The following is a 142,555-nucleotide window of genomic DNA, read 5'->3' on the forward strand; positions in this document are numbered from 1 at the left end:
GCCTCTGGCTCAGTTTACCGCCTTCCCTTTATTCCCCCCCCCCCCCCGCTTGTCTTTTCCTTCCTTTTCCACTCCCATTTGATCTTCTCTCTTGATCCTTCTTCCTTCTCCCCCATTCTCTCGTTTGTTCCCTCCCTCCATCTCGCCCTCTTTTCTCCCCTCCCCCATCACTCATGCCCCCTCCCCTCCCCTGTACTGCCTCCCACCTCCAAACTGCCCCCCCCCCACCCCGAAAACAGCTGTAGCCCCAGCCACCCATGTCGGTCCGTTCTCAGCCTGGCTCTCCGGTGACTGCTGGGGCTTGTAGTCCTCGCCTCGCCAGAAGAGCACGGGGACAAGGGCCAACGTGGACTACACGTCCCACAATGCCCCGCGGAGGGGGCGGGGGAGCTTGCCGGCGCGCTGCCCTCGGGTGGGCGGTAGTCCCAGCGCGTCGCCCTGCCGCGGGAGGCTGCGCGAAAGAACTACGAGTCCCAGCGTGCCCCGCGCTCCGCAGGGCTGCGGGGGGTTGGGCGGACTGCGGACTCTGGGGTGGCTGAGTGCATCGGCAGCCCCCCCCCCCCCCCCCCGCTTCGGCCCCGCCGCGTCCCCCGGCTGCGGGGAGCGGAGCCATGGGCGGGGAGGACGAGATCGTGCGCATCGCCAAGCGGCTGGACAAGATGGTGTCCAAGAAAAGCGCGGTGAGTCCGGTGGGCGGGGAGACCCAGGGGTGCCCCCTCCGCTCCCGCTCCCGCCCCCGGGCCCGGGGTCCCCCCGGAGCGCCCCGCCCCCAGCGCCATCTGTGCCCCCTCCTCAGCTCCCGGGGTGTCTCCCCCCGAGCGCCCCTCTTCCCTCCTCAGCTCCCTGCGCCCCGCCCCCCCGGAGCGCCCCACCCCCCAGCGCCATCTGTGCCCCCTCCTCAGCTCCCGGGGTGTCTCCCCCCGAGCGCCCCTTTTCCCTCCTCAGCTCCCGGGGTGTCTCCCCCCGAGCGCCCCTTTTCCCTCCTCAGCTCCCGGGGTGTGTCCCCCCGAGCGCCCCTTTTCCCTCCTCAGCTCCCTGCGCCCGCCCCCCGGGTCCCCCCGGAGCGCCCCGCCCCCAGCGCCATCTGTGCCCCCTCCTCAGCTCCCGGGGTGTCTCCCCCCGAGCGCCCCTCTTCCCTCCTCAGCTCCCTGCGCCCCGCCCCCCCGGAGCGCCCCACCCCCCAGCGCCATCTGTGCCCCCTCCTCAGCTCCCGGGGTGTGTCCCCCCGAGCGCCCCTTTTCCCTCCTCAGCTCCCGGGGTGTGTCCCCCCGAGCGCCCCTTTTCCCTCCTCAGCTCCCGGGGTGTGTCCCCCCGAGCGCCCCTTTTCCCTCCTCAGCTCCTGGGGTGTGTCCCCCCGAGCGCCCGCCCCCCGGGTCCCCCCGGAGTGCCCCGCCCCCCAGCGCCATCTGTGCGCCCTCCTCAGCTCCCGGGGTGTCCCCCCCCGAGTGCCCCTCTTCCCTCCTCAGCTCCCTGCCACCGGTTTGCCCCCTCCCTGAAGAGAGCCCCACTAGCACTCCAGTCGTCCCCCCTGGGGTGCCCCCTCCCAGTCTGTGCCCTCCACCATCTCCAATTGTGTGTCTCCCCTCAGTATGTGTACTCAGGGGTGCCCCCCCAATGTCCCTGGTTATCCCCTTCTCTCCTGAGTGTGCCTCCATCCCTTTTATGACCTGGTGAGTGCGACCCCCTTTCTTTCCCCCATGCCCCTCTCCCTACAGCCCTACCCTGGGGTGTCCCTCTGTCCCTTTCTGAGCCCTGGGGTCCTCTCTTCCTGCTGCCTTCATGGAGCGTTTGCCACACCCCCTCCTTTGTTCTCAGTTATGTCCCCACCACTGCGTCCCCCAGTATCTCCCCAGAACACCTAGTATTCCCCAACACAGCCCCCCATAGCCTGCTGCTGCCCCCAGTGCATTATCCCATACAGCCCCCTATCTTCTGCTGTCCCTCACTATGTGTGTGCCCATAGCACCCCTTCATCTACTGTCAAGTAGATCTAGCTCTAATGTCCTCATGTTCCCTGTCAGTAGGGCCTTACCAAATTCATGGTCATGAAAAACGCATCCTGGACCATGAAATCTAGTCTCCCCTCCCCCCCCAAATCTGGTCTTTTGTGCGCTTTTACCCTATACTATACAGGTTTCAAGGGAGAGATCAGGGTTTCTCAAATTGGGAGTCGTGACCCAAAAGGGAGTTGCAGGGGGGTTGCAAGGTTATTTTAGGAGGGGATCGCGGTATTGCCACCTTTACTTCTGCACTGCCTTCGGAGCTGGGTGGCCGGAGAGTGGCGATGCTGACTGAGGCCCAGCTCTGCAGACAGAAGCGCAGAAGTAAGGGTGGCAATACCATACCATGCCACCCTTACCTTCAAATCTGGGCCCCTAGCCAGCAGCCGCCACTCTCCAGCTGCCCAACTCTGAAGACAGCCTGCCTCCTGCAGCAGTGCAAAAGTGCTGCATTACAGTATTAATGCATTACTATGCATTACAGTACCCCCTACAGTAACCTTGCAACCCCCCCCCCCCCACAACTCCTTTTTGGGTCAGGACCCCTACAATTACACCTTGAAATTGCAGATTTAAATAGCTGAAATCATGAAATTTACGGTTTTTATGACTGTGACATTGACTAAAATGGACTATGAATTTGGTAGGGCCCTACCTATCAACCATTTTGCAGCAAAGCTTTGTAATTCTGGGTTAGCCATCTACAACGTTGTGGTAGGCGAGCCACCTGTTGCTTTCTGCTCCAGCCCTGTTAGCCCCCCTCATTGGTGCTTTCCTTTCGGAAATGCATGGTGGGCCTTCATCTATGCCTTTCTGCTCCTATAGTCCCCTCACCAGTGCCCTGCTGAAAAGCACATGCGTACAGGGAACCCTCCTTCGCCTTTTGGTGGCCTTATCATTTACCATCAGACCTCTGCAGAAAAGCATGATGAGTCTGGGGGAGCCTCTCTTGCTGTCCCCAAATCCTCCCCTCAGCTCCTTCCCATTGCAACTTCGCTGACTCCTGCAGCCCCCTCCCATCAGTATTCCTGCAGGCACCATCACTTCCTCTCAGCCCCATGCAGTACAGGGAAGGGTAGACCTTGCAGCTCCCTCAGCCCTCTGAGGTCTCCATTATTTCCTGTCACTTGGTCATCACTGCCTTGCCTCAGAAGGGGAGCACCATCACCTTCCCTTGCTTCCCCATCCTATTCCCATGCAGTAGTGAGATAAGGAGGAAGCTCCCATCATCTCTCTGTAGCCAGAGGTGTGAAGAGCTACCTTCTTCATCTCAAATGGCCGGAGAAGAGGGGAAGCACTCCCTTCGTCTCCTAGTATTACAGGAAGCTTTCTGCTGTCTCCAACCTACTTGTGGATTCCATTTGCCTCCCAACCTAGAAAGCTTTGGTGGGAGAACTCATAATCAGTCTTCACAGCTGAAGTGAGGGATTCCTTCATTTCCTTTCTCCCCCCAGCTCCTCCTGCATCTCCTTCCTGGGGACTGATCCTTTCTTGCTTCCTTCTCACCTAGCAGTTCTCCCCAACTTCTGTGATTGCCCTAGTTCTCCCACTTCAGTCCCCAACTTCCTTCCTCAGAGGTGGATCCATGTCTCCTCTTAACCTTCCCTTTATACAATAGCTATTTCTCCCATCTTCTTCCCCTGGACTGCCCCCCAATACACTTTTTCTGCCATGCAGGCCTGCTCCCCAGTACTCTTCCTCCCTAATACTCTTCTGTCCCTTCACTGTGAAGATAAAATGACAATCTCTGCTTTCCCCTAAAATCACATCACTGAAGAGGTCCTCAGCCTCAAAGTGGTGGGGTGTTCTTCAGAACAGGAAGCATGAAAGAATCATTATTGTTGAATTGGCTTCCAAGTGTCAGTGATGAGCAAGCAGAAGCAGTGATTTGACCTAGTTGGCATTGGAGTGTAAGGTAATGGACTGTCCAGTTGGTAGTCTAACAGGTGGGTCACTATATCCTGTGATTTTTGGCTACTAAACCATGTGCAATTTACAACACATGAACCAGCATCCAAACCTTTGGTTACTGCAGTCATAGTCCTTCGCCACTGGAGCCTCATTTTGAGTACTTGTGCCCCACTCTGGTCCCACCTTGTCATTGAGGAAGTTAACTTTAACACACATTGGTCCCAATCCTGCTTTCACTGAAGTAAGTGGCAAAACTTCCTTTGAGGGGAACAGAAATTGGGCCATTATGTGCACCGTAAAGGCTGGATTTATTTGACTCTTGATCTCGTAATGTCAGAAAGAAATTTGGCAAGTCATTCATTCTGGGTAAGTTGCTGTAAGGCTCCTGAGGGAGTGAATTGCCTGTGTGTGTGCATATTGAAACCTTCAACTTCACTTTGATTTAGCTCTCTCAGCCTCTGTCCTGCAGGATGATGCTGGCAGCTTGATCTATTTCTGAGCTGAATCGGAAACAGCCTTTCTGCATGGAGGGGGAGGGATCTGAAGCTGAAATGGCTTGTCAGTTCAGGCTGCTTCACACCATTGCAATTATAGTCTCTGTAGGTTTTGTGTTCCAAATGGGCCTGGAGTGGTTAGTATTTTAAATGAGCTGTTAAATGTGAACACTAGAAGGCCTTGTTGGTTAGGAGAGGAGGGGAAAAAACTGCAGTCTGAATGGAGGCTGACAGTTTCCAGGCTGTAGTTTTCACGGAGAGGACTGCGGAAGTGAGGCTTTGCTAACATCTGTCCGTAGAGTTTGCAATTGTACCTCATATTTTAAAATGTACACATGGTGTAGTTAGAGCCATGCAGCAGCTGAGTTTTCTGGTTACAATGAAGCTGATGAATGAACATTTTACATACCATATTCCAGGTGACCTGCTTCCTAACTTCCTTGCTTCTTACCAATTTTGATTCAGTGGTCAAAGCTTTCCTAAACGGCAGTGGGTGGATATCCTGAGTACTTTTGCAAAGCAAGTTTTCCTTCTAGCCACAAATCCTACCAGGGACACATTGCCAGCAGCTCTCTACCTACCATAGGCAAAATAACCACTACCCCCAGGGCTGACTGTGAAGTGCTCTAAGAGCCTCTGATGCAATACCTAGGCAAAGGTGTCCACATCATCAAGCAGGTCACCTAAAATGGTGATTTGCTAACAGAATTATTCCTAAAGGAAAAATGTCGTGGGAGGGTAGTTTTTTAGGTGGCAGTTTTTGTCTGAGGTTCATTGCTTAGGAGTTCTAATTAAACGATCTGGATAAGGATAATAGTAAACTGTGTAAGTAGTAGGCATAATAGAATTGTGCTGTGTGCCAGGACAGACCTGTTACATGACCAGGGCCAGTTCTAGGCACCAGCAAAACAAGCAAGTGCTTGGGGTGGCACATTTCTAGGGGAGGCATTCCGGCGCCGGCCATGCCCCCCCTAGAAATGTGCCCCTGCCGCCATAGCTCACCTCCGCCTGCTCCCCTGAGCGTGTCACCGCCGCTCCGCTTCTCCACCCTCCCTCCCAGGCTTGTCGCATGCGAAACAGCTGTTTCGAGCGGCAAGCCTGGGGGGGGAGAAGAAGCCGAGCGGCGGTGCACTCGGGGGAGGCGGAGGTGAGCTGGGGCAGGGAGCGGTTCCTCTTAACTCCCCCCGGTTACTTCCTGTGCTCCTCCCAACCCTCGCTTACCTCTGCTCTGCCAGCTCCCCTGAACGCGCTGCCTCTCCCTCGCCTGAGAGGGAGGGGGGAGAAGTGGAGCGGCGGCCTATTCAGGGGAGCAGGCGGAGCGGAGGTGAGCTAGGGCATGGGGTTGCGGGGGTGGGGGGGAGCCGCAGAAAGCAATAGGGGGGAAAGGGATTGGGAAGGGGCGGAGTTGGTCTGGAGCCGGAGGAGGGGGGAATGGAAAAAATGTGGGGGCGGCCAAAAATTTTTTTGCTTGGGGCGGTAAAAATCCTAGAGCCAGCCCAGTACATAACGATGCTTCTCTGTCTTGCTTGGTTCCCATACCTTAGCTAAGGCCTCATTATATACTGTTATTTCAGGAGTATAATAGGGATTGTTTCTAGTGTCATCTAAAATATCAGTCCCAAGATTGGTTGGTTGGCTCCCTCATGTTCTAGGAACAATTTATTGCTTTATTGGCTTTTGTAGGCTGACTTTAAGTAGCTGTTCTTCCTTAGATGATATGGTAGAAGTGGCCCATAATAACTTTTTTTTTTTTTTAAGTAACTATTAGATTTCCTCCCCTCCCCACTTCTTTCACAGGATGGTGCGATGGATTTGCTGAAGGAACTGAAAAGTATGCCTATAACTCTGGACCTGTTGCAGGTAAATCATGCAACTAAGGCAAGGAAAACTAAAATCTAGATGTAGGTGGAATAAATGCTGATTTTTCTGGAATGAGATTAAGCCAGTCTCCCCTGCCATTTGTCCCCTCTTCCCAAAAACATCAAAGAATGCTATGCAATGTTATTTTTATAAAGCCTCACCAACAGAGGTGCCTGGGGTACTATTCATTACTATAATCAGAAGAAATTCAAAATTCCATTTGTAAACATGAAGTGAAAAGCCCACGCTTTACAAAACCAATGGAGGGATCAGATTAAAGAAGAGGAAAATAGATTAGGGAAGGAGCAAATGTGAGGCCAGCAGCAACCATATTTTTTGAAAAGCTTTTGTAAAGCTACTAACAAACGAGAGCATCAAGGTATGTTTTAAGTGGGGAGACGGGGACTGAAGCAGAGCTTGAGTGGAAGCACAACCTAGGGCCCACCAAACTGATGAAGTTGATGGAGTCCATAAAAGTTGGGGGGCATGTTCCATCGGGATGAGATTCTAGGGAAAACTCTCTGGGTGGGGGGCAACTCCAGTCTGGTTTTTAGAACTAGGTTAAATAGTTAATAAAAGTTAAGGGCTTTAATAATATGCTGAAACTTAAAAACATTCCTTACGGGCTTCGGTTACAATTAAGGTGCTGAACGTCCTTTTAAAAGAAAATCCTTTTCAAATAGTGGTTGTGGTTTAAAGGCTTGAAGCATTGTGCGTTACAGCTGTGCATCTGTTTATAATTTTGGCCCTGTTTTTAGATTTCTAAGACTCTGAGGGATTTTCTTTCAAATCCTGTTCAGTTTTGAGTAATATATATATTGCTTCTAGGTGGTTAGGAAGGGGAAAAGGTGTCATGGGAGATGGATTCCACCAAGAGAGAGCCATATGCTATGTAAGCCAGATATTCAGGACTCACCGAAGAAGCCAACTTGTTGGTAGCTGCTCTTCTGTAGAAGCATCAAGCAGCTGTCCCTGTATCCAGGGATTTGTACACCTTGGTCAATGTTGCTGTGTCTTGTGGTGGAGACCTGTTTTTCTCTAATTTTAGTGCCAATGGCTAAGTAGTCAGTTTTTGAGTGATTCACTTCTTGAATGTTGGTTTGCAGTCCACCCGGATTGGGATGTCGGTGAATGCGCTGAGGAAGCAGAGCACTGATGATGAAGTGATATCGCTTTCCAAATCACTTATCAAGTCCTGGAAAAAGCTTCTCGGTAAGAAAATAAGCAGGGTTTGTTGAATTCAGTTTACCAAATAGCCAAGTCTAGCTGCTTTGTTATCCTGTAGTTTGCGTTACTCCTTCAAGCTTCTGTTTGCATCAATAGAAATAGGAAATTCTAGCAGGCTACAGAACTTAGAACCTTAAAATTAGACTCCTCATCTGGAGGGTTTCAGTGAATTCCATTTAATAACATTGAGTTCCTATTTTAAAAGAAAATGGTCCCTGCAGAAGAAGTGGAATTAAGGGCCAGGACTGCATGTAGTTAATGGGTACTTGCCCAGGCTTGCGAGGTTTGAAATAACAATAGTTAGCGTGACAATGATAGTAATACTCTGATCTTATTTATAAAAAGAAAAGGAGTACTTGTGGCACCTTAGAGACTAACAAATTTATTAGAGCATAAGCTTTCGTGAGCTACAGCTCACTTCATCGGATGCATGGAAATGCATCCGATGAAGTGAGCTGTAGCTCACGAAAGCTTATGCTCTAATAAATTTGTTAGTCTCTAAGGTGCCACAAGTACTCCTTTTCTTTTTGCGAATACAGACTAACACGGCTGCTACTCTGAAACCTTATTAATAAAGTTCTCCATTTGCTGACTTAGGTGCTGCAATTTAAAGTAAATGTAATAATAAAATATCAATAAACTAGCACAACTGATAAAAAGCCAACTAGTATAACATCGTAAGAAACCTGCTAGAAAACATTTCCGGTTGTGATGGGTTGGAGCAAGAGGTCTTATTTAAAATCTTATTGCTTGACTGTAGTTCCTGGAATGGGATATTGTAATGCTTAATGAGCAAATGTTCATAAAGCTCTTTGAAGATGGTATTTTGCCTTTTGCTTGTTCAAAAGCATTAACCCATTCAACCCCCTTTCAGAATAACTAATTAGCATGGTCCTCATTTTTTCTAAAAGTCAGGTCAACTTGTCTAAGAGTACTTAGTGAGTCGTTAGCACGCAGGGGTTAGAGCTCAGGAATTTGTCTCACACTTCTTTGTTCATTCCTCTAGACCACCCTGGAAATAAAAGTGCTTTATAAACAACCTTTCCTGTGGAATTTCCAAGAATAAATGGAAATACTCCACCTGAGTACTAATAAAGACGCTTTATCAGGCTTCTGGAGCTACTGAATTTTTTTTTTTTTTCTGACTACAGAACATGAAATCCTAAGCCCTTTTAATTTCAAATCAGAAGAGAGGATATGTCTTGAGTGGGTTATTTGTGTCATTGGTAACTAATGTAATTGTCTTTAGCATAAAGCATGCTTCTGAGCCATATGGCAGTACCTGTGTGTGGTGAAGCTCAGGGTAGAATGTCCTTTCATCAAAACTAACAAGTCTGTTTGAGTCAGTAGAAACAAATATCTTCTATATTTAAAACCATCAGGGACTGTTCAAAGTGTATGTGAAATGAACTGTTACTTCCAGTCTGTATCTCAAAGAAACCTCCTACAAATAACTTGGCAAAGAAGCCAAAGACAAAATGGGTGTTGGAGACTGGACTATCTTTTCCTCCCACTTGCTGCCGGAGCTGGTCCTTCTACATCAGGGTGGATACGTAATGGTGGGACCATAAAGGGAAGCCTTCATTGCCTGTATCTGTTCTGCATTTAACCAGAACTTCTGTCTCCAGGACTGTGAAGCCAACACCTTCCAACAGCACTGAACTACCTGGAAAAGAAATACAATTTATTCTTTTAAGAAGTGTATCCCTGGCCTTCCAAACACCTACCTTGAGAGGGGGCTGGCCCTCAGTCACTTTTGAAAATTGGATTGGTTTTAAATCCCATTTTCAAAAGTGATTTTTGAAAATTTTATTCAGTCTATATTCAGCAGAAGGGGCCTCACTAGAAAAGAAACTTTGGCTGGGATAGGTCTTCCCTCATGAAGAAGCTAATCTCCTCAGGGAACGAAGGATGAGTTCTTTCACCCTGGCTATCTAGGGAAAGGTTTGTGGTACATTTGCCAGTTGCCTGACTCCTTGCCGCTCAAAGGCAAGTAGAAGGATTACTACAGGTGCATTGCAGAGTAGTTTAGGCTGTATAGACCTATTCCTCCATGCTGCTCTTCTGGAGCTAGTAACTTGCCTCCGACCAAATATCCAGGCTCTTAACCGTCCTTTGTGCTCTGCTTGGTGTAGTCAGGACTGTGGTGTGAAGATCAACTCTGAACCCTCTGTAGTGTCTAAAGTGTTTGTTTTTTCCCTCTTCTCACTGGGTGCAGATGCTTCAGAGGACAAAAGTGAGGAGAAAAGGAGGAATTCTTCCTTGTCGGCATCCTCCTCAAAGGAGAGCGGTGACTCGAGAGACCAAAGGTAACGCTTCCCTTTAGCCCAAGATGATGCTGTTGTACATGTTGTTCCATCACTTGGGGTTTTCTGTGTTAACATTTGATCTTTAACGTGTCTGTTGGGCTGTGCAATTGGTCTGCTCAAATGCCTCATTCTGGTCAGACCTGCCAGGAGTTCAGCCTATCCAGCGAAGGTGACAGGCTGCCTGTAGATCCGTGTGGTGTTCTATAATAAAGAGAAACTACAACTGTAATGGAAGAATAAACATCTACAAAAGACAGTGGCTTTAGTGAGTTTTTTTTGCTTTCTGTTATACATGATTTGTTTTACCTTCATGTTTCCATTTCCTTCTGTTTCATGCTGGTTTCTTTCTCTGTTAATAAAACATTCCTTTGGGTTTGATTTTGTTTGTGTTGCATTTTTATATTTTTTTCCCCTTGCTTGTTGTAAACCCTTGGAGTCCTTTAGAAGGGCTGTGACTATGCTCAGCCTTAGCAGTCTAAGCTGATGCATGGGAGCCAAGTATTCACAGATGCTCCTAGCAGGAGCTTCACCCCCCTCCTCCCCCCCCCGCACAATGATCTCCCCTCCACAAGCAGTGCAAGAAGTCCACCCGCCCCGCCGCCATGCCCATGCATCTAGCTGGTCTGCTGCTGGCTCACCCCTCTTCATGGCGTGGGTGTTCCCCAGCCTGTTCCCCATCTGGCAAGTATAGTTAGAACAGTCAGCAAGGGGAAGTGGGACCCAGATGGAGGACAGGAAGGTTGTGCGGTGGGACCAGCTTCACCAAAGTCCCAGCTGTGCCTCCCAGAAGCAAGAGACTGATCTTTCCTTTTAGCCAGAGCACTTCCAAAAATCCCGCACAGGCTTCAGGAACCTGGCCATTTCATAAGGTATAAAACACCTGTGGATTAGTCAGTTTCTTAAGGATTAATATTAAGAATGTAAGAATGGCCACATTGGGTCAGACCAAGGGTCCGTCTAGCCCAGGATCCTGTCTTCTGACAGTGGCTTGTGCCAGATTCTTCAGAAGGAATGAATAGAACAGGGCAATTTCGAGTAATCCACCCCCTGTCATCCAGTCCTAACTTCTGGCAGTAAGACGTTTAGGGACACCCGGAGCATGGGGTTCCATCCCTGACCATCTTGGCTCATAGCCATATTCTGGTTTCTGTTTATTGGTAACTCTCTTGGGTCTGTATTTGTCTCTCTGGTTTGCAAGTTTTCCCATGCTTATTAAAGTGCGTACCAGCCAGTCAGTCCCTAGCCTCTTTACCGTGTCTCCTTTTGGTTTCAGAACTGTCACGTGACTGCTGTTGCAGCTTAGTTATTTTCAAACCCGTGCAACTTTGTGCAAGGCTGGTACAGTGAAAGTTACTGACATGATGGCTGAGCTACAGCAGTTTAACTTGCTACATATATATCATCCTCCACCTGTGTATAAACTTGAATTAAATGTTCCAAAAGATCATGATCTGGCATGTGCATTGCAATGTTTTTAATAACAATGGATCCCTCTGATTTTGAGGCCATAAACCCAGCTGCAAAGCAGTGTAAAATTGGAGCAGGGACCGTTTCTGGTTCTGGGTTTGTCCATTGCCTAGCACAATGAGGTTCTGGTTCATGACTGGCGTTCCTAGGTACTAATTCTACAAATAACATTAATCTGGAGTCTCCCAGCTGAAATTTTCCCTTTGCATTGTGCAAAGGCAAGGATTTCTCTGGGACAGAGGTGGCAGAGGTTCACGTATTTTTAGTGAAAGGAGTGCTTTTGTAAGCTGGGAGAGAAGTAGTGTGAGCACAGGATTGGGACCCAGGACCGCCCGCCATCTAAATCCTGCTTCTGACACTGGATTCTTCTCTGCCCTTGGGCAAGCGTTTTCAATTCTTACCCCCATTTCTCAATCTGTAAATGGAGAATGATACTTGCCAGCCATATAGGAATCTGCTGAATCTTAGTTTGTTTGTGTTGGCAAAGGGGAAAGTGTGTTTGTGTTAGGCTGATGGTATACTAGAGTCAGGAAATAACACCTCAGAGAAACCTCTGGCTTAGCCTCTGATAGACTTTCCTCAGGAAATGCTTGTGAGCCTAAAGAAAGCAGCTTTTCCTGGTACATTGCCCAGAGTTCCTCAACTGTCCCCAAAGCATCTGAGAGAGTGAGTAGGGTGAGAATTGTGTGAGTAAAACAAACCCAGTCTGTTAGGACACTCATAGTTTGGAGGAAGTGGCCTGGAGTTGTTGCAGCCCAAATAACACACCAATTGTGGTCATGGAGGCAGAAATATGGTGCTACCCGCTTTTTCAGCAACTAAGGACCAATGGATTTCCCGTCAGTCCTACTGAACTCTTTGTCCTCCACCAGTAAGGTTTTAGGAGGCACTGTGCAGCTACTACTTTTTTTTTTCATTTAAAAGTGTGGTGCAAACATTAAACCTCCAACACCCCTGTCAGCTAGAAGTACCCTATTCCTTTTACAGAGGGGGAAACTGAGGCAGAAGTTTAAGGGGTTAGAGATATTTAGCTCCTATCTCCCAGCCCGTAGCCAGTCCTGTACAACATGCTGTCTCATTACAGAGAGAAGAGCATATGTTCCTCTGAAGGTAATGAAAGAGACTCCCAATGTGCCCTGACAAACTCTGAGAGCTTATTGGCTAAGAATTGCCCCTGGCGTCTGTGTGAAGGGCAGACTGAGACTAAATTAGTCAGACAGTATGGCTGATCTATGGGCGATGAGTGCACTACTATGCTGGGTTGATGAGGCTGCTATCAAAGCAGTAGAGAAGCCAGCCAATGTTGAAATGTACGTACTTCAGCCATATAGTGTGACAGATTTTGGCTGAGCCTTTACCCTTGTGTCAGTGAAGAAATTTGGGATACCTCTTGGCCCATAACTTTTCTCGATTTCTGCGGTGCAGATGGGAAATTTCTTTGGCAATGACCAGGGAACTAACATCAGTAGAGCTGTATCCAATGTGGAGGTGGAGCTTGTTCTGGTAGGCGAGATATTTAGGTGATACACTAGTATATGGTATCCTTATAAAATTTATATCCTGCAGTTCTGTATTGTTATGATTCAAAGCATTCTGGATGGTGTAGTATTGTGGACTGTTACTACAGTATTTTTTAATAGGTTGCATATAGAATGTCTTCATCTCTGGCAGCACTGTGGTTTCTTTTTTGCCAGGACTCTCATCAGGCCACTTATTGGGAGCATCTAGATTTGTTGCCTGTCAGTATACTACTTTTATGGCAATTTCTTTCCACTGCAGTCCAAATCCTGTTACCTGTCTGGCCATCACACTTGTCACCATTTTGTTCTTAAAAAGAAAAGGAGTACTTGTGGCACCTTAGAGACTAACAAATTTATTTGAGCATAAGCTTTTGTGAGCTACAGCTCACTTCATCGGATGTATTCAGTGGAAAATACAGTGGGGAGATTTATATACACACACAGAGAACATGAAACAAGGGGTTTTATCATACACACTGTAAGGAGAGTGATCACTTAAGATGAGCTATTACCAGTGGGGGGGGGGAGGAGAGAAAACCTTATCACCACAAAAGGTTTTCTTCCCCCCCCCACCCCCTTCCTGCTGGTAATAGCTCATCTTAAGTGATCACTCTCCTTACAGTGTGTATGGTAATACCCATTGTTTCATGTTCTCTGTGTGTGTGTATATAAATCTTTCCACTGAATGCATCCGATGAAGTGAGCTGTAGCTCACAAAAGCTTATGCTCAAATAAATTTGTTAGTCTCTAAGGTGCCACAAGTCCTCTTCTTTTTGCGAATACAGACCAACACGGCTGCTACTCTGAAACCTGTCATTTTGTTCTTGTGTCACTTCTTTTGTAATACAGAAGACTTTTTATTCTCCTCTTGGGTAAAGTGTACAGCCTTATTCCTATGTTTGACAGGCGCAGTATGAACCCCCAGGATTTCCTGAAGCAAAGCCGCTCTGTGTGGTGTGTGAGGGTTCTTATTTGCCAACTATTGTAAGGACAGACAAACCCCCTCTTATACAGACTTTGTGAGTGTGGCCTGTACTGCTGTGAAATCTGTTCTGTTTGATCCACAGGAGCAATCAGCTGAGGTTGTTCTCAGGCTTGCTATGGTTTTAAACTGCAGGAGTGAGGAGAAGCTTGTTCTGCTTTCCTGCTGGTGCACTGGACTACAGTCTACTCTCAGTGCTTCAGTTACCTCTAATTCTATTGCACAAGCAGGCAGCTGCTCTACAGGGTTTTGGGGTTACTTTTGAGCCATAACCTTCCTGGGGCAGGCCTAGGTGACTTCTGTTCCTGAGGTAGAACTGCACTTAGACACACAACACCTAGTGAGGTTTGTGGGGCAGAATATCAAATTCTCTCTGAGGTTGGCAACATCTTTTTATACACATGTCCACAAGTGAGTCTTCCAAAGCTTTGGTGGATGGTTGCTTCTTGGGCTGTTGAATTCTACTAAAGCCACAAGCTCATGTAACAGCTGCTAGGTACGGCAGGCTTTGCACATTTCCCTGGATGAGTTTTTTGTGGTCTATTTAAAGCATCAATTGTTATAGACCCTATTTGCATGTGTGCAATCACTTGTGCACTCAACAATTGGCAGGAATGGTATATGCAAATCGCACTGAAAATCAACAGGTACTCCACACCTTTCAAATACCAGGCCACTTTTCCTTAGGTCCCTAAATATTGATTTAAGAATCTAATTTTCGGCATCCACACTTGATATTTTAGCTCTTAAAGCATATAGAGCTTATTTTACTCCTTTTTAAAGATGTTTAATTAGCATAGATGTGACAGTTAATGGAAGCGGGGTCCTCGAATGGAGATTTTGCTTTGGGATACTTTTGTGGCTCAATGTTTTTGTTAGGCTGAGACCAAGGACTTGTAAATTTCACCCAAAAAAAAGCACCAGTCTCATGGCGACAGTTTTAGAAGAGTCTTAGACCCCCATGTGATCCACGGAAATATACATTCAGCCATGTATGGGCAGTCTACAGAGAGGCATAGATTCATATATACTGCAGTAAACGATGGAACTTGCTCCCTTCAAAACAGCAGCTGTTTCCTGGCAAATCACCATTTGCAGCATCTCTTGCAAGTGACACTGTATATACTCTGCTTAGTGCCACTAGTTTTTTTTAGTCTACGTTTTCAGAAAAATGCACACACAAATTCACTTGTGCTGATAAACTATTTGACATCTCAGCGAATATTTGGGCCATTGTAAATCTGGCCCCAAGACTTATATTTTTGCAAAAATAGGCCCTGCAGGCCCCCTTTGCACATTCAATTACTACAAAGATGTTTAGACACCTGAAGATGTAGATGAGCCCCTAGTGGATTTTGCAAATATGCCTAAACCAGTTACTTGCCCAGATCCCATTGAAAGAGCTTAATGAGAGTTAGGTGCCTAAAAGCCTTTGAGGACCTGGACCTAAAGGCTTTTGTTCAACCACTCCACAGCCGCCAAGGTTCAAGCTTCCTCTGCATCACTGTGCCCTAACCCTTATAACATTGCCCTGCAGGGAACACCGGTAGGCCTGAGCAGGTAGTTCAGCTTCCCTTCCCATTTCATCCTTGGCTACGTTACTGTCTGTGCCTGCAGGGTGCCATTTGGGGTAGGGTACATCCAGAACTAGAGTCAAACCACTTCCTCCTTTCATGACAGATTAAGATTTTTGGGCACTGATATGCTAGACTGGGTTGGAACTAGCCCTACGGAACTATTCCAGGGTCAATGCCTTGGGCTGTCCAAGTCTCATTGTCCTACAGCAGCAGCTTCACGATTAGAAGATAAATGCACAAGGTTCTAGGACAGCTTCATCGCCTTGCAAGTAAACCAACAGACTGAGGACAGTAGAGTGGTGTCTGTTTCCATGGCTATAAATGTCCACTCTGAAGGAGTCATTCTCTTCCTCTTCCATAGAATGGACAGAAAACGGGTCGGGTTCTCTGCGGCCCCCCACTGGTGGGGATCTGGTTATAGACCCCTGATTCTGTGCCCCTGCCCCCCAGTAGGTTAAACAGCTGGATGTGGTCCCTAGAGATCAGATATCAGCGGAGGCTAGCTGGAGTGCATGGGTTTTGGCCACTCCCCTGCTCTGCTGCTGACATGTCCTCTGCCATGGGGACTGTGGAAAGGGAGGTCTGCTGGGGCTCCCCAGTGCTGGGGGAAACCTCAGCAGCAGGCCTATGGTTTCTGCTACCTTTGTGTTGCCTGAATGTGCAAGGAGAAGTGAACAGGACAGAGAACCTGTTTGTATACGCGGGGGACCAAATACCCTGCGAGGCTGAGCATGCGATACAGAGGCTTTCTCCTCCAGGTCACTAGCTGAAGTTCAGCCTAGGTCAAGAGGAGCTGAAAATATTCCCTTCTTGTTCAGTGGCCTAGAGGGAGTGAGTAGGTGTTTTCAGGCTGTTTCCTAGTGGTGGTTTGTCCACATTACACTCGCTCTTGTTAGCAGCTCAGTTGGTGAGGGCTAAGCCTGAGAGGGCACGGACGCTCACCTGCCCTTTCAGCCCTAGTAGTGGGCCTTCCCACCGCAGGGTTAAGCTACGTGGCTAGAGAAGCTTGCACTGTCACTGTCTGGGCTGTACCTGTTCTGTGAATACACAGAGGACTCCAGTCTCCAGGGCTGTGCAACCAGCCGTAAGTGCATCTGTAAATAAAACCTGTGAACACTACGGGGCCTGACTTTAGAAAACCTGTGTGTGATTGTGCATGCAAATGACTGGCTCTGCCTGCCCATGAGAATGACCCTGATTCACCATTACAGGTGCAGTTACTCAATTAGCATGTTAATTCATAGCTGTTGTCCATGCTCCCAACACTTCTGGAAATTTGGGCCTTGAATGACTCCAAGTTAGAAGCCTCGATGTGTCTCTCCTAACCAGTGTGCTCTAAGGAAAGGGTCAGAGTGGGGGGTGGTCTGGTTGCAAGACCCATTGTGATTGTCATTTAATACTACAGTACAGACAAAGCCCACGTCTCTCACCCCCTACTTCTCATTAACTGCTGACCTTTTCTACAGGTTTTACAGCTATATTTCAATTCAAATCCATGGGACTCGTTTGAACTGTTTTGGTGGCAGGAGTTGCTGCGTTGAAGAGATGAGGCTTTACATAGAAACCAAAGAGGTTACAATCTGTGCTGAGAGAAACTGTGCCATGGAACAGAGAGGGGTTCTCTGCCTTTATCCTACCTTTATATAGTACTCTCGGTCAGGGCCAGGCTTTCTGGGGTGTCATAAACAGGGAACATCTTCAGCTGGATTCTAATAATCTTCACTGAAAACCCCCTCACCAGTCGGGAATTTGCTAAGCAGCGCGCCATTACCAATGCTCAGAAATCAAGTCACGCTAATTGTGGGTGGAATTCACCTCTTCCCATTTAAAGCCGAGGTAGCAGGGAACTGAGGGGGCGGGGGATGGAGACATGGAACTCAGACCCCTCTACCTCTAAGCAGGAAGTAAGACTGCAACGTGGAAAGACTGCTCCCCCATATGGGGTTTTTTGGTGACTGGGTCCGCATAGTTATGGATCCCGTTACTTCTTTCCTGGTCTACTTCCTAGTAGTCCTTCATGCTGTCCTCCCTTTGCCATGTCCAGGGGGCATAGAGGCCCTGCTGCACCCCTTCCACCAAGAGGCCCCATAGACAGCCCCACCACAGTGCAGACATGGAGTGAAGGGCCTTGATCTGATCTTCCCTCTGGCCTGCATTTCGCTCTAGAAGATTAAATTTCAGCCACTTGGCTCAGCCAAGAGCCTTGTTTTCTATAGTGTTTTTGGTCATGAGACCGTAGACCCGGTGAAAGGTGTGGGCCTGCCAGCCCTGGAGACTAGAGATCTCCATCTCTGGAGAATCTGAAGTGCAGTCAGTAGCTGAGCAAACTTCTCCTTGTTACCCTGCCCATGTGCCTCAATCTTGAGCTAGAGGAACTGCCTCTGGGGACATGAGTCTCCATGGCCCATTTGCTTCTGGGGCTCTCTGATGAACCTACCTCCCAGGGTGCTAGTTAGAGGAGCTGTTTCTGATGTGGTCACTTAGGAACTGGACTGCGATCACCCGACTCATTCAACAAATACCAGATTCACAGGGGGAGCAGAAGGGGTGATGTTTACATTTATTGCATTTTGAATGGGTGAATAAGGGCATAATTTGGGGGAAGTGATGCATAGAACGATAAAGTACTGGGGCATGATGGACCAGCTCACTAGAATGGCTAGACATTCCTGACCCTAGCATTTCACATACGGTGGGAGTTCATGGTGTGGAATGGACCATCCTTGATCTTGTTGCATTTTAAGAATGTGCAGAGGAGCACACAGTGTTTATTTGAACAAACTCCTTTATTTGACTGGATATTCTAATTGCTCGCTAAAGTGCCTTGCAATGCATTGTGTCATGCGTGTAGTGCTTCAGATAAAAAAAGTCTCTTTTTTTCTTTTCTTTGTTACACCAAGGAAATGAAATACACAAACATTCCAGGAATAAAATCGACCCTACTCCCACAATCCTAGCCCAGGCCCCCTCGCTCCACCTCAGTTCTAACAGAATTCACTCCTGAGCACAATTAATTTTAAACTCCCCACAAAGCGGGCATCTCTGAAATAAGTCGGGCAATCACTGAGGATCCCATCGTCGCTAACTGGCATTGACGTGACTGGGAGTTTTGCCTGAATAAGGCTCTTCCTCGGGTCTCGGCATGTCATTTTAGGAGGTTCCACGGTCCAGGGAGCTCTTACTTGGAGTTGAGAATTCCCATATGGCTGTGTGCCAAAATACCAGTGCCAAACTCCCCAGGCCCCATGTTGGCAGGTAACAGAAAGTTGAAACCCAAGCATGGAGTATTGGCAGTGTCCAATAGTTGTGTAATAGCCCTTCTCATTGGGCCTGTTAGGAGATTTTAAATGGGAAACTCTAGGTTCTGTGGCAGGATTCTTGGGTCAAGCTGTGTTAGGGGAAGCTTTAAGCCACCTCCTTGTTCTGCTGATGGAGGGGTAACCTGGGATAGTTCTGCACCAGCCTGGAAATGCCCCGTACAGAGCACCATCTCTGTAAGGCAGTCTTTTTGCAAAGTGGATTCACTGAATGCTCCAGTGCTGATTGTTCAATGTAGGGACAAGGCAGGCATGGTAATCTCTTTTATTGGATCAACTTCTGTTGGTGAGAGAGACAAGATTTTGAGTTCCACGGAGCTCTTCTACGGGTCTTGGCATGTCATTCCAGGAGGTTCCATGTTCCAGGGAGCTCTTACTTGGAGTTGTGAATTCTCGTATGGCTGTGTGCCAAAATACCAGCGCCAAACACCCCAGGCTTCATGTTGGCAGGTAACAGAAAGTAAAAACCAAGCATGGGATATTGGCAGTGTCCAATACCTGTGTAATAGCCCTTCTTGTTGACCTGCAAGGGTATGACCATTTTCTTTTTGTTCAGTGGAGTAAATCAGTTTGCATAGACAATATCATAGAATCACAGAACTGGAAGGGACCTCGAGAGGTCATCTAGTCCAGTCCCCTGCACTCATGACAGGACTAAGTATTATCTAAACCATCCCTGATAGGTGTTTGTCCAACCTGCTCTTAAAAATCGCCAATGATGGAGATTCCACAGCCACCCTAGGCACTTTATTCCAGTGCTTAACCACCCTAACAGTTAGGAAGTTTCTCTTGATGTCCAATCTAAACTTCCCTTGCTGCAATTTAAGCCTATTGCTTCTTATCTTATCCTCAGAGCTTAAGAAAAACAATTTTTCTCCCTCTTCCTTGTAACAACCTTTTATGTACTTGAAAACTGCTATCATGTCTCCTCTCAGTCTTCTCTTCTCTAGACTAAACAAATCCAATTTTTTCAATCTTCCCTCTTAGGTCATGTTTTCTAGACCTTGAATCATTTTTGTTGCTCTTCTCTGAACTGTCTCCAATTTGTCCACATCTTTCCTGAAATGTGGCACCCAGAACTGGACACAATACTCCAGTTGAGGCCTAATCAGCACAGAGTAGAGCGGAAGAATTACTTCTCGTGTCTTGCTTACAACACTCCTGCTAATACATCCCAGAATGATGTAGACTTTTTTTTGCAACAGTGTTACACTGTTGACTCATATTTAGCTTGTGGTCCACTATGACCCCGAGATCCCTTTCTGCAGTATTCCTTCCTAGGCAGTTGTTTCCCATTTTGTATGTGTGCAACTGATTATTCCTTCCTAAGTGAAGTCCTTTGCATATATCCTTATTGAATTTCATCCTATTTGCTTCAGATCATTTTTCCAGTTTGTCCAGATCATTTTGAATTTTAATCCTATCCTCCAAAGCACTTGCAACTCCTCCCAGCTTGGTATCGTCCGCAAACTTTACAAGTGTACTCTCTATGCCATTATCTAAATCATTTATGAAGATTTTGAACAGAACCAGACCCACAACCGATCCCTGTGGGACCCCAGTCGTTATGCCCTGCTAGCATGACTGAGAACCACTGATAATTTCTCTCTGGGAACAGTTTTCCAACCAGTTTTGAACCCACCTTATAGTCACTCCATCTAGGTTGAATTTCCCTAGTTTGTTTATGAGAAGGTCATGCGAGACAGTATCAAAAGCCTTACTAAAGTCAAGATATACCACGTCTACCACTTCCTCCCTATCCACAAGGCTTGTTACCCTGTCAAAGAAAGCTATCAGGTTGGTTTGACACAATTTGTTTTTGGAAATCCATGCTGACTGTTTATCACCTTATTATTTTCTAGATGTTTGCAACTTGATTGCTTAATTACTTGCTCCCTTATTTTTCCGGGTACAGAAGTTAAGCTGACAGGTCTGTAATTCCCTGGGTTGTCCTTATTTCCCTTTTTATAGGTGGGCACTAGATTTGCCCTTTTTCAGTCTTCTGGAATCTCTCCATCTATAGTATTAGGCTTCATTGATAGGTTATAAGGACTTGTCAGCATCCACATGTGTGCAGAGCCATCCCAGCTCCTAGGAGCTCTGTGTTCCTATCCAGGGATAGCCCTATTGGTTGGCATATTGTCATCTGTGTGAATTTGGGGGGTGGCTATTGGCCAAGGTCTTTGCTCTGCTTTTTCCTGATTGGTTTTACATCGTCGTAATGAACAGGATACTTGACCACATTGTCGCTGAGCCCTGCGCTGCTCTCAGTGACATGAACTGAATCATTCTGACAAGTGAAGTTTCTCTTTTAGCTCCAACAAAAGGCAGGACCCGCCGAAGACCCCGACCACGCCCAAAATCACCACCTTTCCGCCGGTGCCCGTCACCTGTGACGCTGTCCGCAACAAATGCAGAGAAATGCTGACTTCTGCTCTGCAGACCGACAGTAAGTAACCAGGAGCCTCGCCTAGGGCAATGGGCTCCACTGGGCTGGCTACAAACTCCTGCAGGGGCCCCTTTGCCATGCATTCTTAGTGAGCGTCAGAACTGTCTGTGAGTAGAGGTCAGTGCTGCAGTAGGGAGGAGTTCCAGGCCCACAAACAAGAGGACCGTAGCCCTTAATCCCTTGGATAAAGCTTATTTCACCCAGGAGATCTGAGGATCGACCTCTCCATGCCATAAAAAGGATGAGAGTGGGGGTAGCCAACTTCTACCTGACACTCCAGCTGGGCATCTAGTTGGGGTGACCTCAAGCCAGGGGAGTCCCATAGACATTGGGTTCACTCCCTATCGCCCGGTCTTGTCTGATAGCTTTAAAACTCAGCTGACATCCCCATTTCCCTGCTGGGAAAAGTGGAGCTGGAATGCAGTGGGCTGGGTATGTTAGTAACCATACTGCTGCTTGTAGTATTCTGCAGCTAGGGCTGGACTCTTAGGGAACGCAGCTATTAGAACGGATCCCCTTGAAGGTCGTATGTCTCTAATGGCTTGGGGTGAAGTTTGTCCCTCAGTTACACATGTGCAGCCCGGGTTGAAGTCAATGGGAGCTGTGGGTGCGCAACCCCTCAGAAAAGCAGTCCCTGAATGTCCCAAGTTGGGCCCCTAATACTTGGGATGTCCAAAATGGGAGGTCACCTTTGAAAATGCGGGCCTGGCTGCTGTCCGAGGCTCTGCATGAACTTGGAATGATGGAGCGTAAATGACAGATGGAGAAATACACAAGTCACAAAGCTTTGTTCAAATTGCTCCTGTATGTCTGACATGTCAGCTAGAGTGTTAATGGTAAGAATTTCATTGTATCGTCCCCTCACCCCATCCCTTGTCTGCTTTAAGGAATCCCAGCCTGTGGCTGTCCATCCCCTTCCTGCTCATCAGTCATTTGCCATATCCAGGCTCCAAACACACAATCATTACATCACTCAGGCTGTTCCTTATACAGTAAAGGTTGTTTACTGGATTTCACCAGCTCTTTGCTCCAATAAGAGTGAGTAGGAAGTGGGGGGAGATAAGGGTGTGGGTGGAGGGAGGTTGCTGGGCATTTGGCCAAGAATAAGTAAAGTGAAGGCCTGATTCTGATTACACCAGCTTTATTGCTGTGTAACTCCATGGATTGGAGTGGAGTTATCTCCAGGTTACACCAATGTGAGATCAGAATCAGGCCCTATGTATACATGTTTGGCTAAACTATAAGTTCCCGGTATCATGTAGGTTACTGGCAAACAATGTATATTACTGCACCTGGGTGCCAATCATTGCCTTAGCTCTGGACACCCCTATTGGAGTCAGTGGAGCAGCGGAGGGCAGGAGTCAGCTGGGGTTGTCAAATTTTGTCATGTATGTTAAAATGTGTCAAGGGTGCTTAGGCACTGCCTGTGATAGAGATAATGTGTGAGTTGAGATAGGCAAAGAGCTTGATATTGGTCCCCAGGGTCTCCCTTAGGACTCTCTTGGTGTTCGAAAATGATCAGTAATTGTGCTGGTTGTTCTTTTGCAGATGACTACATTGCCATTGGTGCTGACTGTGAGCACCTCTCTGGCCAGATTGAAGAATATATCCTTGTGCTATTGAGGGTTCCGTGAGCAGCATCCCCGGGGAGTGACATTAACAGGCCAGCAGGAAAATAGGGGTGAATGACGTTGTTTGTGCAAAGGTCTCGCTCAGCCCGGGCTCTGGCCTGGGTCTCAGCGTTGTTCTGGATTAGCAGAGCTGCAGGTTAAAGATGAAGCCCCTGGATGGATTTGTTGTCGACTCAGAACTGACCCCCTCACTGATGAGATGTGCATGGCTGCCTGTTTGTATTACGCTGATTGCCCCATCCTCCTGTGCAACAGATGTTCCCTGGCAACTTTCCTACACTTACCTCCTTGATGGCACTCATTGCCACCAGGCCATGGGGCTGGGGCCAGGCAAGATATAGCAGTTGGTGTCAGGTAGCCTGCTAATTTCAGATGAGATAGATTGTGTGTGTGTGTGTTGGGGGGAGTGTTAGTTACACGCTGTTAGTGTAGGGTTGCACAGCTTTCTAGCCCTCTAGTAGGTAAGAGCAGCATGTGGAGGTACTTGAGGATAGTGGAAACCAGAGATTAATTCCACCATGCTGCCATTCCAGTGCTGGGGAGAAGTCATTCATTAGAAGGGAATTAGCTGCAGCACAGGGACCTCTCCTCTCTTCTCTGTCCTAAACTGGCTTCGGGGGAACCCCTTTGCAATTTATTTCTGGGGAGGGCGGCAGCTCAGTACTGGTCCCGGCCCACATATGACAGCTCCTGCTGTGCAGGAAGGGAAAGAGCCCAGCATCTCCCAGTATTAATCCCCGGGCTTTATGAGTGCTTGAGTTCAGTTAAATTCAACAAAACCATGGCCTGGCAAGTATATGTGGCCTGCTGGTCAATGCGTGGGCCTGGGAGGCCTGATTCCGGCTTCTACTCAAAGCTCTGCAACTGACTTGCTGTATGCCTCTGGGCCTGTCACGTTAACCCTTCAGTGCCTGTCCCCTCACCTGTCCACTGGCTGCAGTGACACCCCTACCTCACAGGAGACTGAAGCGAAATTCCTTAACGCTTGGAAAGTGCTTTGCGATCCTTGGATCCGAGCAACGGAGGTGGCAGGGCTAGTTATTCCCCTTGTAGCTCCTTAACTGTCCTCATACGTATATACCAAGATGTCAAGAACACCGACATGAAGTACAAAAACCGCGTGAGGAGCCGCATCTCCAACCTGAAGGACTCCAAAAACCCTGAGCTGAGAAAGAATGTGCTGTGTGGCGCAATCACCCCGGAGCAGATCGCGGTGATGACCTCAGAGGTGAGAAGAGGAAACTTGCATAGGCGTTATCTTAAGAGATCGTGTCCAGTTGATTAACTTCAAGGTAGTAGCTGGTCTGCTCTCAAGATGGCAGCTCCGTTAAGGTTCAGATCAGCAGCAGCCAGTGATGTGCTTGTCAGGATCAACCATGTGTCAGGGGGCTTTTTAGTTACTCAGCGGAGTTTGGAGCCAGAGACTGGTCCTGGACAGCTCTGGAAACTGAAGCCCTCTGTGTATCCATAGAGCACTACAGGACACCCTTCCCTGCACTGTGTCTCAGTGCTGGCTGGAGAAAGCACTGCTACAATTTAATGGGCAGTTCTGTACTTGGCCTCTCAGCTGAGAATCCCACACAATGGGTCCAGTTAGCGGTGGGGACATTTGTCTACTGGAAGCTAGACTGAGCATCCCAGACACTTCCCATTGGCCACAGGTGACATGGGCTGGATTTGAACTGGTAATCTATAGTTGAGAGGCTCTATAGCCCATTATCTGTCCCTTCAGCCATCCGGCCCTGCTGGCTGTGTTCTCCCTCTGCTTCAGTGGGACTGGCAGCAGTATGGTGGGAAAGTTGAGCTGATGGGCCTTTGTTTGTTTCCTAAAGGAAATGGCCAGTAATGAGCTGAAGGAGATCAGGAAAGCCATGACGAAGGAAGCGATCCGGGAGCACCAGATAGCTAGGACGGGAGGGACCCAGACCGACCTCTTCACCTGTGGGAAGTGCAAGAAGAAGAACTGCACTTACACTCAGGTTAGCCACCACCTTTGCTTATAAAGGGTACCATCCTGCAAGGTTCTGAGCAATCTCCGGTCAGACTAGTGGAAGTTGATGTTCAGCATCTCCCCAGCTGTCCTTGGCACATCATGGGATTGGGCACTGTCAGGTGGCACGAATCCTGCAGCTCACCAGGAGAACCACAAGGGCCAGATTTTTCAGGGTTGTTTAAGTCCACAATGAATTTGCAAAATGTGGTCACTTAATTTGTGTGTGTAGTTACCATGACTGCCAGTTGGGTCACTGCTCATGCAGAGCACCCTAATTATCCCTGAGCATGTACTGTGACCTGAGATGTGCAGGTAATTGCAGTGATTTGACATGCAAGGAGGCACCCAGGATCACCTGCAAGCTTTGAAAATCTGGTTTCTAGAGTTTAGTAAAGTTCCTGTGTCTGACAAGCCTGTTCAGAGGCAGCGGTCACATACCAGGATACCCTATAGGCTTAAATAGAAACCAGATTGGTAGTTTGCAGGCAGCAGTGACGGCATATGGCCCTGGCGGACTGTAAAGCCGAAGTTAGGACTAGCTGTAAAAGAGAATGGTTTGAGTGCTTTTTTATGTTTTACTCTTAAACCTGTGGCTGGAGGGTTGGGACATGCAGAGGCAATTTCCTTAGGCACTTGCCTACACTGAAAGCATGAATATCATGGATCCTGTGAGCTATATTCTTTCCAGATTTCAGAATGGAAATGGATCAGCTGTGAGCTCGAACTAGGGTGACCAGATGTCCCAGTTTTGTAGGGATAGTCCCGATATTTGGGATTTTGTCCCTATTACCCCCCATCCCCCTCCCAATTTTTCACACATGCTGTTTGGTCACCGTAGCTAGAGGATACAGAGTACGACCTGCTTTCGGAACGGACTGCATTAGGCTGGTGTTTTAACCACTAAAACAGAAGCCCTTGCTGCTTTGAGGCCCTGCTGCTTCAACACTAATCAGTTTCCGCGGGTGTCTTGGCAAATGGTGGCAGATAGATGGACCATCCCCCATGGCAGTAGGTATCAGCCACATAAAGACCATTGAGGACTCATCTGCAGAGTGCTGCCTTGGTGATGACCAGAAAGAAAATGCCCTCCTTGACTAGCCCAGCTCCAGGTGTGACCGAGCCAGGCTAGTGCTGGGCACTGACAGTTCAAACTTGGAAGCCCTTAGGCCTTGTCTGTAGCAATGGTGGGCACAACGATGTAGTGTAAAATGGCATTTTCACCACCATCCTGTCTATGCCTGCTGTTGGCAGTTATCCAACACAATGGTGACAATCCCAGTGCCCTACCTCCATGACAGCTTCCACTGTCCCTGCTGTCAGATGGGGCTAGTGCAATGGGAGGACATGGCTGAGAAGCATCTGGGGTGGAGACACAGCCAGAGTGTTCCTTGTCCATGTCAGCAACATAGTGTCTCTCAGGGGTCTGCTCCCTGGTTCTGACTGATGAACCCAGAGGATATTTGAGGACTACCATGGAAAGCCCATTGTGAATCTCTTTGAAAGGTTCAAGTGGGGGCTCTTCCTTCCCATTTCCCTTCTTGTCTCTTTCCCACAGGTGCAGACCCGCAGCTCTGATGAGCCCATGACCACCTTCGTCGTGTGCAACGAGTGTGGGAACCGCTGGAAGGTAGAGCATGAATGACACTTGTTTGAATGAGGGTGGGAAATGTATTGAGATAAGTGGTGTTGACAGCTATAGTTTGTCATTTTAGGAATAAATCCTTAGCCCCCTTCCAAGCCCCAACTGACTCTAGCAACTGCTGTCACACCAAGGCTAGAGGGAGAGACAGATCATAACATGTCCAGCGAGTCTGTGGGGATGGGATCAGCACTCAGAACTTCTGCTCTGATCACTGTTAGGGTGGACTTGGCTGCTGGCTGTATAGAGCACGTGATCTTCTGGGATACAGCGGGATGATGCCTTTGCAGCCAATCACTTTGCAGGCCTGGCCAGACGTATATGCTGGCATTGGTGGGAGATCAGTGGTGCAGGAGTTCTTAGAACAAGCTCAGCCTCCATAGCCCCACTCACCCGCAACAGCCACAATGAATCAGCATGGCTTTCCATGCTGCCAGTGGACATGGAACACTTCTCTGGAGCGAGTTCAGTAGGCTGCTCCCCTGCTATCACGCACGCAATAAAAGGGAGGCAACAGTGACAATTATTCAGGCTTTTAAAGCTCTCACATTTTTGCCCCTTTGTGCTGTGCCCAGACTTGGATTGGAGCAGAAACCTTAGCTATAGAGTGAATGGTGAACAGCAACAGCACTGGCGCCAGCCCCTTGATGAGCATGGCACCTCCTTATGCCCAGCTCTCTACCCCCCCTTTATATTATTCACCCTCATTTACACAGGGTGGTGCCTGTAGCTTCCCCTGCCATGGGAGCTGAATGGTGGCGCTGGAGGTTAGCAAAATCACCCGTCTTTAGACGAGAAGGTTCCCCCTACTCCAGGAGGAGCAAGATTCCCCAGCCCCATGAAGAGGGAGACTATCAGCCAGATCCCTGGCTCCTTCATGGCCACAAGTGGTGCCCGCGCCTTTGTTTACAATGGGGTTTTCTAATCTGGGTTTAAACTTCAATCTCTTGCAGTTCTGTTGAGATGTCTGTGAGCCCGATGGCAGCGGCCGAACCTGGACAGACCACAACCTATGTTCTCTGACTTCTCCAGCCATTGTGTACTGTATCCCAAGTGAGTTTCCGTTGTGTCACACACTAAGTGCATCGTCTTGGGGGGAGACCTGGCTCTCGGGTTGTGCACCTGTGGAGAGAAGCAGCTGTGATTGGAATCCAGGGGGCAGACAGACTGGCAGGAGAGTTCACTCCATGCATTTTGGCTGTATTTTCTCATCCAGATAAGTATTGTCATTTTTTCATAACAGTATTAAACTTCTTCTTTTTTTTTTTTTTTGGCCAGTTTCTGACTTTTATTTGAACTTGCTGCTTGCAGCACTTTGCATTTCCTGCTCAAATGTCATGTGGACTCGGTGGATGGGCACAGCATCCAGCCAGAAACCACACCGCTTTCCATAGATCTAGTTAGATACCCTGACATTTGGTCTGTTAGGCAATAGGATTATGTGTTAGCCCACTGTGCCATCAGAAAAGGGGTCAGCCTTCAAACCTCAGCTGTCTGAATCCTGGCTGTGAAAAATGCCCTGGCAGTTTTACTGACACTGCAGTTTTCCTTGGGATGCTTCCTAGTCCTAAACATATGACACTTTGTTTTTAATCAGCTCATGAACCAAAAACCCCTGAGCCAAATCCTGCACCCATGACATAGGCCACATTCCAGCTGAGTTAATGGAAGCTTTGCTCAGATATCCAGTGCAGGACACGGCTCATTGACTGGAGTGGTGGGGCAGAGCAAGGCCTAGATTCTGATCTCAGGTACCGCTGGAAGGCAGTCGAGTTACTCTGAATTTACAGCAGCATAACTGAGAACAGCACCTGCGTTAGTACAGATCTAGGACTTCTGGTTTGGGGGGGTTTGTTCATTTCATTTTGGGGGGGTTATTTTTAGAAATTTTTGAGTTTTATGGAGATGTCCAAAAATTGTTTTTTGGGGGGCTCTCTCTTTGTATATGCTAATGAATAATGTCTATTATCTTTGCAGTGTATATTTTTAATGTACATTATTCATTACAGTAGTATATACTGCGACCTCTGTAATGTTCCCTAGTGCACTTTAACTTCGTACTGTTCAAACAGCGTTGCATTAGCGCACACTAGGGAACATTTAGTGTACCACCTTTAGGTGTCCAGACCAAGTAATGTGTAACACAGCATTAGAAATCACACCCCCATAGTGCACATTACTGCTCAGTGTAGACTAGCCCTTAGATACAAGTATTATTGGGTAAACACCACTTTCAATTTTTTTTTGTAGCAGGGATGTTCTAAAAGCTAAAATCAGAAGCCCTGTCCACAGCTTGCTCTTGTCACAAACCTTTTAACACCAGCTGGGGAAGGCTGATGTAAAGGAGGGTTTTGTAAAGAAAATCAAGGACAGATTGTCTGTAAAGTCACTGATCATAAAATAACACAGCAGCTCTGAGTACAGATGTTTAATTCCCGATGGAGGGTGGGAGGAAGAGTACTGGGAACCCACAGGAATACCCTCTGCCATAGGGGCTGGCAGTGCTCAGATTGAATCCACATCATAGAGACAGATTCCTCGCAATTTTAATACAATACAGAAAACCTGGCAGCTGGCAAAGGTTCCCCTAACACCAGGCCCCATGTTACAGGCCTGGAAGTTCAGCACTGCTTTAGCTGATTCAGAACATTGTGAAAAACAAAGGGGTTGTATCTGTTCATATTGATTCAGCTGGCTCATGCTACTAAATGCCACTCAATTGGCTGGGAGCTCCCATCTGGCCTTAGGTTCCTGCCTGCAATAGTTAGAGCAAGCCCAGGCAGCCTTGATGTAACTGGGAGGCCAGTTCTAACAACTGGTGAAGGGAATCCATTTGTGACTGAGTCTGTAATTGATGAATTCCTTCATCTCCATACACTGAGATTTCCATAGGTATCTTCTGGCCTCTCGGTATTTTGCCCTACAATATACGTATGCAGCTCCACTTGATTTCACTGCAGGCGTGGGGCAGAATATGGCCACACACACCCCGAGGTCCAGATTTTCAAAAGAGCTCAGCACCCATCAGCTCCTATTGAGAACAATGAGAACTTCTACCCGTAGCCCATGTGAGAACAGGGACAGCTGCTGGGGGCCAATCTCCTTTGGTTACCTGGCCATTTCCTTTCCATTATTTCTTGCTTCCCTCTCCCAGCCCAGCTACAGAATCGGCCCTTTGGGTCGGGTCAGTTGTTTGGACAGTATGTTTCTAGCAGAGCTCTGAGCCATGGGTCATCAGCAGAATGCTCTCAATAGGACTGGGTGAGCTCTTGCCTCTCCATCCAATAAATAGACATGCCTCACTGCTACAGCAGGGTGGGGACAGTTTGCATTTAACAGCTCGTGCTGGAGAAGTTCAATGGAAACAGGGGTGGGGCAACTACTCCAAGTCCTGGAAAAGTTTGGGAAGATCCTAGCCTGGGAGGAACATGGGTTGTCAGGGTAACTAATAATCCTTAGCTCTTAACTTCTGCAAAGTACTTGTAAACCATAACTCATTCATCAGCTCCTTTCATTAAACCTGGGAAATCAGCATTCAGAAGCAGTGAGCTAATGATGGATCAAGCTCCCTGTGCCTGCCTCGGAGGCCTGCTGCAAATATGATGGCAGCATGAGTGAGCACTCAGGGAGTTAGTCAGCAAGATAATTAGAACCTGATGGACCATTGTTTTCCTTCAGCAGAACAGAGAAGCCAGACTGAGACCCATGTGGGACTCAGCCTGCCTCTCTTGCAGGATTTTGAGCCTTACCCTGGGGAAGCAGGAATGTAAGGGAAGGGTGGTAGGAACATCAATTAGCATTGAAAGGGCTGCATTTGGTTGCAAGTCCAGGGCGGTCTCCAGTGCATTCCAGGGAGTTATTCCCGATTTGGCTCGCACTGTTTACAAAGGTGCTTGCAGTCACCCTTTCTATTGCATTGCTCATCCGCTCCAAGAGTGACACCTCTGCCCGAAAAATGAGCCACTGCGTTGTTCTCCCTTCAGCAGGCTGAGCGGCGCTCGGGCTGTAGAACATTCTGTGCTCCTTGGAGACGTCCAAAGTGGGTGGTGCATGTGAGACCCATTAGAGATCTGACTCAAAGGGTTTTCCACAACATGTGCTTCAGGTTCTTTAAATAACACCCATCTCATGAGGAAATGGTTCCACGAGGCTGGTTAGCCCAGGGCTCTCGCTTCACAGGAGACTGTTGGGTTTACAGAGAACAAGCAGATCCTAGGAGGCTGATGACTTTTGAAATTTCATGCCACTTGCTGTTGACTAGAGAGTCTCTCAAAGCAGAGCGTAGTGGAAAAAGATTCCGGGCAGTAAACATTTAAACAAGGCACATGTGCTTAAACAACACAGCACGGGGGGCATTCTAGGTACTGAAGAAATAGCAAGCTAGCCAATTAGCAGCCACTGTTGCTTTTCCTCTGGTGCTTCTCCAGGGATGTGCTGCTTGGAGGGAGTAGTGCTCCCTGGTTAGCTAGCCAGCACCACCACACTAGGAATGCCATAAAGATTCATGACTGAGCTGACAAGGTGCTTCTGCATGGGTCTTTCTTCCCAAAGGGGGTGACTTTAGTAGGCTGAAAATCCACGGAGCTGGGGGCATGGGCACCCTCCCCCCACACCTCATCCATGTGTCTTTTAATCTTATGCCGAAAAAAAAAACCCTGCCTCCTGGCATTTTCCTTTAACCTCTGGCTTATTATCTAGCACCAACCCTTAGGTCTGAATGAGGGGGAACCCGTCAATTAAGCACTCCTGTGGCCAGGAGGAGCCTGCGAGTCATTCTTTGGATGCTTGAATGCCTGATAATAAATTCCTGAGCATGAGAGGGAAAGAAGTTACCTGGTTGTAATGGGGGCTGTACCAGTAGGCGGCAAGTGGACCAGAACCGCTGCTGTAAGCATGTCAGTCCGGAGCACAACCCGGAAAGTGACTGCTTGGGCCTCTGTGCTTTCTGAAGCCCCTACAATCACAGTCTTCACTGTGCAGTAAAATTCCAATTCGCTAAGTGTTTTTGGAGACACCTAGAAACTGGCGGATTAGGGCAGCCAGCTCAGTTGCCATCTAAAGCTCCTGCCTCTGAACTCAGACTCGAAAGCCACCCCTGGTTACAGAATATCCTGACATGTTCTAGTCCCGCCCAACAGGCGGGGCTCGGGGAAGCCTCATATGTTCTCATCTCCCTTCCAGACATGCTACCCCATACGGAGCTGACATGGCAATGCCCCAAAATGTCACCACTGCGCTTTTACTTTCTCCAACAGTTCTGGGGGGCTTTATTTTAGACTTCCTGGGACTTCACAGGCATGGCTTTGGCCCAGAACCTCCATGAGGGAGTGAAAGCAGGATAGTCTCTGCCCAGGATAGTTCTGGCTCAGTTTACCAACAGACCCTTCTCTTAGGGCAAAATTCAGCCTGGGGGAAGATGCTGCTTTTGCATCGTGTATATCATTACTCTGTCACACTGGCTCTGGCCTTGCACCCACTTATGCACGTTTGACTTTAAGCTCACAAGTAGCCCCACTGATAGCACATTTAGAGTGAAACATGTGCAGAAGTGGTTGGTGGGTCAAGATGTAATTAATTCCACTGTTACTTTATGGGGAGTCCCTGGTGATAAAAGTCACTGAGCTTCCTGGATCGTCATTCTCAACCGTTCTGTCATTCGTTTAGCAGCAATTGCACACTCCACTTACAAGGCACATAGCCTCCTTCCCACACAAATCACCTGAGCACCCTTTTCATACACCCCCTGCTACATGTCAGACAGACAGGTGCTTGAGAGGGGCCCAACCACGACTGCATCTCACCATCCTGCAGCTTCGGGGGTGCCCAGAATCCAAGCACTGGCTTGGGATTGTGCAAACCATCCCTAAATTTGGGGCCATAACAACAGGCCAAACCAAAACCCCAGTGCTGAAAAAAAACTCCTAGATTTAGGGGAGGGATCTGAATTTTGCAGCTTGAGCTCATCCCGAGTTAAAAGAAAGCTGCCTCCATTTCGCTCAGGCAAAGCACTCACAGTGAGAACCAAGCACCCCTGTAAGCGCTGAATTGTATTTCACAATCTTTAGAGACACCTGTGGGTGACGGGCCTGACTTTGAAAAACGAGAGCATTGTTATGTTATGCAATTTTAATCGGCTTGACCTGTGCACTTCCAACCTGCTTGTGCGTGCGTGTGCAAGCTGGGGTTTGCACACACAACCCCCGCTTCCACATCCATGTGCCTGGGTGTGAGTTAAGCAATGCAAATCTGCACGTGAAAATCTGGTGCACACAAACACTTTTCAAAACCCACCCCTCTCACCTGAAGGCGGAAGGCCGGATGTGTATTGATTTGACACATGCACCATGCTGCCTGCAGGCACCCAGGCAACTCACATTGGAGTCAGCCAGAGGCACAGGTCTGATGGCACAAGTTACCTCCCGGTAAGTGTTTTTTCACTGGGCCAATCCTGCAGACTTCCCAGGTCAGCTCGGCTAGGACTGCTGGATTTGACCCTGTCATTAAAGGTTCTCTACATGTTGCAGTTCTGTACCTCCTTCCAAAGAAGATGCAATCAATCCATTGCTAGGAGGCAGTAAACACAGATGCATGAGCAACCAGCTAATTAAGATAAACCCATGCCTTAATAAATGAGCACTCTCCAATTTCGCTCACCTTGGGGGGGAGGGGGCAGTGAGAGACAGAGGACTGAATTTCCCATTTGGCAAATACAACCAGATTTCCATCTACTGAAACATGATTTTCCACACAACTGCAACCGCCTGCAAAGAAACAAAAAAATACAAAAGGAGAATTTTTTTGTTTGTTTAAAAAATATCTTCAATAAAAAGAACCATTTCTAAATTTTTTCTTTTGGGAGGGTGGGGGGATAAATATTAAAACCGTGGGCTGTTTTTGGTCAAAACATACAGTCAGTCAAGACTAATCAGCATCCTTTTACACTGGGACACAGAGTTTCAAAATGACCTGAAGATACGAAAGCTGGGTGTGTGTGTGTGTGTGGGGCTACACAGCTGGCTGTGGTGTGGTGTCTGGTTCATTTCATACTGACGGGCAAGAGCTGTCGGCACACTATTCTAAATATGGGAGCCACAGCTGGCAGCTCAAATAAACCATTCCTCATGCGTTACAAAAATATACAGATATACTCTCCACCAAAGGCATTGCCCATCCCAAGCAAGCCGCCCCCTGGAGAAAGATCACTGTCGTACACGCAACACTGAATCATTCCTCTCCGGAAGGAAATCCCTTTATTTACAAAGATACGCTACTGTGCAGTCCAGGCCCAAGGTGTGCATGGGGCCAGCGTACTGGAGTATCTTTTCATAAGGGATGCCTGCAAGTTTCCTTACAAATTAATCCAAGGGAGCATCCAAACAGGTGGATCGGTTTGTTTGTTCTGTCTGGTGTTCAATCCAGAGCCGTGATTCCCTAGGGCAGGGCAGGGTAGAGATTGGATTTTACTGCAGTAACCTCTGATTTGCAGCATGGATCAAGTAGCCAGGCTCCTGGCATACAGCTGCAAGAGCAAGTTCAGAGGCAGTAAGGTGCAGCATCAGGAATTGCCGTTGGTTTGGAAGTGGCCCAGGGAAACGGAGTAGAGTGGATACGGTGGGGATGCCTGGCTACCAGATACCTACTAGACCCCGTGTCTCACTCTTTACAACTGGCTCTGCTCCGGCCCAGGGACTGCACAAGGCAGGTAGAGAAATGTATCCCCGAGTCCTGGCGCAGGGCATGGGTAGAACTGCAGACCAACCCCTTCCCTAAGTGAGTAGCAAACGCAGCAGGTTGGTAGCCTCAGATCTGTTTGAATCTGGATCAGGGGACAAACAGCAGCGACAACATGCAGCCTCATCCTTTGGGGACTTGGCCACCTCACAGCTTCACCGTGATGCTTGCAGTGGTTCCCATGAGAAAGGCCCCACATAGTGGCTGATGCTGGGGAAGGGAGCAAGGTGCACTGGCAAAGCTACCTGGAGGATGCTCACACTGGGGCAGTCACACTAAGCATCGACCCCAGCCAGTGCTTTCATGAGCCCTAAAATCAATCATTTCATGAGAAATCAACCACACGAGGCCAGAAGCGAATGGCCCCTGGGTCAGGGGGATGGGTGTGTCAGAGAGGGTACCTAGAGCGAGGAACAGATGTTGGCACAGAGTCCCCTACAAGCAGCCATCTCTTGTGGAGCATGAGCTGCATTTGCCCTGCTGGCTGCTCCTTTATGTTGTATAAAGACTCTCCGGCTGCTTTTTGCCCTTGGAAATACCTGGCCCTGACCAGTGGAGAGCTGGGATGATGCTGGAACAGGGGGCTGCTGCCTGATCCCCACCCCCCAGCTGATGTTTCCCTCTATGTCTTCCATGATCACGCTATGGGCCACAGCTGAGATGGCACCCGAGCTCTTCCGGCTGGGTCTCCAGGGCACAGTGGTCTCCTTCCCTCTTGTTTACCCATTGTTCACCCCTGTCGCCCGAGCTCAGTACCGCGTGCCCTGGAGACAGCCTGGAACTCTAGGGCCAGCCTTGAAGGAGCGTATGGAGGAGACAACAGCATCCCCCAGACAGGCTCTTTTGGGCCCAGGGACACAAAGCTGTTCTCTGGCCACTGCCCCAAACACCCACAGCCTCTGCTGGCAAGGTCAGTGCATGTGCCCCAGGCCCGGCTTGTCCAGTGTCCTGAGGGAGCTGTCTGTGTGTCTACACAGCGCTGCATTTCTCTTCCCCTTTCCCCCTCGCCTGCCTCAGGCCCTCTGAGCTGGAAACAGAGGGGCCACGCAGAGCCAGGAGGCGGGGAGGAGAAGAGATCCAAGCCCAAAGGAGAAACCAGTTGAACCTAGTTCTAGTAAGCCGTGCTGGCTTCTTTGGGGCTAGGACATCTCAGCTCCCTCCTGTCCACTTCTCATCTCCTTTACCCCCACTCTCCCTCTGCAGTGCACTGTTCTCCTCCTGTAGCTTGAGCCCAGGCCCCTGGGGGATGGGAGGAAAAGGGGTGGGGCTTCCCCACATCATTTTCCGTATCCCCAATAGAGCCACTCGGCCCCTGCAATTCCCGTGCCCTGGGAAAATACAAAATTAAAAAAAAAAAGTTTGTTCTGAATGGAGGGGAAAAAAATTAACATTTTAAAATTTCCAGAAAACTTCAAACCTCGGACATTTTGTCTTGCAAAGACCGAGCCGACATTCCACCAGGCCATTTCCCCAGGCTCCCAAGCTTCCCTGAGCCCTGGCCCACAGGCAAGCGAGTCCTGGTTTCCAGCGGGGGCTGAAGACGAGGCGCCCCCGCTGGCTGGGAACCACCGCGTTGGGTTGCGACCTCAGGAGGTGGCTTGGCGGGGCAGGGGCCAGGTGGCCTGCTCTGCTCTCAGGGCCTGGAGGCAGCCTCAGGAATAGGGTGACCAGATGTCCCGATTTTATAAGCATAGTCCCGATTTTAGGGTCTTTTTCTTATTAGGCTCCTATGACCCCCCCCGCCCCCGTCCCGATTTTTCACACGTGCTGTCTGGTCACCCTACCCAGGAACAAGTCATGAAGAGGACTAGGTTGGGGGGACGACAGGGAGGAGGGAGACCAGGACGGGCGCAGAGCTCAGAGCTCCTGCTCCCTCTCAGGACATTCCCTGCCCAGCGTGCTGAAAGGAGGCTGCCAGCTCTGGTTCCTGCAGGCTGATTCAGGTGCTAATATTGAATGGCTGGAAATCGAGGGCAGGGCACTGGGCCTGGCCCCTGCCACAGGTCGAACCCTTGAGCTGTTTAACAGGCAGGGCAATGTAACCCTGACCCTGGGCTGTGTTTACACGGAGGGCGAGCTTTGTGAAATCCGCCCCCCGTTAAGCCAACAAAAAGCATTTAAAATAAAAACGTCAAAAAGACTGCTGGGAGACCGAGACACAGGACCCGGCCGTGACCCTGGGCGCAGCAGGGAGGGGATAAAGTGACCTCTTCAAAAGCAGGGGCGGGGGGGAGCAGAGTCCAGCCACTTGGGGTTCCCCTTCCCCCCAGCAATCCCCTTCCCCCCCACTTGCTCCCGACAGCAACGGGGATTCAGTAGTAAGTGAGGCCTGAGTTTGACAACTGAACGGCAGCGCCAGCCCGGTCCGATTCAGCAGCGCCCACAGGGGGCACCGGCGGCGGTAGGGGAGCAGCACGGGGGACATGGTTCAGGGCTGAGAGGTGACAGTGTTTTCCAGTGGCCGGGGAACCTGGCTGACGCTCATTGCTAAAGCTAAAAAGTGGAGGTGGATGGTGAGGGGGTGTGAGCGGAGCAGGAGCTCCAGCCCCTGGCCCCAGAGGCCTCCCCACCTGCCCCAGACAGAGCCAGAGCTCAGGGATCACCCCCGACACCGGTGTACAAAAAGAAGTGTTTGTGGCATTGCCATGGGCTGAGGCTGGCAGGCGCTTAGGACTCCGAGGACGACCGCGAGATGCTCTGCAGCAGCGCCTTATATATGGCAGAGTTCAGGAAGCGGGGATAGGAGTCTCTGTGCATGAGGGTGTAGATCTGTAGCTGTGCGTCGTCGAAGGTGTGCGTCGAGGGCTCCTGCATCTTCTTGTTGATGACTTCGCGCACCCGGGAATCCAGGCTCACCTGAGGAGGAGGAGGGGAGGAGACAAGGCTGTTAGGGGAGGGGAAGGGCAGTGCTGGGGCCCCGCACCCAGAGCGGCAAGGCCCAGCCTCACTCCCCTCTTCTGCCAGACTCCCCTGCACAGTGCAGGCCTAGGCTTGCAATGGGCACAAGAGAGAGGCCGGGCGGTTTTCGGAACAGCCCCCCTTGCTCCCGGCCCCCAGACTGCATAGGCTAGTCTTGGCTGAGAAGGAGAAGGTGCTTTCCCCAGATGAGGCTCCAACAGGAGACGGTGGGGCCTCACCCTGGGCTGCACCACGCCACGGCCCTCCTGGGCTCCGGGCACAAGGCCGTGCTGGCCGAAGAGGAGGGCGAGATGTGCAGCCGCAGCACACCCAGAGGCTGGATGCATGATGGGCAGACTCGAGCCCTGGGATAACCCCGCTGATGGAGTGCAAAAGGGATCAGCCCCTGCCGAGGTCAGGGCTGAACTGGATCTGACCCCTTGGCCTCAGCCCAAATCTGTGATCACAGAGTCAGGTGGGTGAAGTGCAGTGGGAGTGGCCAAGAGGATGGGGCAAAGGGAGCAGGAAACAACTGGACCCGTGGCTGCATTCGCCAGGCCTGGCTACTCTGCCTGCTGGGAGAGTGCTCTGGGGAAAGCCCTGCTCTCCCCAGAGGTGGGGCCTTCCCCTAGGCCAGCGGAGTTAGCGGCTCTAAAACGGGTCTGTCTACACTGCAGTTCAAAACCCGCAGCTGGCCCGTGCCAGCTGACTTGGGCCCACAGTCTGTTTAACTGCAGTGCCTGGGATCTCAAAACATGAGGTGGGAGGATCCCAGAGCTGAGCTGAGTCTGCACTGCAATTAAACAGCCCCTGAGCCCCTTAGCCAGAGTCAGCTGGCCCGGCCCCGCCGCGGGCTTTGAATCGCAGTGCAGATGTACTGTAAGGGACTAGCACCCAATGTGGGCCGTGAGCACGACTGGGCCGGTAACAGGAGGATTCCTCCCCTGTGGCTCTGTGCTGTCGCGTGGGGCTCTGGGAGCAGCTGTGTGCCGATCCAAGGGGCCCACAGGCCTCTGGGAAGCCAGCTGGGGGGAAGCAGAGCAGAGATGCCGCAAAACCCTCCGGCCGCCGGGGCAGATGCTCCTGCAACTCCTGAGGGGAGCAGGCGGCTTTTGTGGCTTTCTGGTGCCCTCTTGAGGGTTAAGCCAGTAACACACCCCATCCCCCATCATGCACTCGGCATGTTTCTCTCCACCTCAAGAAGGTCACAAGCGAATGTCTGACACAGCCGCGCTGTACTCAGTATTGTCTCTGGGCAAGTTCCACATGCCCCCTAGATACATGGCTTCTGCTTTATTGGGCAGCGGCCCCAGTATCGGAGTACCCCAAGTCAGGCATACCAGAGATCTGTCCTTTACCTTTACTCTCTGGCTTTTGTGTCTCCCTAACCCAAGGAACAAAGGCTTGAATTACACCTACATTCCACGGTACCCGCTGTACACACGAGCTGGCTGCAGGGCTTGGGTGACAAACGTCTCTTGTGCCCTGACCTTTAAAAGCCAACACCAGGAGCAAACACAGGGCGGGCTGAAAAGTGAAGACGATGATCTGGGCCAAGCCCAGCTCCAGCCTGCAGAGAGTGTTTTAGGGGGTCGGAGGAGTCTAATGGCCAGAAACATAAGGTGTGGACTTGCCATGCTACCCGGCCCTAGTGACAACAGCACTATAGCCAACTGCAGCTAGGACTAAGGACGGGATGGGGAAAGGCACAGCAACTCTGCTACAAGATAGTTTTACCCCAAACGAGTGAGGAGAGCTACGGACAACTGACTGAAAATTCATACTTCACATTCGACCAGCACTTTGAAAACATGCATCCGTTAGTACTCAGCACGCCTCTGCCTTAGGGGGGCACTCTTGGCATCCCCATTTTATCACCAGCCACGTTTTATCGGTGGGGAAGATGGAGACCAGTGTCCTCCAGTCTGGTCACCTAGAGGGAGGCCTCAGAAGGCCTGATCCTGCAGACACTTAAGCACACAAGTGCTAGCAGGATGGGGGGCTAAGTCCACATTTAGGCCACTAATTAAGAAGCCCAGTTTTCAGGGGTGCAAGCCTGCAACTCCCCCTGACATCGAAGCTCACTGCAGCTATTCATAGATTCCAAGGCCAGAAGGGACCATTGTGATCATCTGGTTTGACCTCCTGTCACACAGGCCAGAGAACTGCCCCAAAGCAATTCCTGGAGCAGAGCTTTTAAAAAAACTCAGCCAATCTTGATTAAACAGTTGCCAGTGATGGAGAATCCACCACAATCCTTGGTAAATTGTTCCAGTGGTTAATTACTCTCACTGTAAAAAAGTTCTTGTGGCACCTTAGAGACTAACAAATTTATTTGAGCATAAGCTTTCGTGAGCTACAGCATTTAAATGCATCCAATGAAGTGAGCTGTAGCTCATGAAAGCTTATGCTCAAATAAATTTGTTAGTCTCTAAGGTGCCACAAGTACTCCTTTTCTTTTTGCGAATACAGACTAACATGGCTGCTACTCTGAAACCTGTTAAAAAGTTAAGTCTTATTTCCAGTCTGAATGAGTCTAGCTCAGGGATAGGCAACCTGTGGCACATGTGCCGATGGCGGCACACAAGCTGATTTTCAGTGGCATTCCCACTGCCCGGGTTCTGGCCACCGGTCCGGGGGGCTCTGCATTTTAATTTAATTTTAAACGAAGCTTCTTAAACATTTTAAAAACCTTATTTACTTTACATACAACAATAGTTTAGTTATATATTATAGACTTACAGAAAGAGACCTTCTAAAAACATTAAAATGTATTACTGGCACGCGAAACCTTAAATTAGAGTGAACAAATGAAGACTTGGCACACCACCTCTGAAAGGTTGCCGACCCCTGGTCTAGCTTCAACTTCCAGCCATTGGATCGGGTTGTACTGTTTTGGAGCTGAAGATGTTTAGCACCTCTGAATTATCAGGCTTCCGCATTAGATGCCCAGATGTGGAGTTAGAGTCCTTATTTTAAGCATCAAATTTAAAAAAATAATGGTTTAAGTGACCTACCTAAATTCCCAGAGGAAATCAGTGTCAAAGGCAGGCTGAGAAAGTGGGGATTCCTGGCTCCCAGTCCAATCCTCAGAACATTTTAACTTACCCTCTCTTTTAACAGATTCATGGATTTCAAAGCCAGAAGCACCTCTATGGTCATGTCTACACTGCAGTTAAAAACCCATGGCTGGCCCATGCCTGCTGATTCTGGCTTGCAGGGCTTGGACTATGCGGCTGTTTAATTGGCGTAGATGTTTTGGGCAGGAGCCAGAGCTCTAGGACCCCCCCTACCTCGCAGGGTCCTAGAGCCCAGCTCCCACCCGATCCCAAACATCTACCCCGCTATCAGTCCGAGTCCCGCAAGCCTGCGTCAGCTAGCATGGGCCAGCCACAGGTGTCTAACTGCAGTGTAGACATACCCCTAGTCTGACCTCCTGTATCACACAGGCCATAGAACTTCCCTGGAACAATTCCTGTGTGAACTAGCACAGAGCTTCCAGAAAAAGATCCAATCTTGATTTAAAAATGGCCAGTGATGGAAAATCCACAAGGGTTAATTACCTTCCCTCTTAAAAATCTACACCTTATTTCCAGTATGAATTTGTCTAGCTTCAACTTCCAGCCACTGGCTCTTGCTATACCGTTGTCTGACAGAGCGGAGAGCTCACTCTCAAGTATTTGCTCTCATGTAGGTGCTTCTAGCCTGACAGAGATTGCCATCTTGAGCCTAGTGAGGGAGGAAGGATGTCAAACAACTTCCATCCTTTTGGTGCATTCACTCCCCATCAGGTTAGTCCCCGTTCCAGCTCCCGCCGGAGGTTCGAGGCTGTACATGAGGACAACAGGTCCTGAACGGATTTCAGCAGGGGCACTGCTTCAGCGATGGCCGAGGTTGTTCTGTTCCGAGTTGCAAATGGGGAACCAGCCCTTTTTTTTGGACCTCTCACCACTTTGGCCCCAGTGGGGCCAGCCAAGGCTGAATTATGTGAGCGTGCGGACTCACTTTCCCTCACTGCCTCGACAGGGAAGCCCGCCCCAGTTGGAGCATGGCTACCGAGCAGCCTGGAGTTCCCAAGAGCACAGGGGCTTGAGAATCACCCCCGCCTGGCCTGCCAGCATGCGGGGAGGGGGCCCAGTACCTCCTTGGGCGAGAGGATGGAGATGTAGTCCTCATAGATCATCCTGGCCTTCTCGTCAATGGTGTGCTTGTTGCACTCGTTTTTGAGTTCCTCACATGCTAACCAAAAGAGCATGTTCTCCTCGCTGTACTCAGTCCGTAAGAATTCCCGGAACACGTTCCTGCCCGCTGGGTTCTTCATCAGCTTGTCGAACGACTGGGCCCAGCCCTGCACTTCGTCGGGAGTTGGCTTGAGGCTGGTCGGGCCCCAGCGTCACCAAAATACAAGGGGAGTCACAAGAAAGAAAGAAAGGGACAGGAGGGAACAAAACAGGATTATTGTGAGCCTGAGCCACCTGCCTGCTCCGAGCCAGCACTCTCCGGTACGCAGTCATGGCAGGCTGGGAGAGGCTTGAAACTCTCACCCTGTGACCCATCTACCAGCTGCTCCTCTGCACCTGTTAGAAAGCCTGCCCATAGCTCTCCCTCATGCACCTGGACTACAGAATTTAGGAACCATACTGCAATTGTTGCATTTAATTCTCCAGCTTGATCAGCTCTTCAATCTGCCCAGCATTCTGGGATTGACTGACACGAGAAGCACAGTGGAAAAGAAAGGGTTATATAGAATAAGGTGCTCTGGCCAGGCCCTCAGAGGTATTTAGGCTCCCAACTTCCACTAATTTCAATGATTTTCCTAAATACTTTGTAGGATCTGGACCTTGATGAGTCTAACGCTTTCCTGGTAGTGCTATAACATACTTTTAATACTAGTCGCACCTTTGGTAGCTTTCCTGAAATGCTCACACAGGGGTTTTCGGTTTGTTTAACCGTCCATTTGACCGGTCAAGAGGCTGTTCTTGATCTCAACTGAATTTCAGTTTGAGACACACCATTTCACTGCGGGGCACAACTTCACAGCATTCCAGCAAGCAGTCAAAAAGGAAACGAAAGAACAACCACAAACGCCCCCTCCCGTCCCCTCATCCTTATATTATTGTTGCAACAAAAGGATTTTGAAGAGAGCAAAATCTCCTGGCCTTGAGTGCTACTCTGTTTTGTAAGCTCTGGGAAAAAAAATCAGAGCTGCTTCTGCAGAATGTCAGTTTAGCACAAAAACGGAAAGCTGCATTTATTATTGGTTTTCTTTTTGGACTGCAAGATGGATGACTTTGAGGTGAATCCCCTGTGTGCATGTGACTGCCAGCCCGGCACCTTTGAGATGTAACCACAGCACCCTTTCTGTTCTACTCCCTATCTCCTCTACAGCCTTTATGGTGGTGGGCGTAGGAATTTGTTTTGGAGACATGGAAACAATCAAAGCATCAGAGCTTGAGAAAAGAAGCGGATCTACGATATCACCACATGTTCCTCGCCACCTTCTAAAGGGCAGCGTGAGAAAGCCACTTATTATTGTGTTTCCATTGCGTTAGCCCCCTGGCTCCACAGTCACGGGCCAGGACCCCACTGTGCTTGGCGCTGTACAAACCCAGGACTGGAGTATACTGAGCGACTACGAGACGCACATTTAGCAAATTCCTAATTTTAGCTCCCAGATTTCAGTTTCTATTAGTTCAAGTCATTGGACTATCTCCAGGAGCTCGGTCTGTTCTTTCAGCAGCAGCAAGGCAATGTAAGACTATAAAGCCCGGCTCTCTCATGCTGCCTGGAGGAAGCAATGGGGTTTTCATGCAAACTCCATAGCCAAGCATGCTGCAAAGGGATGCGTGCCCCTCTAGACAGGTCTGATTCCTGGCCTTGGGAGGGGGGAGATAGAGAGAAGCAGGAGCCGGCTGACAGCAGGTCCATGCCTCACCCACCTGCTGGGGTTCCCGAGGCAAACGGAGCCTCGTTTTGCCAACGGAACAGAGCAGTCCCTTGACTAATTATAAAATCCTTATATGGCAAAGGCTCCCACAGCAGCCGGGCCGGCCATCCCCTTTCAGCCTTGGTATTCCGTGACCTTATGGCCCGAGGTATATTTAGATCACTGCTGGCTACGTTTAGCTGTCAGTTTCAGTGTGGGAAAAACAGCCTGGAATAGAAGTAGGGTACCACTGCCGTGAGCGTGCCAATCTAGTGGGGAAGGGCACAGCCAGGGCCCAGGTAAGCTGGTACCTTCACCCTTATAACCTCTCCTCCCATGATAACAGGGCTCCTGTTGACTTGGTCTCCTGTAGCAGGGAAAGCATTAGCTAGTGCTTGAAGCGCAGGCCTGGGAGCCAGGAGGAATGGGGTCTGATTCCTGCCTCTGACAGGCCACTTAGCCTCTCTCTGTGCCTCTGTTTCTCTGGTTAAAGGGGAATGATCACTAGCAGTAGCACACGTGTGTGTAAAGCACAAAGATCCTCGGGTGGTAGGTACTAGAAAAGGATGCTTACTTCATCAGGAGGGGCTGGGCAACGCCCAAGCAGCAAGTGGTGCTGGTGTCTGAGGCTGGGAGGTAGGGCCAAGGAGCAGAACCACGCTGGCTTCGCCAATCATTATTCCTTCTCCCACTTTTTCAATTTTTGTTCATAAACTGCCCCTCTGACCCACCCCTCTCAAGCCCTGATACCTGAGCCGCATGCTGCTAGGGAAGGGGGGTGCGCCTTGCCACAGGACGTTTCAGTCCATTGCAGCTGGCAGCCTCTTCAGACCGGACTGACTGCACAGCGGCAACAGGAAAGCTTAAAACAAAATGTAACAAGGGGGAACAAATAAGCCAAAGCTCAGCCAGTGCAAGAGAGACGGCACACGACCACACAGCAAAGGTGGGGCGAGGGGCACACGCCCACGGCTGGGTATGAAATAATACTTTCCACCTGCTGCCTGTGGCACTTCCCCCAGCCCGGCATTTAAACACTCCTTGGCACCTTCAAACCTTCACATTCAGTCTCATGAGCACCGTCACAAGTTAAGGACGTATTACCAAGTCCCCATTTGGGGGAAACTGAGGCACAGAAAGGAGAAGCTGTGTGTGACCCAGGAGAAAGTTGCAAGCCAGTGGCAGGGCAGGGAACAGAATCCCGGAGTCCTGACTCCCTGTTCCCAGTTCTAGCTGCTACACACATGCACATGAACCAGTGCACAACCATATGGGGGTGTGTGCATGCCAGTGCGAAGGCAGCATGTGCGATGCATCAGGGGATGGGGCAGAGTCAGTATCCAACGCACTCTGTCAGCTGCTCAGCAGACTGGCTAGACAGCAGAAGGGCCTATCGAGCAGCCCCACCTATGGCTGTAGGCAGCTGCCAGCCCACTAGCCATTCACATAAAGGGTCAGAGCCACTCACCAAGCTTCACAGTTTGGAATGGTCTCCAGTTTGGTGTCTCGGGACGCCCGCCATGCTCGCTCCCGATCTTCGTTCCTAACAAGGAGATGGAAAGGTAGTAAATGGCGCTCAGAGGGAACAGCTGCCTGCAGAGTCCCACGTGCTTGTGGCCCAGGCCAAGCCACTGCTGCACCTTTCCACAACGGCACCAGAGACCCAGGCTTGATGCGAGCAGTGCACCCAGACAGATCCACCCTCTGCATCTGGCATCTGCCGAGCCCAGCCAGCAAGGGTCAGGCATGCCTTTTAAAACGATCCTGAACGCTCGCTCTCTGCTGGAGCCCAGTGTAACTGATGGGGTCTCTGGCTCTCTCTGGATCTTTTGCACAGATGCTGCAGCCCTTCCTCAGTTCACATCCTTGTCCAGTCACTACCTGGCTTTACAGAATACTCAAATCCTCAGGAGTCACCTTGATTAGTCCGTAAACAGTTTACCTACCACCCACACTTAGCATTTGCTTTTCAACAAAGCCACTGGGGAAAAGGTCACTTCATACCAACAGGTGTGACTCAGCCCCCAATTAGTTCAGGCTGCTGAATCGCCTCTTGCTTTGTTACACATGCGGAGCCCTCCAGAGCCAGCAGCTACCTGTCGTCTACCTGGCTGCTTCCTCACCTAGCTCCCCCAATGCATCAGAACCCTAAGCTGCCCCCGCTTCTGCTCTAGCCTGGCCCCAGTGTGAAACTGAAGCCACTGGCCTATTTGGATTTCTCCAGTCCCTCTCCCTCGCTCTATGTATTGCACATGGTGTTGAATGCTGTGCGTTTTTAAGCCAAGTCTTTATACTTGGGCCTCCTTGACAAGAGGTTCCACTGTGTCGGACTGGTGGAGGCTGGCTTGAGATGCATTCCTGCTTTCTGGGGTCCCCTGTTTTGCAACACCAGCATTCTGGTAAGCAACTAATGAGGATGGAGACCCTTGACGGCAGATGCAAACCAGGATGAAAGCAAGTTGCTGGAACAGCATCTGTTTTCAAGTGCCTCTCCCTTACGTTATAACTCCGCGCAGACAGCAGATTATAGATGGACAGTGACACAGATTAGAGGGGGATTTATGTGTTCACATAACACTGCATGCTCAGCTGGGGTTCTTTTTTGTTGTGGTCTTTGAGTGAGTTTAATGTGAATCAGGAGAGACCGCAAGTCCTAGCACAGCCTGGAGCAGAGCCAAGCCATGGGAGAACTCCCACCACAGCTCAACCAGCTGCTTCAGTCCCAACTTGCAGCGTTGCAGCTATTCTGGCCCCAGGCATGGCTCTCCAGAGTAGCTCCAGCGAATCCCGTTTCTGGTGGCCGTGAGCCCTAGAAACATCCTCTAAACCCATTTCCTGATTGTGCCCCCTCAACGGGATTTCACGACGGTGTCCCGTGGAGAAAGGCGAGTGGACATCCCCTGCTTCCACGGGGGGCAATCAGACAGTAACGAGGGCTGCAAGAGGTCTCTGTTTTGGGGGAGTTGCAGAGCCAATGTCGGTCTCTGTCCCCATCCCCCCCCATACAGAAACATTAATTGCTGCTGCATCATCTATTGGCCAGATTAATTCTAAACACCATTACCCCGTGCTATGCGAGACAGCTGCTAGGGGGCAAAGTCAGCCCCTGCCACTCTCTCCTGCCAGCGGCCCACGATCACTTTGCTCTCTGACAGCCACAAGCACGGCAGCTCAACAAATAGAAACACTTCAGATCTCTTATTGGGCTCTTCTCTCACTGCTTCGAAGTCGTGCACCAACAGCACTGGGTGTCCTGGTGTGTTTTTAACTGAGAAGAACCTTTTCGATGCCTGGTTCCGATCGTTGTTATTATTATTATTACAATACTACGGTAGGGGCCCCACCCAAGATCAGGGCCCCATTCCGCTAGATGCTATAGACACATACAGTGAGAGACGGTCCCTGCCCCAGAGAACTTACAGCTTGACCACATGAGACAGAGGCACAGAGACCTGCCCTCGGTCACACAGCACCTGAGCTATTAGACTCCACTGTCTCCCCATCTCTAAAATCCAAGCCTCGGAGATACAGGATAGCACTAAATTCGGAGTTCAGCTCATGGGCGAGAGCAGTATAAATGCTAAGATCGAGTCATGCAGTATTGTTGTAGTCGTGTCGGTCCCAGGATATTAGAGAGACAAAGTGGGTGAGTGAATAGCTTTGACTGTACCCAATTCCTGTTGGTGAGACCCAAGCTTTTGGGCTACCCAGAGCTCTTCTTGACCTGAAGTTCCCTCGCCAACAGATGGAAAATTCGAAGTGGCAATTACTGAACCAGCCAGTAGAGGTCACTGCTGCCCCAGGCCAAAAGCAACAGAGGCCACATGAAGGCAGCAGGAACCACTTACAATAATAACTAAAAAATGAATCCAGGCGATGCTGTGAAGTGAGTTGAGCAGCCGGCTGATGCCCTGTTTCTAGGCTGGCTTGGCTCTGCAGTCAGTGGCTCAGGCGAAGGGAGCCCCTTAGAAGGGACTGCTTTGCAGTAATCTGATTTCCGATGAAGCTAGTTCCTGGAAGCCCCAAGCGAACTGAGAGCGGGGTAACCTCTGACGGCAGCCAGTGCAGTCTCCTATTTAATAAATGCCCTGAGACACTCAAATCCCACGGTGATGGCAGAGGGTATATTGCCCTAGACAGAGTCAGAGAGAGCAAATGCCTGCATCAATGTCTGACGGCTGCAGCAGGGAAAACCAAGCTTGGATTTTCTGCTGTCTCACCACCCCCAAATTTTCACTGGAGCGAGCCAAATTGGTCTGAGTGAGAAAGGGGGTACCATGGGGGCGGTAGGTATTGCGATGCCTTTCAAAAGCCCACTCCCTAGATCCGGTGCTGAGAAGTCCTGGCTGCCCTCCATGAAGGGGGTTGGATGAGCACTCACACCTCGAGCTCTACCAGCTGGCGGACGTCTGCAGTAGCATCCGGCAGCAGCGGCAAAAGGCATCACAGGTTCTCCTATCCCTTCGCGGTCGTAGGAAAGGCAACAACTTCCATCCGGAAATGACAACAGGAGGGACAAAAATCACCTCCTTAGCTGAGCTGGGGGAATGAAACTGGAGCAGAATTGAGTCTGTCTGCACAGGGATCCTTCGGAATGGCCTCGAAAACAGGAGGCTGGCTAATAAAAAGGAGCTTCTTGTGCAGATTTCATGGTAATGCTTTGCACGTCCATAGATCTAAGGACAGCAGCTAACACTGATGAATTAACTCTTAAAACTCCTTGGGAATTAGTACAGGAGGATCATCTCCATTTTGCAAATGGAGAAACTGAGGCACAAATGCTCTATGGCTTGCCCTAGATCACACAGGAAGCTGAGCTAGGACTGAAGCCTGGACTCCTGATTCCTAGTTCTGCACTTTAACCACTACACCCTTTTACTTCTCCACAGGACAATCAGCTTCCCCACAATAAAATGAACACTACCCAAATCTGAATACTGTGGAAGCCCTGCCCTGGCAACAGCCATATGAAGAGAAGCTTAAAGCTACAGCCATGAGATCTACGGATGCAAAGCGCTACGCGAGACCTAGGAGAGCGTAGGTCCTACCCCTGGCTGGGAATTTGCAGGCCAGTCTTTGCCACTGACAGCTGCAAGGGGCCTGCTCTCTGGAAGCTACTGCCTGTGGAATCCATGCCGCTGACATGGCAGGAGCACGGCCTCGTTCCCCTGGGAGGTTTTGCTCCAAGGGGTTAGGTTGTTTTTTTTTTAAGCCCCCCAAGTGAAACCCTTGTCTCCCCTCTCTCGCCAGGAAGGGAGCTGTGCAATCGGAAAGCAGCACACAGGCAGGCAACTTCCCTTGAGCCTCTTGAATTTCGCATGCGTGGAAAACCGCAACAGGAGCAGCACTTCCTGTTTGCGACATTGTCCCTTCTCTGCTCTTACCAGATTAAGACAGAAACTTCTTCCTTTGCAAGACAAAGTCTGCACGGCAGGGAGGGGCTGAGAAAACAACAAGGGCAACCTCTCACTTCCTCCAGGGTCCCTTTGTAGAAGGGCACCAAGGCAGCGTGAGAGCCAGGACGGGCTCTGGCAGCTCTGCCAGGGGGGTGGCTGTCACCTGCTTTACAGCTACCTGCTCTCCTACGTACTGCTCGGGCCCATACTTTCTGCAGCCTGGTGCACCTGCCACCCCCATGACATTCAGAGCTTAGCAGAGATTCGCTCCCCACTCTCTTTCAAGTTATTTTGTACTGGGTTTTCTTTTTTTTTTTGGATACATAACAAATGGTTTGTACTTCAAAGTGCTCGTCCCATGGGTGGATTGCCGAGGGCTTTACAGCCATTCGTTAATTCTCACAACCTTTCCGTGAGGTAGTTCAGGGCCACGCTTCCTACTTCTGAAATGTAACCACTTCTGGGGTGAAGCTTAACTGTTGCGTAGGTACCCTGCAGCTGTTTAGGACAGATGGCGAAGCAAAACGTGAAGGGGAAATTCAAAGCAGCAAAATGTGATCAGCCCAAGTGGACTCTGGCCATAACCCCCTTACTTGTAGAGATAGTGCCACAGGGTCTCATCCAGACCACAGCACCTCTAGCACTACGCAGGAGCGCTGCTCCGGTCCTGACTCAGAGGGAAGAGTGCCACCTACTGAGTCACAGATACCATCTCCTGCACTTACGACATGTTCCTTAAAAGTCCCCCATGCAAACACGGTCACACTCCAATATTGCTTAGCTTGCAAGGTCTGCAAAGGCCACAGCAGACAGTTTCTGTGGCTGGGAGAAGCGTACACTGTGCTGTTGTTGTTTTCAACTGGGAAGTTTATTGCAAGAAAAAACTATTAGCTGTATGAAACAACAAGGGCAAAAGTGCCAGGGGATAAAGCAAGGGTCTGCGTAGCACGTTTCGGCTGTCTCAGGATGGTTACCCAGGTTCTGGAAAACATGCGTGTCTGTGTGTGTACACACATGTACGTACACACTGGGGGCAGGAGTTGAGCAGGGATTTTCAGCAGAAGGTAACAACTGAACAGCGGTAGTCACATTGCCTCCACCTCCTCACCCAGGATCAGATTCCTCTGCAACCCTGGGGGTGAGGTGTGAGGACAGCTGCTCTGCAAAGGGGTCTTCGAGGGTCCACCCATGGCCAGTCTGCCTGGATCAACAGGCCTGCAGGAAGCCGCACAGATGGGAGAGAGCCGCTGCGATGGATCTGTGCACTCTCCCTTGTGCGGAAGGTGGCTTTGTGGGAGCACTTCATTCTCCACCCCTGGCTGTGCAGAAGAGGACCGAGCACAGTACAGGGACCATCAGACAGTGAGGCCCAGAGGGGAGACAGTACCTGAGATAGCACCTCGTGTCTTCCTGTATGGGGAGGGGCTGATACAACCAATTGTGGGTTTACTCAGCATCTTGCTAGCCACAACATCCCTAGACCACAGCGCCAGACTCATCCCTGAAATTAGCCGCCAGCTGCACTGATCTCACAGCAGGGACAATTTTGCTCTGATGAGCTGGAGAGTAACAGTGCAGAGTCTGGGGAGCCATCGAAGGCTCAGATGCAGCCAGGGCCAGCAGAAGCGGGAATGTCGGCCAAATCACCCGAGACAGATCCTCAAACAGCACAATGGGTTCTATGAATCCCTCCCAGACGCACGGCAGACAAGGACAGGAGACAGGGTGAGGAGCAAGCTGTCAAAGGAGGCACAGGGGGGAACCATGCAGTGAAGTGCCCATTTGCACACATAAGTTCCCATGCAACCACTGCGTGGTGGGTATTTGGGGGATCCTCCTTCGTGAGAGGCTGGGCTTCCAAAGATCACAGATGCACCCCCCCCATTAATCCCCCCTCCCGTAATACAGTGCACAGAACAAATGTCTCCAGCCCACTGGAATAGTTTCCTACACCCCACCAGCGTCCTACAGCCTCCTCGGAAGAGGGACTGATTCTGTGCCAGCTGTTCAGAGCGCAAATGCTGTTTAACACTGAAAACTAGGGGCATCTTGCTTGGGCAGGGACACTGTACCACTGAACCGTGCAGCAGCTGCTGCCAGCTGCTCTTACAGATGTGTTTACATGGTTTTAAGCAGTTCCCAGCATGAAAGTGAGAGAGATTCTAACCAGGAAGAACCATTTTTGCCCCCTTGTCCTGGCTAAATAAAATACAATAACCTGCGCTGGGCATCCTAATCCCGAGCAGGTTGTGTGCAGACATGGGAATAACCAAACAACAAGACTCCCCACCTGATCGCTCAGAAATCCAGGCCTGGGTAGTTAGTGTGACTGGCACCAGAGAAGCAAATACACCACCACATGAATCTGTGCTGGTACTAGCCAGGCAGGGGCTCTGGCCTCTGAATCAGGAGAAGATTGTGGACTATTTTAGGTCCGTTTGAAATAGATTATCAGCACTAGATCTGGGGGTCCGAGAGCCTTATCACCTGCATGGGATTTCTGTGCCCACCCGAAACAGGAACCAGGTTTTGCCCCAAAAGTGTTACTCACACTTCTCCGTGCTGTGCTGTCCAGTAGAGTCAGCACAGTCAGTTGTGGATTCAGTGAGTTTCCAAAGAGCAATTAATAGGCCCTGCCTCAAGGATTCCCCGACCACAAGTTGCTTTACACTCCATTCATTTCAGAAAACTCGGCCCTTTTGTCCATTTACTATGTTCAGAATCAGGACAAAAATCTACAATTTCCTTGCGTGGAGGAGAGTGAAAACACATGCATGCAGAGCGTGCTCCATGGGGCTCAGATCAACCCGCAGCACAAACACTGGGGCCATCTGCTCAAAATGGTGTTTACAGTCAGTTTTTAAACACTGCACCAATTAGCCTTCAACTATAAACCAAGCGCAAATACACAAACGCCCTGGAGGCGAGTGGGGGAGGCTGTTCCCACACATGCTCAACAAGCTTCTAGTGGAATGCATCCGATGAAGTGAGCTGTAGCTCACAAAAGCTTATGCTCAAATAAATTTGTTAGTCTCTAAGGTGCCACAAGTACTCCTTTTCTTTTTGCGAATACAGACCAACACGGCTGCTACTCTGAAACCTGTCATTATGCAAGGCACTGAATTTAGCCGTATGGAGTGGAAATCTATCAACTCCATGAAAAAACTCGTACAGATACAGACAGACATCATCTTCCTCTCCAAATGCAAACAGATGGACATCATACCGAAAGGACTGAAGGTAAAAAATCCATTACAATCTACATACCACACAGACTATGCTGACAGCTTGTGCCACACACTCTCAAAGAAACTGCGGAACCACCTGATCAACATCCTCTACAGCAAACTGGGAAAGATTAAGAATGAGCTCTCAAAACTGGATACTCTCATAAAGAACCAACCTTCCACACAAACTTCCTCGTGGCTGGACTTTACAAAAACTAGACAAGCCATTTACAACACACACTTTGCTTCTCTACAAAAGAAAAAGGACACTAAACTATCTAAACTATTACATGCCACAAGGGGCCACAACAGTGGTTCCCTTAACTCACCCAGCAATATTGTTAATCTATCCAACTAGGAATGCATCCGATGAAGTGAGCTGTAGCTCACGAAAGCTTATGCTCAAATAAATTTGTTAGTCTCTAAGGTGCCACAAGTCCTCCTTTTCTTTTTGCAAATACAGACTAACACGGCTGCTACTCTGAAGCTTCTAGTGGCAGATTAAGAAAAGGCAGCTCTGTGTTTTCGGAGGCCTGGACCAGCGTAACACCCAGCTGGAAGAGCCTGCAGACGTCTCCCCTGAAGGGGTGGTAGGGAGCTCAGCACCGTGGGGCATTGGCAGAGCTGTGCAGAGGAACTAACACTCCTCTGTTAACTTGGCTGTATTGTCATGGGCCAGGACCACGCTGCACAGACACAGGCCGCAAGATGGTCCCCTCAGAGATCTTACAATCTAAGCAAAGGACAAAATCAACTTGTGCTCGTGCCTTCTGTTGCTGCTAACTTCACCTCCATGCCAACGGGAACCGAAGGGGGCTCCCCCATGCACGATGCACCAGGCGCTTGAGCAATATGGAGCTGATGGGGGATATTTTGGAACATGACACACGCAGGGATCCAACAATGGTGCCCGAATGGTGGCATGGGTGCCACTCTCCCCGCCGGGCCTCGGCGGCATATCGGTAGCAGGCAGTGGTGGGGGAGGGGGAGGGGCAGGGGGAGGGGGCTTCTTTAGCGCCTCTGGTAGTGAGCGGGGCACAGGGCGTACCATGAGCAGCTGCAGCAGCAGCACCAGCAGAAGCAGCAGGCATTGGGGCGGTCGTCGCCAGCCGGTTGCACCGTCGTCGGAGAGGTCTCATGCCGGGACATCGAAAGTGGTCTCTCTGCGGACTCAGGTCCCGTGTACTGGAAGAGAAGAGCGCAGAGAGATAAACGAGCTGCAGGGTCTTATGAACCCCTCCCGGCTCACCTCCCCCCACACTTCCTGGAACCCAGATTTCCCCCTCTGCTTAGCACCGGTGGCCAGCAGCATGACAGCACTCAGACATCCTCTGGACAGAATGACGGATGGTTAGGAGTCGCTACCAGGCACCCGTACAACCTGGGCAGTTAGCAGCTGGGCAAGAGAGGAAAACACCTCGCCCCCTTACTTACTGGGGCGAGGGCTCTTTCTGCCCCCTGAATGTCAGGCACAGACAGGAATCTGGCTGCAAGGAATACCAAGCCTTGGGTGGTAGTTCCTGCATTTGTCCTGCTACCTGCCCAGTGGCTCACTGGGATTTCTTTAAGGCTCTCCCCCGGCCAGGCAGTCCAAGGATTTCCCTTTACAATGGTTATTTCATCTCCTGTCCCCCAACAGGTCAGGTCTCAAGCTCACCTGCTTCCCAGCTTCATACACAGTCGGCATGGGCAGCTTGTATGTTCCCTGCTGGCCCACCTCTGCTTGCCTGTCCTCCCAGATGCCGGTTGCCTGTATTGTTGACACGCCCCCCTAGGGCCTTTGCAGCCTACTGGATGGTGCCTATGAGAACAGAGAAGCATTCCTTAAGCTAAATCCACTGGCAGGCCAAAACAGGGACACCCCCCCCCCCCCGCAGGCTGGGGACATTTAGGCAGGAAAGAGCCACTGAGAAGGGCGGTGCTCAAAGTTAGGAAGGGCTCATCTCCCGGACTGGAGCCAACGGAGCACTCCTGACAGCAGGAGAGAGGCATGAAAACAAAGGATGCAAAGAAGAAAATAAAGTGGGAGCGAGAAAATGCTGCTCATTTTGGAGCGTCTATCCAAACAGCACCTTCTGCAGTGTTCATTGCTAATGCATCACTGCGCCCTGTGCTCTGCTCCCCAGCTCAGAGACCCATCACAGCATTGGAGGTGTTTGCCCACGCTACGTTCTGCTAGTGATTCACGTGCTCTGGTGGGAGCCCTACTGTAGACAAGGCCTTGGGGTCATCCAGCCCTGCCCTCCCTACTTGACAGCTCCCACTGGCGGTAATTTTTCCTTAAATTTCTCTGGAACTGGATAAGGCAAGACTGAGCTTCTCCCTGTATGTACTACTATGGCCCGTCCAAATAAAAAACTGTTACAGGCTCCTTGGTAATGATCCAGGAGGAACATGGATTTGATTAACAGAGGCACACCCTGTCCTGGGGAGGTTCTAACCCCTCCTCAGCCGGAGGGACAAGAGAGGGTAGGAATGGCCAATGCAGATGGATGGATAGGAGCTACCCCGGAAAGTATCTTGTCCTGCTATGGACAGGATGGAGAGAACCCGTGCCCTACAGTCACCCAGAACCACGGGCGCGTGGCGAGCGCTATGCGAAGACCAGCTTTGCAGTCGAAGCAGTTTGCACCTCTACTCGCATGGGAGGAGACAGGGCATGGTTCAAGCCCCCCACAGAGCCATCTTCATAATAGAGAGTTGAGTTTTATGAGAGCCTCTGGCAGGGCCATCCCTAAGGGGGGGCAGAGCCCGGGTCTAAGGAGCTGAGTTTCTAATCCGCCGCTCCCCCTGGCTCCACCCCGGCCCTGCCCTCACTCCACCCCTTCCTCCAAGGCCCCACCCCTGTCACGCCTCTTTCCCACCCAGTTCCACCCCCTCCCCGAGCGCACTGCGGAGGGAGGGGGAGGCACTGATTGGTGCGGTGCACCAGCAGGCAGGAGCTGGGGAGAGGGGGAGGTTCTGGTAGGGGGGCTCCTCCTCACCCACCCCCTGCTCGCCTTCCCATTCGCCTTCTCACCCCGTTCTCCCGCCTGACCTCTTTGCCCGGGGGGCCCGCAGTAGTTGCCCCAATTCGCCCTACCCAAGGGACAGCTCTGGCCTCTGGTACCTCAAACACCTGCACAGCATTTCACCAAGCAGGGAAACAGGCCCTGGTGCATAGTCACCTCACTAAGTGAAACACAGCCCCTAGGATGTGCTCAGAAATACCTCCCACGAAGTGCTTTGTTGAGAGAAGGATTTCTGGCTGGGAGATCTCTGACTTCCACCTGGAAGGCAGATCAAACAAATCCCCCAAACATCCCATTAAACATGGCCTTATCTACGAGGCAACAGCCCCAAACAGTCTTCCTGGGGAGAGCCTCTTGTTTGGATGCGAGAGCCTCACAGGCAGGGGAAACAGGCATGTTATACCAAATATTATGATCCAAGGCTCTGCTTGGAATTCTGTTGCGCAATCCGTGCTCTCCGCAGCCATGGAATTTACTGCCTCCCCGGGCGAGCTCCATCGTGACATGAAGACACAGCTGCATCTACTTCCCTCCTGGGAAGCCCTGTACGTGTAAAGGGAGTCGATAGACTCAGGAGCCAGAGGCAAGTCCAGTGATGCAGGATGGGACTGCGCTAGAGAGGCCAAGGGAGAGTTAAATAGTGCCATCTGAGCACAGGGAGATGGGAAAGGGATGTTTTCTTACAGTTTTCATTTGCGAAGAGGCGCGAGTCAACGGAACAGGTACAGAGAAGCGTTTCGGATGGCTGCTCTAAAGGCCGGAGGGGCTCTGAAGACACAATACCCTCATGAGGTGAGGGAGGCAAACACACCTCCTCTTCCTCTTCCACCATAGCCACAGCAGAATCACAGCAGAAAAAGCGTGCCAGACAGCAAAGTGGCTCATTGATCTGGGCTGCGCACACCAGAGGGCCCACCCAAGCCCCCGGCGTGGCAAAGAGCTCTCAGCCTGTTTGGAAGATGTTTTGCTGGCTGGGGGAAGGACCCCCCTGGCAGAACAGAAGACAATTACCAGGCCGTGACCACAGTTCTAAATGGATGGCGACAGAGGCATGCCAACCTGTCACATTTATACTACTCAGCTACTCCCAGAGGTGCTGCCCACCCACTTACCAAACCTTGTGAGTATCGGTACTTTTGTACCCCCAACATCCTAGTACCTGATCCCCCCACAATCTTTAACATACATATTTATCCTCACAACACCGCTGGGAGCTAAGCAGTGCTGTTACCCCCATTTTACTGCTGGAGTGGATGGAGCAGCCCTACAGCAGCTCACACCAGACCTAGGTAATGATGTGATTAAGCAGCTGCCCTGCATCCCCAAGAGGCCTGAGTTCTGCAGGAATCCATACAATCCTCCCTCCTCTTTAAAATCTACCAGCAACCCCACCGGAGAGGCTGGGAAAAGCTACAACGCACTGACAGCACCCAGCTGCACAGCTCCTTCTCAGCAACCAAGAGAGCGGGATAACCGACTTGGATGGCAACCTGTTTGGCACAGGGACTGTCTCTTTGCTGCGTGTTTGTACAACGCCCAGCACCCTGGGGCCATAATGGGGATCTCTAAGCACTAATGCAATACAAATCATAAACAAGAACAATGTCTGCCTAAGGTTAGCCCATCAATGAAGAGAACAGTTGGGTCAAAGGGAGCTGAAGCAAGACTGCAGTGGATCCAGCCACAACATCAACCTTTCCCCTCCATTTATCAAAGTAGCCTCAAGTTGGGGTGGGAGGCAGTCTTCCTCAATAGGAAGAATGGTGAAAAGCAGCTTCAGCGTGGCAGAGAACTATGCCCCATCCTCTCAGATGTGAATCTAGCCACAATGAGTCATGCACTGAGCATCTCCTTACTGAATTTGAATTTAATACAAATTATGCTAAGGCCTAAACTTATTAGGATCTTTTAAAACAAATTTAAAAATATGCTGAATTGCTGAGTCTCTAGCAAAAACTTTGAGTTAAAGACTGCTTTTCTATATAAAGAAAGAATCTGGGGAAAAACATCCAGCTTTTGAGGTCAAGCTTTATAAATATGGCACACTAGGTCATGTACTGTATTAAGGGCTTGTTTTGTTTAATAAAAATAAATTGTATATGCTGTTTGTGTGTTTAATTAAATTTCAGTTACCATCCTAATGCAACTTGACACAAATCATGAACCAAAAATGAATTATCTAGTAAAAAAGCAATATATCCTTCATCATGTTCTATCATACTAAAATGGTACAGTTAATACAAATCTGAAAATATTAAGCTACATAACTGCTTAAATAAATATATATAGCTAGAATAGCATATCCTCCTGAGTAGCAATTACAGAAGCACAAATGGAAAAAGTTGAAATCAAGGCTTTCAATTTAGGGATTTAAATCATGTTTAAATAAATCCAACCTACTCTGGGGCTGGAATCTTTCCAGGCAAAATTTACCTGACACCTTCTAGCCAGGCAGCCCTGCTCTAGCTCAAAGACTATTATCTTATAACGCTACATTTACCTCCACCCCTGCTTACCTACAGCATCGTTCAAAGGCTGCACGGCAACCCCATCCCACGCTCTACCGTCAATCCTGAACGGTAACACTTGTTAAACAACTATCCTTGGGTCATCTCACTGTTATGGCTACTCTGACCTTGTTACCTTGATGATCATGACACCAGCTGTTCAATGCTTTTTTACGGCTGTTGTTGCTTTTACTTCAACTTTGTATCATGGTACCTCATTTTAGGGCCATGTTCCATCCAGACTTATGTCTTCCACAACTTTCCAACTGCAAAGTTTATGGCACAATTATGCTCCAAAATTTAAGCTTTAATTAAAATTAAACACCATGATTGCAAAAAGAATCTTCATAATGTAAACCAATCGGGACCCAATTCAGCCATGCCTGGCTGCCTGCATTTGCAAATAAGACAGCCTGAAACAATAGTTCCAAGAGCTGTAACACATCCCTGTTGACTCTGGATCATAATGACAATAATTAAAATGTCACAATAATGATTTTTTTCACTGCTGAGCATTTTAGCAGAAACATCCAGCTAGCACGCTTAACCATCATTTTTAGATGCAGCAGTGGATATTGCGGCAGTGAAGAGGGTGGTTGCTGTCAAGGATGAGGAACTAAGAGTTGATGCCCTTCACCCAAAATTACACATCACTTCTGCACTGCCTATTACATGAAGGTAAAAGCAAAAACTTCTCCCCAAAAGTAAAACCCTCAACTATGCTGCTTGGTGCTCAAACCAGCAGATTCGCCGGGCACCAATGCCCCATGTTTTCACCACTTGTGTGTCGAAGCCTCCAGTTCCCCACCCCTCTGATAACTTCTACAACACAGTTCTGTGCTGCCCGTACAAAATCCGCAGCATGGTGAACTGAACGCTGGGAGGCAGCAGAAAATAGTTTGGTTTGGTTAGTCAATTTCCTAGTCAATAACCACACTTTTAAAATAGTTTGGTGCTTGCCACAAATCTGTCAGGCTGCTGCATAATTCATGGAGGATGCCACTGAGATCAGGAACCATTGTGTTAGGAGCTGTACAAACAAATAGCAAGTGACAGTTCCTGCCCCAAAGATCTTAACAGTCTGACGAGATAGGACAAAGGGAGGGGATGAGAAACAGGAGCAGAGAGCCAAAGTTACTTGCCCATATCACATGACAGAGTAGTGATAACGCTGGGAATAGAATCCAGATCTGACTCCCAGCCCAGTGCATGCTATCCACTAGTCTAGGTTGTCTCTCTACACTCCCTTCACTCTACTTCACGCAGGGCTGCTTCCAGGATTCAGAAAGGATTGGACAGAGAAACTGTCTCATCGCTGATGACTGTGGACCATGTGGAAAGGCAGGAAGATGACTGCAAGAATGGGAGGTGGAGAGTGAGCTTGGTGGTGTGTCCACTATTTTGCACTTTGTGAGACACCCCATTATAATGAGAATTGCTTGTGAATTGGGATGTTACATGAGGCCATTTTTTCAGACCTGTCACTGTTATGGTGCTTTACGGCAGCCAACTGCACTGGGCTGTTACCCTGTGTACATGCCCCAGCTAAATTTTCTAGCAGGGCATTAATATGGAGTGTAATTTGTGTGTTCACGCACATCTAGACAAATTGTGTGAGGCACTCTGTATGCCCCAGGAAACACAATGCAGCAATCCTCCTTTACAAGGGTCAGTCACAAATTTTGTTTGATTTGATTTTTAGCAGCAATATTTATACATTTCTCTCCCTTTGAAGAAACTCCACTGTCTGATACATCTCACTGGAGCTAAAAGGGAGCGTCTCCATTTCTCTCCTCGAATGTCCCTATTTTTAGATTTCAAATGCTGGCAGAGTGCCTGTGACCTTGTTAACCTGCTTTGCAGCAATCTCGGCTTCTCTTTAAGGGGGCTTTGCAGTCAGGCAACCTTTGAAAGCGGCTCTCTTTTTGGTTTGCTTCTTATCGAATGAATCTTTCCCATTGCGTTGGCTGCTGTTTCATTTTACAGTGAACTCAAGCTGCAAACACCTAAATCCAAGCAGCAACCCAACCTCAATCCCTGACCCTACTCTTGAAACCCGCTTGTTACAAGGAAAAGGAAATGGCTAACCACAAACAAATGGAAATAGTGTACGGCCTTATAGACAGCCTTGCTCAGGTCTCCTGTCCTTGGTACGGTTTCAGAGTAGCAGCCGTGTTAGTCTGTATTCGCAAAAAGAAAAGGAGTACTTGTGGCACCTTAGAGACTAACAAATTTATTAGAGCATAAGCTTTCCTTGTCCATGTCCTTGGTACATGCGCTAATTAAGCCAAGGCTTCAACACGATGTAGAAAAGTAATTATCCACTAATACAAATCCTTGCTTCCCAACAGGGTAGCGGCTCCCAGCAGGAATGCAGCGCTCAGAGCCTCTAATTACAGTAAAACGGGATGATGCACAGGAACAGTGTAAACATGAGGAAACCCGGCTAGCCCAGGTGCTTGGAAAGCTTCCCCTTTAATGCTAAAAAGGGCTTACTCAGCTACGCCTCTGCCCAACTCCACTCCGCAATGGGCCCAGAGGTGTGTGGGTGTGTCAGAGAGCGGGGCGTAGAGAGGAGAGTGCCGCGGCTGGAGAGCATATGAAGGGGAAAGCTGTTAGGAAAAAGAAGAGGGGGAAGACAGCATTTGAGCCTTCTGGGTGGGCGCTCCTGGGCTAACTCAAGCAAGTGGTTTTTAGTGTAGGCCCCTGTTTACACATGCAATAACCGAAGCTACCAATGAACTGAACTCTGGGCAATCACATGCCATTCCTTCATCGGCTCCCCCTTCTCGCATTCAGGGCACTCACAAGATCCCTCTTCTCGGGCTCGTGAATGAGATGAGTCACGTAGAACCAGAGAGGAGTAGGAGTGTGGCGGAGCGGGGGGGGTGGGGGGCTGTAGAAACCCTGCACTGGTTAACCAGAATCTGAGTCCAAGGGTGGCGAGTATAAATGATGATCAGACCTGGCTGGGGAGGAGCATCAGGCAGTGGGCAGGAAAGCTGAGAAGGGCCAGGGGAGAAGCATTGGCAGTGTCCTCTCTTGGGTGAAAGACAGAAAGAAGCGTGCACCTAAGGGGCATTTGAACTGAAGCTTGAGGGGAAGCTGTGGTGGCAGTTTCTCAAGGGATTACAGAGAGTAGTTCAGGCTCCTGCATCAGGCCTGGAGGGAGGGTCTGGGAGAAGCAGGGAGAGACTGAGCCCAGGAGCAGGGGGAGACCATGGGGGGAGCCGAGCAGGGGTAGGACTCCCAGGTGGAAGGACTGGGGTGGAATGCAGCCAGGGACTGGCTCACAGGAGCTCTCAGGTGGGGGATATGGCTGGTAGAAAGAGGGGGTCAAGGGAGGCAGCAGCAAGGAGTCTGACAGTGCAGACCGTAGCTGCTCAGTAAAGGGTCTTTGGCCTCCCAGAGTAGTGGGAGGGCCTGGTTCCCCTGCCAGCCAAGGGGGAATGTGGCATGAACTCCCCTGATATACGGGAATAAGGACTTCTGAAGGCCCTGGGATGAGAGGCTGAAAGAATCACAGGGCCCAGAGTCAGGAAAAAAACGAGAAGGACTCTGGACTTTGTTACTCTGGAAGAAGTCAGATTAGAACGCGCGTTGGCTAAAAAGGTCAAGTCGCAACAAGAGACAGACTAATGCTGGACTGGTGTCCATGTAATGTAGGGTTTGATGGGGGGTTTTTGGACTAGCTTTACTCTCGCGCGCCGACAGGGCGGGCTGTTGGCAGTATGTTCACCTGCAAGACCCCCCCGTTCCTAGAAAGTCAAAGCGGGTGCAGGAGTGAATGGGTCAGTTTGTAACGGAGTAATCCGCAAGGGAGCACAAGTCTTTGGGAACCCCTCTGTGGGCATCAGGGAGCTCATACGCTTGTACAACGAGGCAGGCTTACAGGGTTCGTTTGGTGGTCCTGTGCAATGCTCACGCCCACAGAAGACTCTTTCCTGACCTGTGTCACGCCGTGCTGCACACAGAGGGCAGAAGACCATTTGCTTTCATTAGGCGGCTCGGAAGAAACCCCTCAAGCCAACTGCAGAGGCAGCACTGACTCGCTCTCAGAGGAGCCCTGCTACAGTCCCACCCGGGGTGGAAGAATAATGGCTGCTAGAAAGGGCATCAATGGCATGGCATAAAGACAGGAGAAAATTCAGGTACGTGTAAGGCCTGGAGGAGGAAAAAAGTGCACTACAGATGTCAGTTCACATTGTAACAAACCAGATTCCCTCCTGTCCCCATCACATGGGACTAGAAAGGGTAGCGGTGTGGCATCTGGAATCACATGGAGCAGGCTGCGATGTTGACCTGGCTAGCCCCTGACTGGTGTGGGGTCGGAGGGAAAGGGAGGGACCTTGCTTTGCAATGCAGCTGGAGAGTTAACTCCTCTCACAGCAATTGCCGGCACATATTTTATAGGGTGTTTATGGACGTATTACACATAGCTGGCAAAAGGCAGAATATTAGGCAGTGCATAGAGACACTAGTGCAATTCATAAAGAGAGGCCACACTGCAGCACACAGAAGGAAGTTCAGCTAGGATAGCTGATACCAGCAGTTGGAGTTGAAATACTTTGTCTCGAGAGCCTAGGAGAGGGAAGACTGTGTGCAAGAGACACAGAGAGATAATTCTGAAAAGAGGAAGACTTGAACAGGGGAGATTTCCCAAGCAGCCAGAATAAAATCTCCCTTAAAGGGGCCCTTGTTCATTTCTGACAAAGCTTCACAAAGCCCAACATAACTAGCCTTTTCCAAGCAGTGCTAACTACCCAGCTGTGTGTCTCTAAAGCACCACTTCTGCCTCTTACCCTTGCTTTGCCATGGTCTCAGCGATGTCAGAATCTAGTGACTGTGAGCATCAGAATTCACTGCTGAGGGCCCAGTTCTGATGCCAGAAATTCTGGAGTGTGAAGAGGAGGAGGACAGCGTGCATGTATTCATGTTTCTGGGATAGATTTTCAGGAGTTTATGAATTTCAGTTTTGGTCTTCAAAAGTCTACACCAAAGCGTGCCCTCACCCACAGCTCTGGGTGTACAAAGTACATTTAAAACATAACAGCATGAGACTTAGGCATGTAGCTGTCTTTGCAAGATCCGCATACAGTTGCATGCTGAATTGGTGAGCTGTTACCACACACACATTTGCAAAGTGACTAAGTGTGCAGCCAAGTGGCTAGTTAGATACATTTTGTATGAACAACTACACATTCTGCATTGGTAGTCACAGCAACTATGCACTTAAACTGGGACATCTGGGTCTGTATTTCAAAATGTGCATGTCTTGGTCATCAGTAATAAAAGGGAATAAAGGGATCATAGGTGGAAAATGTTTTTAATAAACTCTGGGTGCACACAAGACCTTGACACTGACTTCTCGCCATTTTTAAAGCCTGGAGAGGGCAGGTCTTTACAATTTAAAAATTCAAAGTCGACCGCTACCACTGAGAAATACTATTCATCTCCAAGAGCCACAGTTTTCCCTGGGATACAAATACAATGTGTGAGCTTCCCCAGCAATTAACACTGATGCCACATGTGTGCGCATTCCTATCTCTAACACAGAAGAGTCTGGGGTACAGACACAGACAGACAAAATTTCAATTTCATCAAGAGAGAAAATTGTACTTTTGAACAATACAAAGAAAAAAAACTGTATAGAAAAGTTGTATATTTTTTTTTAAACAAGAAGCAGATAAATGAGAACAGAGTTCTTCCTTCTCATAGAGCGTTTTCCTGTAAATTCACATAGCAGACTACCGCTAAGTCAGGTGTCCCAAGTGAGGAGTATGTCCGTTCGATGATCTGTTTGTCCTATTTACCAGGATATAGCTACAAACACCGTTGGCAGGATGCAAATTTTCCTTCAAAGTCACCATTATTTTACAACACACTGATGTTTTGATACACCAAAACATCACTCTGTAAGGTGTCAGTGCAATCATGACATCAATTTGTCCCAGAGAAAATGACAAAGGTGGTAACTATAGACTGAAATACACTTAATATGGCACCCACACACCCTCCATCTATATTTTATGACTTGGAGTAGACTCCTATATTGGTACCAAAGAGCGCAGAGTTGCTATCTACAACGTTCGCAATCCTGGATCGATAGAGACTAACAATCAGTCCATCAAGTTAAGTAGGAAGGGAGAAACTACAATTAGAACAGAAGTGGACTGAAGTATCACTTTAGAGCTATCACATGAACAAAGAGAGTATGAGAACTTAGGGTGTTAGCAAGAGGGAACCGAGAGGTAGCTGAGTTGAAAAGTTTTGGGCTGACTTTAGCTGCTAGGCAGGGATTTCACATGAGCACAGGCCATACGGGGGAGTAATCACATGGGAAATCTCTAATGAAGTGACATTTTAAGAGAGAGAGTCCTGCACATCCCGGGCTCCTGCAGTACTGCACGAGACAAGAGAGAGAGCGCACTTAATTCTAAATGATCTAGAGGAGGAACTGGGTGCTTCCAAAGAGCAGTCATGAAATCAAACAGCCTTTCCCCGCTCCCCAGATTGCTGGTTCAAACCTCAGCCCCTGTTGAGTTCTGAGTGCAAATCATTACAAGCTGCTAGCTGCTCAGTGCTCCACCTGAAATAAGCTTGGTATCTTTGGAGGCACCAAGATTTGGATGGGCACAGAGAGTGATTTGTACCCTCCTTGTTACTAGAGGTGGTTAGGTCTGATCCCAGCTGCTTTGCACAAAGAGACTGAGAAAGTTGGCTTCTTGAGGGCTGCCCCTTTAAATCGCAGTGATCTAGGGCCACATCCCAACATAGTCATGACATAAGAACGGCCATTTGGGTCAGACCAAAGGTCCATCTAGCCCAATGTCCTGTTTTCCGACAGTGGCCAATGCCAGGTGCCCCAGAGGGAATGAACAGAACAGATAATCATCAAGTGATCCATCCCCTGTCGCCTATTCACAGCTTCTGGCAAACAGAGGGACACCATCCCAGTCCATCCTGGCTGATAGCCATTGACGGACCTATCCTCCATGACAGTGGTTCTCAACATATTACACATTGTGGGCCACATATGCGGTCCACAATGTGTAACCTGGGCCACGGGGGCCAGGTGGCAGGGCAGGGGCAGCCCGGACCCTGACCCTGGACTCCAGACCCCTGCCGCGCGGGGCGCTGCCCCCGACCCCAGCTGGGAACCTAGGACACTAGGTATACTCGTGGCCTTTAGCACACATGCTAAAGCAGCACTGCTGCTCCATGAACTTCTCTAGCTCTTTTTCAAACCCTGTTATAGTCTTGGCCTTCACAACATTCTCTGGCAAGGAGTTCCACAGGCTGACAGTGCGTTGTGTGAAGAAATCCTGCCTTTGGTTTGTTTTAAACCTGCTGCCTATTAATTACATTTGGTGACCCCTAGTTCTTGTGTTATGAGAAGGAGTAAATAACACTTCCTGATTTACTTTCCCCACACCAGGCATGATTTTATAGACCTCTATCCTATCCCTGCTTAGTGGTCTCTTTTCCAAGCTGAAAAGTCCCAGTCTTATTAAACAACACACACACACACACACACACACACACACACACGTCACCTACAGCTAAGAACATGAGAGCAGGCCTGTCACTGGTCTAAATTATGTTAGCCAGGAGTGGGAAGCTTCAAAGAGGACATAAAGCTACCTTCCCCCACTCCTCTCTGATCCTGTGCTGAGCAGAGCTCGCCCAGACCAGAGAATCTGGGCGGGTGTTTTGAATCAATTCAGCAAAGGAGACGCCTGTACCACTGCTGTACCTGTTCTGTGGATGGAAACCTTCAATCTAGCCATTCTGCGCGCCCCTCCAGCAGCAACCCAGCTATAGTTCTTGATACAGCATCTCAGTTTACGTGAAGCATTTAAACAGACGTGCAGATCTGAAGAAAGGAATAAAAAACTGAGTACCTCCTCTAACAGGAAAGGGAGTGGCAAGGGAAGTGGCAGAATCAAATGAAGAGTTCAGACCTTTTTTGGGAAAGCACCATCAATGAGTTCTCCTCTCCGGTGTGCCTTCCTGTGCTGAGTGAAAGCTGACAGGCCCTTCCCCGGATCGCTCCCATCTGTGTTGACGTGGTGCAGGAAACTCAGAGCTTGTGTTTCACACATTTACTAGACAAATGTTTTACTGAGGACTGGAAAGTATATACTCCGACATAATTACTGCCCGAGTTTTCGCTTTTCCTAGGAAGGATGATGTTTAAAAAAAAAAAACAGCGCTGATCAAAATCAAGGACAGGAATGGTGCAAAACTTACTCCACTTACTTCACAATCATCTTTTCTTCCCACTTCAAGCGCCTCGGAAGGCTGTAGTTTGTGCTCCCATGTACAATACAGACTGTCACTGCATAGCCAGCTATGGGCATAGCAACAAAGACAGATACTCTGAGATAACAACATCCTGTGAGCACAAGCAACTTCCCAAGAGTTTCCGCCATTAAGCTAAAAGTAAGGCGTTATGCCTGAGAGCTCAACTACCTCAACAACTGGAAACCAAGAAGCTGCCCCCACCTGATCTGACCCACAGACGCACAAGTTTAGTGCTTGCTGGAAATACCTGGAATGTCCTGGCATTCCTGCTGGTTAAATTTATTTACTACAGCAAAACAGCTGCTCAGGATGCACCAGTATTAATACGGTTAATGATATGCTGATTTTCCTCTCCTAGAATGGGCATTATTGAATGATCCGCACAGGTCTCTGGTAGTTCCATGGCCACTTTCCCAGTAACAAGCCAGGGTAACTCGTAAGAGCCAAATTTTCAGCCCGAACATACCTCATACATTACATATACATCACTTTTCCCTTCCACAAACAGCATGCCTAACAGCTAGGCCTGCAATACTGCTTCTAACCCTCCATCACTCTAAGCCGCAGTCAGGAATCAAAGGCCTTTCACATAAAGCACTGGTTACCAACAAGAGTGAAAGAAGTTTGTTCTCAGCCTAAGCAAAGAGCCGTCACTTTCTGATTCATCCCATACTGATCTGAGTGCCGAGTTACAAATTGTTACCTGTGTATAACCAAGGAGGAGCCGTTCCCGCTTTACAAACAAAGTAAGGGTGTTCTTTTGGGTTTTCTGGACAAGAGTTACTCACAAAGAAAAAAACAATCAGAAATGCAACCTCAGTTTCCTTTTTTCAATGAAATGCTTCACACACTGTCACCGGCTGAGAGTTCTGCACCCAGAGTGTTAACCCAAGACAAAAGCAAAGTGAAAACTGATTTGAGATTGCCATGCTTGAGCTTCTCCTACTCTGATGATGTCACCAATTCCAGCATTTTCCAGAGGGGGAGGCATAGCCAGAGGGAGACCCTGAAATGCCAGCATCATCAAATCCCAATTTTTAGTTAATACTGGAAAGAAGCAATCCCATAGCATGACGGGCAAAAACGTGATTCAAATTAAAGTGAATGACACAGAGGTTTATGAGCAGGAGAGCGCATGGGACATGTTATTTGTATAGCTTCGCTGGGGTAGGGGCCCCTGAGCGATGAGATTGCGGGGAGGGGAAGTGTGCCGTGGGGTGGGTGTCCTGATCTGAATAGCCAAAGAAAGACTGAGCTGATTTTCCAGATCTCCAGATGCCTGTGCTTGGAGAGCACTTCCCCCAGCTGAAGCACTGGGTTATCAGTCAAGTGCAAGACCCAACACCAGCTGTTTTCTTCAGCTTCGAAAGGGGGCGAGGGGGCACAATGACCAGTTATCTCCCTTCTACTCCATGACACACCCACACACTTAAAACCCAAACCAGCTCGACAGCAGCCATCCCACAGCTCAGCCCAGGCAAGTGGTTCGGAAAAAAGGGTTCCTTTTGCAAAGTCATTCTCTTTCACTGCGCCGGAAAACCAGGGGTTCCCCTTTTCAGTGTCACAGCTTTCTGGTTAGGCCCATCTGCTTCTCACATTTGCCAAGGCGGCACCTCCCTTCCCATGGCCATAAAGCGCTGCACCCATCCCCCAGGAGGGCACTGCCTGTCCTTGCCCCTTAAGGCAAGCATGCTCCTGCCTCTCTTCCCAAAGAGAAAAGGAGGACTTGCGGCACCTTAGAGACTAACAAATTTATTTGAGCATAAGCTTTCGTGAGCTACAGCTCACTGCATCTGATGAAGTGAGCTGTAGCTCACGAAAACTTATGCTCAAATAAATTTGTTAGTCTCTAAGGTGCCACAAGTACTCCTTTTCCTTTGCGAATACAGACTAACACGGCTGCTACTCTGAAATCTTCCCAAAGAGATGCCACTCAGCGTATGTCTACAGTACGGAGACTAAACCAGCACTGCTACATCGCAGTGGATATGCTGGCTTAACTCTATAATGTAGATGTAATGTACACAGAAGGGGTTTTTCTGTCAGTATAGGAACTTTACCTCCCTGAGCAACAGTAGCTAGGTTGACAGAAGCATTCGTCCATCAACTTAGCTATGTCTATGGGGGGGGGGCGGGGGTTAACTGAATTTCCCAGCCCAGTCACACAAACCACATGGGGTAAAACACAGGAACAATGGATGAGACACAACCTAGGGGAGCGGAGCTCCAGAGAAGGTGCCTGGGAAGTTGTAACAGTGGCTCCCCCACTTCAAGCCAGCAGAGACTGCTTCATACATCACCAGCTGCTGTTTACACCGGGGAGGAACCAGGTGAACCACTGTCCCCCAGCAGAGGAAAGCGGCAGTGTTTAAAGAAGGACTTCTCCTAGAGGACACCCATCTTTTTGCCAGTGTATCATAAGCATGAATCTAATTGGCCTTTCATGAATCTAATTGGACTTCCCTGGCTGTTTCTGCTAATCATCAGAGACATCCATTTAGAGCAGTGGTTTTCAACTTTTTTTCTGGCGACCCAATTGAAGAAAATTGTTGGTTCCTGCAACCCGGTGGAGCTGGGGATGAGGGGTTTGAGGTGTGGGAGGGGGCTCAGGGTTGGAGCAGAGGGTTGGGGTGCAGGGGTGAGGGATGCGGGGTGGGGATGGGAATGAGGGCTTCAGGGTGTGGGAGGGGGCTCTGGGCTAGGGCAGAGGGTTGGGGTGCAGGAAGGAGTCAGGGCTCTGGGCTGGGGGTGCAGGCTCTGGGATGAGGCCAGGGATGAGGGAGCTCTGTATTTGGGGGGGAGTGCAGGGCTGGGGCAGAGGATTAAGGTGTGGGGGGGGTCAGGGCTCTGGGCTGGGGGTGCGGGCATGAGGGGGTTGGGGTGCAGGAAGGGGTGTTGGAGGTTGGGAGGGCTCAGGGTTGGGGCAGGGGATTGGGGAGCGGAATTGGGACATGGGTTTACCTCCGGTGGCTCCCGATCAGTGGCGCAGCCGGGGTGCAGAGACAGGCTTCCCTCCTGGCCTGGCACCGCGGACCGCACTGCGCCCCAGAAGTGGCCAGCAGGTTCGGCTCCTAGGTGGAGGCATGCAAGCAGCTCCGCGTGGCTCTCGCCCACAGGCACCACCCCCATCTATCCCAGACTATTATCTCTGTCAACAGGATCCACGCAGGACACAGCCTCTCCTTTCCACCCATTACAGCCCAATCTGAAGTCTAGTTCTAACTCCATCTGAAGTCAGTTACTACATTAAAGCAATTGAAGCTGTATTGTTCTATAAAAAGAAAAGGAGTACTTGTGGCACCTTAGAGACTAACAAATTTATTAGAGCATAAGCTTTCGTGAGCTACAGCTCACTTCATCGGATGCATTTGGTTCTATAACCTCCTTCAGTTTTAAGGTGGTCCAAATAAGAGCATTTATTGGCTCCCCCCACAAAGGGAGGAAGCTTTGGTCTGTCATGACCATTTACAGAGCTAGAAAGGACTGAGATCAACAACCAGACTCACTGCAGGATGCAGGAAAAGTTGAAACAACACGCGTGGGTGGGAGACTCTGATTCAAAATGCTGACACCTTCAGTGCTAACAAAGGAAACACCGTAAGTAGCAAACAGCTGGACAGTCAGACTTCACAAGTTCACACTGTGGCAATCCGCAAACCCTTGCAGTCACATGAAAGAAACAAAAAGAAAAGGAGTACTTGTGGCACCTTAGAGACTAACAAATTTATTAGAGCATAAGCTTTCGTGAGCTACAGCTCACTTCATCGGATGCATTTGGTGGAAAAAACAGAGGAGAGATTTATATACACACACAGAGAGAACATGAAACAATGTTTCCTCTGTTTTTTCCACCAAATGCATCCGATGAAGTGAGCTGTAGCTCACGAAAGCTTATGCTCTAATAAATTTGTTAGTCTCTAAGGTGCCACAAGTCCTCCTTTTCTTTTTGCGAATACAGACTAACACGGCTGCTACTCTGAAACATGAAAGAAACAGCAACTCACAACAGTTCCGAGGACTGTTACACTGAAGAACCCAGGCGACCACTCTGAAATGCTTTAAGTTTTACATATTGCACCTAGGGCTCTTGCTAAGTGCGTTTTGAACACACACTAACAGAGGAGGGAGAAAAAAACATCATGCTGACAAAATGCCAACACCACTATAGGATTCGTCCTCCCTGCAACAAAAAAAGAAGAACCTTCCTCTTTTACCCGATGGCCCCTAGGAAGAGCCTGAGTGAATAAGCTTCTTGAGGTGCCTGGAACATCAGCAAATCCGGACTCTTTTAGATCAAGTCAGGGGAAATTCTAGAACAGAGGGTCTTCCCCCACAGCGTGTGGGGCCGGAACATGAGGGGAACCACCAGTTTCTAAGGCAACCCGGACCCAAACAGTTTAGACCTTTATAAGGCAAAGTCAGCTTCTTGAATTTCACCCAGAACTGAGCACTTTGCAGATTACAAAGCACAGGTGTATTATGCGCCACCACTGAACTGCTATGTAAGCTGGGCAGCTGCAGTCTATATATTTTTAGACACAACAAATCCTGCATCTTGGCAGGGGGTTAGACTAGCCAGATGACTCTGGTGGTCCCGTCTAACCCAATGATTCTATGATACTGGCTCATGTTTTTGAATGGGACTGAAATGCGGTCCCCAAGCAGAGTGCATTCTTGCAATCCAGGGCTCTCAATCCAAGGATATCATGCACTTTGCCAAAGGGGCTGGTAATGTCCCCAGCACACAGACTGGGCTGCAAAGGCTCATAGACAGTAAGTGACATGACACAAGTTAGCAGCAGGGTTTCCCCAAGACTTCTCTACTCTGACCACTGAACAGCCTCCCACACAGGATTTCAACAACAGTCAGCTATGCTCTTCACACCAATTTGCACTGTACAATCAAGGGGTGTGGGGGGGGGAGGTGGGGTTAAGCCATCCCTTAGGGAGAAGAGTTCTCGACCCTCCAGTCAGAATGTCTGATTGCTTACTCACTAACTCATGGCATCAGGTAACATAACCAGGCTCAGAGACATTTCTGCACCCCATGTGCACTCAGGACAGCTTTATTTGGTTCCCCCACCCTGTCCCTATAGGCGGGAAAATGCAGCATTCGCTCTTCAGATCAGCCCTGTGTGCTCTTGCCGTTTGCACAGGAACTGTACCGCTCCTCTGATCCCCTGCCTGTTCCCCTCGCTGCTGTCAGATTACTAGCAGCTCAGCAACACCACAAGGGCCGATCTTCCAGGCACTCAGAGAGTGGTCCCACTGTGAAATTAATGGAGCAGGCAGAAGTTCCCGGACTCAGCCCTAGGTTATTTTGTGACACTACACTGGAACTGGACTTGATGCTTTAAAGACAGAGAAGCCACAGTGCTTGGAAACTGAGTGAGTCAATATAAGGGATGGGGAGGGAGAAGAAATCCCATCTGATGACAAAATTCATGCTGGTGAGGCCTGTTTGCTGCGGGACAGGATGCAGCAGTTAGAATGCTCCAGGCTCTAGAGCACTGGTTCTCAACCTGGGGCCCATGGGCCACATACGGCCCAATCAGCACACGTGCGGCCAACGTGACATCCTCAGAGACATACAAGTAGTGTATTTATTGTGTGGATGAGGCCCACATAACACACAGAGAGCTGCATATGCGTCCCATAGTGGTAAATAGATTGAGAACCACTGCTCCAGAGGGACTCCCAAAGCTGCTCTCCGTAACACCTGGCACCTCTCAGCGCAGTGAACAGCACTCTGCCTAGGCAGACAACGGCACCCTGCACTGCGACGGCTGTCTCACAGCCTCCTCACTTGCTACCTGGCAGTGGTACAGGAAGTTGTACGAGCTATTATTAGGGTTGATATTTTTCTTTAGCAATGTAGTTTAAAAAAGAATAGAAGGTGGGGCTTGAAAACATAACAGACACTTACAAGCCATGATGCCAGCCCCCAAGAGAGAAACCCAGAGTGCTCCATCATCTTGGCTGCTTGGGGCAACGGTGCTGCCATTGGGTCTCGCTTTTCTCCTCCAATCCTTAGCAAACAGGAGCTCCAACTAACAGCCCAGAATAGGAACCCATCATTGCCACGCTACTGTCATTGCAAGGGTTCCCCAACTAATACCTGAACCAGTCCAAGGGCCAGGCCCTGATCTTCAAAGCCCATCATGAATGGGGACCAAGCTACTTAAGGGGCTGTCTCTCCCTCCACAGCCATGACAGCTGTGCACCTCAAGAACAATGGAGCTATCCATTTGGAGTCTCTCAGGGACGTGAGCCCTCCCAGAGACTAGTGCAATGACTTCGAAACTTGCTCCATCCAAATCCAAGCCCATCAACACCGAGATAATGCCGAGAATCCATCACCTCAAGGTGACAAAGGAAACAGACTAAACTTTAATGCTGGCCTTGGCTGGCACGTGCCAGCTAGTGCTTTCCTTTCCCACGCATCAGCTAAACACTCAGTGGCCCTCTACTTGTTCTCCACCTCTTCAGCCTGTGAGTAGAGGGAGCAAATGGGAGGCAGGGATCAAACCAGTGGAAGCGACAGCAGCTCAAGAGAGCTCTCTATGGTAAAACCAGCAGTCCCAACACAAAGCCACCCTCTCTGTGGGGAGCAGCAGGCACTCACCAGTGGGGAAATGTGTCACTGCTGGCAAAAGAGGTGTGTGGGGGGGGTGGGGGGATGTCCTCACCTTGGATAGAGGCAAGGCCATTTACTTCACGTGCTGCTAACATACGATTTCCTGGATCAATTAACTAGGGGTGATTGAAAATTTTCTCTCTCGCATCTACTTTACATGGGGAAAAAATTGATTTTTTGGTCTAAAATCAATGCCTAGAAACTAACACATTTCAATTCTGAAATGCCACCATAGTGTCTCATGAGAGTTGCAAAGCAAAATATTGTTAATTTCCCCTCTGCATTTCATCACTCTTATAAATTCAGCTTCCAGCAACAAATGCAGATGAGTCCGTGCAGCTGGTGGGAGAGGAAAGACACTTTTATGGGATCTTTTTACCATCCAACAATTGTGCTGGATTCCCAGAACAGAAACTAAAAGGCAGACCCTTATTTTAGAATCGGGGTTGGGAGGGAGGCCTAGGCCTTAACCAGAAAAGAAGGAGCGGACCAAGTTATTTCCAGTTATCACTGGTGATAAAGAATGGGTGTTATTTCCCACTATACCTCCAGCCTCTCTTGCTGTCCCCTCTTTTCACCCAATGAACCAGGCACTGGGACAGAGCTTGCTTTAGGAGAAGAGGGAGCCAAGGAGACCAATCCTACCCAAAACGGGCACATGGCATCAGAGCTGAGCCAACAGTGGAACCCGTTTCCCCATGAATATTCACTCACATCTGAGAGTAAATTTTGATTGGGTCACAACTGTAAAACCCTTTCACTTTCTCATCAGCACTAGAGCTTTCTCAGCGGTGAACACTTGTGTTAAACGCAATTTAAGCAAGAATACTGGTCAAAATTACGTAACTAATCAACACAACAGGCACTGCGAACATTCAGAGGAGAGCATCAAAAATAATACAAGGTTTAGAGAACCTGACCTATGAGAAAAGGCATGTTCAGTCTTGAGAAAAGAAGACCAAGTGGGGACCTGATAACAGTCTTCAAATCTGTTAAGGGCTGTTATACAGAAGATGGTGATCAATTGTTCTCCATGTCCATTAAAGGTAGGACAAGAAGTAATGGGCTTAATCTACAGCAAGGGAGATTTAGGTTAGATATGAGGAAAACCTTTCTAACTACAAGGGTAGTTACACTCTGGAGTTGGCTTCCAAGGGAGGTTGTGGAATCTCCATCATTAAAAGTTTTTAAGAACAGGTTGGACAGACACCTGTCAGGAATAGTCTAGGTTTATCTGATCCTGCTTCAGTGCAGGGGGCTGGACATGATGACCTCACAAGGTCCCTTCCAGCCCTATATTTTTATATTTCACAACACACTGCCCATAAGTGACCTGCAGACTGTGAATCTGAATAATGTAAAGCCCCCAAAATATTCAAGAATTCAGACACCTCTTTGTGAACAGAAATAAACAGGTAGAGGTCTCAATTTTCCACCACACCAAGCATTGTCATACAAGGCTGTGCAAAGGGATATCAAACACTACCAGATCAGGATTCTATACCACAGGCAATGTTCAATACCTGCTTTCCACAGGTTTAAGCAACTAACCAAATTGCAAGGCAGTAGAGATTGATGCTCAACAGTCTGTCCAAGAGGTTACATGTTGCAAGTTATTTGTTCACCTCCCTTCCACCTGTCTAAACTCCCTCCTGGCTTGTTAGTTCACCTAGAAAGCCAAGACATCTCCTACTTGTTCAGTGATTCTAGCCAGGTGACTGAGTTTGCAGCATTCTGCCCTGGCTGAAGCAGGTAGAGAACTTTTGCACCTTCAGTGACCATCTTCTCGCTAGCCCTAGTCATTCCCCGGACCCAGCAACATTAACCGCAGCTCCACTTCTTCTGTGGCTGCCGTCTCTACATCAGATTTTCAATTTTCAGCACAGTTTCCCCCCCGGGTTTAGTTCTTACTGATGTGTGTTCCTGTTCGTTGTTGGACGAGGCTTCAGTACAATGGAAGACGAGAAATTAAGAGATGGCAGCAGGGAACACCATGGGCCTGGGCAACCCGTAGGACTCAACTGCAGACTCATCCCGTAACTAGGCAGCCCTAAGAATTGCTGCAGGCCTCTTCCTCAGCACAAAAACCATAGGGATGGCTGGATCCAGGAAGAATATGAGCCCAGAGGCTCGGGCAACCGGATCTGTGTTAAAACCAACAAAACCTATGGAGGGGAGACAGAGAGAGAGAGACACGCACAGGCTCACTGGGGTAGGGTGTACAACTGCTGCCAGTCTACCTGCCTGCTGGAAACCAGGCCTCTCCTTTGCACTGATAGCAGACAGATCCCAGAAGAGCTGTTAAAAGCTCCTCTCTTCCTACTCAGGTGTCTCCTTATCAATAATGTAGCTCAACAGCCAATGGCCAGATTTTAAACAGGAGCGAGAATGCGTCTTCCTTCCAGCCGTTCACCATTCAGAACCCTCATGCTGTGGGGGGCAGGAAGGGGACAACGCTCTATCATTGGATCGATCTTTCCCAACCCTAATTTCTACGTTGGTCTGCTGATAACGATCAGATTGCTCCAGGATTCCCAGCCATTTTCACCCACTGGATTTGTAGAGGGCACATGGGTGTGGGAACAGTCCAACACACTAACCCTAACCAGGCCTCTGTTAACCCTTTGCTTGCTGTTTGCTAGCAGTCTCTGTGTGACGATAGTACAGCATGACAACTCTTCCACATGTTCATAGCTCCACCACGCAGAGTGCTGCAAAGCAGATATACCTACCTGGGGTGCTTTACCCCATGTCCCACAATAGGCAGCACTTAAATGGTTAAAAGCCTGAAACCGATTTGCATAGCTTGTGTTCTGATGTGAGGGCAAAACCCATCTCTCACCCTAATCTGTAGCAGCTTTCCCTGAGATTCCACCTACGTGATTGAAAGCACAGGATAATGGAGTATATTTCAAACCACATAAGGGGGCATATTCTCAACTAGTGTCAACTGCCACAGCTCCATTGACTTTACCAGAGCTGACAATCTACCCCAGCTGAGGAGGTGCCCCAAATATATTTTGTACCCATTGGAGTGGTGGGAATTTAGTAGCATGTTTTACTCATCCCACTTTGAACTCCTTCAGAATAAAAAGGAACAGAAGTAGCCACAGTCTGCTCATCAGCAACTTGTAAAAATAGCTTGTGAACTATCAGCATGCAACCGTACCTCTGTATGAACAAAATGGGGGGGACCAAGTTGTACCTGACTGTCTTGTCCTAAAACCGTCCACAGCCATACAGGGTTATATAAAATGCCACGTATCTGAGCCCTTTTTAGCTACAGTAGCAACAGAACAGAAGCACCAAACTCCTAAGAGTAGCAGGCAGGGAAAGGAAAAGGCTCTCTTTAAAATCTAGCAGAATCCTGTAAGGGGTGAAAAGCTACAACTGTGGCTAATGTCTTGCAAAACTGTTTCAGCTGGGGGGCCAAATTTCACCGCGATCCTGTCCCCTGAACCAGCAAAGACTGATCAAACAAGAGGAGGCATACAGAACTTCCAAATCAAAAGATCTGTCTTAGCTGAAAGGTCTCAGCCATAAACATGTCTCAGCACTGCGGAATTTGTTTTCCTCTAGGGACCTGCTGAGTTTCCTCAGCAGCAGTGAAATTCTAGGAGGTACACACATATTAGGTTATATATTTATTAATTGCATAGGGTCCCCAAAGGTATTTTGATACCCCTGTTTAACACTGTCCAGAAAGCTGTGACATCCCTAGAGTTTGATGAGCTCCAGCCAACTCAGGGCACAGATGTGAAGTGAAGTGAACACAGTCACCCAAAGAAGTAGGTTATGTTATAAATTCATTTCCCTATCCATATCTAATGGGAGTCTCCTAACAGAGTTGCAGTGTGTTAAGTGTTCATTGGAAAAACCTGTACTGCAGTCTAACAATGCAATCCATACATGGCTGTTACAGCACTTTGCCTTAGCCTCACACTTCCATAAAAACGTAAGTAATTACTAAGTAGAATAAAAGCAGCACACACAATAACCAACCCTGACTGAAAATTTTAAAAGACAAGTAGTGGAGGTTAAAGAGCATATTTATAGGAGGATTAATACCACTGTGATAAACAGGCAGCTATTAAACAATTGTTGATGCTCCATAAAAGATGTCTAACAATCAATAATTATTTGTTTAGCATCTGCTTACAACTGAATTGAAGGCATACTTGAACTCTCTTTTAAAGGCATGGCACCATCAACCAACACGGTGGTCCACAGAAAGAGAGAAGGGAGAAAAAATGAAAAAAACATATAAATGTGGATACAGTTAGGACAGTGATTCTCAAAGCTGGTCCACCCCTTGTTCAGGGAAAGCCCCTGGCGCACCGGACTGGTTTGTTTACCTGCTGCATCCGCAGGTTCGGCCGATCACGGCTCCCACTGGCCGCGGTTCGCCGCTCAAGGCCAACGGGGGCTGTGGGAAGAGGCACGGGCCAAAGAACGTGCTGGCCGCCCTTCCCGCAGCCCCATTGGCCTGGAGCGGCGAACCGTGGCCAGTGGGAGCCGCGATCGGCCGAATCTGTGGAGACAGCAGGTAAACAAACCGGTCCAGTGCGCCAGGGGCTTTCCCTGAACAAGCAGCGGACTGGCTTTGAGAACCATTGAGTTAGGAGACAACAGTGAAAGCTAAAGCAACATGCAAGCTAGCCACAAATAACCTTGCTCCTTCAAATCAATCCATCCCCCAAGAGAGCCTGAACTTGTCTTTTAGCTCAAACAGTACAGGTGCAGGCTTTGAGACCCAGGGAAGTTGTATACTATCATTGAACTGCACTTCCTATTTCACCTGAAAGTTTTACTTCAATCCAGGAATGATCAATTTGAACAATTTAATACCTATATAAAGTTTCTGCATGTACTATGCCCAGACTGGAAATGTGGGATGTTATTTGCTATAGCGGCTAGACCTTAAGAAATCAGAGTTATCCAGTAGTTAAATCCTGGGCATCTCTTTGAAAAATGAAGAAGACCCATGTTTTTAATCAATTCTTCCAGTCCTGGAATTAATATTTTGGCGGTGGACCCAGACACGCATTGCCAATTATAACATTCTCAACGTTGGTTACAATTATTATTATTCAGGGCAAGAAATGGATCTGACATTGCCACTTTAAATACAGCCCCTGACCACAACAACCAGGAGGGGGAACAAATCATTAAGAACGGTTTTTCTCATCTGAACTCAGAGTTAAAGACAAGAAGGTGACTAAGCGCATCTTCCAAGGAAATGAGCCACCAGTGACAGGGAGACTCATCCCATATGAACGGTTAGAAAAGCAAACCTCACATGGAACTGAGCAATGCTGACATCAGGCAAGAATGCCAGAAACCACTGACATTTTGGCTAAGCTGCTGTTATCCAAGTAAGCAAGTTTGATCAAGTCTTTTTTTGCTGGAATAACAGTGGGCTTGCACTCTCTCTAAGATAAGCAACATTCATTTTCTTTCTTTTAACATGTATGTGGGGCTGAGTCCCTTTTAGGTGATTATTTTCTTGGAAAATGTGCTGGTTGTCTCAGCTGGGATAGTCAAAGGAGCCTAAGGGGTTGAGGCACCTGATTCTTATTGAATTGCCCAGGGGTGTTTGAGGGCCCAACTCCTTTAGATGCATTTGCCAATTAAAGAGGTTTCCCATCCAGTTTAACCCAGGATTTGTAGCACCCGAGAGAGCATACTTGAAGTCTTCATAGCAACACTGGATGCCTTTTGGGAAGATATGCTTTAGTCAAACACTTGTTACTGGGCTCAGGACAGGAATAATTGGAAGAAATCCTGTGGCCTACTTCTACAGGAAGTCAGATGAGATGACCTAATGCTCCTTTCCGGTCTACCTATAGGTTGGGGAGGGGCAAGGGGCTTTGAACAGGGCCTGGTCTTATTAATTCTAAGAGGGTCTTTTATTTTTTAAATATGCACAAAACAGTCTGGCCTTTAGAAGAAAGTCACACAATGATGAAAAACGCTTGATGAAGAGCCTCCGGGAACTCTAATCCCTCCTCCAAGGTGGGCAGCGCAAATTCAAAATCGTATGCAGTGAGCACTCGCTCCGGAGGGAGCGCCTTATACAACACTTCCAGTACCTAGTGAGCACAACTGTCTGCTCTCAGAGCCACACCGCCCCCTCCACTCTGCCCCCTTTCCAAGGGGCAGAATTCCCAGCCATCACTACTGGGTGCTCCGCAAGAGGAAGAAACATGCACTACACCCAATATGTCAGTGCCGTGGACCAGACAGCAGAATTCAGCCCTGCTTGCTGCTTGGAACACCTGCTCTAAGCAGCTTGCAAAGCAGGTTAGCAAATGATGCTGTGTGTTATTGAAACAGTAGGGCAATTCCCCCTTCTCCGAACACATTAGGGGATGCGGTCATTTCTTCAGGGACTCTTTGGTTTGATCACATTCAGTTGTTTTAAAGCCTGTCCATGCCCCCAGAGACTTCTGTAATCGGATACCCCCCACCCCTCGCATCCCTAGCACAGTCCTAACCAGCTCTTCATTTCCCTCTTCTCCCCCCATGGCTCGGCAGGATGCTGGCTTTGTAGTGGATGGAAGCCTATCTTCCCTATCTTGACAGGTTTCAGAGTAGCAGCCGTGTTAGTCTGTATTCGCAAAAAGAAAAGGAGTACTTGTGGCACCTTAGAGACTAACAAATTTATTAGAGCATAAGCTTTCGTGAGCTACAGCTCACTTCATCGGATGAAGTGAGCTGTAGCTCACGAAAGCTTATGCTCTATTAAATTTGTTAGTCTCTAAGGTGCCACAAGTACTCCTTTTCTTTTTCCCTATCTTGATCAGTCAGAGGGGTCGCTGTTGAGCAAAGAGGCGCTCCCACCCCTCACAAGGGGAGCCAAGTGCACTTTCTCCAGCTGCCGTTAGCCGGAGGTGGCAGAGATGCAAAGCACTGGCCCTAAACACAGAGCGGTGTGTGGTTTTTAAATGTATTTTAACTAGGTTTACAGGTGCATTCCAGAGGTTACGTTAGGCAGCCCAGTCCCTGACACCACTTGCACTTGCTTCATGCAGAAGGCAGCAATATATAAAACATAACTTGTATGCCCCATCCTTGGGCAGTGCAGGGAACGGGATTAGCCTGAGGTGACAAAGCTCCTTTGTTCAGTGTGTCTCTGATGACTACACTCCTCAGCCTGCTAGAGCCCAAGCATGGCCGATGTGTGACACACCCACCCTGGGGGACATGCAATAAATTAATCCTGCAGGAAAGCTGGAAAAGCTGCAGGATTTGTGTAGGTGACTCTTTCTGCAGCCCCACTGCCATGACTCTTCATTGCGGCAGTAAGGAATTCTCAGCAATGAAAGCAAGGGGACACGGAAAGCATGCAGAACACAGGGGACCGAAAGGAGGGTGTAACGCATTGTCACGCCCTGGGGTGCAGTCTGGGAGCTCTAAGACACACAACTGGGTGAGGCTGGATAAGTCCTCAACCCAGCTGTGTGTTTTAGAGGGGTGCAGTGGTTTCTCCCGGCTCCCAGACTGCACCCCAGGGGGACAACCCATCACAGAGGGGCACTGCACGGGCATGCAATCAGTGACTGTGTCCAAGCATGGGAAGCTTTAATTTAATAGGCTGAAATGAAAAAAAAAACCACAAAAACAAACACATCCCAACAGCAGACAAACTCTTAAAACTTAACTGAAGAACACCGCCCCAAATCTCTGATTAAACAAGGCTATCCCATTATTCTCTCCAGACCAACGAGAACCTGAACTTCGATTGTCAGCTCTTTGGGGCGCGGACTGTCATTTGGTTCTGTGTTTATATAGCATCTAGCACAATGGGGTTCTGGTCCACATATGGGGCTCCTAGGTGCTATGGTAACACACATAATAACCAAATAAAATCTCACCCATCAGCTCCTAACACATATGGTTAAAGCTATCTGCTTAGCTTCAAGCTACTGCAGCCTGGCACAGGAGATCTTTTGCCCTAACATCTCAAGTCTCCTCTTTTGTCACTGATGTTTTCACCTGCCAGCACCCATCCTTATTCCCTGAGCCCGTGTTTCCTAACCATGGCACTTGCTCAGTTTTCAGCAGGGGAAGTCAGAGGGAGAACTGACAGACCGGTTTTTCCCAGGTGCCCTTGTATTCCACAAGGTATATTGTTGCTGCAGGCATCAGAGCTCTCCCCTACGCCGCCGTCAGACAGCGGAAGTCTCCAAGAGAGGGTTTCCCTGACTGTTTAAAAAAAAAAAAAAAAGGCCCAGGGGGCAGCTCAGGTTGGGAAGGAGCAGTCAAGCCAAACTCTCTCCAGAAGCAAGAGATGCTTGGAAACTTCCAAGAAAGATGCAGGCTAAATGGGTTATTTACAGTTACCTTATTCTCATAGCTTACAGATGCACAAACAGTTCAGGACTATAGATGGCGAACATCATCCTGGGATGTGTTAACAGGAGTGTCGTATGTCAGACACGGGAGGTAACTGTCCTGCTCTACTGGTGAGGCCTCAGCTGGAGTCCTGTGTCCAATACTGGACACACTGGGAAGAATCCAGAGGAGAGCTACAAAAATCATAAATGGTTTGGAAAGCCTGACCTGGGAGAAATGGTTTTAAAACCTAGCATGTTCAGTCTTGAGAAAAGATGACTGAGGAGGGTCCCGATAACAGTCTTCAAATACGTTAAGGGCTGTTATAAAGAGAACGGTGTTCGATTGTTCTCCATGTCCACTGAGGGTAGGACAAGAAGCAATGGGCTTCATCTGCAGCCAGGGAGATTTAAGTTAGATATTGGGAAAAATCTTTCTAACTGTTAAGGACAGTTCAGCTCTGGAACTGGCTTCCAAGGGAGGTTGTGGAATCCCCATCCTTGGAGAGTTTTAAGAACAGGTTGGACAGACACCTGTCAGGGATGGTCTAGATTTACTTGGTCCTGCCTCCGTGCTGGAGGCTGAACTACGGGGCCTCTCAAGGTCCCTTCCAGCCCTGCATTTCTATGATTCCATGCCGGTGGAGTAGAAAGAAGAATGGAGGCGATTTTATTCCCATGGGAAGAGGCAGTTTATTTTTGTTTTTTCTCTTCCCTTCTCTCAGCATGTGCTGCTCAGGGGAGGTGCATACAAATAGGAATGGTGAAGAGAAGTTAATCTGTTCATTCCCCACCTGAAGTCTAATTCTCTGCTTTTGCCATCACTGTGACCTCCACAGAACAATGTCGGAAACAAGGGGATTATAACTTTCAGCAGCGGAAACCGATTAACTAATTCTTCATAACTAGGAACAAGCAAAGCAAAGCACAGAAGATATGACCGTGCCCTGCACGGGCATAACGTCTCTGGACTCCACAGCGTTCTTTCCCAGGAGATATCAGCTACTCTATTAAAGGGTTGTGGTTAGTACCAAATTTGCAAGAGCCTAATACTATACCCATGTTCCGGAGAACCTTGCTGAACCTGAATCAATAGGTCCAATCTCCATCATTTGGTTTTTTTCCTCTATTGCTCTCCACTCAGAGGCTGCCTTTCAATTCACTAGTGGTGTTAAGCGAATCCAACCCTCTCACTTATGGGAATAAATTACACAAAATACTCCAAGTTGACTCCCTGTGAGCCACTGCTGCATCCAGCAGTCCTTGCAACACCGCCATTCCAAGACTAAAAGAAAAGGAGTACTTGTGGCACCTTAGAGACTAACAAATTTAATGAAGTTGACAGATTTCCACTCTATACGGCTAAATTCAGTGCCTTGCATAATGACAGATTTCAGAGTAGCAGCCGTGTTAGTCTGTATTCGCAAAAAGAAAAGGAGTACTTGTGGCACCTTAGAGACTAACAAATTTATTAGTCTCTAAGGTGCCACAAGCACTCCTTTTCTTTTTGCAAATACAGACTAACACGGCTGCTACTCTGATTCCAAGACTAAGTGAGAGTTTCCTTAGCAGTTAGCATCAGCATCTCTTCCCCATCTGAGTCCTGGTAGTACTAGCACCAGCACCAGTCAATACCCCAGGTGGAAATCTGGCTTCCGTTTACACCTGGCCATGTCTGCAGACTCTGAGGATCTGCCCTCCAGTCTTCAAAGGGGGTGCAGAGGTGTAACAGAAAGGTAAGACCTGGACCCATACACTGAGAAAGCGAAGGCAACCTGCAACGCCTCTCAGCTTCAAGACTTCATCTCAGGAGATGAGGCTCAGAGTGGTTCCCTTTCAATCATAGAATCATAGAATCATAGAATATCAGGGTTGGAAGGGACCCCAGAAGGTCATCTAGTCCAACCCCCTGCTCAAAGCAGGACCAAGTCCCAGTTAAATCATCCCAGCCAGGGCTTTGTCAAGCCTGACCTTAAAAACCTCTAAGGAAGGAGATTCTACCACCTCCCTAGGTAACGCATTCCAGTGTTTCACCACCCTCTTAGTGAAAAAGTTTTTCCTAATATCCAATCTAAACCTCCCCCATTGCAACTTGAGACCATTACTCCTCGTTCTGTCATCTGCTACCATTGAGAACAGTCTAGAGCCATCCTCTTTGAAACCCCCTTTCAGGTAGTTGAAAGCAGCTATCAAATCCCCCCTCATTCTTCTCTTCTGCAGACTAAACAATCCCAGCTCCCTCAGCCTCTCCTCATAAGTCATGTGCTCTAGACCCCTAATCATTTTTGTTGCCCTTCGCTGTACTCTTTCCAATTTATCCACATCCTTCCTGTAGTGTGGGGCCCAAAACTGGACACAGTACTCCAGATGAGGCCTCACCAGTGTCGAATAGAGGGGAACGATCACGTCCCTCGATCTGCTCACTATGCCCCTACTTATACATCCCAAAATGCCATTGGCCTTCTTGGCAACAAGGGCACACTGCTGACTCATATCCAGCTTCTCGTCCACTGTCACCCCTAGGTCCTTTTCCGCAGAACTGCTGCCGAGCCATTCGGTCCCTAGTCTGTAGCGGTGCATTGGATTCTTCCATCCTAAGTGCAGGACCCTGCATTTATCCTTATTGAACCTCATTAGATTTCTTTTGGCCCAATCCTCCAATTTGTCTAGGTCCTTCTGTATCCTATCCCTCCCCTCCAGCGTATCTACCACTCCTCCCAGTTTAGTATCATCCGCAAATTTGCTGAGAGTGCAATCCACACCATCCTCCAGATCATTTATGAAGATATTGAACAAAACGGGCCCCAGGACCGACCCCTGGGGCACTCCACTTGACACCGGCTGCCAACTAGACATGGAGCCATTGATCACTACCCGTTGAGCCCGACAATCTAGCCAGCTTTCTACCCACCTTATAGTGCATTCATCCAGCCCATACTTCCTTAACTTGCTGACAAGAATGCTGTGGGAGACCGTGTCAAAAGCTTTGCTAAAGTCAAGAAACAATACATCCACTGCTTTCCCTTCATCCACAGAACCAGTAATCTCATCATAAAAGGCGATTAGATTAGTCAGGCATGACCTTCCCTTGGTGAATCCATGCTGACTGTTCCTGATCACTTTCCTCTCCTCTAAGTGCTTCAGGATTGATTCTTTGAGGACCTGCTCCATGATTTTTCCAGGGACTGAAGTGAGGCTGACCGGCCTGTAGTTCCCAGGATCCTCCTTCTTCCCTTTTTTTTTTCAATCAGCACAAGGACGAAGAGAAATCAGAACTGTCGGCCACAGGCTTAAGGACCATCCCTCCAAGCCGTCCAAATGGCCTTTCCTTCTCTCATACACAGTCGGAAATGCATGGCCTATGCTAGTACCTCTCTCAATTAACCCAAAGGCCTGGATGCGAGTCACTGCTAGGCTCATCAATCACAGCACCAGGGCCTCTTCACTATCACCAGCACAGGCAGGTATCAGTCCAACTCCCAAGGGCAAGGATAAAATAAGAACCTTTCTCGCATTGCGCAACGTCCCTGTGTGTAGAATTGGAGGTGGGGGAAGCAATCTTATGCCACTTCTCCTCTTGTAAAGAAGTTCGAACCCTGGGTGGGAGGGAAGGAGGACCTCCTGGGCAGCCACTCTTTGTACACTGCCGTGCGACATGTTATTAAATGCGGCCTCCTCTGCGGACATGGTGCTTTCCATGGAAAATTCTAGTTACATTCATTTTGACTAACATATGGGAACTGTTCTGGAAACTTTTTGTAAACATCCAGGAAAGTATCCTCCATGTTTAATCGTATGAGGAGTACCTAGTTAAAAACACTTGGGTCTGTTTAGCATTTCAAAGGCTTTCTGATTACAAAAAAAAACCTAAGCAAACCACTGAGCCAGTTTGAAAAAAACAAAACAAAACGGACCAGGTGGCAACCCCAAACTCCTTGCAAAGGAGAAGGAATCAGGTCTCATGAAAAGCTTTGAGCACTGGCTGGAGAAAAAGCTCTCTCTACAAGGGAGGTCAAGTTTTAAATAGAGCATGTGACTGTTCGGCCATCCTCCATCCCAAATCTTGTTCTAAATTAATGCCCAGCTCATTAGTCCCCAGCACACCATACCTTTTTCTCTTGTGATTGCAGTCTGTGCATTTTCTAGCAAACGAACCGTTAGGAACATTCACAGGCAGAACAAGTTTTAAGTGAATAAAAGCAAAGCGAATTGAACTTGTAAGTGTCAGAATGCACACCAGGAAAAAAAATAGTTCTCAATGATAATCAGTCCAATCACAATGTAACGAATGGTTTAGAGACAGTAGATTGTTCATTAAAAGGTGGCAAATTCATAACTGATAAAAGGAGACAGTTTCCCAATCAACACAAAATTAGCCTGTGAAACTCCCTGCCACAAGTTGTCTGAGGCCAAGAGCTCAGCAGATTTCAGGAGAAGACTAGACATTTATATGCATAGCAAGAGTATCCAGAGTTCATAGCAAATACTAATGAAACAAGCAAGAGTTTTGGAAGTTCTATAAAACCCCACACTCAGGGCATAAACCAACTTCTAGCTCCTGGGATTCAGAGGAAGATTATCTCCTAGGTTCATCTCATCTGCAAGGCTTCTTCCTCCGAAGCAGCTGGTGCTAGCCACTGTCAGCGAAAGGACACTGAGCAAGACGGAACTTGGGTGTGATCCAACCCAGCAATTGCTACGTTCCTAGAAAGAAAAGCTCAACTGGCTTAATGAGTTATTTGCTATGGGGGAGTCTCTTGGTTCTCTGAAGGCTGCACACAGGAGTTTAACACACGGGTGTCATGAGGATGTGAGAGTTAACCTCCTGCGAACCACAACCCCTAGAAACCAATGAGACAGCAAGCCAATTAACCCAACACCTAGCTCCCCACTCCATCTCTATCCTCGTTCATTTTTACCTAGACACGTACGGGGAGCGCCTACCACCAGAGCACATGAGGTAGGGAAGGATTATTCACATTTTACAGGTGAGGAAAGCAAGGTACAGAGACCCGGTGACTTGCCCATACTCCCACAGGAGCTGGGGCAGAGCCAGAAAACAACAAGACCATTCTTCCTCGTGTTTTGTGGTGCCAGTCTCTCCACATAAACCAATCTATCCAGACTGATCACATGCCCTCCATATCACCATGGTTTCTGAGCCGCTCCCATGTACTGAGAGTGAGCAAGAACATCTCTGCCTCCTCCTGCTTAGCCCGCAAACACATACCCACGGGTAACTGAGAGCCTTGCTCTCTGCTTGCACCTCTGAGCTAGGCAGGTCGTCAGACACGACACCGTGTTTAAAATGCTAGTACTGTCATGGGAAGAGGCACCGTGGTTCAGCTGCTGCCCCGGTAGCAGGAGTTGGGAGTGCTACAAAGGCATCAGACTCCAGAAGAGGAATGCTGCTCCGGTCACATCGCTCAAAAGTCTACCGAAAGGCGATGAAAAAGCAGTGCAGGTGGGTGAGAAATGGCCTCTGGCCACTCCCTTTCCCCCGATCTTGACTCTTTTTGCAAATGTGAAAGTGGATGACTCGGGGGATGGGGGATTAACGGCACAGAGAGCTTTCGACCTGGAGCATCATCCGTCTCGCTCTACCTCACGTCGATAATATCTGGAAGTTGCTACTTGCTATAGGCCTCAGCAAGACGATGGGGGGAAATGGCATCAGTATCATCAACAGTCAACACAACGAATTGCATAGGTCTCAGCCCATGTTCCCAGGGGATGGGAGTTCACAATACACTTGCAGCCCTTGCTGGCAGCCTCAGTGGAGACTCATGATTTGATAGGCCACGAATGGCTCTTCACAAAGAATTGAGAAAGCTAGGTCAGGCTGGAGGCTGGCTGGCAGAGTGGTCTTGAGGAGCTGGGGCTGCACCAGTTCTGAGGATAGAGGAGTTCAGTTTCCAGGACTGTCACTAAAATACCTCTCGCTAGCACTAAAGTCACCCACAGCAAGAAAAAGAACGTTCCCTGCCTTGGAAGCTGAAACCGTATCACAGAGCTCTTTTTCAGAGAACTAGCTTCAGGCTTTCCTTGCTTCGTACCCATTGGCTCCTCTCTGCACTTATATCCAAAACAGTGCTTGGACATTTGCTTTCCGCTGGAAGAAACTGTTCAAGAACTAGTCAGTCTCGTGCCTGTGCATGAGACACAGAAGGGGAAAAGAAACCCTTTTTGTTGGCTATCTGACTTCCCTTCTGATACACCGCATTAACAGCAAGGCACAGCTCCCACAGAGCAGGCTGTCTACACAAGCCTCGCTAATACAAGCCGGCCAGCTGCTTTTCTTTCCTCAGAGCGATCATCATTGACATAGATTTTGCAGCCCCACACAGCAAGAAGGAGGTCTCAGTCTTTGACTTCCCACTCACAATACGGTACCAGTGCGGCAAACTTTCAGCACCGTTGCAAAGGAGAAAACTTTGTATTTAAAATTTTGCATGACATATTCTGTGCAACAAACTTTTAAAAACACACAAAAGCCCATGGTATGTTAATGAAGCACCTTCCAAGGGTCAAATCACACCTTTCAAACTTTTGTCAGAAGGAGGAGGATGGCTGGAGAATTGGACAGGCGAGTTGTTATATAACTCAAACCCCTAATACACAGTTTCCCAAGGTCAGGAACCCCCTTTTTCATTTCTAATGGTCCTAATAACATTTTTTGTTCAAGCTAAATCCTTTGATTTCACAAAATGTCCAAAGGCACAGGCTTGGCAGGGGCAGGTGAGGACTCAAACAGTTCCCTGCAATTTAGGGCTAAACCCATTCCCGTCAGTAACCATGACAGGACTCGTTTACTATGAGCCAATCACACTGAGTGAGAAAGTTTCACTCTCCGGAATGCCCGTAACCCTTAGACAGCGGCAGAGTCAGTGGTCCACTGAAATTACAGTCCAGCTGTGAAGCATCCCTACCATACAAGCCCAGGAGCTGGAGGCAGCTCCTGCAGAGATTGGGGGAGGCAGAAAGCACTTAAAAACAAGCTTCAGAAAGGCTTAACTTTCTCACTTCACAGTGCCAGCTGGATCACGGTTCTGCTCGGTCTTTCCCAGACACACCTGTAGAGGAAGATGTCTCTTCTTGAACCAGATTTGTGTTTTGCAGCCACATAAACAATCTATCGTACAATAAGGCCTTTTTTCCCATATACAGCCAGGAGGACGCGAAATCCCCCTACCACATTTGATGTGTTTCTACCTCTCTTTCCTGAAGCAGGAGGAAGAGGGGAAACTATGGATTTCTAGATGAACACAAGCGGAGAAAAGATCTATCCCCCATCGCTCCATGGGAATCGAGAAAGGTAGCAGACTGAGTCCAAGTTCAGAGACGGCTTTTTATTGATCACAAGCTGCGGAGTGTTTTAATTACCAAACGTTTTTCATAAGCACAGTTTTATCCCCAGTCCCATTTGACTACATACTACTGAATCTGACACAGTATTGACAGCTTGTGTTATCAAATGTATCTAACTCACTAATAGCTTTAGGAGTGGTATGAGCATGTTTGGCTTCCACATTAATGCCCTGACCTTGCAAAAATTTAAGTGCATGCATAATTGATTTCAACGGGATTACTCGCATGCAAAAAGGTTACGTGTACGTATAAGTCTTTGCAGGGTCAGGGCATTTTTCCACTTAGTCTGGAGAAGAGAAGACTGAGAGGGGACATGATAATAGTTCTCAAGTACATAAAAGGTTGTTACAAGGAGGAGGGAGAAAAATTGTTCTTAACCTCTGAGGATGGGACAAGAAGCAACGGACTTAAATTGCAGCAAGGGCGGTTTAGGTTGGACAGTAGGAAGAACTAACTGTCAGGGTGGTTGAGCACTGGAATAAATTGCCTAGGGAGGCTGTGGAATCTCCATCATCAGAGATTTTTAAGAGCAGGTTGGACAAACACCTGTCAGGGATGGTCTGGATAATACTTAGTCCTGCCATGAGTGCAGGGCTCTAGACTAGATGACCTCTCAAGGTCCCATCCAGTCCTATGATTGTATGGTTCAATAAGATGGCATCGTAGAAATGCATGTTATTCATAGCGAATTTGAAATGTTCAGAATTGTTGCTTTTCATTCTTAATTGGCAATTGGGTCCCACTTTCATGGTCCCATTTTCATAGTATGTCAGTACCAGTTTCAAGGAGAAATGAGCCCTGAATGTTAAAACTGCTTTGTCCATGAAAACTAGTGCCATATCATCATTTCCCTATGTTTTTACAGCAAAAGTTAGCTTCCCAAAAGTGTGACAATTCCAGGCTGGGGGGGGGGGAGTCATATGGCATGTAGTATGTTGAACAGAACTGGAGAAAGAAGGTCAGGTTTCTGGAGGAACCTACTTAGGTGTCCTCCAGGAGCTCAGTAACAAACAGAGCCCAGACTGCTAGCTCCCAAACTCTAGAGCATCAGCATATAACCGTGGCCTCTCTGCATGCTCAATAAAGATCTCTTTCCTACAACTCTGCCTCATTACTTATTGCTAGTGAAACACTGTGGCAGAGATTTGTGTACAAGATTCTTCAGAATGCAGCAGCTACCAGAGTGAACCGTGGCACATGGCATGACACCTCTAGGAACTCGGCATTTAATTATACACTCTGCAGCCAGCTTTCTAGTGACACCCAGCGCTGGTACTGAGCCCTAGCAAAAGCACAAGAACTCCCCAGGGCCTGCCGGGCTTGGATTTAAAGAATTAAGAAAGAACTGACAAAAATGAGCAGAATAAAATACTTCTGTTGCCACTCAGAAGAGAAAAGGCGGAAGCAGAATGGACTGGAATGAAATACAAAGCAGTGACGAAACCGTGATGGAGAGCACTAAGCAATCAGGGAAATAATTTGATTGGCTGCGACGAATAAATTAAGCACATATCTAGAACTAGGAGAGGCCCTGGTATCGTTCATAATGGTTACAATTGTGCATGCAGCTTGATCTTAAAGAGGACACTCTGCAGATCAGAATTTTTAAGAAGTCTTTGGCAAGGGTGGGGTGATGACAATTATAATTATCCTGAGCAGGTTAAGATATTTCACACTTCAAGTTTCCTGGTAACTGGCCACCAATAACTTCTGAAAGCTTGCTAGAATTCCTCTAAAGTTACTTGGTGCACAACCCAGCTTCCATTTTACACCACCATGAAATGTTTGAGGGATTCCCACCCCGGATTATCCTCTTCCTCACCCTGTTTCTCAGTAATTACTGGTACCATCCAACATTTAAAAAAAAATTGTTTACTGAAGTATCTAATTCACTCGCTTTAAAATACTTCCTGTAAACTCTAAGAATGCAAGTGCCTATGCAAAGCCAAGTAAGGAACCAAACAAGTGAAAGGAAGCCTTGTGGACCAGGAGTAAACTCTGGAGCATACAGGGTTACAGCAGGGTGGAAAGATGCCCTGAACCCCAGGGGAAACTGAGTGCAAAGGCAACAATAAAACTGCATTGCCTCCCGCTTTCCACTTCGTAGGCCTTGTGACAGATCTGGAGCTGCTCTGTAATAATTTATGAATAGTGTATGTTGACCTGGTTATTGGCATGTGGACACTCACACATTGGTTTAGCTTAATAGGAAAAACAAGCAGGAAGTAAGAGAATGACTCAAGATCAGGGCTCCTCAGCAAACATCTGAAAGTGAAGGAACAAGGCCCAGACTGTCAGCTTTGAAGATTTTAACCCCTTCCCAGCCAACCTGCAAAACTAGTTTTGTCCCGAAGGGCCCAAGCCCGGAAATGCAGACGAACGAACAATTCTGGCAGTTTAAAATGGGTTTCTCTCAAGAGAAGGGGGAGTTGTTCAGGGAGCAGCCACTGGGGCAGGAGAGGGAAAGGGGGTTCTGAAGAAATTAGGCCTGTCTAGGCTGCCACCAGGGACAGTACACCTCTCAGTACAACAGACATGTGTACACCACCCGTTGTATCAAAATCCTGTTTCTCTAACTGCTTTATTCCTGTTGTCAAAACAAACACCACTGGAGTTTTAAGAAGGCTGTTTTGGTCACTGAATACCACTAGTCCCAGACTCCCACAGGAAAAAACCACTGGGACCCAAACTCAGTTGGATCTGCTGGGTAAGCACAATTGATACGCAGAGGACCCTAGCCCAGGCTTGGTCTCAGTATGGGAGAATGGTGCAGCTGCGTCCTGGGATAGGCAAAGACACAAGGCCTTATACCCACAGGGGTGCCCTCAGAGACTAGGAGGGGAGAGAGGCACAGCTAGCTCTGTACCTGTGATAGGCCTTATTGTAAGTGACTGCTTCATTATATTTTTCACTCCCACCCTCTCCAGGCCTGCTTTGGTGCCATAATATGCAAACAACCAGGCCTTTACTGAACTATATTACAGTGATCACCCTGCTCACTGCCTCTTATAGTAACAAGGAGTTTGGTCAGTTACTGCAGAGCAATGCACTCTTTTTTATTAGCATGCAGTTCCGGTCATTTGTGGAGAGGGCTGGTGGGCAAAAGGTCGTGTAGGGAAATCTGAAGGGGCATCTGCCCCCAGGAAAACAGCCTGGAAATACCTGCCATTCAGTGCACCGCACTCCCAAGGCAGAAAGCAGCAGCATCTGGCCCTTCACACATTCGATGGTGATTAAGAATCATTCCGAGAGAGCTGGCTGCCTTTTATTCAGAGAGGGAAATGAACTCCCCTACAAGCCGGGAAATCCCTCCCACTCACTTTGAACACTTTTTGTTTAGTTTCTTTAAAAAGGCCCTGGCTCTGTGCCAAACCAACAGCCCGAGGAAGCTTCCCGAGACATCAGAGCTTCCCAGAGGAACCTGCCCATTCCCAAGGCACGTCCGCAGGTGATGCTCGAAGGGATGAAGCCACGAGAACAGCCTGCACTTCTCTACCCCATCTGAGATCTACACAGCTCCTTGAAATATTATTTACACTCCTGTAGGGCCAAGACCCCCAAAGGTCAGGGCCCCTGTCTATTATTCCCCCCCAACACACACACACTCCCCAGGTATCCTTACCCCTGCTTGATACATGGGGGAAACTGAGTCACAGAGCATGTACGTGATTTACACAAAGGTCACACAGCGAATAGCAGGAAGGGAACCCAGGAGTCCTGACTCAGGGCTATCTTTGGGGGGGGAGGTTGGTCACTGGGAGACCTCTCCCCTCCTCGGCGCACTGCCAGAGGCTGTCACAGCCTGCTCCAGGGGGAATCCTCCAACCAGCAAGGCGGGGAGGAGGATCCTTTCCCCCACTGCCCCCTTGGCTTTGCATGGCTGAAGGACAGTAAAGCCTCCTCCCGAGGCAACCTCTGCACGCCCCCAGCAGAGCCTGCTGCAGCTGCCCGGGGCCCGGCCTCTCCCCGCCTCGTGCGAGCTGACAGCGCTGCCACGCGACATGCAAGGCAAATCCCCGGGTTAGACAGACAGCAAATGCATGGGGAAGGGAGGGGGCAGCACCTCCCCCCCGAGCTCTTCCTCCTCCCTGGGGCTTCCCCCACCCCATTAGTCGGCATGCAATTCAGTGACAGTCCCCGCATCAGTATCTCCTATCTGCATCTTCCGCACCCCCCCCCCGCTCCCTCTAATCAGTTTCAATCCATTGCACATGGGTTTCATTAGAAAGGATGCAAAGGCAAAGGAGCTCAGCTGGAATTCATGCTGCCCAGGAAGCTGAGCGGCTCTCGGGGGCTTACGCCTCTCCTCCCCCTCCCCAATAGACAGCCACACTCCCTCCCTCAGCAGCGGTTTACAACGCTACCAGCAGCACTTGATGCATTTATTGGAGGAGGGGGGATAAAAAGGGGCGGTGACAGCCAGGGGGAGCCCACCCCACTGAATACAAGGCTGGGAGCCAACGGGGACGGGGGGGGGGGATTTAGCCTCCCCCTCCCAGGAGATACAATCCCAAGCAATGCACTGGGAATGGAGGATTTGCAATTCAGAGTGGGGATTGCAAGGTTGGGGTCGCTCCCTCCCCCCCATCTGCAGCTGGGCTGTGTTTTCTCCTTAGAGGAAACCCCTTTCTTCCCCGGCTCTTGCACAAACAGTGCTGGCCCGCTCGCTCCCCACTCACACAAAAGGGAAGCAAGAAGATTTTTGCATCAATGCTCGCACATTTCTAGCAGCAGCGCGGGCCGTGGGGGGTGGGGGGGGGAAGAGCCTGGCTGCAGAGCCAGGGTGCAAGGGGGGGGGCTACTCACAAGCTGTGCATCCGAGTCCCCCGCAGAAGCGCAGCCCTCCTTCCCTTTGCTGAGGCACATCCGTCCCCCCCCCCTTTTTTTTTAAGCTCCAGAATCGACACCCTTAGAGAGACGAGCTTGGAGAGGCTGGCAGGGGCTGCACTGCGCAGGCGTCCCCCGGCCCCTGCGATTGACTTCCTAAAGCAACTGCATGCCGCTTTTGCACTTCCTCACGGCAAAAAGCAGCCGCCCGCCCGCCCCGCTGGGCACTGCCTGGGCAGGGGCAGGGGCAAGGGCAAGGGCAAGCCCCGCTGCTGGCCGCGGCCCTGCGCCTTCTGCAACCGGCCCCTGAACCAGCCTCCGCCAGTGCCTCTTCCTCTGCGAAATCAACCCACGGGCCGGGGCACCTTCTGCCCGAAGTTTGCGCCTCCCTCCCTCGCTGCTCCAGGGTTGCATTGCAAGCCCCTTTGGCAACTAACCTCCGGCTGGACCACGCTGCCTCCGTCCCTCGGCGAGAGATGCATTAATTTGATGTTTGCATTGGCTGGCCGGGTGGGAGAGCGTATCCTTCCTTCCTTCCTTGCACGTTTTGCAAGTGCAAAGGTTGCGATCAGCGGGCATGTCTTTGGGGCAGCATTGGCTGGAAATAAAGATCGGGGGCGGAGAGGAAGAGTGGTTTCTCCGTACCAGGAGGGTTGTTCGTTTAATGGGGAGTATTTGTCACTAAAATAAAAACCAGACAATAAAACTCCGGGGGGGAAGCCTGCATCAAAACAGCATCTTCTCCAGCGGGAGAAATGGTCCCCTTTGGTAGCTTTAAACCCATTTCCCTGGGAGAAGCTACGTACAGACTCAGCATATGCCAGGAGAAGTTCCGAATAGGCCTGGATGTGCCTAGTTCAGTGAAAACCCAACGGGACCCCCTCTTCGGTTGAGTAGCAGGACCCCCAGATCACACGTAGGCACTAGCCACTCAGACCTTATGTACCAAACACAAGGCCTCTGGATAGTCTCGACGGAGTGTTCCCAGCAGAATCGACCTGTTTCCCCTTTCACCCATCCGCTCGCACCCCTCCTCATTGCACTTGAGGAATCTTTGCTTCCCTTAGGGCCCGAGTCTGCAATCAGTCGCAAAGCCCCCCCCCGACCTCAATGGGGGCAGGATCGGGCCCTTCCAGCATAAACTTTTCCAAATCGACAAAGCACCCCACCCCCGCTTTCAAGGATGCAGCTGTCAGCCTGTGTGTTCCCTGCTTCCCCTCCTCCCCCCCCCCCCCCCCCCCCGCCATTCAATTCCCAGTCGCTGGATTTGCTTTAGGATTTCATTTCAGCTGGAAGCTCTGACAAGTCTGGTCCAAGGCTCAGTTAGCAGCTTCAGGACTTGGTGCCTTTTCATTTCCCCAACAAGTCCTATTTGTGTTGCTTTGCCGGGGGCAGCTCCTCCCTAGACGCCCCCCACCCACCTCAGTTGAACTACTGGTAAAAGGAACAATAACATTTGGTTTAAAAATAATATTTTTTTAAGGCAAGCACTCGCTCTAGACAGACTATCGGACGGGCTCCCAAATTCCGTACAATGGAGCACTGTGTTTGAATAGCTAAACCGAACTGCAGCCTGTCGCTTTTCTGCTCCAGGCAGCGTGTCCCTATTATCTCCTTCTCGAACACGGATAGAGTCTGGGGGAGGAAAGTGTCTTTGTTAAGTTACAAGCGCCACGTTGAATAACCAGGAGCCCGGAGTGGATTCGGTTTAGATGTTTTGCTCACCCTTTCCTGCTCCCCGCCCCGAGCTGTCACGGAGTAACGCACATTTCCCTACCCTTAGAAGGGCACAGCGCCAATTCGAGCATTTGGTAGCAAATTCTGGGGCGGCTAAACTTCACCTGACCAGGGTTTTGAAAGGGAATCAAGGAAGCAACGGGAAATCTCACCTGGGCGGGTTTGGCGACTGGTTATAATAGGTTTCAGAGTAGCAGCCGTGTTAGTCTGTATTCGCAAAAAGAAAAGGAGGACTGGTGGCACCTTAGAGACTAACAAATTTATTAGAGCATAAGCTTTTGTGAGCTACAGCCCACTTCATCGGATGCATCCGATGAAGTGAGCTGTAGCTCACGAAAGCTTAAGTCTCTAAGGTGCCACAAGTACTTCTTTTCTTTTTGGTTATAATAGGTTACTGTAGTTTAGACGCATCTAATGACTCAAGTTGTGACCAACTCCATCTGCTTAGATTTTGATGGGTCTGCAAACAAATCTTCTCAAGTGGCTAATTTTACAGAAACCAAGTGTAAAAGACCTAAAAAAAAAAGTACTGTTTTGTTACCTGTACAGTATTTTTAGTCATGAGTCTGTCATCGTCCTGAAACAGAGTTTCTCAATGCATTTGGCTTACCTGGGGGCTCAGGTGAGGAACTGCATAGTCACTGAGTTAAATACCCACCGCGGTCCACACCCCGCACCATGTATGGAGCGATTGGTTTGCTGTGGGCGGTAATACTGAGTTCATCCAGTAGGTGTCGTCCAACTCCACCACTAGGCGCGTCTTCCATTGTCTCAGCCAAGAGAGTGATCCCTGGGAGGGATTCCCCGATGCCACTGGAGATTACAGCCTTATCATCTGCTCGGCACTGCATCTCCAGGCCATGCTGGCTAGCTGGCCCTTTCGAATATATAACGATTGGTAAGACTTCAGTGTTCATTAAAACAACATAGCCTCAGCCTGGGTTGCAGGTGGCATTGTTTGGATTCTACCGTCTTGCAGGCCGTTGTGCCAGGGCCATAGGCACCCATGACCTCGCCTAGGAAAAGGCAAACGGAAACAAAGGCTTTCAAGGAATAAGGGGAAAGCGTACGTGATGAGTAGTGTTGCTGTTCCTGTTAATAGCTATAGATACCCACTCCAGAGCCAGCTGCATTTCCATGGTGCGGGAAGGGAGCCTGTTGTTATTTGTGTTGCAGCCACAATGTTCTAGGCACTCTGTAGACATTGAAGAAGGGACAGTCTGTGCCCCATGAGGGACTTGCCATCGAAAGAAATCTCTTATCTCCCCCCGGGAGTGTTGCGAGGCCTACAGCAGGGTCTAATTTTGACCTCAGTCACTCTTATTTAGTGAAGTGTTCCTGGAGCTACTCCAGAATCACACTGGGTTTTTTTAAACTGAGGGTGGAACCTGACCTTTGAGATGCTTTGAGATCCTGAGAGACAGGCGTGCTAGAGAAGCACACCATGTTATCATAACAATAACAACTCACAGAAAGAGCATCTGAACCTTTGACTTCTCCATATATAGAAAGAACTCCAGTAATTCCAGGCAGAATGTCTATGAGAAGGGAAGCCTCTTTCAATGAATACCTGAGAAAAAGACTCAGCCAGTCTCAAGGCTGAATTGCATGGTGCCACTCCCTATTGAATCCTTTCCCCCGTCATCTGTAAACCAATGTGTGTTGGAGAAAGAAGCCATAGAATGGTTGCTTCCGATACATCTCCAGGAGAAGCACTGCAATATCATCGTCACCAGAGATGCCAAAGGAACAAACATCTCCAAATTGCTATCCATTTGTTTCTAGGCTGTGCACCCACAAGGATTAAACAGTTAATTACACAGAGTGCTTTTGCTCTGCTCTGGAAGTAATTTATTGAAAAACCCTCCATCCACTTACATTTACACATCCTACCCGGATGATCCAGTAAGATTTTTCCTGCTGACTACATGCCTGCGGGGGCTGGATGCTCTTATCACCTTGAGAGGAAAGATCCCTCATTTAGACAAAGTCTGCATACTCCTTACTCAGAGGAAAGCCAATGGAAGTTTGGCCTGAGAAAAAAAAATTGAATAAGGGCTTCAGGATTTGGCCCTTTGATAGTAGCACCTCATTTGAGTTAATGCAATGATAGTGGAAGTTATAGAAAGGGCTGGAAAAGTGTGCATAAGTTTTTCACAACATGTTAAAATAATAAAATGGTAGATTAGATCTCAGAGACAGACACTGAGGGTCAGATTCTCCCCTGTGTCTGAGATCCACTCAGTGCAGAGGGAGCATCTTTGCAGACTACCTGACTAGCCATTTGTGGGAGGATACTATCTGTATGTCTCCTTGTAACCCATGCCTTGTTTATGGCTCAAGTGTCCGCTAGGGATTATCAGAAACCCATAGAAAGCTTCTGCATGCTATGTTGGGCATTTGGGGTTCTGATTCATCCATCTGATGGATAAAAACGTATGTAGCCAGGCAACTCCCTGGCGCCTACTCGTGTGGGTGCTGAGGAGCAGAGTTATTCCAGCAAAGGTTGACACTTACACATACTCAGATGGATTCCTTCTGTCTGCCTTTTCCTGATGGTCTGATGTGACTTAGTGTTGGATGTTTGCACCCAGGTTTGGCCAGGCCTCATCCCCCCTTTTTGTCTCCTTTCAACACAGATACAGATAACATATGGCTCAGGACAATCCATCCTTTTCCCAGGATGCCATCATAGGAGCAGAGCTGAAATTTGGTGCAGAGATTGTCCTCAGGACCTCAAACAAATAGATAATGCCACAGTTTGGAGCTCTGGAGTGCAGATCTCACATAGGCCATAGAAGAAAGAGGATTAAATGTGGGCCTTTGCATAGCCAAAGGCTTTGTCTCTGGGGGCCTCTAATAAGTCCAGTGGAGACTTACAAACACTGATAAAATTTTTTTCTCCGATGTTTTCTGAGTCTTGCAAAAAATAGGTATAGCAAAAGTTGCAGAGAGAAAGAAGGGCTGGTCATTGTGTGCCAGGAATGGGGTTAAGAACAGATTGTAGGCCTGTGGCCCCAAAGTCCTGTGTTTGGCATGGCAGAAACAAGATTATCGGCTCTGCTGAGCAGTAGCACAATCAAGCCCATGCTATGTTCTCAAGAGAATTATTTATATGTTGCAACTTGCCTAAGAATTGCTTTCTGTGTTGGGGAGCTTCCAAAATGTATTCTGTTTGCAAAACAAAATCAAACCGAAATAACACTGGTGAGTGCAAGTCAGAAAAAGTAGTAAGGCAAAAGCCTTCTTCCAGATCACAGTATTACTTTTCAGAATTTAATTGATTTTATTGCTAGCAGTGGCAGTGAATAATGCTCTGCATGTCCACAGTACCTTTCACCTGAGGATCTCAAAGGAATTTACAAAGGTAGGTGTTCTTAGCATGGCTTTACAGCTGAGGCAATCAAAGCACAGAGTTTAAGTGATTGAACCAAAATGACACAGGGAATGGGGAATAAATGAGGTTGGGAATCACAGCGATGGGGATAGAACGCAACGGCCAGATCTTTGAGCGTGGCGAAGCTGCTATTTGAGCAGAACCCCAGCCAGGGGAGTGGCTTAAAGACAACTTTTTGTGCTTCTCCAATCTTTGAAGCAGATAGGGACCAGTTCAATCCGTGGCAAAATATGGGGAGACTTCACATCTGCTCTAACCTATATAAGCTGCAACAGCTCCCTGCTGGCCCAGAATCATCTTGCTGACCCCCACAACCAGATGAAGAGAGGAAAGCTGCTCTGGGAGTTGTATCACTCATACAGATGAGGGGACTTTTGGTTTGGTTTCTGAAGTAAGGTATGGTATCTTCAGCTAGTGTCTCCTTGCAGGTGAAATGGCCCCAGTGGGTATGGAGGGAAAAGGAGAGTATCAAAGGTCTCAATGGGAGGAAGCAATGACATGAAATATTGGTGTGTGTGGGATCTATCTGGGGTGAAGGTCTTCTGAGGGATCAGAGAAAGTAGCCCATCAAAAATTTCAAGAGAAGGAATTCTCCGGCACAAGCAGGGAGGGAGCAGAAAGGCCTGGTTGTATAAATCAGCTAACACACAACTTATTGCAATATGCTTTGATTTTTATTCTACTTCAATGAAAAGAAAATCTCTGTCCATCACTTCCTCATCTTTAGTCACTTTGTTCAATCTGATGACTTTTATTTCTTTAAAAAAATCCATCCCTGTTTGATGGTAAATGTTACTAACTGCAGTCTTTTCATTCCTTCACTTGTATTGAAATGAGGATTTTTTCTAAGCTAGCATTACTTTTCACACATGGATCTCAGTCTATAGCAGTATTATGAAATCTCATCTTCTTTGTTGCATCCATTGTTACCTTTACTGCAGGGTTTTTACAGGGTAATATTTGACACACCTCAAAACATGCAGGGTTGTCCTGCTGTCTATAAGTTGTGGAGGCATCAGACTAAAGGACATTACAGGCATGATTATGTAAGCAAGCAGCGTTTCAATACTTCAGTTTTAATATTACAAGGCCAAGGACAGACCACAAGAAAACATTGGTAATGGCAATGATGTTTCTCACTCATATATAGTAAAGGCTGAAAGTCATTTTATACATACAATTTGGCTTAACACTAAAGGGTCCCTATTTCCAGCTAATCGAGTGAGTACCTTACTGAGGAAGGCTGCAAGGTCAAATTCTGACCTCAGAAATGCTGGGGTAAGCAGAATGAAGTCAATCAAGTAATTCTGGATTTATATCCGTGTAAGAGAAGTTAGAATTTGGCCCACCATGCTGAATATTCCATTCCTTGGTAAGTTCTGTGGATCTGCCTGTCATAGTTTAAATTGTTGCACATCTTTGGATGCCCATGAGAAGAAACTGGAGTCATTTATTTAACTGTAATTATCAGTAGCTGAGACAACCTGTGGCTCTCCTAGGGGCTCACTCCCAGTTCAGTCACTATGGTACATTATTCTAACTAGCTCCTCCAAGGTTTCAGGTTCTTCTAATGAATATTTCACCATTTTCATCTTCTAGTATCGCTTCAACTCTACTCCTCTGTAAAACAAAGACAAAAAGAAGCTGAAAGACTGAACAATAGCATAAAGCTGTCCACTGCAGAAATGTGTGATCAAATGCTATTTCAAAAGTTACACCTGCAAGCGAGAGAAATGCCAGATTGGGGTGGCGAGGAGAGAAGCTAATAAAAAAATACAGACACTTCATTTCTATCTATTTGTAATGGATGTAATGCTTAGAAGGGATTATTCTGACAGTAGACGTCCTCTCTATATCCACAGAAAAAATCAAATTGAGACAATAAAAATGAATGCTCCCTTCACTATCCCACCAAAGTGCCTCAACCCTTTTCTGGAGGAACCATTTCTAGCCCAAAGTTGTTCAATCTCAACAGTTTTAATCCTAGGCTTCCCTGCTGACACTGCCAGTGAAGGAGTGAATGTGGAGGAGAGGTGTGTGGGAACTCATTTCCTATCAATCACTAAACAGCTGTCAGATGGCAACTAATGTCAGTTGCTACCAGCCTGAGCTGAATTCAGACCACTGACCTAGAGTGAAAGTGCCTGCATTCCATAGAATCATAGGGTGAAATCGTGGCCCTCTTTGAAGCCAATGGCAAAACTCCCATTGACTTCAATGGGGTCAGGACTTCACACTCAGAAATTAGAGATGCAAAAAATGTTTTAGGTCATGTGATCCATCCCTCTGCCAGTGCAGGAATCTCTTAGCAATCTATTTTTTGAGAGCTTTGTCCAGGCTAGTTTTAAATGTTCCTAGAAATGGTGCTCTTGTGAAAACTGTCAGAACCATACTATCACTTCGTCAGCTGCATGTTTCAGGTGAAGGTGAAATGACTAATTTGCTCTTACCCCAGTCCCATTACTTGGTGCTTGGAACCCAGTTTCAGACACAGTTCTGACACAGATGTGGGCATGCAGCCTCTTCCTCTATTCTGACAAAGGGAGGGGCAGTTTCCTGTTTTTGTGCAGCAGTTACATTGATCCAGAATGCTCTCAGACTGTGGTTCCCTGGTACACATACCAATTCTAGCACTGTACAGTACTTCATGCTTTTGTGTTTGTTACTCCAGGTTTCCCCTCCCAGCATTAATTGCCTTTTGTACTTGGCCCCAGTGCATCAATGCTACCAATTGCCCATTCAGTTGAGTCTACTCCAGCCTGCAAGGGAGCCTGGGTTTTTCAAAAAAACTCAGTGTTCTTACTGCAGGTTGCTGCTCCTAATTGAATGAGAGGTGGTAGGTACTATCTGGGATGGCTAAGGTCAGCCTAATGAATTGGTATAATTGCCTGGAAAGGTAGGGATGGGCTTTTCTAGTAGACTATTCCATTATGTTCACATGCTCTCTGTGCTGTAATCCAGTTCCATCTTGCTCCAGCTGTGGGACTGTCTGCCCTTCTCAGCACTCCAAGGCCTCTGCTGTATCTGGCATTAACATCCCAGGAATCTGCTCAAGGCAGTCAGGAGTAAAGCAGAAAGACATGTTTACAAATGCTGGCGGAGGGGGGAGGGGAGTGCAGGCAGGAAAGTCAGAGGCAAATCCAGTGTAAGAGCCTGTATTTTAGCTCCTTTCCCCCCCTGCTGCTGGTGATGGCTTATCTTAAGTGATCACTCTCCTTATAGTGTGTATGATAAACCCATTGTTTCATGTTCTCTGTGTGTGTGTATATAAATCTCTCCTCTGTTTTTTCCACCAAATGCATCTGATGAAGTGAGCTGTAGCTCACGAAAGCTTATGCTCTAATAAATTTGTTAGTCTCTAAGGTGCCACAAGTACTCCTTTTCTTTTTGCGAATACAGACTAACACGGCTGCTACTCTGAAACCTGTATTTTAGCTATCACTCTAAAGGAAAAGACCTTTAATAAACAGCCACAGACAGCAAGCAGCAAATCCACTTTGCTCGGTTTTTCATTGCTTTTGCCACAATTATTAGTAGGGAACTGGGCAAAGATCATTTATCATTAGTGTGTCTGACAGCTAATTTTATGCAGAACTGTAATGTATTATATATATATATTGCCATAAGTAACATTAATATAGCACCTTGCCTCCCCAGGGATCCCAAAGTGTTTCACAACCTATATATACCCACCTAAGCTGCACCCATCCCGGGTGGAAAGTGTAGCCAGGCAAACAAGTGGTGCTTAGTGCACTGAAAAACAGTTGTGTGGGAGATCAGGGAGAGCATTCTGGCCAAGGACAGTGAACCAAAGCCTGCTGAGTTCTATGAAAAGTGCACAGAGATCATTGGTGTTAAAGAGAGCAGACAGGACCTAAGTTTTAAATTTTCATCCAAGAGACTTTGAGATGGAGAGTTCCATGGAACTCAGTTCATCTGCCTGGGACAGCTGTGAAATAGGCATTTTGCATGTGGGGAAACTGAGACAAAAGCGGTTAAGTGACTTACCCTGGGTCACATATTAAGACATTTGTAAAGCTAAGAACAGAACCCAAATATCGTGACTCCAAGTTCCCTGCTCTAACCAATATAATTTATTTGGTGCTAAATTTAGTTAAACAATATGTATATGCCTCTGGCTATTGCTGTTTACGATCTACAGTTCAACTGGCCATGGGTTACTGAGCACATTCCACTTGCCTGCTAAGCCTTCATCTCCTTTAAAACTAGAAATGGACAGATAAGATAGTGAAAGAAATCAGTTTAACTGCTGGTATGTGCTCAGACATACCTGAACTCTGTCCAAGTTATCTGCTAGTTTCTGAATGTTCTTTCGGGGTGGGAGAAACACCTCCAGTCTCACAGCACCTCTGGCAGTTTTCTGGCAGGATATCAGATGGTTTATTTCCTGAGCCTACGGTGAAAAACAAATAAACCCCAAAAGACCAAAGGATAAAGAAAGCAATCACGTTAGCCCAAAATAGGCCAAATAAATCTGTAGGGTAATTGCTGTGAAGTCAAAGGGATGAATCTGGTCCTGGGGGTTAAGAAAACTGATCTTCAGACTGTAAAACAAACCTAAATTAAACAAACAAATAAACCTCACAATACCTGCCATATCCCCTCTCAAAAAATCTTTATATGGTTCTGGTTTTTTAGAAAGCCTGATCTAACTCCCACTGAAGTCTCAGAGAGTCTTTCTATTGACTTCAAGTGGAAGTAGGTCTGGGCCCAAAACCAGCCTGGTTGAAAAGTCCCAAAATATGGGTAGGGATTTACTTTGGCTAGCAGAATCCTACTGCTCTATAGACAGGCTTTTAGAAATTACAGTGAAAGGCATTAAAAGGTTAATCGTGCTATGGAACTGCAATGAAATGAGAGTGCTACCCCGAATGAAAGTGTGTATATGGAGTGGGTATTGAAAAATGATCAGCTATGTCCAATCAGATCATGATCCAAAAACTGTCCTTGAGAACAGAGGGTGTCTTGCCCACTTTGTTACAGATAACCCTTAAGACTGCTTAAACTGCCCCATAAGGAGAGGACAGAGGAACTGGGCAGCCCTTGTGCCCCAGCAAAGTGTTCCATCATGGCTCCTTTGTGCTGCCCAATTTCTCTGCCCTTTCCTTTTCTCTCTCTCTCTTTTATTTTTCCCTCTGATCTTGTTTTACTTCTCTCTTTTTCCTTGACTTTCCCTTCTATTGTTGTTGCTGTTGCTCTTTCTCTTGTTTGATATTCCTCCTCATGTGGTGACCCCCCTCCTCATTCTCTCCCCCAGGAGAAGGCTGCACACCCTATGAGCTACTCCTGCTGAGCTGAGAGCCATAGGAGCAGAGTGAAGTGGCTTGGGCCAATGGGCTGTGCTCGAATATTGCAAATCTGAACATGAGCTGTTCTCCTGGCTGTGTGCTGTAGGGGTCACAGTGGAAGCAGGGAGCTGCCTGACCTCCATCAGGAGCATATGTCGGGGGGGGGGGGGTTAGGATCATGCAGCTTTCTCTGCTCCTCTCCACTTTGCTGTGTTCTATTTGGACTTGTCTGGTGCCTCTGCAAAGGAATCAATTTGGGAGATATTGGTCCAGTTCTCAGATGACCTCACTCCCAATGGATCCCTTGTAGGCAGCTTTAGCAGAGTGTCCCAGACACAAAGATTGAACTCCATTTTCCACCCTGCAGGAGGTCTCTCCAGGTCAGGGTAGAAGAGCAGTGTGTAGGAAAGCTTGCCCAGCTGCTGCTAGTCCTTGTTGTGTCCCATCATTCCAGGGTCATTCATGGACACTAAAATTCACTTTAAAAAAAAAATCTAAACTAAAGCAAACAAATCTCCCAGCAGAACGAAGATCAATAAAAAGACGGCCAAGCACTGTCTTATGTTTAGAAGATTCATCTTTGCACATATTCAGTTATGTGTTGCCAAGTTTTGGAAATCAGCAAAAACTTACATCGGTTACTGCAAACTAAAGAGCCTCTGGAGACAGTCTGTCTTGGTTTCCAGAGTAGCCCGGGGTTGGGGGAGAGAGGCAGTTGGACAGTAGTATAGAAGAAACCCTGTTCCACTGTTGCTAACTATAGCATATATTAATTTCAGAGTCATAAATAACTTTAGTACCATGGTTACACTGCTAGCCAAGTATGATATCATTTAGTTTGGGATTAGGGGAAAATATCTTCCTTGAGGCAGTAGGGTCTAAAATAAGCAACTTTTCCAGAATTGGTTTTCTCATACGGAATAAACAGAGAAACTCCAGTCTACAGTTGTAAACTGGAAGGGTTACTTTAGTGCACTTGATGAGATATGTTGGCCAGTATGCTGAGCTTTTAGGACAGGATTTTCAAAAGCACCCAAGTGAGTTAGAAGCACAAAGCCTTATTGACTTTCAATGACACATGGACTCCTAAATCACTTGGGCACTTAGCAAATGCCATCCTTAATGAATGACTGTGTGCTGATGTGATCTTTTCCAACACCAGTTTGCTATATGGAGCAACACATAAAACCTCCTCCTTCTAAGAGTTAGAATCTTCTAATGACAATTAGAAAGAATTGTGCAGACAAATTTCATGGTTGCATGCACAAGTGGAAACTACACAAGCAAATAATCAGCTAGAGGAATAGTTGGTTATTTGCATTCACAGTTGTCATGGCTTCACACACAACTGTGGTAGGTTTATTTTAAAACTCGGCATGCAAACACATGCACGCACAATTCTAGAGGTCCTGGCCAAAATTCAGCAAAAGGTTTGTTTTCATTTTGCAAATGGATCCTTAATGTATGTTCTCCTGCACTTGAATGTAATGGAGCATCACAGGGTCCACGGAAGAGAAAATAGGCTCATTTTAGTGGTTAAAGCTGTATATGGGTTATGTACACTACACTGGAGCCGGAGGTGTAATTTCTAATTGAGCTAGCACGATAAAATCAGCAGCGTAGCCACAACGGCACAAGCAGTGGGATAGGCCAGCTATCTGACTGTGTATTTAGCATCTCAGGTGGCACTGTACTCAGCATGGCTAGCCCAAGCCACTGCTTCTGCTGATCAGTCTAGCAGGGGTATGTGTACCTGAGCTGGAAATTAAATCTCCAGCTCCAGTGTAGACAAACCCTCTTAGAGGGGGCACTATGGAGAAATAGCCATATCTCCATTGTTAAGATGGCAACTGAGGTTCCATTATAATCTTCATTTTCACCCCTTCTCTATATTAGGATGAGGAAAAGTTTGTTAGCTGAAAAAACGCATGATGACTGTTAGAATTTTCCCCACACATTTCAGGATGTTTCATGGAACAGGTTTGAAAGTGCAACTGCATAAAAATTTCCTGTCTTTTGAGCATGAAGGACAAAAACTAATATTTTGTTTTTTCCCTTGCTCACTTCAAAATATAATAATTTGTATGCATTAGAAAAGTGACATTTCAGTGTATGATAAAGAAATGATTTTTGCTGCATACAATTCCTCAATCCCATCTCACACAACACTATCAGCCTGGTCTGTTGATGAAAGGTCTTTGAGGTTAACTTACTCTCAAGTTCTGAAATCGGAGTCTCAAGTTTCGAAGGCGGTTCCGGGCTTCTGCAGCCTTGAGCAGCCCAATGATCCTTGCCTGCTTCTTTTGCTCTGCGTCTCTTTCACACATGGAGTGCTTATGTGACATTTTATCCATCATAAGAATGTCTGAAGCCAGCATGGATTTCACTGGTTCCTCAGTGGGCTCAGCAAATGCCAGATACCTCTCTCTTTGCTGTGGAGAGGCTGCATTTACATCAAATGAAAGTAAGCTCTTCCAGGATTTAGGAATAATTGTCCCTTTGCTCATAGCTGTTTCTCTTGCAGTCATCTTTATTTTAGGTTAAGACTGAAAAAGAAGAAAAATCCAGAGTTGTAACAATGTGAGGTCAGGAGTACTTGGTGCTTTGGGAAATCCTACACTCTTCAAGTGGGGAAGCTGCTGAAAGCCCCATTTGGCTTAGGAAGTGACAGGCTGAGGACAGGATTCACACTCAGGTTTCTTAGTTGGTGCTGTATAATGGTACCAGTAGGTTACGTAGTGTGGTCCAGTAAATAGTGCACTGGATTATGACTCTGGAGATCTAGGTGCTATTCCTGGTTCTGTGGCTGTTCTGCTCTTTGACCCTGGGTAAGTTAACTTTGCTTCTCTTTCACCTTATGTCCGTCTTCTCTACTAGGATTGCAAGGTCCTTGGGGGCAAGGACTGTCTCTTATTCTGTGTCTGTACAGTACCTAGCACCATGGGGTGCTGATCTCAACTGGGGCCTCTAGGCACTATTGCAAAATACATCTTCATCATAATGGTCTAGCCCTACTTTTTGCACATTTTTCTTTCATCAGTATTATTCAATTCTTCAAACCCTTTGCTACTCAATGAGAAGGTTCAGACACTGTGTTGGCCACTACAAGATATTTAGGGCTACTCATGCATTAAATGTCCAACTGCTTGATCTGTCTTTTTGGTAGGTACTTTTCTCTCTCCTATAAAAAAACATCTGTCTAAGCTACACATGCATCTCCAATTTCCTTGGCAGCTCTTAAAAACTGTAGTTGAGTGTTGTTTAGAAATGCTCAGACAGTTGAATATCACTGCTGTTGTACTAAGAGAGCCAATTGTGGGGCCAGGTCAGTCCCTTTTATTTTCCAGTATTTACTATTCTTAGTTCAGTTTTTAATGCAATCTTAGAAACATTTTAGACCAGCCCAAATGCCCGATGGCTGTGCTCTTCTGCACTGCTATGTAGGAGACACATTGAGCTTGGCAGCACTACAGAGACATGTATTGAACCTCTGCAACTCATGTCACTCAGTGATCCCCTTGGTTGACTAAGGACTGAAGTTTTCAAGCTATGAAGTAAGTCCTTCTTAGGCTGGAAGAATGGGGTCATATCTGAACTTGGGTGAGTAAACTGGGCAGTAAAATGGGATGCTGGTCGAGGATCTAAGGATCACTGGGAGAAAATGTTTTAAATATTATTTGTTTTAATAGTTCATGTCATATCTTGCATCAGCTTGTCAGGTACATGCTGATGGATTCCCCCCGTTTCATCAGCACTCTGCAATCTGTACAAGTTTGTATTTATGGATGGATACATGGTGTGAGATCCTCAGCTGATGTGAATTATTGTAGCTTCACTGAAGCAATGGAGCTACCCCAATTTACATCAGCAGAGGATTTGGCCCAAGAAGGATTTCTGGAACTTCAGTTCAATTTCAGCCCAAGCACTGAGGTAAACAACCACCATATAGATTGCAGTGTGAACCAAACACGAGTCAAAGCCTCAAAAGGATGTAATTACATGTAAAACATACAAATCAGGATTTAGATAATCCTTAGATTAAAAGCAATGAATAAAGTACAAGACATTAGACATCAAATACAGTTGTGAAAAGAAATTTACAATATCTACCTGTGATGATAATAATAATAATATCACTCATCAAACACCATACATATTCAAACCATTCCACAAACATTAACTGATTGATCCTTCAAACAACCCTGTGAGGTAGGCAAGCATCATTATCCTTATTTTACTGAGGGCTCAGAGGTTAATTGACTTGCTCACGATTATACAAATCAAAAGTGGAGGTGAGATTACAACTCAGAAGTCTTTACTCTAATTACTAGCTAGCACTGATATGTATCTATGGTATTAACAGGAGCAGGTAGAGATGTTGTGCTAGAATACTTGATTTAGAGACCCTTCACTTCTCAAAGAACCTACCATGAATGAGACGCTCTCATGTTTTAATGCATTGAAAAAGAAGTTCAAGAAACTGGGATATTTCAACAATTTCTGAATACAATTTGAATCAAACAGAAGCTCTGATATGTTCAAGTTAATCCATAACTACCAAACCCAATTCATTAGATTTATGCAAATGTTTTATAATGAAACTCTTCCAATTTCAATTTTTATATAAAAGCTAGTTGAATTTGGAGCTAATCTGGGCCAGTTTATGATTCCAGGTGGGAATCATACCAAATGCAGTGATTTTATATGGTTTTGACCTGAAACCAGACAGAAAGTGGCAGTTTTGGGTGAAACACATAGTGAAACTGAGGCAGGCATAGAAAAAAGGGGAGGTGTGCCCAAGAACCCACATGTCAACCAGAAGTGCAAAATATTTTACACCAACCCATGTGAACCAAAACTAGCACACAGCTCTATAATGAACAAACAAAGGGCAGTGTTAATTAGTGGGTTTCAGAGTAGCAGCCGTGTTAGTCTGTATTCGCAAAAAAGAAAAGGAGTACTTGTGGCACCTTAGAGACTAACAAATTTATTTGAGCATAAGCTTTCGTGAGCTACAGCTCACTTCATCGGATGCTTTTGTTGATTAATGCTCATTTATTTCTCAGCATGTGGAATTTTTCCAGCAATTTGTGCCAGTCTGCAGTAACCAGAAGCTATTCTTGTAACAGGAAATAATGTCGGTAAGGATTAAGTCTGCTTCTGGTGCAGACAGCCGTGTGACTAGAATGTAACAAGCCTTAGACTTCAATTCCTGTATTCAGATCCAGAAGTTTATTTCAGAAGATGGATTTTCATTAAACTTTGTTTTGATTAAAACAACAAGCAAACAAGACAACCTCCACTATATTGAGAACAAGAGGCATATATAGAGGTATAAGGTGATGTATAATAGACTCTGTTGTACTTCTTTAATGTACCTATATGCAGATGCTAATGTGCAAGTAAGTGTAAGGAAGGTAAAATGTTTTAATTTCCATGCTAACATGCTGGAAGAATGTTTAAAGAGGTGTAAGTTACAGTGGAGTGGGGGCTACTTTTCTTACTTATTTTACACCTATTGTTTGAAGTAGTAACAGGAACTGTTGGAGGTGCTGTGCCAGGATTCTTGGCTTAGAGCTCCCACACTTTTCAGATGAAGAAGGCTCAATATACTCAAATTAAGTGGGCTAAATTCAGATATGATTTGGGGATGTAACACGGGTGGGAATTTAAGTCACTAAGTAAGTCCAAGGGAATCTAATTAAAGCAGTCTAAGTGTGAGGAGCACATATGTTTAGGGAACCAAAAGACAAGGTCAAGTTACAACAATTTAGATGAGCAAACTCACCTCAGAATTTGAATTTTGTAGCAAAAGGTGAAAGAGAATTCCTTGCTGAGATAAAGGCCAATACTTTTGAAGTCAGTAAAACCATTGAATTATTTAACTCTGAAAATTAGTTCCTATTCATGTAGTAACAACATAGCTATGCTGTATCATATATATATATATATATATATATATATATATATATATATATATATATCTATAAGAAACCAGTCTGACTCCCGGGAGACTGCTCAGAAAGTCTTTAAAAAAAGAAAAAAGATTATAAAATAAGAAGTCAGAGAAAGAAAGAGAAAAATTGACTTTCTCAAAAGGAAGATTCCTTCATTTGTATTACTCTTACAAAACCATGTCAGGAAATCACAAGGATGCTACTGAGAAGAAAGAGGAACTGGTTTTAAGGATGGTACTGCAAATGGGATTTTAAACAGATACAAGTCTTTTTCTTTGTTAATATATCATTACTTCCAATGCTTTCTTGATCTTCTGATGCCAGAAGAGCTATGCATATTATGATGAACTGTTTGCTGTTTGAAGACTTTATGGCTTATGACCAAAACCAGACAAGCTGTCTTGTAATATATTACTTCAGAGTCTTGCTCTTACAAAACCCTGTTCAGGAACTGAAACTTTTTATTTTCCAAGTTGTTCTACTATCTAGCTAATTTCTCTCTAATTATATTTAGTTAACATATATAGTTATTTAACTTAAGCAGTTTTAGTTTACAACATGAATGTTCTTGACTATAATTATTCAAATGTATAAAAACTTGATTTCTGTCAATTCCTTTAAATAAAGTCACACTCATTTTGATCACAGAAATACCCTGAAAATCCAATCACCAAGCATAAACTGTTTTGACATAGGCTTAGTGAGAGTTAAAACACGTATTTCTCGACCTATATAACGGCTGCACTGTGCGGTTTAATGCTTAGGCACTTTCTTAAGAGGAGGTCAGGCTTCGTCACTGGTGTGTATTCCTGTGGTCCTAGATAAGACAACGCTGGTTTTCCTGCTCATATAAATTAGACAGCAAGTCAAGACCCTCTTTCTGGAAGTATAAAAGCATCACTCACAGTCATCAGATTAAATTGCAACAGAAAGATCTTCTGTTGGAGTTATTTTTATAAACTCTTTATAATGTGAATCAGATGGGTTGAGCAGTGTGGTTCAGTGGGAGCTGTGTGTCCTCAGCAAATCTCAAATTCTAGCCCTATACACATAGGGCCAGATTTTCAAAAGAACTCAGCTCCCATTTAGGCACCAAAATAAGTGTCCAGATTTTGAAAAGAACTCAGCACTTTGGGTGTGAAAATATGGACAGAAGTGTCACAATGGGAGCTGCTGGATACCGAACCCTTGTATCTTCTCTGGAAACTTTTCAACAACAGATTTGGGCAAAACTTGAAGCTGGCTAGCAGGTATTCATTAAAGTGACTGACTCATAAATCCTTTTATCCCCACCTCCTCTCTAAAGTTTTGTGTCCCTCACTCATTCTGTCATTTCCACAAGTTAGAATATAAATTCTTTAGGGCAGAGATCACGTCTTAGTCTTCTGTGAAGTGCTTAGCACACTTGTTTGCAATACAGAATTAATTATTATTAATAAAATGGTAACACAAATTAAAAGATGTAAAAGTTCTATTTTTGTGAAACAAACCCCCTGACTCATATAGCAAAAGGACCCTCTTTAGTACAGGAAACCTGTTGGATGAGCACAACTGTTAAATGAAACGTGGTAAACTTTGTGCAAAAGTTCTGGCAATTCATAGTTGTCCACAAATCCTGCAAAGCTCTGTTTAGTTGTCTGTATTGGATGCAGTCTGAGGTTTTGGAGAGTTCACCTGTTGTTGCCTTTAAGGGTGCTTTCTTTGCCTCAATATGGAATTGCCAAATCTAAGCATTCAAAAATCATAAGTCAGGCCCCAGAAAAAACATAAGATTAACTTAAACATAATTAAAAATCCTGCCTCAGTGAAGGGGGATGGACTACATTACTTAAGGAGGTCCCTTCCAGCCCTAAATGTTTATGATTTCTATTAGATTTTAAAAATAATCCAAATGTTATTTTTTTATTTGCCTTTGGGATTTAAAGTATTTAGACATTACATCTTCAAGCTTTTCTCCACAACTGTGAGTTATAAACTTACTCTTTTAAAAAAATCAAAGCTGATATTCTCAGGCAATCATATAAGTCCAGGAGCTGGGGCTTTAAGAAAAACACCAAATACCACAGAGTTGGCCAAACCATCAATATTCAGTTGTGCCATCTTAGCTTTGGTAGCTAGGATGCTGCAAATAATGTCACCATCTCACCACAATAACTACAAAACTGTGATTCTGTTGTGACTTGCATTGCAAAGTGCAGACCCAGCGGGTACAATGACATATGTGGATACAATAGGATATGTGGATACAATAGGAATGAGTCTCATAAACAACTTGAACTGCATCTGAATCAAACCATATTTGAGATTCAAAGAAATCTGGAATTTTTTTCTTTTTAAATTTTATACATTGCTCCCACATCAATAGAATCTGCAGGCTGCCAAGGTATCTGCATGACATCTGACCCAACTGGGCCCAGGTAGTTCTCTTGTGTGATTTGTAGCCTGATCTCCAGACTGCAACGGTTTGGAATTGGGATATGTTGTGACAAGCTTCAGAGAAGCATTAGAATTTTTTGGCAGGTGGCAACCCGTAGCCTGTTGGCTGAAACAGCAGAGTGGGATCTGCAGTCTCTATGCAAAATATAGCAGCTGGGGAGCTGCAGCCTCTGCAAGGCCCATGCAACACCCTGCCTGTCTAGCTACCTAGCTGTACCACGCCCATCGCCATGGCATCTGGGCACCTGGACCAGGGCTGCACAGCAGCAGCATGAGGGAGAGCCTCAGGCAGCTCTGGACGGGTGCGGGGGGAGTTCAACTGGGGCCATGTGGGGGGCTGCACTAGACCCTGGGATTGGGGTGGGGCCTGTGCTGGGAGAGCAGCTTGGGGTTCTTGCTGTGCCCGGTGGGGAGGAGGAAGGGGTGCCCTGAGGGGGAGCTGGGAGAGTAAGGGGCAGCTCTGAGAACACGGTGCCCTGGGGCGGCACTGGGGGCAGGGATTGGGGGGGGGGCTGTGGCTGCTCTGGATCCAGGGTCCTGGGGGGCAGGCTGGGGCCACGGATGGGGGGGCAGGATGGGGGCAGGGATCAGGGCGGTGCTGGGAGCAGGGATAGGGGGCAGGATGGGGTGCTGCTGGGGGGCAGGATGGGGGGCGCTGGGGGCAGGATTGGGGGGGGAGGGGGCGTGGGATGGGGAGCAGGATGGGGGCAGGGATCAGGGCGGGGGCGGTGCTGGGGATGGGCAGCGCTGGGGGCAGGGGATGGGTGGTGGCTGGGGGCAGGGATGGGGGTCGGGATGGGGGCAGGATCAGGGTGGGGGCGGTGCTGGGGATGGGCAGCGCTGGGGGCAGGGGATGGGGTGGTGCTGGGGGCAGGATTGGGGCGGGGGATGGGGTGGTGCTGGGGGCAGGGATCAGGGTGGGGGCGGTGCTGGGGTTGGGGCAGCGGGGGCAGGGGATGGGGTGGTGCTGGGGCAGGATTGGGGGGGGGATGGGGTGGTGTGGGGGCAGGGATCAGGGCGGGGGCGGTGCTGGGGAGGGGCAGCGGGGGGCAGGGATGGGGTGGTGCTGGGGCAGGATTGGGGCGGGGATGGGGTGGTGCTGGGGGCAGGGATCAGGGTGGGGGGCGGTGCTGGGGATGGGGCAGCGCTGGGGGCAGGGGATGGGGTGGTGCTGGGGGCAGGATTGGGGCAGGGGATTGGGGCAGGGATCAGGGTGGGGGGCGGTGCTGGGGAGGGGGCGGCGCTGGGGGCAGGGGATGGGGGCGGTGCTGGGGATGGGGCGGCGCTGGGGGCAGGGATGGAGAGCGGGATGGGGGCAGGGATCAGGGCGGGGGGCGGGGGATGGGCTGGTGCTGGGGGCAGGGATGGGGGCAGGGATCAGGGTCGGGGGGTGGTGCTGGGGATGGGGCAGGGATGGGGGGCGGGATGGGGCAGGGATCAGGGTGGGGGGCGGGGAGGGGATGGGGCGGTGCTGGGGCAGGGATGGGGGGGGGATGGGGGCAGGGATCAGGGTGGGGGGGGGGGATGGGGCGGTGCTGGGGGCAGGGATGGGGGGCGGGATGGGGGCAGGGATCAGGGGGGGGGGGGGGGGATGGGGGGGATGGGGGCAGGGATCAGGGTGGGGGTGGGGGATGGGGGGATGGGGGCAGGGATCAGGGTGGGGGGCGCGGGATGGGGCGGTGGGGGCAGGGATGGGGGGGCGGGATGGGGGCAGGGATCAGGGTGGGGGGCGGGGGATGGGGCGGGGATGGGGGCAGGGATCAGGGTGGGGGGCGGGGGATGGGGGGATGGGGGCAGGGATGGGGGGCGGGATGGGGCAGGGATCAGGGTGGGGGGCGGGGGATGGGGCGGTGCTGGGGGCAGGGATGGGGGGCGGGATGGGGCAGGGATCAGGGTGGGGGGCGGGGGATGGGGCGGTGCTGGGGGCAGGGATGGGGGGCGGGATGGGGGCAGGGATCGGGGGGGGCCGGGGGATGGGGGGGGATGGGGGCAGGGATGGGGGGCGGGGGATGGGGGGGATGGGGGCAGGGATCAGGGTGGGGGGCGGGGGATGGGGCGGTGCTGGGGGCAGGGAGGGGGGGCGGGATGGGGGCAGGGATCAGGGTGGGGGCGGGGGATGGGCTGGTGCTGGGGGCAGGGATCAGGGCGGGGGGCGGGGGGATGGGGGCAGGGATGGGGGGCGGGATGGGGGCAGGGATCAGGGTGGGGGGCAGGGATGGGGCGGTGCTGGGGGCAGGGATGGGGGGTGGGATGGGGGCAGGGATCAGGGTGGGGGGCGGGGGATGGGGGGGATGGGGGGCGGGATGGGGCAGGGATCAGGGTGGGGGGCGGGGGATGGGGCGGTGCTGGGGGCAGGGATCAGGGTGGGGGGCGGGGGATGGGCTGGTGCTGGGGGCAGGGATCAGGGTGGGGGGCGGGGATGGGGGGGATGGGGGGCGGGATGGGGCAGGGATCAGGGTGGGGGGCGGGGGATGGGGCGGTGCTGGGGGCAGGGATGGGGGGCGGGATGGGGGCAGGGATCAGGGGGGGGCGGGGGAAGGGGCGGTGCTGGGGGCAGGGATCAGGGTGGGGGGCAGGGGATGGGGCGGTGCTGGGGACAGGGATGGGGGGCGGGATGGGGGCAGGGATCAGGGTGGGGGGCGGGGGATGGGGCGGTGCTGGGGGCAGGGATGGGGGGCGGGATGGGGGCAGGGATCAGGGTGGGGGGCGGGGGATGGGGGGATGGGGGCAGGGATCAGGGTGGGGGGCGGGGGATGGGGCGGTGCTGGGGGCGGGGATGGGGGGCGGGATGGGGGCAGGGATCAGGGTGGGGGGCGGGGGATGGGGCGGTGCTGGGGGCAGGGATGGGGGCGGGATGGGGGCAGGGATCAGGGTGGGGGCGGGGGATGGGGCGGTGATGGGGGCGGGTGGGGGGAGGGGGGCGGGATGGGGGGGCAGGGTGGGGGGCGGGGGATGGGGCGGGGATGGGGGCAGGGATCAGGGTGGGGGGCGGGGGATGGGGGATGGGGGCAGGGATGGGGGCGGGATGGGGCAGGGATCAGGGTGGGGGGCGGGGGATGGGGCGGTGCTGGGGGCAGGGATGGGGGGCGGGATGGGGGCAGGGATCAGGGTGGGGGCGGGGGATGGGGCGGTGCTGGGGGCAGGGATGGGGGCGGGATGGGGGCAGGGATCAGGGTGGGGGACGGGGGATGGGCTGGTGCTGGGGGCAGGGATCAGGGCGGGGGCGGGGGATGGGGGCAGGGATGGGGGGCGGGATGGGGGCAGGGATCAGGGTGGGGGGCAGGGAGGGGCGGTGCTGGGGGCAGGGATGGGGGGGCGGGGGATGGGGGGGATGGGGGGCGGGATGGGGCAGGGATCAGGGTGGGGGCGGGGGATGGGGCGGTGCTGGGGGCAGGGATCAGGGTGGGGGGCGGGGGATGGGGCGGTGCTGGGGGCAGGGATGGGGGGCGGGATGGGGGCAGGGATCAGGGTGGGGGGGGGGGGGGTGGGGGGGATGGGGGGGGGATGGGGCAGGGATCAGGGGGGGGGCGGGGGAGGGGCGGTGCTGGGGCAGGGATCAGGGTGGGGGGGGGGGAGGGGGATGGGCGGTGCTGGGGGCAGGGATGGGGGGCGGGATGGGGGCAGGGATCAGGGGGGGGGGGGGGGATGGGGGATGGGGGCAGGGATGGGGGGCGGGATGGGGCAGGGATCAGGGTGGGGGGCAGGGATGGGGCGGTGTTGGGGCAGGGATGGGGGGCGGGATGGGGGCAGGGACAGGGTGGGGGGCGGGGGATGGGGCGGTGCTGGGGGCAGGGATGGGGGGCGGGATGGGGGCAGGGATCAGGGTGGGGGGCGGGGGATGGGGCGGTGCTGGGGGCAGGGATCAGGGTGGGGGGCGGGGGATGGGGCGGTGCTGGGGGCAGGGATGGGGGGCGGGATGGGGCAGGGATCAGGGTGGGGGGCGGGGGATGGGGGGGATGGGGGGCGGGATGGGGCAGGGATCAGGGTGGGGGGCGGGGGATGGGGCGGTGCTGGGGGCAGGGATGGGGGGCGGGGGATGGGGGCAGGGATCAGGGTGGGGGGGCGGGGATGGGGCGGTGCTGGGGCGGGGATGGGGGGCGGGATGGGGGCAGGGATCAGGGTGGGGGGGGGGGATGGGGCGGTGCTGGGGGCAGGGATGGGGGGCGGGATGGGGGCAGGGATCAGGGTGGGGGGCGGGGGATGGGGCGGTGCTGGGGGCAGGGATCAGGGTGGGGGGTGGGGGATGGGGCGGTGCTGGGGGCAGGGATGGGGGGCGGGATGGGGCAGGGATCAGGGTGGGGGGCGGGGGATGGGGGGATGGGGGATGGGGCAGGGATCAGGGTGGGGGGCAGGGATGGGGGGCGGGGGATGGGGCAAGGATCAGGGTGGGGGGCAGGGATGGGGCGGTGCTGGGGGCGGGGATGGGGGGCGGGATGGGGGGCGGGATCAGGGTGGGGGCGGGGGATGGGGCGGTGCTGGGGGCGGGGATGGGGGGCGGGATGGGGGCAGGGATCAGGGTGGGGGGGGGGGGGATGGGGCGGTGCTGGGGGCAGGGATGGGGGGCGGGATGGGGGCAGGGATCAGGGTGGGGGGCAGGGATGGGGCGGTGCTGGGGGCAGGGATCAGGGTGGGGGGCGGGGCGGGTCCGGGGGGGGGGGTTGGCGTTGCTCTAGGAACGGGAGGGGGCGGGGAGCCGCGGCGACCAGGGGGGGGGGGTAGGCCCCCGCGGCCCCCGCTCTTACCCCTCCCCCGCCTCCTCCCGTCGCCTCGCCGCTTCCCCTTCAGGTCCGGCCCCGCTTCCGCCCTCGCGGGCTTTACAAACGTTGCCATGGCCACGGCGCTCCCGGGCAACCCGGCCGTGCGGCTCCGCCCCTCGGGCCCGCCCCCGCCCTGCTCGGGGACCACGTGACAGGCCGGCGGGCTCCGCGCAGCCGCTCCCTGGGCGCGTGGTGCGGGCGGGGCAGCTCGTCTCCGGCCGCCGCGTCTTCCTTCGCCTGCCAGGAGCACGCGCCCGGAGGGGCGGGAGGGTTGCAACAGCCGGGGCAGAGCCGTGCAAGGCATTATGGGGTTGCAATGCAGGGGTGGCCGCAAACGAAGACTGGAGGTAGAGCGGAGCAATGTGGGGCCTTGGATTGCAATAGGAGAGGGGCTGCAGGGTAAGAGTCGGGGCGGGGGCAGAGAAATATAGGGCTTGGAGGCGCAATAGCAGGGGTTTATGCCCGCAGGCTGGACGTGGGGATGGAGGCAGAGACGCCTGGGACCTGAGCCTGAAACAGTAGCAAGTGTGCGTGTTTGCAAAGTAGGACTGGGGGCATGTGCAGAGAAGTATGGGATCTGGGATTGCAATATGGGAGGATGCAGGCCAGAGGCCTGGGGGGCATTGCTCACTGGAGGTCTAGGGCTGAAATAATAAGGGGCATTGCTGGTCCAGTCTGTGGGGCTTTGGCAGGGCTACATAAGGAGTTTGCACTGCTTCTGCTCATAATGGGTCTGTCTCCAGCCAGTGCTAGAAATTTCTTAATTTGTGTTTCTTGTAAGTTTTTTGGGGTAGTGACACTCTTTTTGTTGTGTGTTTATACAGTCCCTAGCACCATAAAGCCCTGGGTCTTGACTGGGGCTGTGAGGTACTACTACATTACAATTGATATAGAAAGGCTAATTGTATTCATATCTAACCTATACAGCTTGGCAATCTTAGCTCTGCTACTCTCACTGTCCTCCTCCCAGCTACAGTTGTCACCTCTAGTTCTAAATTAGACTCTTAACTCCTTTGAGAAAGGATCCCCACCACCATGGGACCCCATTCCTGACTTGAGCCTCTGGATGCTGCTGCAACAACAGTGATTTTCACAAAGATGCAGTGTTTTCTTGGTCATCTGTTGGGTATTCATTCTACTTTTTCCCACTGATAGAGAGATAGTCCATTTTATTCTTGATAAGCTTGCTGTGTATTAGTCTTCTAGGCTTCCTTAGCAGCTCCCACTTACAGGAGTTGGCTCTGTACAGCATTTTAGGTCATCTGATAGATTAATTTAGTCCTATGTTCCTATGGTGTATCTCACTTCATTAACATCCATGAAGTTATATTCGGGATGAACTTGGCTCATGGTCTTTATGATAGTCATTGTTTGTGTCTCCTTTGAACTAATCCCAGCCCTTGTATTTTTCCTGTGCATGTTAGAATTGCAGACAAATGAGGTGCATAGCAGGGGAATGAAATTTCTTATCTCAACTAAGTGCTATTTTATAACAGGACAAGTGATACAGTGACACTTCAGAAAACAAGTGATGAAGAACATTGCTTCACAAGGCCCTCATTTTTACTCTAAAGAAAAATGCATTCAGAAACTCCATTTTTATTCCCCAACACCTGTCTTTCCTTTCCAGCTGGGTTTCTTCTGCATTTGTGGTTTATTATATATACACTAGAATTTGGGAGAACTAGTTTTACCTGAGCAGATGTAAAATTGCACTCATTAGAGGAGCACATTTGTGTGAAAAATACAGTTCTATAGAGCTTTATAAGTGCCTATTAGTGAAGTGATTGCTTTAACCTTCAGAGACTGATGTGGTATAATATGCTTATTAATAGTTTTTAGCATGAAAGAGTCTGTATAGGAGAACATCTTGCCTTTATTCAAATAATTTCAAGAGCATTCTTACCATTTTCACATACCCCACTGAATAGATTTAATGAAAAGTTCCCCTAATTCTAGGTTAATGAATTGGCCACTTGTGTCACATTAACACCAGTCAAAATTTTTCTTTTATGATAGAGCTCAAACTACCATGCATTCCTGGGTTCATGTCTTGTTCATTCAGTTTCTGGAAAGGCGGGAGTACATAATGTCTGTCAGCAGCAACCCTCTCATTTATTAAGCATCATCATCTGAATTGTTGTTCCATAATGGATTTTTTTGGAGCAGCATTTAGTAAAAATGTCTCAGAAAACGACAGCCAACAGTACATAATGAGAAGGCTGCCTGTGGCATTGTAATTTTTAGGGCAGCAGAATGTTGTGGATCTAAGAGTTTCACAAACTCTGATCTGCAAAGCAATGCAGTGCCTTAACACTAGCTTCCAAACTCTGAAATGTTCGAGTGAGCAGGTCACTGTGTATGACTGTTCTGTACTGAAACACTTGCTGTATGGGCTCGTAGCATTTTGGGTCACATGCAATGTATGCCAGTGAAATGAGAGGCATGCTACAAACGTGACTTATGGCTGTGGGAAGAGACCTAGGGTGTGTCATCACATATATGTACTATTTTGATCACATGCAATAAAAATCTGAACGTAAATGTTCAAATAAACCCTTAAAATCCAACTTTTCCCTTTGTTTCCTGGTGCTGTGCTTGAGAAGGCTCGTGCCTGTAGCTGTGTCTCTGCTGCTCCTTACGATATTAGAGATGATTGGCTGCCCTTTATGAATGTCTCATACTAAAAGTGCTTAGGAGATTGCTCTTCTGCAAAACCATAAGAGTACTCTGAATCATACCTGCAAAGAGTTACAAATGGATCTCACAAACCTGGGTGACTGGGCAACAAAATGGCAGATGAAATGTAATGTTGATAAATACAAAGTAATGCACATTGGGAAAAATAATCCCAATGGCACACAAAATGATAGGGTCTAAATTAGCTGTTACCACTCATGAAAGAGATCTTGGAGTCATCATGGATAGTTCTCTCAAAACATGTCCTTAACGTACAGAAGCAGTCAAAAAAGTGAACAGAATGTTAAGAACCATTAGGAAAGGGATAGATAAGACAGAAAATATCATAATGCCGTTATATAAATTCATGGTACGCTGACTACTTGAAATTCTGTGTGCAGTTCTTGGTGCCCTATCTCAGAAAAGATATGTTAGAATTGGGAAAAGTACAGAGAGGGCAGGAAAAATGATTAAGGCTATAGAACAGTTTCCATAGGAGGAGAGATTAAAAAGATTTTGACTGTTCATCTTAGAAAAGAGACAACTAAGAGGGGATAGTGTAGAGGGTTATAAAATCATGACTGGTGTGGAGAAAGTGAATGGGGAAGTGTTTTTTGCCCCTTCGCATAACACAAGAACTAAGAGACATCCAATGAAATTAATAGGCATCAGGTTTAAAACAAGCATAAGAAAGTATTTCTTCCCATAGCACACAGTCAACCTGTGGAACTTGTTGCCAGGGGATGTTGTGAAGACCAAAGTTATAACTGGGTTCAAAAAAGAATTATATAAATTCATGGAGAATAGGTCCATCAAGGACTATTAGCCATGATGGTCAGGGATGCAACCCCCATGCTCTGGTTGTCCCTAAACTTCCAGCTGCCAGAAGCTAGAAGTGGACAACACGGGTAGATCAGTTGATGATTGCCCTGTTCTGTTCAGTCTGTTGGAATGCCTTTTGGAAGACAGGTTTCAGAGTAGCAGCCGTGTTAGTCTGTATTCGCAAAAAGAAAAGGAGTACTTGTGACACCTTAGAGACTAACAAATTTATTTGAGCATAAGCTTTCGTGAGCTACAGCTCACTTCATCGGATGCATCGGAAGTGAGCTGTAGCTCACGAAAGCTTATGCTCTAATAAATTTGTTAGTCTCTAAGGTGCCACAAGTACTCCTTTTCTTTTTGCGAATACAGACTAACACGGCTGCTACTCTGAAACCTATTGGAAAGTAAGCGTTACTTCCAATGGTAGTTTTGGAAATTGCAAATGCTATCTTCCAGGGTCTGGAACACCACAGTGGATGATTTAAAATGCAGATGTATATTCTCTTCACTGTTACTTATTCAGAAGGTTAGCTGGGTGAAAAAGTGTTCTAAATAGGCTAGCCCTGTCATCCACAACCAATGGGTCGGGTGTGCCAGTGTGCGACACACATTGATCTGAGTTGCAGAAACAGCTCTCCAAGATGGTGGTTGCTTTTCAGAGAAACACAAATTATCTCTTTGTCCTCCAGAGGCTTCCTTTTGAGGTGATAGGTTAGCATTCAGGGTACTAGGAATTTATTCACCATGCCAGACACTCAAAGGAAAGAGCCATTTATAAATGAGTCTCGAGTGCCACCTGGTGGTCAGATACTCCAAAATAAACCAGTGCTGGGCCAATGAGGAGCCTTCCCCACTCTTCCCATCCCACCCCACCCTCATCACCCGTGAAAATTAAAGGAGAAACAGAGATGCTGTCTGTGAGGCATACACTGAAAAGCAATGCAAGAGCAACACCTGCTGAGGCAGTTAGCAACATCCACTCTCCCTGCCCTGCCTCCTCCTCAGTGCTGCTCTGAGATCTATCGAGTTTTCATTCTTATCTGGACCGCATCACTGTAGTAGCTGAGCACCTCACAGCTTTCAGTGTATTTCTCCTCACAGGTAGGGCCATGCTATTATCCCCATTTTACAGATGGGGAACTGAGGCACAGAGAGACAAAGGGCCAGATTTTTATAGGTGTTTAGACATCTTTCTGCAGCGGTAGGTATTGAAATACCTTTACAAATCTGGCCTAAGTAAGTTGCCCAGGATCCACAAGGGAGTCTGTGGTGAAGCAAGGGATTGAACCCTGGTCAACCATTGAATCTTCTTTCCTCATTGATCATGGCACACTGGCAAGGAAAGCAAACACGACAGTCATGTGGCTATTTTCTAATGTCTAAGTCCTTTTCCTCACTGAGGGTTTGCCCTGGTTGCAGCCAACAGTGGCCCACTGGTATAGCTGCACTGATGAAGACCTTTAGTGTAGACAGTGTGAGCTTCTGAAAGCCATCATTTGTATCAGTGCATCTCTCCTTGTCCTCCTACAGCTCTTTTCTTCTTCCCCCCATCAGATGCAGAAGTTTCTTGGCTGTTCTCCTTCCTTCACCCCTCCACTTGCCCCAGTGATGCTATCTTTTGATCTCCTTTGTGCCCACTCTTATCTCCTCCCTTACTCTTCTCTGTAACCTCTCACTCTCCTTTGGGTCCTTCCCCACACACTACAAACATGTGCCAGTCTCCCCATCTTAAAAAAAACCCCAATCTTGACTCCACTGGCCTCTCCAACTACTGCCCCATTTCCCTCCTCCCTTTCGTCTCTAAATTCATTGTACGTCTGTTTATAATCACTGGCTGGAGTTCCCTCTCCTCCAATTCCATCCTTGACTCTCTCTAATCTGGCTTCTGCCCCTTGCACTCCACTGAAACCACTCTCACCAAAGTCTCTAATGACCTCTTCCAAGCTAAAGCTCTGAACCCGTTCTCCAGCCTCATCCTCCTTGACCTGTCAGCTACCTTCAACATAGTCAATCATTCTCTTCTTGAAATCTTGTTCTCCATTGCCTTCCATGATTCGGTCCTCTCCTGGTTCTCCTTCTATCTCTCTAATTGCTCTTTCAGTGGATCCTCCTCATCCACCTCCAACTTTATGTAGGGGTTTGTTCCACAGGGCTCTGTCCTTGGTCCCACTCTTGTCTCCCTCCTCTCTTGTCTGTGGATCTCACCTGCAAACACAAATTCAACTATTCTCTCTGTGCCGATGATTCACAGATCACCTGTCTCCTCCTGTACAAACTAAAATCTCAGCCTGTCTCTTTGACATCTCCTCATGGATGTCTAGTCATCAACTCAAACTCAATACGACTAAAACAAAGCTCTGAATCTTCTTCCCCGACCCGTCTCTGTTACTTCGTTTCTCCATCACTGTGGAGAGTACCACCATCCAGCCTGTCAGTGAGGCTCTTAACTTGGGTGTCCTCTTTGGCTCTGACTTCTCTCTAGGTCCGCAGATATAGACTATGTCTACACCTTGGTGATTCTCTCTGCATCACATCTCTAAGTTAAGGATTTTCCTGTCCATCCACACCGTTAAAACTCTCGTCCAGGCTCTCATCATCTCACATCTCAATCACTGCAACATCCCTCTCTCTTGGCTTGAAAACTACAAACTGGCTCCACTCAAATCCATGCACAATGCTGCTTCCAAGATCATATACCTAGCCTGTCACTTTTAGCATGTCACCCCTCTTTTTGGATCCCTTCACTGGCTTTCCCTTCTCTGTTGCATCAAACATTTGTTTTTAGTCTTCGCTTTCAAGGCATAACCTCCTGGCATAACCACACTACCTATCATCTCTCACTCGCTATTGAGATGTTGATTCCTGCCTCTGATCTGCCCATGATGTCATAAGAACATAAAAACGGCCATACTGGGTCAGACCAAAGGTCCATCTAGCCCAGTATCCTATCTTCCGACAGTGGCCAATGTCAGGTGCCCCAGAGGGAATGAACAGACCAGATAATCATCCCCTGTTGCCCATTCCCAGCTTCTGGCAAACAGAGGCTAGGGACACCATCCCTGTCCGTCCTGGCTAATAGCCATTAATGGACTTATCCTCCATGAATGTATCTAGTTCTTTTTTGAACCCTATTACAGTCTTGGCCTTCACAACATCCTCTGGCAAAGAGTTCCACAGACTGACTATGTGTTGTGTGAAGAAATCCTGCCTTTTGTTTGTTTTAAACCTGCTGCCTATTAATTTCATTTAGTGACCCCTAAGTTCTTGTGTTATGAGAAGGAGTAAATAACACTTCCTTATTCACTCTCTCCACACCAGGCTTGATTTTATAGACCTCTATCATATCCCTCCTTAGTCATCTCTTTTCCAAGCTGAAAAGTCCCAGTTTTATTAATCTCTCCTCATAGGGAAGCCGTTCCACATCCCTAATTATTTTTATTGCCCGTCAGCTTCCCTCACCCTCTTGTTAAATTTTCAAACAAACGGCATTGTGCCCCTTGTGCTTGGGATCAGCTCCCTGTAAACATCTACAAAGCTACCTCATTATCCTCCTTCAAATTCCTCCCTAAAACTCTCCTTTGCTGTCATGCCTACAAAAAACTTGACATCAGGTGGCTGGTGTGCTGGGACCACTGCCTGTCATGCTGGCTCATACTGTCTCAGTGTTTCCTTGCACTCCCAACTGTAATCTCTTGTTTTACACCTAGATTATAAGATCTCTGGTGCAGGGACCATCTTTTTGCTCTCTTTGGCACTCTGGTAATACAAATAATACCCTGATTTCAAGCAAGGGTAAACTGCTAAATCCAATTTACACATAGAAGTTGATACAAAAGAAAAATAAGATCACTAAATGGGATGCAAACAACGAGGGACAGTGCTTCAATGAGATTCAGGGTAGCCAGTCTTCCCCTAGTGAACTGAATGAGCATTTTATAACTTTGTCAGGATAATCATCATTGCTCAAGTGGCTTTGATGGGATGATTTTTGACTTAATTACCAGTAGGTGTTAATAAAACAATCAAAGGTCACAGATGGCTCAGGCTCCGTCTGTCTCACACAATGAGTAATCAGGAAATTTTCCCCCTCAGTTACAGTTACAGGTGATAATAGGGGGAATCAATCTGAGTGAAGTGTGCTGAAGTAACATTCAGATAAACCAATTTAAAATGGGATAGCACAGAAAAGTGACAAACTCACTTGGATGTCCCAGTTAAGTAGCTTCTGCTTTATTTCCAAGCTCTAGGAAAATAGTCAACAGTGTCCCTGCTGCAATTTTTTCTGAACCAAGTAGATTTATTTATTTTCTGGTAATCATGAAGGGCTCTGATCTGGGGAGAGAACCTACAATAAATTTGATCAAAGTCAAAAGAAGTTTCTATCCTTTAATTTATTGTTAATGTTAAGTCATCATTTCCTTCATCCAGAATGATAAAAGAAGCACATATCTCTTTTCTGACATGAATAAGGCAGGAGAAAGTCAACGAGAGCTTTATTTAGAGAAATGTAAAGGATCTTGTTTTGACCAAATACACTAATTTACCCACTCTTCTGAAGGTGAGTGGCATATTAAACATACCATTGTTTTAAAATGTGCTCAGCCACCTCCTGGCACCTCTGCTTAGTTTGTGCACATAAGGTTGTACACCTTAGAGAGGCACTCACAAGAGCTGGGATTCCACCTCAAGCCTAGGAAATGGAAGAGATGGTTTTAGTGTGGATGAAAAATAATCACATCCAAGCTTCCTGCGCCTGTCCCCTGCCTCCAAAGGGCTCCAGTTCAGAAAAGGACTTGTGTCATGGGTTTCCATGAGACTTAAACATGGGCTGAAAGTCAAGCATGTACCTAAGGCTGCTTCCACGCAGCATCTGGGAGATGGACTTTCCAGCTTGGGTAGACGTAGACGCGCTAGCTCTGGTGCAACTAGTGTGCTAAAAATAGCAGTGTGACCATAGCAGGGCAGGCTGCTGGTCGGGCTTGCTGCCCCAGCAGCACAATCTTGTCCTGGACCCAAAGTGCCTATCTGGAGTGGCTAACCTGTCCTTCCACCTGTGCCACCCCAGCTACGCTGCTATTTTTTAGCGTGCTGGTGCAGTCAAAGCGACGTTTTTCTGAGCTGGAAATGACATCTGCAGCTCCAGTGTAGATGTACTCTGTGCTTTCCTGAATCATCAAAAGACAAGGCTGTGATTCACTTAGTGACCAGTCAAGTACATGCCTGCTGGAGAAATTTCATTAGTAGGTGATATAAATAGGTGCATGAATAGTTCTGAAATGGCAAAGTAAACAAAAGCCGAAAACCATTGACCCCAGCAGAGTGTTTTTACATTGAGAGGTTGTCTGGCATAGACTGTTCTTCTCCCAAGCTCCTGATAATTGAGAAAAGGGCATTTTCTCAGTGAATGGCACCAATGCACAACAGGGACTCTGGCAGGGAACTAGAGGTGAGTGTCCATGGCTCCATCGTGTTACATTCATATTTTTCCATAGAGTACAGTTTTGCAGGACATTAGTAACTGGTAACAATATAAGTGGTGGTACAAGAAGTCTGCCTAGGAGAAAAACGCACAGTGAGTTAACATCAGCCATACCTCTGTCACTTCAGGGTGGGGTTATTGCAATGCACTTTATCCTGGAAGACCATCAGTGCAGAACATGGTTCAATAACTTTCAATGGCCTCTATGGAGATGTCGTGACATCAGGTGCTTGCGGCGGAGCTGGGGATCTATGGAATCATGGTTCTGCCAACTCTACTGTATGGCCATGAAACAGGGGTGCTGATGAAGGCTGAAGAGCAGTGGTCTGATGCGTTCTTATTGTCTTCATCAGCTGCTCTATGTTAAGTGACAGGACAGAATCTGCAATGGGGATATTCGTAGCCGAACCCAGCAACCGCCTTCATCAGAGAAAGGTACAACACAATCCAATGGCTTGAAGGTGAAGCTAGACAAATTCAGACAGGAAACAAGGCATACATTTTTAATGGTGAGTAATTAACCACTGGAACAGTTTACCAAGGGTCATGGTGGATCCTCCATCGCTGACCATTTTAAAATCAAGATAGGCTGTTTTCTAAAAGATCTGCTTCAGGAATTATTTTGGAGCAGTTCTTTGGCCTGTGTTATACAGGAGGTCAGACCAGATGATCACAACAGTCCCTTCTGGGTCTTGCCCATTCATTCATTCATTCATTCATTCATTCATGTGGAACACTCCTGTGTGGTTGGGATGCCCTCACAGCATCCTTTTTGGGAAGGTGTTTGAAAATCTAGTCCAAGTGGGAAAAAATCAGTTTAATTTAAAGGCTATGGAGCCATCTTGGTCTAGGTGATACAGCTGTCTAAGAGTCAAACTGTTACCTGTCTCTTCCAACGGTCAGTTATACATCCTTAGAAATGGGACTGCAAGTGATGGGACTGCTCTGTGATCGCCCATTACGACATCCTCTCGGCCTTGATTTTGTGTCTTCTCGCATATAAAGAACAACCGTGCCTTTCTGCCACAATGCTGAATTGCCTGCATGGTTCACAGCTCAGGCAGGAGGTGAAATGTTCTCAAATAAATGTTCTCAGAGCTGTTTAAATGATACATTTCCAGTGCACCCACCTCATGTGTCTATACAAATCCCATAGGCAAAGCCGGACATGGAGGATAAAAAGCACACCTTACAATATTTTCATTTTAAAGTTTCCTCTTTGGATTTGCTCAGATTGAGCCCCACGCAGTGTTAGCCATGGGGTTGGATTTCATCCAGTCTGCAGATAATAATGACACTCACAGAGCAGCTTTCATCCAACTGTCTCAATGCCCTTTGCAAAAGGTGGCATTATTTCATGCACAGCAATGATTTTGGATGCTCTAGAATGTTTTCAAAGCAGAGGACAGCTGTTGCAGGAGTTCTGAAAATGTGGCCTCTCATGTGGTCATCCAAGCCGCCTGAGGAGCCTGACTCCATCTGAGCTGTTGGCTACTGGGATTTACAAAGGCAGCTGTCACAGTAGTGCACGATCCCCAGTAACTGCTGCACCAATCTGTTGTTAAAAGCAAAAGTGCCCCTCTATTGCTCTGGGCTCCGGTCACTGAGAAGGGAAGTAGGCAACAGAGAGAACCAACAAAGACCAAGGAAATATACATGACATCAGAAATGCCAAAGGTACTTGAACGGGCCATGGCAAATCCTCCCATCACCAGTTTTATGCCTGCTCTAGCTGGGTGCAAAGGACACATTGCGGAAAAAGGAGGTGGATTAGAGAAGGGTCAACTGCAGCATGCTGTATCCCTGTAATGATACAAGTTAGTCTGGGGGAACACAAGTCTCTGAGCCCCTGTGGGAAATATACACTATTATCTGATGGGTTTCAGAGTAGCAGCCGTGTTAGTCTGTATTCGCAAAAAGAAAAGGAGTACTTGTGGCACTTTAGAGACTAACAAATTTATTTGAGCATAAGCTTTCGTGAGCTACAGAATCCGATGAAGTGAGCTGTAGCTCACGAAAGCTTATGCTCAAATAAATTTGTTAATCTCTAAGGTGCCACAAGTCCTCCTTTTTTCTTTTTATTGTCTGATGCCGTATCAAAGACAGCATGGAGGCGGAGACTCAGCCCTGGAGCACCAATCAAACAGCTTGGCACTTACATTGCTCTCCCCACTGGCTCGGCCATTTGATTGTCCCCACAACCCTCCTCCTGCTAGGGATAAAGTAACTGTGCTTCTGAAAACACAGACTTGGGTACTCAAACACACACTGAGCCACAGACCACTTGTATCCTCACCAGCTTTTCGAAACACTGACCCTAACCTCTTTGCATTTCAGCTGAACAAAGAGGATAACAACATATTGCTGGCTTCCCCCTTGCCGGTGAATCCCACTAGTGGGCACCAGGATGGTTACCAGTTTGGCTTACACTGTGTGCGTGAGATATTACATTGCTGTACCTCGCTGTAAATAGCAAGAAAAGCTGGCACTCTAGAATCTGGTATCTCTGACACTCTTTGTCTTCAGTGTGCTAAATGCCAGATTTTCTGCTGGAGCAATAAGCAATCCTAACCCTTTTATGTCACAGCCTTTCATTGCCATTCAGATTGTGGGGCCTCCTGGCAGTAGGGCTTTGTGTTCTGTTACTTCCAGAGTAGCCCCGGTTCCTACTTTATTTCAGTGATTTTAAGCTACAGGCTAGCAAAGGAAGAGACAAGTGTTTGTCCCCACTGAGCCCCTCCTGCTAATTCATTCTACGCACATGCCCGGCATTGGGATAATAATAATGGTCAATAATAATAACTGCGCTGGACAGTAAGCTTTGTTACATGTAATATTCTGCATTCAGAATCTTAGAGAAATTGATTATGGGTCACATGACTGCTCCCCAGCAGTTGTTGTAAATATCTGGCTTGACATTGACAGCCAGGAAATCCCCGCTGGCTTCTGTAACCATAGCTGTTGCAAACTCTGTGTGTGTGTGTGTGTGTGTGAGAGAGAGAGACACAGAGAGAGAGAGTAGCATGGGGACCTCTCTCAATATGCCCCATCACGCTTCCTTTGGATCAGCTTCCACATGGAGACCTGTGTGACATTTGTGACTCTTGCTGTCGATTTTTCATTCTCTAGGGCAAATGGCTCCCTTGAAAGCTCCATGACCTCCAATCCAGTTCTCTATATCTATGCCATGCGTGAATCTCCACCACTTCACAGACTAAGCTCACCACTACAGGGAGTTCCCAGAGCCTGCTGGTGTGGGGAGTCTGTCAGTGGATTAGCCTTGTTAATGTGAGTGTTGTAACCACCGTTGCCTTGTTGGCCCCGCGGTGCTGCAGAGGTGGACGAGGCCAGGCTGAAGGACAATGCACATGGGTTTTAGCACCAGCCAGTAAATCACCCTTTGCCTTTTCAAAGCTGCCAGCTTTTCCAAGGACAATCCGCTCTGCATTCTGGGAAATTCCAGTCTGGTTTTGATAGGACTCTCTTAACTATCTGACACCTATGCTGGAGACCGCTTTCTGGCTGTTCCCCTGAGGGTCAAAGCATCTTGAAGTATGAATGTTTATCTGAATCTGCTAGACCCCCCCGTTTCTTCCCTCCATAATCTACTCCTCCTGCTCTTTCCAGCAGGCCTGACTCCCGCACCTGCTGGCTTCTTGGGCATGGGGAGATACAGCCTAGTGGCCTGCTACCTCTATTCCAATGTATGGAACAATTTCAGTTGATAGCTGTATTCCTGGCTTTCTCGTTCTCAGGACCTCTAGTCTTCCAATAAGGCAGTGAGGAAGGTTCTGTCATGCTCTCTAACTTACAAAATACTCTAGGGTATTATTTTTCAGCTTTAGCACTTCACTGACAGAAATTAAACATGGTGTAAGACATATTCTATCATAATAAGAGCCAGGTATTATTATTACTCTGTTTTTATTAAAGAACACATTACAGCTCTGACAGACAGTTAATTTTATAAAAGCAAAATGCTAGGTACCCCATTAAACATTTCATGATCTTCCAGATAAGTATACTGCAGTCTATAAGCAGAATCTTTCTCTGTAATTTTCATGAATATAAACCTGTATTAAAGGAAAGGGATAACTTTGCCATTCATTTAATCACTCAATCATTTATAGGATAGCTTCCTTTCTCATCATATCAGACATATCAGACAGGGACTGTTGGGTATTTAAGAATAAATAGGTAGTGTGACAGGGTCGGGCTAGATGGCTATAGGAGAGTAATAGAAGGCAGATATATTAGCCTCAGGCTAAGTAAGTTCCTTTTCCCTAGGTAAGGTAACAGGGAAGGTTCCAGAACAATCAGGAACCTTCTGGAGACAATTAAGACAGGCTGATTAGAACACCTGCAACCAATCAAGAAGCTGCTAGAATCAATTAAGGCAGGCTAATCAGGGCACCTGGGTTTTAAAAAGGAGCTCACTTCAGTTTGTGGTGTGCATATGAGGAGCTGGGAGCAAGAGGCACTAGGAGCTGAGAGTGAGAACACGGACTCTTGGAGGACTGAGGTGTACAAGCATTATCAGACACCAGGAGGAAGGTCCTATGGTGAGGATAAAGAAGGTGTTGGGAGGAGGCCATGGGGAAGTAGCCCAGGGAGTTGTAGCTGTCGCACAGCTGTTCCAGGAGGCTCTTTAGACAGCTGCATTCCACAGGGCCCTGGGCTGGAACCCGGAGTAGAGGGCGGGCCCGGGTTTCCCCCATATCTTCCCAACTCCTGGTCAGACACAGGAGGAGTCGACCTGGACTGTGGGTTCAGAAAAATGGCCAAGCTGAGGGCTGCCGTGAAGCTCCAAGGCGAGCAAATCCGCCAATATGTGCAAGACCCACCAAGGTAGAACAGGAACTTTGTCACAGTAGTTGAAAGGGCTGAGTTGGATAGTACAACCTCCTCCTTCTGCCCAAGAAGTTATGCTTAGGGCCAACACTAGCTCATCATAAACTGAAGGCACAACACTGTATCTAGCAGATTCTGAAAGATATTAAGCAAGTAAATCCAATTATTCTTGTCTAAATTTCAGTTACATCATAGCAATATTTTTAGAGGCCTTTACAATCCATCACCATCTTCAAGCACGCAGCAGCTGATCTTCTAGTGATCTGCTGCACACCATCATCCATCTCCTCTCTGGTTATCCCGTACTATGATGACTCTCTACTATTCCTTCCATGATAACTTTCCCAAGGGTATTGCCATTTCTTGTCTAATGTGAGCAGAGCACATAACTTTGCATTTGTTGATTTCCAACAATCTGGGTCTGCTTCTCTCCAATAATATTTCTAACATAGCCATTTATCTGTTTTCTGTATAGAAGGTATGCAAGAGTTTTCACCAGCACCACATTTCAAAAGCTTCAGTTTTTTCCTTGTCAATGGCAATAACTTCTCACAATTCACATTCTTAATTACTATGGAAAAAATTAGGCTTTTCACCAGTTGCACCTAACCCCTTTAGTTCACGCCACATAGACCACTTCTGTGGCTCTACACTGATGAGATGCTTTCTCCTGGAATCTACTAGTTTAGATTACGCTGGTGTAATAAACATGACAGTGCGTGTCATGTCTCCCTCTAATGGCTGGTCTACTAGAGGATAATAACTTGCTTTTGGTAGCAGCTGATGGAGTTATTCCTTTAGCTTAAGTAGCCCAAGATCTGTGCTGTGGTACTGTAGTTTTCATGTTCAAACCTTGCTGATATTACTCAGGCAGAAAGTATAGACCTTGCAGTCTCCACCGAAATTTTCCACATGGGAGCTTTTGTGGGAATCCATTCTTCAATGTGATAGATTTTAGGATTTCTTCTTTCCCGCTGCTTGAAAAATAGACAGAAATGAAATTCAATAGACAGCAAAAATATCTAGGAGCTCCAGGAGTTAGAGTTTACCATCTATCCCTGGGGAATGCAACACACTTTGTAATGCAATATGCTGAATCAGCTGTCATATTTCAGAGATGACGAGAAAGGGAAAAAAAGAAAAGACTAAACAGTACTGCCTTTTATTTTGGCTTGGAATACCCTAGAAATAACAAACATTTGATCACCAAGGCTTAGCTGACAACAGCTCTAAATAGAAAGGAATGTGCGGGATGAGAAACAAGTAGCAAATGGCCCAAAAGAGAACAAGTTACTGAAGCATGCGAGCTATAAGTAGGCAAACTAGCCTTTCCTTAAAGGTGCTTGGTAGTGCTCCGGGGAGGGGCATCAGATCAGGTCTATATGGAGGGTCTTGGGAGGCCAGAGAAATGTCCTTCCAGGTGCTCATACAGACAAGTGCCAAAGGCTGAACCGTGCATGGCTGCAAGTTGCAAGGATTCCCCAGCGGGTGGGTGAGTGGAATTTGCTGTAAGACAGATGGGGAATGTGAGGGTAGAGAGGCCTGCATAGGTTCATTTCCCTGTAAATCCAGGGTCACTTTGAGGAGTGGATGACAGGACAGCCAGGCAGGAGTCCAGAACTGAGGGAGGAGGAAGGCTGTGTGGCAAAAACGTGCTGAGCGTTGAGTAGTTACTGTTTCTCTCATTCAGTCCCTCAGGTAGCATCTTCCTTTTGCTTCCAGGGCACATCATTGGCTTCTGGCTTGCAGCAGAGCGAGGGCAGCTGAAAGTCGAGGAATCCAGAGTGCAAATCTGTGCACGTGTCCACAAGCAGGGAGGTCTGAAAGGTGTAGCCTGGTGATGGAGATTGGTGGAATGGAATCAAGATTTGTCTGGCCTGGTGGCTGCTCTGGTTGTGTCCTACAGTGCTATTACAGTGCACGAAGCGTGACTGTGTATCAGAAGGAGATGTGCTCGGTAGCCAAGCTCTTCTGGCTGCGAATGGGGCAAAGCTGCTGGCTCGTGTTTATGGACCAGTGGCAGTGCCTGGGTGTTTTTGGAGAGCTGCAGGTGAGTTTTTGGAGAGCTGCAGGTAACATAGGTGACTCTTCAGATTTCATTGCTTGGCTCCCGCTTCCCTGCCCTGGTTCCCCTCTGCTCCCCTCCCACGCCTTCCTCCAGATCCACTGAGAACAGTGAGCAGTTGCTGCACTTGAGTGTTTCTCTCTTGGCCCCTGGAGACACTATTCCTCTGATTTTTAGGAGAAGACAGTAGGCTGCAATGTCCCGGCTTTGGCCTTTGGTTTGCTTGGTTTTTGCAGTGTACGATCTTTCTGTCACTCACCTCTACCCAGGCATTGCAGCCCTGTAATGGGGTGCTGCACCCATTGGCTTGGGAACTAAAGGTTTTACCAGGTTTTACATGGGGCTCTGTTCCCAGTCCTGCATGCGGGGTCCCGGCCCCATGCCTGGGGCTCTACTTCTGGCCCCCAACGCGGGGTTTCAGCTGCCAGCCCCAAGCCCAGGGCTTTGCTTCTGGCTCTGCACGCAGGGTCCCAGCTGCTGGCCCTGTGCCCACCCCCAGCCTCAGCCCCCTTACCCTTGTCTGGGTCCCCCTCTCCTGGAGACACGACCCTGCTCCCGGCCCCAGCTCTGGGGGGAGAGGGATGGACAGGGGTAAGGGGAGCTGGCTTTCAGACCCCCACTAGTAAAAGTGTTCCAGTGCCACTGGCTGCACCCCTGCTGTTTAAGTCCTGAGCCCTCACCCGACGTTGCCAATGGACTGCAATCCTGACCTGCAGCAGAATCTATGTCCCCAAGAGGTTTCACACGTCACCGCAATAACTGCAGACGGCTGCATCCCTGCTGTTCCAGTGACGGTCACTCGCTCAGTTCTGCAAAACACTTTTGGACCAGGGTAAGAAGAAGTGCTGCAGGTCAGGGATCAAATGCATTGATGGAACTGTCAACTGCTCTGTTCTGTACAGCTGCATCCCCGGTGGGCTCCAGTCCTGGCCACCCAGCCAGCCCTGCCCAACAAAGAGTGTACCTTCCCTCTGACCTAGGACTGCAGAAAGCACAGCAGTGGTGTGCTGTGGGGAAAACTATCTAGCTGTTCTGTAGCTATAGAAAAATTATTTTTCTTAATCTCTGAGGATCGGACAAGAAGCAATGGGCTTAAATTGGAGCAAGGTTGGTTTAGGTTGGACATTAGGAAAAACTTCCTAACTATCAGGGTGGTTAACCACTGGAATAAATTACCCAGGGAGGTTGTGGAATCTCCATCATTGGGGATTTTTAAGAGCAGGTTAGACTAACACCTGTCAGGGATGGTCTAGATAGTACTTAGTGCTGCCATGAGTGCAGGGGACTGAACTAGATGACCTCTCGAGGTCCCTTCCAGTCCTATTTCATAAATAGAAAACTCCAGCCTCCCAGGCTGTCAGCCCTTGCAGTTTTATCTATCTATCTATCTATCTATCTATCTATCTATCGTTGTTTGTCAGATTTGGTTTTCTGTAAAGAAAGCAGCCTAAGGTGTTTTGCCTTAAGGGCTTTAGCTAAAATACCATTGGAACTGACAGATGGACGAATAAACCTGACTCTCTGAGCATTCACTGGATGGCATCTGGGTCCAGGTTGTTACTATCCCTCGTTCATTAGCTGCTCTCTGCCATGCTGGTGGCAGTGTTCTGTGAACACCTAGCATGGGGAGCATTCCTGCCATTAAGGATCACCCAGTCTGGGCAGGATGCTGGGGTTAAATCAGGCTTCAGGAGGCTTCCTGGCAGGCCTCTGGCTGTTGTGTGGCTCCAGCGAGGAGAAGGATTGTCAGATTTGCAGAGAGAAGCTCTTGACTGTGTCTGTGCTCCCTTCCCTGCACTGCCTCCGGGAGTCTGCAGGAGGCAACATGTTCCCATTTCATAAGCCGGCTCTCAGCTGCTGCAGATCAGCGATGGCTCCTCTGGGTGAGGAGAGAAGCTGCAAAGTCAGGAATGCTGCTGCTGCTTCTACAGGGCAAAGGGCTTCAACAGAGAGGGAGGGAGGGGTGGCAGGTTCCTGGAGTAAAGGGCCAGATCTCGATCTCCTTGAGACACTGGTGTAAATCCAGAATCACCCCAGGCAAGTGAATATAGCTACTCTGGATTAACGCTAGGATAAGCGGGATCATGGTCTAGCTCACACCGTATACACAATCTGATTTGGCTCTCCAGTGTTTGTTCTTTAATCAGCTGTGATATCTATCACAGGCTAGCTGGGGGCAGGCTGCCTACTTCGTTTAGTCTGTGCCCCGGCCCTTCAAGTGCATTTAAAAAGAGCAGCCAGAATTGCAGGGCAACTGTCAGCATCTCAGACTTCTACAAAGCAGCGATTGCTCTCCCAAGGGGCCTCTCCCAGAACCAAACTGCCCCCACTTTAAAGTCCCTCCCTCCTTTGGGCCTTGCTCTGCTTCCAGTTCAGGCAGATGGGATGGGCCACCCTGCAGAAGCCGTCAGCCCAGCTCAGAATGATCAACAAGATGGGTTTGCTTCCTGGTCCAGTGACAGCATGCCCTGGCCCCACTGCTCAATTAGCCTCCCTCGTTACGTCCCAGTAACTCTCCCACTGAAAAGAATATCTTTGCTTTCTAAGTGAGTTTGGTTTCCAGCTCAGTTTTCTGAGCCTCTTCTGAATGAGACAAGGGATTAAATTGAGACCACCATGGTCAGAGCACATGTGATCTCATTCAGATTTGATTTTCGGTGTCTAGAGATGACAGAGCAAAAGGATGGTTCAGTGGTTAGGGAACTATCTTGGGACTTGGGAATCCTGGGTTTAGTTCCCTGCTCTGCTCCAGACTTCTGATGTGCCCATGGACAAGTCACTTAGCCGCTCTGTGCCTCAGTTTCCCATCTGTATAATAGGGATAGTAGCACTGCCCTGCCTCACGAGGGTGCTAGGAGGATAAATGCAGTAAAGGTTGTGAGGTGCTCAGCTGCTGTGGCAATGGGAACCATGTAGGTGCTGGGAAACCTGGCACGAGCTGCTGGTTGCTCTCTAAGCCCAGGGACTGTGATTGCCCCTCTCCCATCCAGGGGGTGTGCGAGGGCTTTCCTTTCCGTAAACACGTTCCTTTCCATAGCCCTAACGTTTGCCCAGTCTGATGTCCATGGAGCATGATGTTCCCTCTTTATGTACTGCACTGGCGGCACCTGCTTTGCCCACGCTGGAGCCGAGAGGGTAGCTAGGTCTCCATGTTCACTCCAGCCTCTGTGGAGGCTGCCAGCAAGGAGACCCCGGGGGAATAGTGTCCTGGCAACTGGACCAAGCCTAATGTCCCATTTCATACAGGGAACCAAAGAGACATCAGCTGGCAGCATCCTTCACTCACTGATGATCTAGGCCAGATTTGAACTGGTTACCTTGTGACAAAATTCGCTTTAGCACCATCCCAGGCCCCTGGGGCACCCTGACTTGTCTGGTTGCTCATTATTTTGAAGCATTCGCTCCATTGAAAACTGGTCCCTGACCAACCTTTCTATCTGTTTCTGCTCCTGCGGGTTCATCATCTTCCCTCGAGAAGCACCTCGTCCCCCTGAGGAAAGCACACACGCCTTCCCCTTCCGCACCCTCCAACTTTGATCTGAATGCAACAGACAGAAAGGTGCTGAGGAAAGCCTGTAGCCTGACACTTGAGAGATCAGAAAAGGGAATGTCAAATGTGCTCTGTGCTTGAGAGAGATGAAATGCCATTTCCAGGGTGGGGGGTGGGAGAGAGTTTTAAGGGAACTTTCTTATCTCTACACTTAAATTTCTACAGAAAAAAGACGCCCCTCACAGGTAAGGGGTCAGACTAAGATGTTAGATTTTTGCCATTGCCTGCTTGCTGTGTGCTGTGACCTTATATCTAACTAGATCAGATCAGTTTTGTGGCATCAGTCTATTTTCAGAGGATTGTTGTTTTTATTAATTATTATTAATTTTTATATACTTGTATCACCGTAGGTCCTAGAAACCCCCCTCACAGACCAGGCCCGCATTCTGCTGGGTGCTGCACAAACTCAGAACAAAAAGATGATTCTTGTCCCAAAGAGCTTACAACCTAATCACAAGACAAGAGATGCATACAGACAAGAACATAAGAACGGCTATACTGGGTCAGACCAAAGGTCCATCTAGCTCAGTATCCTGTCTTCCGACAGTGGCCAATACCACAGGGAATGAACAGAACAGGGAATCAACAAGCAATCCATCCCCTGTCGCCAATTCCCAGCTTCTGGCAAACAGAGGGTAGGGACACCATCCCTGCCCATCCTGGCTAATAGCCATTGATATAGATCTACCCTCCATGAAGTTATCTTTAGGGTCAGTGTGTTCTCGTTACCTTTGGGGAATGTGTTGGTATCAAGGTGTTCTGGTACCATCCTTCTGGAATGTGTTTGCATGTGTGCTCTTGTGCTGAGCACTGCTTAGGAATATGTGTTTCTGCAATATCAACCCTGTTATTACCAGATTCTGTGAGCAGGGCCTGCCTCTCGTTCACAGCCTGACTTTGCTTTATATTAGCAAAGTGTTGACCGCTACTTTAGCCCAGGCCTCATACCAGGCCTCTGCTACAAGGCCTTATGTCTCTGACTCTCTTCCTACTACAGGGTCCTACCCACTAGACGATGCTGCTTGAAAACCAAGAGCCCGATTTTTGAAAATTAGAAGACTTGCAATTACATGGGCAAGTGCAAGTACTGAGGTTGCAGGCCTACACTAGGTAAGTGAATGCAGGAATAAGAGCAATTGCCTGATCAGCCTGTGCAAGCATAGTGATTGTGTGTGCACTTTAGGTGTGCCAGTGCTCAGATGTCATGGTAATGAGGTCTGTGTAAATACCTTAGAGTGACAAGTGCACATGCAGATTTTGGGTGGGAAATTGTGCTCCTAAAGTTTCTGAGACTCTGACCGTAATTTACTCTTTGCAGTCCTGTCATAACTTTACTAAAAATAAACACCAAAAATTAGATGCATGACACATCTTGAACCAGAGACCCTGTTTATATTTAGAAGCACTGAGAATCTCTCCTGCTTTGAACATATTTCCTGTGTCAGTGTGATGCATGCATGAATGGGTCCGTACAAACAACAGCGCTGGAATGGTCATACATCCTAAATGTGGATCCATTAATTGGTAGAAGGATTTTTAATGAAATGAGCTTGAGAAGATGCAGGCAGAGGAACCACCTTGTGGTTCATACACTAAGCAGAAGAATTAGTTGGGCTTAGGACTTTTAATTACTCTTGACAGAGCATGAAAAGAAGAGAAAAAGAAAACAGGAAAAATGTCAGTAGAACAGTGCAGGGTTACAAGCTTCTCTTCTTCAATGCTTAGCCAGACAGTCAGCCATAGCGATCGTTCGCCATTTGGTCCGTTCCTGCACAACTGCAAAGGCTTGATGGCCTGAGAGTCCAACATTGGAACAGATGTGATGAACCCATGTTATAGGGGATCTTCCTCTAGTTGGTGGAATTTTATCCCAGATGTTACAAGCCACCTGGAGAACGGCATTCGCTGAAACGTCTTATGGCATCCTTGTGACATGTCCGAAAAGCATAAGGCGCCACCTGCGGACAATGGCCCTGGTAGTCTGTAGACCCGAGTGACCATAAATATCTGCGTTACAGATGAAGTCATTTCACCTTCTGCCCAATATATGAGGTTGACATTTTGTGTGGAAAGCCTCCAGCTTTGTCCAGTCTGAGCGGCGTAGTGTCCATGTTTCACAGCCATACAACAGTATGGGAAGGATACAGCTCAAATAAATCCTGAACTTGGTTGTCAGAGTAAAGATGATTTTGATTCCATATCCATGTAAATGGATTGTAAATGGCCCATGGCAGATGCTGCGATGCCAAACCGATGGAGAACATCCGTGTGAGAATTGGAGGAGCTGGTAAGTATAGAACCCAGATAGCAAAAGCTGGAAACTGATTTTACTGTTTTGTTGTTCAAAGAGATTGGAGTCGTGGGTGGACCTGGTCCTAGATTTTGCAGTTTTGTCTTTGACCATGAAACATGGAGACATGGTCAAAGAGTTACAGTCTGAGTTAAGTAAATTGAAGCAACTGCTCTATTAATGCATACAGGCACAGCAAAGGGAAAATTCACCTGCAGTCCTAGAGATTGAACCTAGATGCTCCAGAAATAGAGAATTCTCTTTTTTCCTTTGTACAGTGTCAGGCTGTTTCTTCTGGATCTTGCATCTCCTCTTCTCAAGCTGCCATCACAATGGGCTCTTGCTACATCTTCAGTTGTTTTGCTTAGGGAGAAGGTCATGTTTGTGATCATCCATTTCCATGGTATGAAGTATCTGTGGACATGACCTTGCCACTGTGACTGGAGTGAAGTGGGAGCTCTCTATCTACTAATGTGGGATATTTTCAGTGGGGTGCGGACGGCTGGTCTTGGGTCATTGGCTGAACTGGCAGTGAACAACTGGTTGTGATTGCAAATGTCTACACTGGAATTTTGACTTGTTTGGACATGTTAGCGATTGTAAATTCCCATGTGGACAGGACACAAAGGCTTGTTGCTGCAGCCTGGAAATGAACATGACTAGTAGCCAACGGTTCCGTCTCGGAACAACTGTTTATGTCGCATCTACACATGAATTTACAATTGTGTTAGGTAAAATGGGTTGAAACACGATTAACTATTCAGAGGCAGAAATGCCCAGAGAAAAGAGGCAGAGGGGTATAGGGGACATGAAACACAAGAAAGTTGCTCTGATCTAACTCAAGGTGTGATGTTCAACTGGTGCAAGCCCCAGGGTAGGGATGGTTTTATTTCTGTTTAAACCAGGCATATTTCAGTTTGGTTTAAGTTGATTAGGAATTGGTTTTAACTAAACCAAAATAAGCCACTTTTAAACTGAAATCCAAGTGTCTGTGCAGGAGTTTGCACCAATTTAACTAAATCAGTTTAAAAACCAGTGCAATGTTCTCATGTAGACAAGGCCTGAGCAGATGGCCCACCAGGAGCACCAGGGAAGGGAGAGGGAGGAGAAGGTGTCTCATCAGCTCCATTTACACCTGTCATCTGTGCAAAACAGGTGTGCAATGCTACCAGATCAGAATGGGGGTGTTTGACCCTCTCCTTGCACAGGCACCAATGATGATGCTGTGTGTGAGACAGGGGAGAGAATCAGGCCCAGTGAGCAAATTTTGGCCCATGCATATCCGGGGCATTGTGAGATCTGTCACTGCTCCTGTCCCAGGAACTCTCCTCTGTGCTGTTATTTGTGGAGCATCTGGTGTAGAAACAAAGACTTCCGCTGAGACAATAAAGGGCCATTGCATCCTGGACATTGTCTGGTGCCTTGGCTCAGGCCCTGCACGATCTCATGTCTCACATGCTGCATCATCACTGGCACCTACACAACCAGTGACGTGAAATGGAGCCAACAAGGAATGCTAATCTCTTGGATTATCATTTTGCGAAGAGAAGGCAGGTGGACAGCAAAGAATGTGGGGCAGTGGGGTGGGTGACATTAGAAAATAGCCGGGGTTGTAACTAACCAGCTCTGCTCTTCCGTCATGTTGCACAGAATTTGTTTGGCTATTAGTGTCTATTTGTCTGTCCTGTCTAGATTGCAAGACACGGTCTTTTACTCTGTGATTGTCCAGCACCAACGGGCTCTGATCCTCTCTGGGCCGCCTCCATCTACCATAATCCAATTATACTAAGAAGAGAACTGAGATTGTCCTTCCCTGGGAAATGATTGCAGCCTGGCTACAAGAGCTATCTTCAAAGCCCCATTGCGTCTAAACATCCGCTGCTCCCCTCTGGGAAGGCCAGTGAATGATCACAGTGCCTGGGTTTTAATATGCCCTACAGACCGTGCCGGAGCTCACTGAGGAGATCTCTTTGCATCTGTTATTGCATTTGAAGATGACAAGACCAGGAACGTCAAGGTGACTCTGGAGCTACTGAAGAGCAGGTGTCCGTCTGTAACTTACCCCTCTGGCTGGGGCTGTGCAGTAGAACCTGTACTCCAACGCAGCTGTTGCACATTTGCAGGTGGGAGGAGGAGTGATGAACAGACAATGGTGCTTAGGAGACAAAGTCGGGATTGGCTCCATGCAGCCTGCAGCCTGCCTGCAGCTTTGCTGCAGTGAATTTCATCATGTTCAATGAGAGGGCAAGATGGAAATGACTGCAGTGCCTGTGAACTGACATGTCGTAGGAGGAAGGCTGAAATGAACGGAACGAGGATGAGGCACTAACGATCAGAGTGTTTATAATCATGCCGATCGCGTGGGAGCGGCTGTGCAGCCACGCTCAGAAATGCCATTAATCAAGAACCTGTGGCTGCCCTATTTGCACGCTGCTCATGACATCACCGCACGGCACTCCTTAGCATCCCAAACCTCTCAGCAGCCTCCAAGATAACGCAGCCTGCCAGAGAAATGGGTCCTTATAAAGAGGCTGTGCAAAAATGTGATCCAGCCATGCAAACCATTCAGGGGATGTTTATTGCATTGACAGGAGAGATAGCTCAGTGGTTTGAGCATTGGCCTGCTAAACCCAGGGTTGTGAGTTCAATCCTTGGGGGTGTCATTTAGGGATCTGGGGCAAAAATTGGGGATTGGTCCTGCTTTGAGCAGGGGGTTGGACTAGATGACCTCCTGAGGTCTCTTCCAACCCTGATATTCTATGATTCTAGAGACTCTGGTTCCTAAAAGGTGAGCAGCAGTGGTAGGAATTCAGGTATCTCTGGCTATTGCAAGCCACTCGGGTCACCTCCCTAGTGAGGCCATCAAATAAAGCTCCCGACAGCAGCCAGATTTCAGTCCTTTTCTTCAGGGATTCAACGAAACAGCTCAAGGGCAGCTCCACTCAATACAAATCTCTGTAACTCCTTCCTGACCACCAGGACCTGCTTTCCTGAAGCCTCCCCCTCTTAAAACTTCTGCTCCTGCATCTCCATCTCTGACTCAGCAGGCTCCCTCTTATAGGAGTCACTGCCTCCGAGCTGTCACGTGATTCTGGATCATCTGACTCAGCTAGGACCTTTAAACAAGGCACTGGGCTGCATGTATATCCCTCTGAACAAGTGCCTTGGGACAGTTATTTTCACAGCAATGCACCTAATCACCACTGATCTACTGAATGCTGCAGAGTGTTCTACATGTGAGCGGGGTCCTGGCCCGGGAAAGCTTGGAATCTAAGTGCACAGCTGCATCTGGCCGGCTGCCTGGGTGTGCAAAGGCAAGGAGCTTCCCTCACTGACACCTCAGAGGGATCACAACTGGCACACAGTTGAGTGCAAAGCTTGCATAAAGCTAGCACTATGAGCCATGCTAGCTGCGCCAGAGTGGGCAAGGGGGAGCAGGAAGGAAGCAAGTGTCAGGGCCTCACTCCAACCAGCTAGAGGAACTAGAAGTTGCATGCTTTTAATGGGTGCATTCTTGCACATGGGGGAGCTCTGGGAAGCCTTGTGAGAGAAGGAGCTCCTGCTGGGGCCGAATGGTCCTGGCTCCTCCCCCTGCAGAAGTGTAGCTGAAGGTCACAAAAGAGCGCTAAGCTCAGATATTATGGAGCAGCGACTGGCACCTGCATTAGTAAAGGACAAGCTGAGTTTTGCACTTAGTAGCACTACCTTGTGTCCCCCTCCCCTTGCACTGTTCTGATGGTCCAAAGGAGGTGTTAGTCCTAAATGGGGATGCCCCCCATATGGGGGAAATCTGCCCCACACCTCCACAGACCACGGTGGAGGGCAGCCGGGGTGTACCTAGTGAGAGGGGGTATGGCTGGAATAGCGATATGCCAGCTAGTGATCCTCAAAGTACAACAGGCCTTGCGGGATCATTGCCAGCTAGTATGAATTTAGAGCTGCTTCTGGACTACTCTAACCTACAGACAGGTCCAAAGTCATCTGCCATAGCCTCCGGGATTGGAGGAGCACGAAAGTAGCTCTGAGCTGACTTTACCCACGCTGATGCCTGTCTCCAAGCTGCTCAAGGAGAAGAAAAGCCCACAAAGTGCCAAATCCTTTGACTCTCATTCCCTTGCTCTCTGGAGCTTTTCACCCCATTGTTACAGAATGACGGCATGGGAAGGAGGAGATCAGAAGGGAATAGCAGAGCTGGATGGAACTGTAATTGTTTTGAACTTTACCCAAACTAACTAGACCTTTGTTAGGAGCTAAATTAGTGATGGGAGGCACTGTCCTACTTCTGACAAGACGGAGAGGGAGAAATGCTGGCAGGGGAAGACACTCTTAGATGATAGCGACTTAGAGCAATCTTCTCCTCCTTCCCCACTGAAAATGTTCCGACAGCATAGGAGGATCTGAGACACTGCAGCTTTGCATTGATATTCTGCTGCTGTGAGCGTTTGCTTCCCCCCTCCTCTGCTGAATACTAAGTTCAACCTTCTCATCCGTTCTGCAGGGGCTGAGCGTAGAGCTCCGTGGCCCATTTCATATATCACATGAGACGTGACCTGGGACATATTGATCCCAACATGGCAGGTGGCTGATTAACACCCGGAGCTTCCAGAAGGTTGGCCTCAAAGGGGAGCAGCTGATCTTTTAGTGTTTTTCATTTGGGATGCAAAAAAAATCATCTTTGC

General features: G+C 48.6%; 3 protein-coding genes and 1 long non-coding RNA gene across 13 annotated transcripts; 1 reads left to right on the plus strand and 3 right to left on the minus strand.

Annotated features, from left to right (window-relative positions):
* Positions 1–436: 436 nt before the first annotated feature.
* Positions 437–27,645, plus strand: TCEA2 (transcription elongation factor A2). The gene is made up of 10 exons (XM_038370117.2): positions 437–680; positions 6,203–6,265; positions 7,372–7,477; positions 9,711–9,801; positions 20,980–21,113; positions 22,662–22,718; positions 23,818–23,972; positions 24,577–24,723; positions 26,293–26,364; positions 27,330–27,645. The coding sequence occupies exons 1-10, from the start codon at positions 612–614 to the stop codon at positions 27,336–27,338; spliced, it is 903 nt and encodes a 300-aa protein (XP_038226045.1). The 5' UTR covers positions 437–611; the 3' UTR covers positions 27,339–27,645.
* Positions 6,171–9,712, minus strand: LOC122456415. The gene is made up of 2 exons (XR_006275333.1): positions 8,057–9,712; positions 6,171–7,822 (listed from the first exon to the last, which is right to left on the minus strand). It is a non-coding gene; the product is annotated as an uncharacterized LOC122456415 (long non-coding RNA).
* Positions 27,646–34,642: 6,997 nt separating the features above from the next.
* Positions 34,643–94,961, minus strand: RGS19 (regulator of G protein signaling 19). 10 transcript variants are annotated; one of them, XM_038370194.2, is made up of 8 exons: positions 92,527–92,688; positions 65,037–65,252; positions 64,829–64,948; positions 53,212–53,355; positions 52,603–52,739; positions 44,400–44,474; positions 41,147–41,381; positions 34,643–36,963 (listed from the first exon to the last, which is right to left on the minus strand). In XM_038370194.2, the coding sequence occupies exons 4-8, from the start codon at positions 53,239–53,241 to the stop codon at positions 36,775–36,777; spliced, it is 666 nt and encodes a 221-aa protein (XP_038226122.1). In that variant the 5' UTR covers positions 53,242–53,355; positions 64,829–64,948; positions 65,037–65,252; positions 92,527–92,688; the 3' UTR covers positions 34,643–36,774. The 10 variants fall into 10 exon arrangements, with proteins under 10 accessions (XP_038226122.1, XP_043351585.1, XP_038226123.1 ...); XM_043495650.1 differs by lacking the exon at positions 92,527–92,688 and adding an exon at positions 68,341–68,623; XM_038370195.2 differs by lacking the exon at positions 92,527–92,688 and having other exon boundaries at positions 65,037–66,124.
* Positions 94,962–98,591: 3,630 nt separating this feature from the next.
* LKAAEAR1 (LKAAEAR motif containing 1) lies at positions 98,592–116,329 on the minus strand. Its single transcript, XM_038370011.2, has 4 exons — positions 116,126–116,329; positions 105,204–105,536; positions 101,973–102,095; positions 98,592–99,301 (listed from the first exon to the last, which is right to left on the minus strand). Exons 2-4 carry the CDS (start codon positions 105,516–105,518, stop codon positions 99,239–99,241), a joined length of 501 nt encoding a protein of 166 aa, XP_038225939.1. The 5' UTR covers positions 105,519–105,536; positions 116,126–116,329; the 3' UTR covers positions 98,592–99,238.
* Positions 116,330–142,555: the final 26,226 nt, after the last annotated feature.

Source organism: Dermochelys coriacea, chromosome 13 (genome assembly GCF_009764565.3).
Source record: "Dermochelys coriacea isolate rDerCor1 chromosome 13, rDerCor1.pri.v4, whole genome shotgun sequence".
Lineage (NCBI taxonomy): Eukaryota > Metazoa > Chordata > Testudines > Dermochelyidae > Dermochelys > Dermochelys coriacea.

Coding starts and splice junctions, on each gene's coding strand:
- TCEA2 (XM_038370117.2), top strand. CDS start 612: ATGGGCGGGGAGGACGAGATCGTGCGCATCGCCAAGCGGCTGGACAAG. Junction 7,478..9,710: donor GTCCTGGAAAAAGCTTCTCG/GTAAGAAAATAA, acceptor CACTGGGTGCAG/ATGCTTCAGAGGACAAAAGT. Junction 21,114..22,661: donor TTCTGCTCTGCAGACCGACA/GTAAGTAACCAG, acceptor GTTCTTTTGCAG/ATGACTACATTGCCATTGGT.
- RGS19 (XM_043495648.1), bottom strand. CDS start 53,241: ATGCCGACTGTGTATGAAGCTGGGAAGCAG. Junction 44,475..52,602: donor TGCTGCTGCAGCTGCTCATG/GTACGCCCTGTG, acceptor TCTCCTTGTTAG/GAACGAAGATCGGGAGCGAG. Junction 41,382..44,399: donor ATTCCAAACTGTGAAGCTTG/GTGAGTGGCTCT, acceptor GGGCCCGACCAG/CCTCAAGCCAACTCCCGACG.
- LKAAEAR1 (XM_038370011.2), bottom strand. CDS start 105,518: ATGACTGCAAGAGAAACAGCTATGAGCAAAGGGACAATTATTCCTAAA. Junction 102,096..105,203: donor TCCGATTTCAGAACTTGAGA/GTAAGTTAACCT, acceptor TTTTCACCGTAG/GCTCAGGAAATAAACCATCT. Junction 99,302..101,972: donor ATAACTTGGACAGAGTTCAG/GTATGTCTGAGC, acceptor TTTGTTTTACAG/AGGAGTAGAGTTGAAGCGAT.